General features: G+C 33.0%; 1 protein-coding gene across 1 annotated transcript; it reads right to left on the bottom strand.

Moving 5' to 3' along the window:
* Positions 1–5,636: 5,636 nt before the first annotated feature.
* Positions 5,637–100,325, bottom strand: TRPM7 (transient receptor potential cation channel subfamily M member 7). The gene is made up of 40 exons (XM_039889059.1): positions 100,048–100,325; positions 82,542–82,621; positions 80,966–81,004; positions 75,778–75,976; positions 73,907–74,120; positions 71,575–71,699; positions 70,554–70,725; positions 69,370–69,544; positions 68,345–68,468; positions 67,316–67,388; positions 65,471–65,571; positions 56,453–56,587; positions 54,222–54,275; positions 52,347–52,487; positions 51,931–52,065; positions 51,120–51,400; positions 49,861–50,089; positions 48,621–48,776; positions 48,397–48,540; positions 46,418–46,546; positions 44,616–44,894; positions 38,975–39,149; positions 37,090–37,216; positions 35,033–35,217; positions 34,219–34,351; positions 32,868–33,583; positions 30,137–30,198; positions 29,014–29,073; positions 23,741–23,837; positions 21,429–21,499; positions 19,886–19,920; positions 17,906–17,931; positions 15,875–15,925; positions 15,730–15,795; positions 14,817–15,100; positions 14,608–14,690; positions 14,254–14,459; positions 11,390–11,441; positions 11,184–11,290; positions 5,637–6,850 (listed from the first exon to the last, which is right to left on the bottom strand). The coding sequence occupies exons 1-40, from the start codon at positions 100,048–100,050 to the stop codon at positions 6,711–6,713; spliced, it is 5,664 nt and encodes a 1,887-aa protein (XP_039744993.1). The 5' UTR covers positions 100,051–100,325; the 3' UTR covers positions 5,637–6,710.
* Between the last annotated feature and the right edge of the window lie 1,161 nt (positions 100,326–101,486).

Genomic DNA, 101,486 nt, shown 5'->3' with positions numbered 1-101,486 from the left:
ATCATAAATTCCTTTGTAAAGAGAAACATCACTCAGAATGTTCTCTATTCTCCATCATGTCCTCTTCTCTTCATTGGTATGTCCATGGAAAGAAGGTAGTATAAAGAGGCCTGTGATTCCAGTACCTCTATGTGTGGAATACTTAACTCATTGAACCGTCACAACAATGTAAGTATTGTCAGAGAGGCTTGCTCAATTAGCTGGTCACTCATGGAATAAGTGGCAAAGCAAGAATGAGAATCCAAGTCTGTCCAGCTCCATTTTGCATTGCAGTGTATATGCAATAGCTACAGAATTGAAAGGCGCATAAGATGCTGTAGAATATATCAGTACTTCCTTTTTTATTGCTAGATAATATTCTATTGTATGGATATACCGTATATTTATCGGTTGGACATTTGGGTTGTCTCCATTTTGGGGGGTATTATCAATAATGCTGCTATGAACATTCATGTACAAAGTTTTGTGTAGACATATTTCTAATTCTCTAAGGAATACAACCAGGGGTAAAATTGCTATGTCATATGGTTACTCCATGTTTAACCTCTGAGGAACTGCCAGACTGTTTTTCAAAGTGGCTACACCACTTAAATTCCTACTGGCAAAGTATAACAGTTCCAATTTCTTCACATCCTTGTACAACACTTATCATCTTGATTCTCGCTATCCTAGTGGGTGTGATGTGGTATTTCGTTGCAGTAGTTTTTATTTGAATCTCCCTGATGGCTAATGACGTAGAACATCTTTTCATGTGTTGCTGGATTATTTATATGTCTCCTTTGGAGAAATTCTATTCAGATGTTTTGCCCAGTTTTAAATTGTCTTTTTGTTGATGAATTGTAGTTCTTTATACAGGTCTTTTATCAGATATACTTGTAAAATTTTTCTCCCATTCTGAGTTGTCTTTTTGCTGTTGATGGTATATTTTGAAGAACGAAATTTTTAAATTTTGAATTTCAATTTGTTCTTTTCCTTTGGTTGCTTTTGTTATTGGTGTCATACCTAAGAAACTATTGCCTGATCCAAGGTTACGAAGATTTACCCCTATGTTTTCTTCATCTGGCTCTTAAATTTAAGTTTCTGATCTATTTTAATTTTTGTATATGGTGTGAAGTAGGGGTTCAACTTCATAATATACATGTAGCTCTCTAGTTTGTTCCAGAACAATTTACTGAAAAGACTATTTTCCCCCATTGAGTTGTTTTGGCACCCTTGTCAAAAATCAATCAATCATAAACTTCTGGACTCAATTTTATTTTACTGACCTATATGCTGTTACACACAGTCTTGATTACTGTAGCTTTGTAGGGAGAGGAGTACCTTAATAACCTTTTGAGGTAATTGTGGATATTCTTATTTGAGACACCACCAAAATTGTACAAGTAGTTTTCTAAAGGCGAACCAGTTTAGAATCTGAAAGCCTATAAACTTCTCCTCTGCTAGATCTTCACTCATGTGTTATTTTAAATACCATGCATAGATCACTTGGAAAATATTGGTTGTTACACGGATCTTCCAAACACTGACAAATTTCTTTATATACTATCAAAAACGACCACTGTTAAATCAACACTGATTTCATTAGAAAAGTATTGAGAATCTGTTGTGCCACTGGTGTTAAAAGGCAAGTTTTCCAAAATTCCAAGTTTCTCTTGAAAGTTCTAACTTTAGCATTAACAAGTATTATTCTTCTGCCAAATACTCATCTGAATAACTGTGGTTTGTCTGCCAGTCATGAAATCTTTCAAGTAGAAATGATGTTCAATGAAAGGACTAATTCAGTTCCCAACTCACATAATTACATAAGTGTTTTTCTCTGAGACAATCATCGCATTTCATTATGCAGCAAAGTGTTTTATGCACCAGAGGGTAGGGAGTAGGGGAAGGGAGAGGTAGATGGAGCAAAAAGTTAAATGTTGGGGGGGGAGTAGGGAGGTGGGAAGTGGGTAAAGGATCAAATATATGGTAGCTGAAGGAAACTGGACTTTGGGTGAGTAAACACACAATAGAATATACAGATGTCAAATTATAATGTACACCTGAAAATTATATAATTGTACTAACCACTGTTACCCCAATAAATTTAATTTAAAAAAAGTGTTTTATGCTTATTTTTCATTTTGTTCCACAGAATATTAAAGAAAAGTATACAAGGGTCAAGGGTAATTAAAAATTAACTTATTACTTCATCAAAGGCATTTTAAATGAAATAAACTTTTTTTAAACTGTGGTGTGAGGGTGAAGAACATGACCACTAGTACAGTTTGGTGCTACTGCCTTGATTCACACTAAAGTACCAGCAGTTTTACCCAACAATGATTTTACGCCATCAGTAAACTTTCAACCTAGTGAAAAAGGCCATTACTACCTTAGAATTATGAGAAGTTTTGATCTTGTGGGCCTGTGAAAAGTGTCCTGAGGACCCTCAGAGTCTGTGGTCCACTTTGAAAACCAGTGACCTAATTAATAAATCTAGGCAATCACAATAAAAAAGACAACCCGTGTTTCTTAATGGAAGTATACAACACTGCCGACGAAGCTCTCTTATGAAAAATATAATCTCAAATCTGACCAAGCTTCTACACCTAACTAGTTTATAGCATATACAGGAAACAGAAACATGTAAAAATGACATCTAAGGGAAATAATTAGCAAAATCCTGACTGTGGGAAACTTTTTAGAACAAATAAGCTGGTTCTTCAAAAAATAAATTAGAAAAAAAAATGGAAGAAGAAACCTATATATTAAGAGAGACTTTAAAGACAAATCAAGCAATTGCAAGGTATAAATCTTAACTGGGTCCTGACTCAAGCAAATTGTAAAAAAAAAAAAAAAGGGTTTGAGAATGATTATATTATCTGATATTAAGAAACTTAATTTTTTAGGTATAAAGATATTACAGTTTTAGAAATATATACATTTATAATTAAAATGACATTTATAATTAAAATGAAAGAAGTTTCATAACACAGGACTGCACAGAAATTCCAAGACAAAAACAAGTATAGACACACACCCCTTAACAATGAGGATAATGCATCATTACGTGATTTTATCGTGTGTAAACATCACAGAGTACACTTTTAAACAAACCTAGATGGTACAGCCTACTTCACACCTAGGCTGTGTGGCATAGCCTGTTGCTCCTAGGCTACAAACCTAGTACATATTACTGTACAAAACATAAGAGTAAATTAAACACAAGAGAACATGATACAATCAAGAGATGCAGTAAACACGAGCAGTATGAGACTGCTGCCAGTGTTAACACGGCATACTGTTTGAGAGCAAACTTTTTTTTATAAGTAGAAAGAGTACACTCTAAAATAATGATAAAAAATATAGTAAGTACATAAAGCAGCAACATAGTTTTTATTATCAAGTATTATGTACTATACATAACTGTTATACTTTCATGTGACTGGCAGCAGAGGTTCCTTATGCCAGTATCACAACAAACATGAGTAATGCGTCTCGATAAAAATTCTTCAGCCCCATTATTATCTATGGGACCACCCTGGTATATGCAGTTGTCATCAACTGAACACTTTTATGAGGTACATGACTGCAAAGGAGAGAGCTAAATGTGGGGTGCGGCAGGGCTTAACAAAAAGTATCTGTTTGATTGGCACTGTTTACTGTAAGCTGGAGTATGTGGCTTTTCTGAAGAATAACCCTCCCTGCCTATGATCACCATGATTGAAATCATGGACCCCAGGGAGAAATTCTGCTTTGAGGAATTTCTGAAGAGCCTAGAAGGAGTAAAACATATTCCAGAGAGGATCAGATCCTTAGCTTGGGATTTTTCTAAGAAAAAGCCCACAGATCATCTAATACTGGAAATATTCTGTAGTACTTATATTTATTGAGCACCTATACTCTACAAACTCCAGCAAGACAGTAATGGAAATAACAAAAATAAACATGACAGCTCTTAGTTGGTAATAGATGACCTAGTTTTGAGAGACACGTGGTGGTTAAGAGGTTTCACTCCAATACATAATTACTAAGTATTTAAGTGCTGGTTGTGACAGGTCTGAGAATCTGGGTTCCTCAAATACAGATAAAAAACATAGCTAGGAAACAATCAGCACAGATGTGGTAAATAAGAAGATCACAAAATTCCTACCCATAGATGCATCCTTCTCTGCAAATAATTATTTGATCTCTCTTCTAAGTGACTAACAGCTATTTATTCGGTACTCTTGCCTTGGTTGTCTACTTAAGCACACAAGACTATATCACTATGATCTGTCTTCCTTGAGAGAGTCTGGTAATGTAGAAAAACATTTTTAAAACGATAATTTTTTAAAAAATGATGTGCTTATTATAAATCATGCTATGCAAAGTCTTTGGTGTTACAGTAGTGAAAAATCCTTAGGGTCCTTCCCTCCGCGAAGCATACAGTCTAAGGGGGTAAAAAGACAGATAGTACCAATAAAAGCAACGCAGTTCAACTTAAAGGTGAGAAAGGAGGGTAATTTTTATATTTTTCTTTACATTTTAAAATCTTTTAATGTTTTCGTGCAATCAACATGTGTTACTTTTGAAATAGTAATGGCTCACATATATCATCCACACTGAACACCTGCAAAAGATGCTTTAAGAAGTAATCTGGTAAAGGGATAAAGTTTATTCTCAGTAGGATGAGACTGAGAAGAAAATGTTAAAGGGATTAAGCAAATGACACCTTCAGTAATAATGATAAACTTCAGTATCTAAAGAAAGACAATACTTTTTTGGGATAAATAAATGTTTTCAGGTAAACTGTTACTTTCTAGAATTAACCAAAAAAGGTAAGAAAGTAGATTTGTTTTAGAAAAGTAACCAGAAAGTAGCACAGAAACCATCAGTGGTCCTGCTTAAAAGTCAATATAGCATGGGGCTCAAGAGCATAAATGAAAGCCAGTCCACCTGGGTTTGAATCCTAGTGCTGCTACTTACCAATTTTAAAAATCTTAGGAGAGTTACTTTACCTAATACCTTGATTTTCTAACTGGTAAAATATAATAACACCTATTTCATAGGATTGTTATAAGAAATAAATGGGTTAATATATATGTAATATTGAAAGTAATACCTGGCTCCTATTAAGCACTAAATAATGTTCACTACTATTATCTTGTAAAAATAACTGACATAAAATTAAACATCAATAGATAATCCATACCCCCATTTTCTGACATCCTAGAAGATTAAAAAAATCAAAACAGGAGGAAACCAAGATCACTTTAAACACTGTCTAGGACAGGGGATCAAAAAGCACAGGTGTACAAATGGTTCCTTTAAAAAAACTGATCCTCTGAAAACAAATTAACACTGAAAATATGTAATTTTTGAGATTAAAACTCACTAAACATTTGTAAACAAGAATAAATTTATTTAATTTCTTTTAAAGATTTAATGATATACAAAATGTATATAGTATAATATCTTTAATACATTTTTTCTTTCTCCCCCATCAATATTAAACACTAAACAGTTTATCTCTCCTTGCCTCATCTGTATCTATAAGATACACTACTGAATACAAATAAGATTTACACTGCTCCCTCCCAAATAAAATTAAAATTAGTACCTAGGAAACAAATGAAATGGAAAAAAAATGAAAAATAAATCAAAGCATAAAACTTTAGTCAGATGAAAAGCATTTCTTTTTGTTCAATATTCAACAATACCTGGGACAGTTAAATAACATTTTATTGGTATAAAGTTGCATTGCAATCTCCCGACATAATGATAATCCAACTCAAGTTCTTAAGTAAGTACCACAAACAAAATTCATGTTCAGATGTTCCTACACAATATTAAATATATTCAAGAGTTCATGTTTACATCCTGATTTGATATACTGGTCAAAAAAATCTTTGGAGAAGTATATAACTTCCAGGTTTTCATTACAGATATAAACAGGAAAAAAGCACTTTAACTTTTCTCACAAGGTAGCTTCTCTTGAAAAATGCGTTAAATTTCTCCTTTGATATATTTAGGTTATACCAGTCTACCATGGCTTTCTTCTACTTAACAATGACTTGATAAAAAATATATATATTTAAAAAAAAACAACAAAACAAAACGCTAATACTTTCGCACAATTAAGGGCTCTATTTAACAAAAAACTGGCTCTACCTTTAAAATATGGAGCCTAACCCTGATTCATAAAGTCCCTCTTAGGAAATGTCTTTCAGCTCAGGCTTCTTTTATCCCTGTGAAACTAGAATTACAAGTCGCCTTTCCCGTGGCCAGCAGCACCTAGTTGGGAACTATGTAACATCATCACTGAACACACTAAAACATACTGAGGAAGACGCCTGACTGCCATTTAACCAAAAGGCTAGGTGATTTCATTTCACTAGCTGAATGGCAGTAAACCAGCTGCCAATAACATCTGCATGAACACCTAACTTTGGTTAATGGTATTGCACCACATAAGAGAGGGTATCACCCTCATCAGAACAAAATCAAATGAAATCCTCTGCTAAAAAGAGCCCTTTAAAAAGTTATAAATACTAATTTTCCTTTACCTTAAACAGCTGCTAGCTGTATTCCACAGAGAGTCCCTGACTGACTAGTTTAATCAGGTCATTTTACCTGTGCCAGTCAGCATACTTAATTTGTACACACTTTTCTCTATTACCAAATAATTTCCTCGTGAAGGAAAAGTGACACAGTAACATTGTTATGAGGTGTAGGCAAAACCAATGATTCAGTTATAACATGAGACGAATAGAATTAGTTGATTCTGATTCTTTGGTGGAATTTCCGGGCTCAGATTTTCCAAGAGTCAAATCTGAAGGCTCATCCTGAGGAAATATAATTTTATCAGGTGTATAGTCATTCCTCTTCAGGTCTATATTCACCACCCCAACAAAAAAGAAAGAAAAAGTCATTACTTATTAGAAACAGAAAATTAAGAACATTTCTATATTTGTTTTCCTCTAAATATGCCAGATCTATTTTCTACCAGGTTATTATAAATTCAAAAGTCACAAAACTGATACATATAAAAATGAAATCACTCATTCATTTATCAAATAATTATTTCACTGTGACCATGAGTTAATAATGCACATAAGTATGAAAACATAATGATGAACGAGGCAGACAAGGTTCCTGCTCTCATGGAGCTTATATTCTAGTGGGTAAAGAAAAACAAATAGAAAAATGACAGAATTATTAGTAGTAACAAGTGCTTTTAAGACGACAGTGTGATGAAGGCCACTTGAGAAATGGTATAAGGTGATTCTTTTAGACAGAGCTGGGCGGAAAAGACCTGAATACTGAGAAGTGACATATCAAAGTTCTAGGAGGAGTGTTCTAGGCAGAGGGAAGGTTAACTGCAAACTATGAGAAGGAAATGGACTTGGTGTGTTCTAAGAATGGCATGAAGACAGTGTGGCTTGCATATAGTGAGTGAGGGGAAGACTATTAGAAAATGAAGTCAAGCAGCAGTTAATGGCCAAAGGTTGTCAAACAACAGTCTGTGGGCCAAATCTGGCCAACTGTTTTTGTAAATAGTTTTATTGGAATGAAGCAAGTCATTGGTTTATAGATTCTCCATGCCTATTTCTGCACTACAGAACAATGGTATAACTAGGCAGAACTAGCTACCTAGTTCTACCATTGTAGTGACTAGTGATACAGGCCATATGGCTCACAAAACGTAAATTATCTGCTACCTTGCCTTTTACAGAAAAGTTTACTAACCCCTGATTTAAGGGATGCAAGCTATAGTAAGAAGTACAGATTTCAATGAAAAACTACTAGAAGATATTAAGCAGTCTTAAGGCAGAAATAATCGGATTTGTTTTCAATGCCTATTCTGATTGTCATGTGAAGTCTTGTTGGGCAATTGACAAGAATCCAGGAAACAAAACGGTGGCAATGTAGATGAAGAGAAATCAATGAACTCTATGAAGATTTCAGAATTAAGAGTAGACAGAATTTGTCAGATTGGTTTTGAAAGGTGAGAGAAAAAGAGGAATTGGTTACCTTTTAGGTTTAGAGTCTGAGCAATTGGGTAACCATTAATGACATGGGGAAGCAGAGCTTTGTGAATAAGGGTGGGAAGTAAAAGTCAAAAGTTCCAGAATGAACAAGCTACTTATAAAGATGCTTTAGGGCATCCAAGTAGAAATGCAGAAAACTAAATATAGAAATAAGAGCTCAGGAAAGAAGTTAAGGCTTCAGTTAAATTTGGTACTATCAATATGTAGTCTGCATTTATGGCTATGGGATAGGATGAAATTAGTTGTGGAGAGTTTCAGGCATATAGGAGAATTAAACCAAGGACCCAACTATATGCTATTTATAAGAAACCCACTTTAAACATAATACATGTAGGTAAAAAGAATGGGAAAAGACATCTGATGAAACCACTAATCAAAAGATAGCTAGAGTATCTATGCTAATATCAGAGACAGTAGACTTAAGAACAAGGAAAATTACCACAGCATTACAAAATGATAAAAAAATCAATTCAATTCACCAAGACGACATAACTATGAATGTGTATACAGCTAATAACAAAGCTTCAAAACACATGAAGGAAAAACTGATAGAACTAAAAGACAAAATAGATAAATCCACAATTATACTTAGACACCTCCTTTCTAAATAATCAACAGAACAAGTGGACAGAAAATTAGCAAGAATAAAAAACCTAAACACTATCACAAACTTTCCTTAGTTAACATTTATAGATACACCACCCAACAAAATATTCTCAAGTGCATATGCAATGTTCACCAGAGACTATATATGGCTAAAAATTTTTTTAAATTAAAATCATATAAAGCATGTTCTCTTATTACAATGAAATTAAACAAGAAATCGATAATGGAAAGATAACTAAAATTTTTCTAAATATTTAAGAACTAAAAAGGATACTTTTAAGTAATCCAAAGGTCAAGAGGAAATCTCAAGAGAAATGAGAAATATTTTAAAGTAAATAAAAACAAAAATAAAACATATCAAAATTTATGGGATGCAGCTAACACAATGCTTAGAGGGAAATTTGTAGCACTGAATGTTTCTGTTAGAAAAGAAGGTCTCAAATCAATAATCCAAGCTTTTACCTTAACAAACTAGAGGAAACCTAAACCCAGAACAAACAGAAAGATGAAAATAATAAAGAGAATAAACCAATAAAATTGAAAACAGAAAACAGAGTAAAACAATGAAAACAAAAGCTGGTGCTTTAAAAGTATCATTAAAATTGATATACCTTAACCAGACTAACCAAGAAATAAAACGCAGAAATTACCATAGTGAGATAATTCACCACAGACCCTACAAACATTAAAAAGATATAAATAACTATGCCCTTAAAACTGAAAATTTAAATAAAATGAACTAATTCTTTGAAAGATACAAACTACTAAAACTCATTCAAAAAGAAACTGATAACCTAACAGCCCTCTATTTAAAAAATAAACTCTTAGCTAAAAACAATCTGACAAAAACAACTTCAGACTGAGATAGTTTTACTAGATAATCCTACCAAACATTTAAAGTAGGGATAATATCGATTCTATACAATCTATTCCCCAAAACAGAAGAGGCATGAACACTTCCAACTTATTTTTAAAGTTAGTATCATCCTGATACCAAAACAAAAAAAGGCACAAGAAAAAAAATCCATAGATCAATATTCTTCATGAACACAGATGTGAAAATCCTCAAGAAAATCAGCTAATTGAATCCAGCAATACATAAAGAGCATAACATATCATGACAAAATGGAGTTTGTCCTGCAAATTCAAGACTGGTTCAACATTTCAAAAATCAGTCGATGTAATACAGCATAATATTACCAATTAAAGAAGAAAAATCAAATAATCATATAAGTAGATGCAGAAAGAACATTTTATAAAATTCAATAACCATTTGATAAGCATTTTCAAGATGTGAGGAGTAGAAGAAAATTTCCTCAACCTAATAAAGTACATCTACAAAATCCTTTATAGCGAACACCATCTTCACAGTGAAAGGCTGAATGTTTTCCCCTTAATATCAGGAACAAAAACAAAGATGTCTACTATTCTCACTATTCCTGTTCAACGCTGTACTGGAATTCCTTGCCATTAAAAAAAGTCAAGAAAAAATAAAAGGCATACAGGTTGGAAAGAAGTAATAAAACTATCTCTACTGTCTATATAGAAAATTCCAAGGCATTTACAAAAAAAAAGCTCCTAGGAAGAATTAAGTGAGTTTAGCAAGGTGGCAGGATATAAGTCAGTATACCAAAAGAAAAAACAAACGAATGAAAAATCAATGGTATTTCTGTATACTAATAATGTACAATTAAAATTTAAAAAATGGTACCATTTATATGTGCCTGGCACTATTTTAAATATATCACAAATACCAATTCATTTAATCCTCAAAAATAAATAAATGAAAATTAAAAAAAAAAATGCAGTCTGGTTCCCAAGTCCAATCTCTTCACTACTACATTATTGATCATAATGAGAGGGCCTTTTTTTTCTTTTTTCAGAGGGACTTTTTAAAAACACAGTTCAGAGGTGAGTCCCAGGAATCTGTAATTTTTAAAAAGTTCCACAGGAAATTCTTATGCCCATCAAAGAGTGAGAACCACTGGTTTATGCTATAACTTCTAATTCAATAGTAACTTATAGTTCTTCAAATACGGAGATGAAGTTACTATCATGAGACAATGTCTCTACAGTTCCTATTCCTGCTTTCATGGAATACTGTTTTCCCAACTTTTGACAAGCTAACTCAAAAGTTTATTCATCTTTCAGTTTTAGGCAAAGGGGTCAGTTCTCTAGGTAGCATTCCCTAAATTCTAAATTTGTGTTAGGTGATCTGCTCCCCTGTTGTTTTTTCTGCTTGGCATTTATGACAATCCTATAACTCCCTGTTAATCTCGTCAATATTCATGATTTGACTAAACTCCATTGAGGACAGTGACCGTGTCTATCTGGTTCACTACTGTATAGTCAACATCTAGCACAATTCTTGGCATCCGGGAGACACATAATAAATATGTATTACAAATATGTATTAAATGAATGAACTGTGTGTTTTTTAAGTAATGAAAGAAAGCACAGACCCATTTATAATCCACAGTATGTATTTGTGCCTCTGGCCTTACAATGTATTATAGTACCCAACTTTGCTAACAATTTATACATTATACCGATTAAGAAAATGTTTACCTGGAAGTTTCAGCTTTCTACAGCAAGAATTACAGTGATGTTTTGCTCTAAAGTTTTTTATTGCATCTTCTCCTAGATTTGCTGGGCCAAAAACCATGTCACAGGACCTATGGAATTAATCAAAAGAAGAGAAAGTTTGTGCAAATAGAAATGGAGAATTCAAAACTGTGAAATTATGTCTTCGTGAAATTATTAAAACTTATTACCTCTTTTCTTCTGCTTTTATCACAGATGGGTCTGTCAAATTTTCACCCACGCCTTTATATGTATATATAAAAAAGACAATTTATATTATATAATTGATGTAAACATTGACATTTGCATAATAAAAAGTCATGAAAGATTTTATAGCATCATCAACCATTATAGAATGTTAAATTATTCAAGAGTGCAGTTTCTCTCTTAATATTTCATAATTTGACTTATGACTTCAACATTGCACCAGGAACAAATACAACTCCTACGATGTGAAAAAGAATTAAATGTCATAGTTGGTAAGTATGCATGTGAGCTCCTGGTGGCACCAGCTTCTGCTAAAACAGGGTCAAAGTTGCAAGCAAATATCTCCTCTTAAATTCTACATGATATGCCCTTGTTTTACCTCAGTTAACAAAGAACAATTAGATTCATAAAGGCATAATCAATAGGCCATTTTAAAAGTGTTTTGGATTTTTATTTTTATTATTTTTTAAAAAGTGTTTTTGATTTTAAAAAATCACGTACTAACATATGAATATATCTTCTTGCAAAAGAGTCAGATTATATAAAGAATAAGATTATGAATATCTTCCTTTACCTCCAGCCCTCCCCAGAGGTGTCAAAAGTATGAATAAATCTTTTCACTTTTCAGTCTCTCTCATCTATTCATTCACATAAAGAACATCAACTGACATATGAATAATCATAAATATTTAACCAATTAGAATGAAATCTAATAAGATGGTTACGATTTCACAAGAGAAAAAGCCCGAATGAAAACATGGCACTACTTTCTGCTCATCAGATTTGCAAAAATTAAGAATATTCAGTACTGGGGAGATTGTGGAGAAATGGGTGCTTGCACACAGTGTTGCGTATGAATTCCTACAATCTCTTAAAAAAAACCTGGCAGTTGGTATTAAAGTTGACTCATCTCTCCTTAATAAGCCAATTTAGGAATCTACTTTATGGAAATAAGAGTACGTGAACATTTGTAGCAGCACTGTTTGTAACAGCAAAAGAAAAACAAAAAACCCAAACCCAAACCAAAAACTACAAATAGGGTGAATGTAAATCATGCTATACTTCTCTACTATGGACTATCCAGAAACTATTAAAAAGGATAACTCAGATTTTTAGTAATGACCCGGAAGATGCCCATAATATATTGTTAGGTAGAAAAAAATAAGTGAAGAAAACAGACACACACACAAACACATATACACACACACAGCACGATCCCAGTTGGGGAAAAATCACAGCACAAAATGATTAAAAATAAGAAAAAAAGCTCCTGTTTATGTATTTGTCTTCAGAAGTAAAAAAAGCAGTAAAGACAACACTTTGTTCTTTATATTTTTCTACATTAACTTGTTTGTAGTAATCATCTATAATATTCTATGAAAAATGGCCCCATGAACATATTAATTATGTAGAAAACATCACAACTACTTTGCTTACTGAAAATAATTGACATCTTTTTAATTAACAATTCAGACAAAATCTGTTTAGTCTTACTTCCTACACATGTTTGGAGATAATTAAATGATAATTAAGAATATACTTTAAGATCCTTTTTATTTAATTGGATTTTCACTATATAAACCACTTAATCATATATGTAAAACGATGAACTACTAAAAAAAAGAATAGGTATTTTTACACAGCTTTTCTTTCTTGAGCTGACAATACCAATTGTTTGCTTTTCAACAAATATTTTACAATTTTATCTACATAATGAAAGAAGTCATCAAGTGATAAGCATTCTAAACAACTGTTCTTATGTGACTTTGAAATCTGGTCTGTCAACATTTGAAATTAAGGCTGCTCTTTAGGGAAAAAATAATGAAAGCTATAACGTGTAAGTATTATCTAGGCAGAGCTGGTAACTTGCTCAATTTTACTTTTCCTCTGATCCTACTGCGAAGTTGCACGAACATTTCTTAAGCAAATCTGCCCTCTTCCAGCCACAATTTTTTTAAACATGAATGGCACACTGTCAACAAAAATGGCTATATGATCAGTTTTTCCCTCCTTGTAACATGCTGGTCTGTTGACCAAGTGCTAGAATTTATTCCCTATTTTTTGAATCTGGGCTGTCCTTATTACTTGCCTTGACCAGTAAAGTACGGCAGAAGGAATCTGAGCCAGTTCCTGGCCTGTCCCTAAGAGTTTCTGCATTCTCTCTGGAGGAAGCCAGCTACCTGTAAGAAATCTAGCTACCCGAAACTACCATGCTATGAGAAAGCCCAAGCTAGTTAGCCATGTGGAGAGATCACTTGGTGGAGAACTGAGGTAGTCAGCTGTCAGTGAACAGAGACCTCAGACTTTTGACTCCAGTCAAGCTATGCAAGCTAGTATCCAGCCATGGAACTCTCCAAGGGGACATCAGAGATGAGCCATCCTCATATGCCCTGTCCAAATTCCCAAACCAAAGAACTATACACAAATAAATGACTATTTTAATCCACTAAATATTTAGGTAGTTTAGTTCATAGTAAACACCAAGAGCAAAGGAGATACTTGTTACTGTTTTTTTTGTTTGTGTTTTTTTTTACTTGTTACTCTTTTAAAGAAACAGTCTTCATATTTTTAAGACACTAAGGCTATACATGTAAGAGTAGAATAGGGGATTTTACATGTTTTTGCTTATCAAAACATCTTTATTCCTAAATAACAATTAAGATAGCCAGTTCCCACTATTCAGGGTCCTGACAGCTATATGCTATGGCTGTTACTGCCTTGGTGTTTTAATAGACTCTACCGACCTAAGATTTCACCTATTTATAAATTAGATTTCTGTATATCATTCATATACATAAATGAGAACCTACTGCACAATTTCATTTTAGCAATATTTTAATACATTTACCTTGTAAATCAAGTACCAGTAATTCCCCTCTTGTATATTCATAAGTCCAGTGACTAAAGGCTAACATGATCTCTTCCAGTGTATTAGTTGGAATAATCTCATCACCATTATTATTGTTGTATTTTCTAAATTCTCCAGTCATACATTCTTCCACAGCAAACCACTGTCCTGCTGAATGGCAATACAGCAGGAAAACTTCAAGGAACCTTATAAAAAAATAGTTACAGATATTACTAGCAGTTTTGTTAATAACTGATCTTTACGATGAGTAAATAATTTAATATTTAGCATCAATAATGAAAATCAAAAGACAATGCTATCCACATATTACTAAAAGAGCTCAGGAAAATTTACCTTGGAGAATATGGTATGGATTTGGGTTTCATCTGGTTGAAAGCAAATGTGAGCTTCTGTGCTGCTCTCTGTTGTTGAATTTCCTATAGAAGAGAAAAAATAAACCCCTTTCGACATGACACAAAGGATTCGTTTAGTTTATTATACATCAGAAGTGAAAAAATGAAGCTCGAATAATGTTCCACTGTTATGTATTCACTAGCACTTACTCTGAGACAGAGATGTAGAACCGTATCTTCTTTGTAAATACTTGACCATGTGTTAACCACCTCAGGAAGAAAAGATTTGATAATATACAGATGGCCCGATTTGAGGATATCATGTTCTGACCAGGTACACTGTACTTTCACAGCTCTCCGTAAACCTCCTCCCATCTCCTCTTTACTTAAAAACTCTATCTTGGCACAGAGGCCTAGCTGTGACCAAGACGACATGCTGTTATTCAATATGTTGGGTGAACTCTCTTCCAAGCGATACACTGTGACAGGCTCACCTGCAACATGAATGAATACATTTTAAAGTCAAATTATGACTCTTTAAAAATGACAAGGCAGAATAAAAGCTGAAAGCCATCTCTGGTTAAGATTAAGTAAAGAATAAAAGAGATGAGCCAAGTTGTAGTTTTATAAAAGAAATTAAAGGTCCACAAGTGCTCAGAAATCAAGAATCTACTAATATCTCTAAATTCATGTGTATTTAGTAATGACAAGTATTTTTGAAATTGTGAACATTTTCAAGAAAACCTTTTAGAAAGCAACCAGACTTCTAAACACTTCTAAGTTAAACTTTTAGAAAGGAGTTTAGAACTCTGTTTCACAAAACATGTGATGTTGATTTATCTATACATTAATTAATAGACAAAGGATTAAGAACTTTTCTGAATTAGAATATACTACTGCTTCTAGATATGCAAGAAACAGAGAAATTCAATACTTCTGATGATGCTTCCTTTGTCTATTTAAACATATCTGACTTGTGTAATAATCAGGCTAATTAAAGTTTATATAAAATGGACACTTAATGTGATTTTTCTTTCTGTTATCACCCATGTTCTACATTACAGCTAAAATCACATATTAATATTAATATTGTCTCTTTTATTTCTTTATTTTTTGGATTTACCTCTTGGAGGCACAGGCATAAATGGAATGCTCTGGGATAATCTCATCAAGTTATTTCTTTCCACAGCTGCATAAAAATGAGAGAGAAATAATGAAATCTCTAATAGCAAAAAATATTATTAAATTTTGTTTTTAATATTACTGACCTGAGTAATAGTAATTTGTATCCATAACTGGCTTAAATGGAGAAGCAAGACCTAAAATGGCGAATATAAATAAATGAAACCCTTTTGAAAGTACTAATGCCTTATAAACTTTTGCTCAGTCTCATATAATCACCCTGTTTACTTGATGTAAACAATTCACAAAAACAGAAAAAAAAAACAAGTAATAAAACATGTCCATCATGTGCCATATTACCCTATTTCATTATGCCAGGTTAGTGGTAGCTGTGCACTTAGGCGTCTGAAGGGGAAAGGCACATGTTTCACACTCTCCTATAACTACATTTTCCCTGTACCCCCTAATCAAAAAGAAAAATATCTTTTAGCTTCCAACCTCTGGGGGCTGAGGCCTATAGCCACGTAACCATTTTAGTGGGTTGGCCATGAGAAGATGAACTTCTGCCAAAGCCCCTCCTCCATTTTTAAATGTAATTGAGGACTTTACTTTTAGCCGTAGTGAGAAAGATGGAAAATAAATTGAACCTGCTATGTTTCTAGAATATAAATGAAAAAGAACCTTTTATCTTGCAGAAGAAAATTACTCAACAGTTTTAATACTGTATGATAAGTATAAAATACATGTATGTATGTGTATGTACACACACACACACACACACACACTAACTAGGACTATAGAGAAGGGGTATCAAATGCCTCCTGGTTGAAGAGAGGTTACAGGCTGAAATAAGAATCACCTATGGGACTTTTTCAACAGATACCTACCCAGATCTCAATCCAAATTACTCTAATTCTATAGGAATGTGTCACCATACAAGTGATTCTCTACAAGTATTTGGATATGCAACCAAGACTACAAATTAGTGAGCAAGAGTACAGGCATACAGGCAGGAGGTAAAGCTATAGAAGCAAGGCATACCAAATTGTTAAGAGCCAAATACATCATGCTAAGAAAGAATACCGGATGGCAGTGGGAAAAATGTAAAGCAGAGGAGTGACAAGATCAGATCTCTTAAAAGAATCATTTTGGTGGCAGAACACTAGACTAGAAAGAAGGCCAAACTGGCACAACCATTTTGGCAGCCTATTTGGCAGTAACTACTAAATGTGAACATATGCACACTCTACCATCTAGCAATTCTATTCCAAGGTATATACCCAACAAAAAATACATACATATATTTCCCAAACATCACGAATAAGAATGCTTATAGCAGCACTATTCATAATAGCCACACACTGGAAGCTACTGAAATGTCCATCAAATAGTAGAATGGATTAGTAAATTCAATATATTCACACAAAGAAATACTATATAGCAGCGAGAAGGCATAAATTACCACTATACACAACAATGTTGATGAATCTCATAAACATAATATTAGGAGGAAGAAGTCAGACACAGGAAAGTACATATTGCATGATTCCATTTATATCCCCCCCCATATGCACAGAGAAGCAAAACTACTGTGTTACTTTGGGGCAGGGATTGTAACAAGACGACGACAAAAGGAACTGGGATATTGGCAATATTCTGTTTTGGTATCTGGGTGCTGATTACATGGGTATTTCATTGAGGTGGAGGCTTATTTGCATTTTTCTGTATACATACACACGAATAAAAGGTTTAAAAAATGATGAAAGTTTGAACTGAAAGCAGCAGCATGATGTATAGTAGAAGATGGATTCTAGAGATATTTAAGAGGTAAATACAACAGGACATTATGAGTGCAAGGTCAAGGGGGTTAAGAATAACTCCCACTCAGGATTCAAAGAGCTGACTCAAAGAGCATCATTCATAATATAAAGGAAGGAGCAGACTGGGTAGTAGAAATGAAGTGGGGTGGGGCAATAGCAAAGACATCATCATTCACATGGTCAGTTTGTGTCCATGAAATATCTATATTGAACAGAAACTAGTTGAGGGAAGAACTTTGTACTACACTGACTTTTTAAAACATGAAGTCTAAACTTTCTTACCTAGGATAATGTAATATTTGCTTTAATAGATCACATCTTCATTTTTTCACATTAAAAACTACCACATGGACTCACCATTTAATGTTCCTTCTTCAGATGGCCTAAAGAGATACCAAAAAATGTAAGTTATATCACAATTTTAGTTTTGGCTTCCTATAATTTTTTATCTTATAAAGTTATTATGATTATTCAATACAACATTATTATGGGGTTCTGTGATTCAGATTCACTTCTGTTTGCATATTTGCCATTTCCCTTAAGCCAATGCCAAATTCATACATAAAGCATATATCTAAATGCAGATATTTTATCAAAAACCTGTACCTGTAACTTATGCCTCCATAAATATTATTAGTAGTCTGGTGCCAACCTGACAGTTCAATACTAATAAAGTGAAATATTCTATGAGTTCTCTCTTTGTGTAGATTTATTCCAGCACTATAACAATGCCTTCAAATGACTTTATAGGACTCTAAAAATACTTCAATAGAATTGATGGGCAAAGAACTAAGAGAACATCAAGTAGATACCATTTTGGAAAACTCCATTTCGAATGTTGAAAAACCTTTTCCAATATTGAATATATTTATTTATAATGCATATCGAGACCAAGCAGAGGTTCTACTAATTCTACCAATTCCAGTGCAAATAAGGAAGACAGGTGTAGTGGAAAGGAGAGTAGAATGGGAATCAAGAAAAAAGGGTTAGAGGCATAGTTCTCCCATTATATGGCTATGTGGCCTTGCTATGGACTAAAAGGACTAGACCCAGAAAGGACCTCTGGAGTAAAAGATCTTAGCAGTCTCTTTCCAGTTCTATCTGATCCTGACGCTTTCTGTTGATTTTCACCTTAATAACATAAATTTTCCTTTAAGAAAGTATTTTGACCCTAGCATCATTTGTATACTGTTGATAAATTACTCTTTTCTCAGCACCCGAAGAATGCTGACCAACTCCACCTATCTAGGTACTCCCATGGGTCAGCATTCCCTAAGACAATGTTCTCTTGTTAGGTGAGTTAATATCAACTTTAAGTACCTATTCTTTATTTACATTCCATTGCTTTGGTTATAAAAGACAGTCTCTGAAATTCTGTCTATTCGTTCTGTCTATTCGTCCAAATGCCATTCAGGGCCAGGGTACCCAAAGAATTTGAACAACAGCACATTCATGTGATACTTGGTTTATTTTCTCCTGTATATATTCACATCTATTTCTGATGTACAGAAGGAAATGGCGAAAACACTGGAATATATAATAATTTCCCTCAAACTGTTTTCCCTTTTCAAGTACTATACATCAGAGAGTAACTCTACCATGCTTCCAGTACCAAATGAATGTCAAAACAAGATGACTTTTAAATGTCCTTTGGAATCCTAAAATACTAATTCCCATGGAAATACAGAAATTGTCATTTATTCTTCTTTATCTTTACGTTTAACCTATACTAAAAATTTTTACTTTCTGGGGATGATTATCTGTCAGATTGCCTTTTGTTTCCACTTTTGGTTCTGGATTACCACATCAGCTTTCTAGTGGATCTCCCTGTATGCAGGCTTTTAATGCATGCTGTGTATTACTGCTGTAATTACCAAAGTGCTTTCCAAAGCAGGTACAAGGTTTACTGATTAGAATGATGGGCAGGGAAGTTACGCAAGTGCAAAACTAAAGTGTCAAACTAGGTCTCTGAATAAATTTATTCAAGAGTAAATTGAAAACAAAACTAAGTAAAATCATAAGTATTATTATAAGGAAGATTTTAGTGGTTGTAATTATAGTATAACTATAATTATAACTATATGAAATTTAGTATAAATATATAGTGAAACATAATATAACTATATATAAATTTAAATGTATACTTTAACTCCTAATAAATGAGCTCCCTCAATCTCTTCTACGTAAAGACAGGAGATGCTAAAATAAAGAGTCATTACCTACAGATAAAGAAGTGTTACAGCGATGATAGAAGAGCAAAAACATAAAAAATAAAAATAAATAACATTCAATAACTATGATATTTTATAGACTAATAATAAGGAAAAGCTTACTTACATTTCTCTGTTTGATGGTCTATCTTGCAACCAATCCTTTAGCCAAAAACAAACACAAACAAAAAGTTAAAGAAAAAAAATCTCTAGATGAAGCATAACTGTTTAACAGCTTTGTTGTTTTAGGAAAGGGATGAAAAGTAATACGAAGTTATTGATTCATAAAACTGAACTAATACAATAATAAATGGGTATAGCTATGATGAGGCCATTCCACAAGGTGGAATAAAGAATTTCATGACTGTTATTTCCTATGACATATAATCCAGCTGGTTCTGTTTCTAAAGACTATGTTATTTTCTTCAAATACACATTTGTTTCTGTGAGTCTAAAGATAATATGTGTGCCTTGCCAAAAGAAAAACATATCAAAATATAAAAAGAAAAATTAAAATCATGCAAACTGTGAACAAAGAAATCACTAATAATGTTTAGGCATATTTCATGAAAGGCTTTTTCTGTGTATGTACCTGCATATGGTTTTTATTCTGCAGTTTTATAATATCATTTCTAGCTGTGGACTTTTTACTTCCCTAGTTTAGAACTTATGCTTCCTGAATTTGAATCTTCATATACTTCATCAATTTGCAAAATTCTAAGCCATTTATAATCTCTTCAAATTCTGTCTATTTGTTCAAGGCCAATTTAGAGGTATTTTCCATGTCTCTTCACATTTAATACATTTTCCACCTAATTATAATTCTATGTTACATTCTAATCCAATTTAGTAATTCACTGTTCTGCTATGTGTAATCTGTTATTTTCACCCTCAATAACTTATTTTTTATTTCTAGATTTTTTTCAAATTTGCCAATCTTTTTGAGTAGTATATTTTTTTATCCATATTTGTAATATTTTCATCATTTGTGGCTTTAATCATAATTTATAATCTGTAATCAATTAATTCTACTATCTTCAGTTATTAGAGGTCTAATACTATTTGTATAAATTGACTCCCATGAGTTTTGTAATTTGGCATTGTGAGGTTATTTTCAATGGAACTATATGGCAAAACTGGGCAACTTAGGGTCAGGAGGGGTCCTTCCAGAAAGAAGGAACTTTTACTGTGAAACTCTCTGTTCACTAACCCACTTTCCCATTGAAATAATTTTTAATATAATCTGTCTCCTTACAGCAGAATATAAATTAATATGTTCTTGACAACCCAGGGTCATAATTAAGAGCACTGACTTCTATACTTAACTATAAAGGAACAATTATTCTGCTTTCTACCAAAGTCTGCTTTTAAAGAGTGTTGGTAAAATCAAATATTACTTCGAATGGCTGGGAATGACTTCATGTAATTAGTTTCAAATTCAAAGAGATTCCTGCCTTCCTTTTTTTTTTTGCATACATTTTTCTTTAAAAATTACTGACAATTCACTACAGAAACTCTTTTCTGTAACTTCTACCATAAACTGATGATGTCAGTTTTCTAAGGTAAAAATTCTTTTGCAAGCTAGATAGAACTTCAAAATATCACCATCTTTTAGTTGTTCTCTAATAAATATGTATTTAAAAACATGCATTTAATTAAAATGTACAAACCGGTAGTAAAGCTGCTTTGGAATCTACTTCATGAGTTTCTTCTGTAGATGGCCTTCTACTGCCACTTTCCACTTGAAGAAAATTGAAAAAAAATTTAAATAAAAGTTATACAACTAAAACTTTTTTACAATCAACTAACCAAACACAGTGTTTCTAGGTATAGTATTACTTTCATAAGTTATCGTCTCTGTAACATTGCTGAACATAATAGTTACATGAGGCCCATGGGTCTCTTGGTAGGATACCGATATTATTCAATTTATTTTTGTGAAAAGGCAATAAGAAATAAGAGTATAAAGAAATAAATCTTGCTCTTCCCCTGTTCCCAAATTTCTTGCGTATCCTTCCAGGGATATTTTGTGTTTATGTCTGTTTATGTATAATCCCCTTCTTAATTTCTTTTCCTTTTATATAAAAGGTAGCATAATATATACTACATACCTTGTGGGGTTTAACTATGAGATCTTGGAGATCCTTCTTTATCAGTACACAGAGGTCTTCTCTATTTTATTCTGATACTACACTGAACTTCATACTATAGATATACAATAATTATTTAACCAAACTCCTACAGATAGACATTTGGTCTGATTTCAATCACTTGCTATAACACACGTTACAATTAGTAATCTTATACATGTATCATTTTACAGTAATGGCAAAAATAGTTCATCTTTTCCCCAATTTAATTTTTTTAGTCAAGAGAGAATTTACGACTTTATGATACAATAAAAGAAAACCTCACAACGAATGGTGAAGGGAAATCTTAGAACAAAAGTTGTGTTCCAGGTGTAGAAGGCAAAAAGACCGTATTAAAAGATTCTGGGCAAAATTTTCAAGATGCTGAAACTGACAGAATATATTATATATTTGGACATCTTGAAGAAATTCAGTCACATAGCAGAGAATCTAGTATTTATCTAATCAAAATTATGATATAACTATATTAGTGGGAAACAGCAAAGGCATATGTGCATGCATTTGTATGTTGTGGGGAACAGAGAGCTGGGGGTGGGCCAAGAGTTCAATCTTCAGTGAGAGGTCAATAGATATTGCCTAAAACTGAAATATGAGGATGTAAAATTATAAGCATGCTAACTTCAGAAATAACATCTATATTATCTAAAAATAATGAGTTTTACTTTTTCCATTCTAATACTTTCATTTCTTTTTCTTCCTTGATTTCTCTGACTAGAATGTTAAATAGATATGGTAACAGCCAGAATCTTTGTCTTGTTCCTCACTTAGGAATTTTAATTTTTCATTAAGAAGTATGATATTTACTCTCCTAACAACTTTCCTATGTATCATTCAGCAGTGTTAGCTCTGAATCTTTGTCTTGTTCCTCACTTAGGAATTTTAATTTTTCATTAAGAAGTATGATAACTTTTGTAGATATCCTTTATTCAGATTAAGGAAACTCCATTCTATTCTTTGCTAAGTGTTTTAATCATGAATAGATGTTGAATTTCATCAAATGCCTTTTCTGCAGCTATTGAGATGATTATATGATTCTTTAATTTGTTATTATCATGCATTAATTATATTTTTGAATGTTAAACCAAATTGTTCTTCTGAAATTAACCCAACTTGATATTGTAGTATACCAAAAGAGATTGAAAGGAAAAATAGTAAGAACAAGGTAGTGATGTTTTTCTTAAAGAACCTGATAGGCACATAACTTAAAAGTTGAATATGTGCATATTTAACTTTGACTCATAAAAAACATGACATTCCCAGGCCATTTAATCTTTAAGTGAAAACTTAAAGGTACAGAACAACATGGTATGCTACCTTTTACATAAAAGATGAAAGATAAAAAGACTGTACTGTCATATATGATTGAACAAGCATGAAACTCCAGAGGATAAACAAAAACTACAGTACTTACATGTGGGGGTGAAAAAGAGACTGATTTTCAAACTGCCTATGTGTGTTTGTGTATTTTAATTTGAACCAAAAAATGTATTAGCTATTTTTAAAAGTTAAACTAGAAAAATATGCTGACTTAATGACTGTACAGATTAAAACAACAGATTCATTTGTAAAAGTTAAAATTAGCAGATTTATAAAAAGCAAGACTTTGTATTTCATCTTTAGGGACTCTTTTTTTTTTTTACAATTTGTAAAACAAAGAATCAGAATGTTAGGCTTCTGTGTTTTATTCAAGGTCAGAACTACAATGATGGACCAGAATCATCATTTTCTGACTCCTGAAACATTCATTGCTTGGGTATGTGACATACATAAAATACATTTAAAGCTTAAATGTGTATGTTTACTAACATAATTCACATAGTCAAAATACTCACCTTGTTCTGAATGAAGAGGAACAGAAGTTTTGTGACACTTAGTAAATCCAGCATGAGAACTCAGGTGTTTCAAAGTGTTTTCGGAAGGAATATCATTCTGCATATTGTACATATAAACAATTTAAAAACAAGTGAACTGAATTTCAAATCACTGTCCTAAAACCGACTTAGTTTTTACATGATTATTCTACCTAGACGCCAAAGGGTATACTACAGATTACAGTTAGTTTTTTCAATATCGATCTCAAAAAACTGCTTCAAAATATCCTACTCGATATTGTTCATAAATCCATCTGAATAAATCTTTTTCTATAGTTATATAAAGTTTATGAAATATCTGGGGAAAAACTTAGAAAACTGTGGGGGAAATGATAAAACATTTATCAATTCACTGAAAAAAGGAAAAGCTATTTACACAAACACTGAAATAGTGATAATAGAGGTCTGGAGGGTGACAGAGTGGAGGAGTGATTTCTTTTTGAGAGTTTTGGTCGCATTTTTATTGATTTGTATGAGCTGTTTATATAACAAAACATTTATCTGATCATTATTTGTCAAATCAAAATTTTTTTTCAAATTTGTTTTGACTTATCTATGCTTTACATTTTTAGGTACTTAAATCTCCTCTTTACGTCCTTCCATTAATATTTTCTATTCGTGTTTACAAAACCCCTTTGGCTTTACTGACTTAATATTTCTATTAAGTTTTTTTATGATTTGAATGTTTACATTTAAATCTGGAGTTCATCTGAGCTTATTAAGTGATGTGAGAACATAAACAGACTTTTAAAAGTTTCTACACAATTGTCCAATTTGTATTTACTGACAAAGCATTCCCTTTCTCATCAATTTCTAAGCCAATTCTTCTTATTAAATTCTTATTTGTAGAGAGTTATTTGGGAGTCACCAAAATGTTTTGTTAAATATTCATGTTTCGACTCTTCTATCTGTATAATATTTTAGTATCTAATAGCTAATTCTCTCTCACAGTCTTTTTACCAATTCATTTTTCCAGATAAACTAATAAATTGCATTAAACTAATATGGGGAAAATCTGACACCTTCATAGTTTCCTCTTCTCAACTATAAAAAGGTCACACTACTATACAACTTTAAAATATTTCCAAACGTCCACCACTTCTAAAAACAATGAGTTTAAAAATATTATTAACACAAAAAACAATTTTCATTAAGTAAATTTAACTTATATCTTAAGAAAATTAAGCTTTTCTAACTTTAGATGCTCCACACTCTTTACATTACAGATTTATATAGCCAAGAAAAAAAATGTTAATCTTTTCCCTGTATTTAAAAAGCAACTAATTTCCTAACTTTAGTTGTTTCCTTCCAAACCAGTTCTAGTTATTTCTTATTTGCTTTAAGTACTTTGTTTGATATACACCCTACAATGCAATGATGACACACACATTGGTTTCACAGACGATCTATGATAAAAATTCTAATGTGGGACTAATGGGTGGGTTTAAAGGTATTTGTAAAACTCTATACCTTAATAGAAAAAAATTGTATATGTGCATTTTTCTCTGAAGAGGATTTATAGTTTTCTTTAGTTTTTAAAGGGCTGTGTAACTCACAAATGTTCAAGAACACAAAGTTCCTACCATCAAGAGCTGGAGCTCACTATTCTAATATAGTTTGAGTTCTTTTCCTCTAAATAAGTTATTCAAAGTTGTTTAATTCATAACGCAGCCACCATTTTTCTGCCTACTCACCGAAACTTGTAATTTCTTGTTTTTACCAAGAAGTTATATGTGCATTTAAAAATTTTCAACATATTCCTGCTTTAAGTTCGTTTAATAAGATCACTGTTAAAAGCTGAAATCTGTAGGAGAAACCCTGAGACTCTTTCCCAGTAAGAAATGTCCATTTATCCTAAATTATTTCCTATGTACATTAAGCGTGTCACAAAGCAAAATCATGCCACCAGAGTGTAGTAATACAATTCTTTTCAACCTTGTTAAAGACATTTTAAGAGTTCAACAAAATAAAACTTAAAGCATAAAAGCCTATGTCAGGGTAATTGTTACTAAAGATTGAGAGAAGCAGGGATACTAAAAATATATTTAGGCAGCAAAACCAGTTAGACTTAGCTGTTGACAGGAAAGGAGAAGTAGGAGTGTCGTTTTGCCCTGGTGAATTAGAATGCTGATGCTATTAGCAGAGGTAGGAAATACAGGAGGAGAAATGTGTCTGTTGAGAGGAGAGATGGTGAATTTGAGGTTTTGGTATGCTGAGTTTGGCAACTATTAAGAGCTCAGCTAGTTGGAAGTTCTAAACCTTTTACTATGGTGTCATGTCAATTCTCTAGTCAGAATCACTCCAAAGATTTACTTTCCCCATATCCATTCCCAGCCCTCAGAGTTTTCCTGGCTAAAATCCAAGTGCTGACAGGGCTAGTAAAAATTCATGCTATTTTCAGATCTAGCTGAGAAATCATATTCTTCATTTTCTCTTGACTCCTTAACAACTTCCCACAATGGTTATATTAACCATTCTCTATCTCATGTACTCCACCCCAGTTCCCACCAGCCTCACTAGAAAAACAAGTGTCTTAAAAGTAATAATAAACTCTCCAGATTATTTTTTATCCCTTCTAATTTAAAAAAAATTTTGTATAACTTATATATAAGAAAACACACAGACCTTAAGTGATAACTTAGAGAAGAGGTTTAGCATTATTTCTGTCCAACTCAAAATATCTGTGAAACAATCCTCTCTGTTGGTCCTCCTGTCTCAAAAGAAGTTATACTTTTCTGCCTAAGATTATCATCTTTGAGTTCTTGATTTGATTCCATCTGTCTTCTTGCTTTTTAAATAATTATAATCAGTTCTTCCTCACTATAAAAAACTCAAAGATAAATCAATAGACACAACTTTTTAAAAACTGTAGTTTGTTCCTTTCTCTCATATTAAAACATAAGTCTTTATTTACTAAGCAAATTAAGAAAACCACCAAAGCCTTTAATAATCCTACTCATTCAAGTCTTGAACCATCTTATTATTGTTGAATATAGTGATATTAATTCCTCTATTCCCTTACAAGTTCCACAATTTTTATTTTGCATCCTCCAATATACTGAAATTGTATTCGTGTAAACCACCTAATTCAGTGGTTTAAGATCTTTTTTCTAGACTACTCTAAAGCATCAGCAACTAGTATACATTCTCCCTTCTTGAAACTCTCCTGCACTGTTCTATGATGGCTGCTTCAACATCATAACTGTCATCTCTATGAGTGTTACTTCATTGTATTTTTTTTCTCCTCCTAATTTCTAAGAAGTGGGACCATCTCAATCTCAAGTTTATTCCTCATCATGACCATTTCTGTTTTGAAGATATCCTATGTCAACACACAGATCTTCATTTCTCTCTCAAACTGTGGTCTTATATTTTTAACTATCATTGAGATTTTACTACCTATTGGTTTGCTATTCTCTCACATTTAATTATTTTAAACAGAACCTAATCCCTCTCATATTTGTATTTTTTCCAACTTGCCTATTTCTACACAAAGTTCTATAATAGTCACTATTATTTTGGTTTAGAAGCTTCTTTCTTTCCATTTTCATGTATCTATATTATCGTCTCTCTCCCCAGTTATGATTAAAACTTTCTAATAAATCTCTTGTATCTATGGTTGCTCCCATCCATCCTGTATACTACTGCTATATTAGTGGTCCTACAAGGATAATAAAAAAATCTTCAATGGCTTCTTCCTCTAAGAAAAAATTCAAAATATTTCATTTGATCTTTAAGCATTTATATATCTGGCTCTGTGACACAGATTGCAATTGGTCTAGCAAAATTCAATCTCCTTTACTTTATTCCAATAGCTTAATTACATTTCCAAACCTCCTTTGCAGCTAGGTGTAATCCTGTGACTAAGTTCTCTCCCTTTGAATTCAGAGCAAATGATGTGTGCTACTTTTAGGCCTGGCTCATAAAAACCTCTCCTGCGCTTCACTGTGCTCTATTACATGACCTTAGTGGGTGGGAGAGCCATAAGATGGAAGAGCCAGCATTAACCTGTATTCTTGAATGACTGGATGAAGAAAAGTCAATCCACTGAACAAGAAATATACTTCTACAGTACCCTCATTTTATAGCCCTGTCATCTATAATGCCCTCAGATGATGAACCTATTCACTAGTCAAACTAACATTTGCTTTACCATGTTCTATATATCCTCTGTCTCTGCCTCACTATTGTCCACACTGCTCCTACCTGAAATATCCTTTTGTCTAAGGAACTGCCTACATATCTATCCATGGCTTTTCAAAATCCTACCTCCTTTATTATGAAGTCCTCTCTGACATCTTCAACTGGAAATATTTTCCCTCCTCTAAATAAGTATATATAAGATTTATAGTATTGTGATAGTCATTTAAGTACACAGGTCTGTGGTCAAAGGACATCTTAGGCACTGATGCTATATTAGTGCCTATATAAGTAAGTTTTATTACTAATTGCTAGAAGGTATCAATAAATATCTCTTAAATTCTAGGATTCTCAGTACTCAACTACCAACTAAAAACATTTAAAAAATTACCTTCACTAATAAAAAGTGAACAAATATACTACCCAAATTATAATGTACATCTCACCTGAACAGCTACTTATACTATAAGGAAGAACTAAAATAAGAGTCACTGGGCTCTCTTATGCTGGCCTAAATAAACGGAATAATTTAGCAAAATAGTATACTGGGTACAGATTTTTAATAAAAGGATATTTACATACAGGAAAAAAGAATGTGATAAGAAATTTTATCAAGCTTATATGATTCCAATTATAAACAGCTTTACTAAAATTTGTGAAGGTCCAAAAAACACTTCGTTTACTTATAAAATCCACTTCAGTTAAAACCTGTTCAAGTAGATATGTAGATATGTGTCTAATTTTAAGAATTATAAAACCATCTTTGGTAGAAATTAGTCTGTTCTTCTTTCTACTTATTACTTTTACTCATTCTTTTCTTCTTTCTTTCTTTTTCTTGTCATCATTATGTGTCAGCTAATGCTATTTAAATGCACTCAACCCATTTATTTAGTTCTCTCCTTCTCTTTAAGGCATTACATATAATGAAAAATTCAGATGTTTAGAAGTATGCCAAAGAATTAAAATGATCAGAAAACACCAGGCAAATTATAGTTTTAAAGTCCACTGAAATTATACCTACACTTCTACTATCTAAAAGTATATACATATTTTAAGCTGACTTTGACTCCCACATTTAGTAAAATAGAATTTACCTGACATTTAGACATCTCTGAATACTCCACAATTCTATTTCTTACATCATTCTGCTGGTCCTACATAAGAAATACAAAATTGAAGGCAAATATGTTAAGAAAAAGAACCCTACGTCATCATTGCATTTTAATTTGTATATAATCACCAAACTCCAAATGAAAATCTAGTTAACAGACTTTAAACTACGTTATTCATTTTAGTACAATACTTTAATCAGAATATATAGTATTGAAAATACAAATGTTAGTATTTGTATCATCAAAATGCACTCAATTCTACCTTTTACATGTAGGGTAGTAAATAATATGTCCTAACAGCAATTACACAGTTAACTATGAGTACTGGAAGAACTATCACTCATAGATAAACTCTTGTGCTATTATCATTTCCTTGGCTTTAGAAAAAAATCTTGTTTTCATTGTTATTTGTCACTTGATTATTTCCACAACTTAAGTTCTTTAAGGGACAAAGAAGATGAACACATTTCTAGTCTTCTTAATTATCTTGGTATAGCTACCTTATTATCCTTAAGGCTCTAAATAATTAAGAAATAAAAACTAAGTTTTGGCCAGGTAATATACCTTTTCCACCAGTTATTCTATACATTTTATAAATTATTTAATGAACATTTACTGAATATCCACTTGCACATTATATTGTAGTTACTGGTATATTCAGCTTTTTACTGCTAGACTACAGGCTCTTTACGAGCTAGGGTTATGTTCTAATAAACTTCTGGGCCTGGGAAAGAGTTGAATTCAGTAAGTATTTACTCAGTGGAAAATGTATAGGGAGAATCATTTTTAAAAAGAGAAATGTTAAACGGGTGATGTTTTGAAATCATACTGTATACTTCAAACTAATACAACCAATATAATATTGTATACCAACTATACTTAAATTAAAAAATTTTTTTTAAATGCAAGCTATTTGTAAATTTTTGCATATTCCTTAATTGTTTCTTTTCTTCAAATTGTGTTTAGCGTCAATTATTTGGAATCATCATGTTGATGATTCTGCTAAAACTATATTTTTTTCTGAAAAAATGTTTAATTCTCTTTTGAACTAAACCCCAAAAGAGCAAAACAAAATTGAATTGTGCTGTTATAAGGATTTACTTACGGATATTTCTTCCTTGTTTGACAATTCTTTGAGCCTCTGTAAATCCATGCTATCTCTGTGTCCTTAAAGAGAGTAAAAAGATTATGACAAAAAATATTTTTTCTTATCTATCAAAATAATATCATTGTCAAAGTCTATATAAACAAGTGATTTCTGTTGTTTTTCAGGTAGTTTTTATCATTTTGCAGTTTCCTGTAGCTTTTTTGATAAATACTGAAAATATCTGTCAAAAAGCTAAAGAAGATAACTAGTTCAGTTTATAGTAACGCCACAGCAAATGCCTCCTATAAGAATCTAACACGTAATGGGACGTGAACTGCTTAAAATTTAAAAGGAAAATGGGAAAAATCATATTTACTATTAATATTAAAAAACATAAAAGCATTATATATATTCCATATATCTCCATTTTAGTGGCAATATATTAAGACTAAAATGTGTTTTTAAAAATAAGCTGGAATAGATACTATGTAGGAAAAGTTGTTTCTATAAATCCACAGTGACTCCATGTAGCCTAGCAGTAGAGATCAACATTCTTAGTATCCAGATAAATTAAAGGGTTGGCCTTAATTTGCATGAACTTAACATAGTCTCTGAACAACCTCTAGATATGTATGATGACTAGGTAAATTTCTAGTTCTGGAAGGCTCACGCAAGTGTTAAAGACAAGGTTAGAAAGCCATCTGATGAAAAAAATTCAAAACTAAAGAGACAGAGGGGGAAGATGGCGCCCATCAAGCCTAGCTTTCAGGAGGATCCTTCTAGGCAATAACAAATAACTGCCCAGCCTCCTTTGCCCAATCAATCAGAATGTAGGAAAATCTACAGATATGACAGAATCTACTGTGAATCTACCTACCATAATTTATAAGCACTGAGAAAAAGAAATCCCAAGATGCTGCTTGCTCTCACCAGGGAACAGAAAATTTTGAGTTTTATGAGTTGGCCAAGTTCCTGCCTCTTCCTGCAGCCGTTACTAGCCAGCTTGACAAGACATCCATCATTCGACTTACAATGAGCTATCTTAAAATGAGGGACTCTGTTAGCCAGGGGGACCCTCAGTGGAACTTGCAAATAGAACTCCCTACACCAAACACATCAGTGAAAGTTGTAGGTGCACAACGAAGGAGAAGCCCCAGTGCATTGGCCACTGAAGTAACTGAAGCACATTTAGGAAGTCACATTTTGCAGTCCCTAGGTGGCTTTGTAGTTGCACTAAATCAAGAAGGAAAATATTTGTACATTTCCGTAACAGTCTCCATCTACTTAGGCCTCTAACAAGTAGAGCTGATAAGTGGCAGCATCTTTGACTATGTCTACCCTGGGGACCACAAGGAGATGGCAGAGCGGCTGGGCTTGAAGCTCCTGATTGGGTGGGGTCTCCTCTCACCAGGCACTGAGGATGGAGCCAGCTCAGCATCTTCCTCCTCCCAGTCGGAGACCCCTGAGCCAGTGGAGTCAACCAGCCCCAGTCTGTTAACCACTGACAATACCCTTGAGCATTCTTGTTTCATCTGAATGAAAGCTACTCTGCCCAAATATGGCGTGCACATCGAATCACAAGGATATAAGCATTTCATGCTCAAATTCAACTCTCTGTGTATCAGAATGCTATAAAACAGGATTCGCCCATAATATGGGCACTTAGCAAGAGAAATGGGCCAGATACTGATGTAATCTTAGAACTTGCAGACTTAAAAAAAAAATCATTGATAACTCCAATCTGTGCATTATCTTTTGACTGCACTTCAAATTCTGCCTGCCTCTCAAAACCACCTATGGTATGGCTGGTTCTTCGTAAGGAACAGTTCATTAGTGTGCTTTGAAAGTGTTAAAACACTTTTATAAAAATAAAAATTCAAAGAGGAAAAAAAAAGAGAGACAGAGGGCCTCGTTCATACCTTGAAACATTCTGGTCACATCCACAAACAACTCAAGCTATTTCCTAAAGAATTCTTTAAGTACTTTAATCTTTAGTAATCTAATAGGAAGATTGCTAGAATGCTATACTCTCTCAAAAATTATGAACCTGACCTGGTCTATGAAACACTCACTCTTCTCCTTTTCCCTTCCCGTGGCATACTGTCAACATTTAAATATGCTTAAGTCTCCATCATCATTTAAAACAAAACAAATAAAACTTTAAACATACAAACCACAATATTAGTTCTTTCTTTCTTTCTTGCCTTCACTGCCAAGCTTTTCGGACTTGCCCCCCAGTTACCATCTTTATATTCCCTCTTCTTGTTCATACTTTATTTCACCATAATCTGGCTTCTCCCTCTGCCACTTCCTTCACTGAAACAGTTTTCACCAAGGTCGCGAATGTTATCATGAAGTTATATGGTCACTCTATTTATAAGACAATGCTCTTTTACAGTTATTTCTAGCCTCCTCTGTACATTTCTATTGTTCACCAAGTAACTTAACACTTAATTACTCAGGTTCTTCCAACAAAAGTTGATCAAATTCAACAGATCTTCAAATTCAAAAGAGAGTCCAAACAAGTTTTCCAAACAATCGTTAGTATAGTAAAATGCACGAAAGAGATATATGCCAATATAATTATTACAGCTCAATTCAACTTTCTTCCACTTGATTCCTTTTAAAAATTTTAAAACCATATGCTATTATTAGAACCATACTCCACGTATCACACAAATACAGTTTTATTATTTTTATTTCTAAGATAATTATAATATAATTACATATATTAGTTTGCCAAACTTACCCACAAATGCTCCAAATTCTATATTATCCCCTTCTGCAGCTTTAGAGCAAACAGTTTCTTGATCTTTGGTTACAGTTTCCAAGTGGCCTTTGCAGCTTGGCTGGGATGGTGTACTAACAAAAAATTTGGTTGGTGGGGATGATAGATGTGGTATGCTATTAGGTGAACTGCCTAATTTTTTATTTTTACTAAATATTTTTAAGGTTTCTACCCCATGTAGTCTCTGTCGCAGTTCTGGAGGAGAAACAGCACTTAGGAATAAGGCACCACAAGAGGAACCAGCCTCAGGAAAACTGAATTCTTTTCTCTGGGGTATTACAGGTAAATCCTGACCAAATACATTACAGTGGGGATCTTTTTCATCTTTCATAAAAATATTACAAAGAAAAGGATTATTACTTTCAATACCACCTTGAGGAAGAGAGGAGCTAAGTGTATTTACAACACTGTGCTTCTTCCATACAGAAGGTCTTGTAGAACCATCATCAATAAGATTTTGAGCCAAATGTTTGGAAATGCTCAATTCTCGTGTGATTTCATTGTGCACCTTACTAGCTTCTGAAGCTTTCTGGGCAGTGAGTGTTTTTAATGTATCCACAGTCAGGGCTGAAAGATCTTGCAAATGGCCAATTTGAGAATCTAATGATTGTAATGATCGTTTTATATAGTTGACACGATCTCCAACTTCTTTAATCTGAATGCACATCTGCTCCACTCTGTAGGAGAAAAAACAGGCTTTTTACAAATGTTGAAAATTATTTAGAAAATTATTTTTGGTAATCTCAATAAATGACAATGGTAAAAAGAAAAAATTTTACATGCATTCAAGGTAAGATATAAAATAAGGTATGGTTATTTATTTATAGAAGGCATACCTTGTATTTAACAAAGATCCAGTGCTTATTCTAATACAATAAAATGCAAGATTTCAAAAAATTTTTTTGTTCCAAGGCTATTTATTCCAGTTTCCGTACATCAAAGTAACACAAAAAATGTGTATACAGCTACATATACATAGAACTACCATTACTGTAACTACACAAACACCAGATGCTTCCAGAATATATCAAAGCTGATAGAAACAAATGCTTTAACATGAGGATAGTTTTACTTTTCTCTGACTAGTAAAAAACATTAATTTTCTCTGCCCTTTGTTAATCAGGGTAAAAAAAATAACACAGGATTGACTTATTTAAAATATTAAAAGCACTAAACTGTCTCCCAATATATAACGTAAAACTATTATTAAACTTACTTGTTGACAAACATAAATTGAATAATGATCATGTATAAGAGACATAACTAATAGGGCCCACTGTGACATATAATCAATTATAAAGAGCTTCTGAACCTTTCGAAAGTGACACGAATTCGCTCTTCACTCCCAGAATGGAATTTGTCATCTTTTTCATTAAAATACATCTCAACACACTGTTCTTCAAAATCATGAAGTTTCTTTTGATCTTCTTCTGTTAAAAAAAGTTCTAAGGAGGAAAAGAAAAAAATATCAATAAAGACTATTAAGATATCAAACTTTAGCTCTTAAGTCTTATGAATTACTCATGGTTCATAAGACTATATACATCATCTGCATTTTTTTTTTCTTTTTACTGCTGTATTTCTAAAGCACTAGACAAGTTTTTCTGTTTTTTCTTTATTCACAGTGCGATGTCAGCAGAATAGTTTTGGGTACTTCCTCCTGTTATAATTTTCTTTTCCTATAAAACACTCTCCCCCATCTATCTTATCTCAGACCTCTTTCTCACACATCCAAGTAGAGGAATTTAAGAACTGAATTGGTAGAACAGAAAGGCATTGTAAAATTGTAAGCACAGTTTGATATGATTAGTCTTATGCAGTGTATACAGTGTATTAAAAGTACTGTTTTCAAAGTAGCAAAAATGGTTTGTAGAACAGCAAATATTATGGTGTACATTACCATTTTAACAAAAACAAACTGAGATGCCATATTCAAAAAGTTTAATACTAAATTCACTTTTATAGACATCATTACTGCACTTAAAATTCTTTTCTGTTTAGGCAAATATAACAAAAGCTTTTATAATAACATTAACCAATCAAGTCTTCTAAATAAAATTAACAGCCTTTAGTTAATACTGATAAGTGATAAAATAAAAACACTGGCTCTACTATATTTTACTTACTTGGTCCATCTGAAGTTTTATCTTTTTTTCTTCTTTTACATATGTAGCAAAACAGAGAAGCTATGTGGCTGAGAATGATAAGTGGTGGAGGCAGAACTGGTTTCTCATGATAAGCCATAATAAAATGATAACGTTGGTACTTCCATACAATATTGGAAATTGCCTTCACTTGTAAGTACACATTGCTTGGATAATGAAGAATAAAAATAAAACAAAGTTAGTTAATCATACTTTAAAGTTTTGAATGCTAAAGATTTAATTGTAATTCTATTCTAAACAAAGATTCAAGAGTACCATACCGTATCAAATAGACATATGAAAAGATGCTTAATATCACTAATCATCAGAGAAGCACAAATTAAAACCACAATGAGATATCACCTCACACCTCTCAAAACGAGTGTTGGTGAGGATGTGGAGAAAAGGGAATCCTCAAACACTGTTGGCAAGATTGCGAATTGGTACAGTCGCTACGGAAAACAGTTTGGAGGTTCCTCAAAAAATTAAAAATAGAATTACCTTACTACCCAGCAATTCTGCCTCTGGGTATTTACCCAAAGAAATACAGAACACTAATTCAAAAAGATATATGCACCCCTATGTTCACTGTAGCACTATTTACAATAGCCAGGTTAAGATATGAAAGCAACCTAAGTGCCCATCAACAGATGACTGGATAAAGAAGATGCGGTGTATATATAAAAAGGAATATTACTTGGCCATAAAAAAATAAATAAATAAAATCTTACCATATGCGGCAACGTAGATGGACTTAGAGGGTATTATGTTAAGTGAAATAAACAAAACAGAAACAGACTCATAGATACAGAGAACAAACTGATGATTGCCAGATGGAAGGGTGGTTTGGAGACTGGGTAAAAATGGTGAAGAAATTAAGAAGTACAAATTGGCAGTTACAAAATAGTCACAGAGATGTGAAATACAGCATAGAAAACACAATTAATAATATTGTAATAACTATGTATAGTGCTAGGTGGGTACCAGACTTATTGGGGGATCACTTCGTAAATTATATAAATGTCTAAACACTATGCTATAGATCTGCAACTAATATAATATTGAATGTCAACTGTTAATTGGAAGAAATAAAAAAAGAGTACCCTACCATAAACCAGACTAAAAGGCAAATGAGAAACTGGCAAAAATACATGCAACAAGTATAAAGAACAATCAAGTTTGATATTGTTAAGGGTCTTAATTACAAACTCCCAGAAAAATGGGCAGAAAATAAAATTTTAAGATTTGAAATTATATATAAATGACAAAAACATAAGAAAAGATTCCATCTCAGTAGAAATGAAATAAGTACAAATAAAAACAAGATCCCTTTATGTATTATCAAATTAGCAACCATTAAAAAGATAATACCTAGTGTTGGCAGAGATTTGGGGACATAGGCCTGTTTTGACTTACATGCAAAATGTCCTACTTTTAGAAAGATAGTCTAAGGAAATACTTTAGGACTGATAAAAAAATTTAACCACAATGTGGTTTTGGGAACAAAAAATTATAAACAATCAAATTGAGCAATATAACATATTGGCTTAAAAAATTATGGTCTATATCATGAAATACTAGGTAGCTATTAAAAATAAACTGGAGGGGGATATTTATCAATGTGGGACAATGTTAAAAACAGCATACAAATATAAGAACATTATTTTTGAAAAGAAATATTCATTAAAAATGACAAAAAGATATACACCCAAATATTACAAATGAGATTACTGATGAATTTTTGCTTGTTTGTACATCGAATGTGTATTCCTGGGCAACCTAGTAAAAATCCCAAATAAAAGGTAAATTTATAAAAGAATTGCATGTTGAAAGATAAATCTCAAATTTAGAACTCATTTCATTTGAAAAAGCATGCCTTCTTATCTGTAATTTTCAAAGGTAATTTTAGTAGCTTAAGCCCAAATAAAATTTTTAGAATTAAAAATTTTAGAATTAAAAATTTGTATACTTCCTTCAAAATGAGTAGCAATATATACTAAATGATCTCATTACAATAAGCAAGTGAATAAAACTCTTACTTGAAAAATGCAATAAGAAGATTGACCATAATGATGTACTGTACAAAGAGGTAGACTGCTTGAAGAAATGGAGTCAACCACGTCCCAGGGCCACAGATTGCACGGACAGAAGAATCATTTGCACATACTTTAGAAAGAAAAAAAAAAATTAAAATACAGCAATTCATGAGTAACTGTTTCTAATAAGTATTTGTTTGTAAGAAGTAAGTTCTGATTATGTACAAATTTGTTTCAAAGATTCTAGCAAAAGCTTCTTGTCAGGCAGCCACAGGATCACCCACTTAAAAGTATTTCAACAGAGAAGAATTTGGTGAGGGATGTGGGCATCTGCTCTACCTCTCTATCCTAGACAAGGAAGTATTATTTTGTGTTATGTCTACCCTTCAAGGTAGAGTTTAGCCTGAGGAGCACTGAGGAGAATAAAATTCCCAGATTCACCCACTCTATGACATTTCTATAAGAAAAATAACTGAATCATAAAAAAGTATGGTAAACTCACAATAACTTTACAAACATAAAGACTACTGAGTTTATCTTATTATGTAACAAAAGAGGGTTCAAAGAGTAATTAAAGTACCTCTCAAATATACAATGATTAGATTTGAAATCCTTGCTCTCATTATCCCCACCTGGAAAGTGTCAGAAGCCAGAATATAGCTGAATACAAACAAGGAAAGGAAGAGCTTCAATTCCCAGCACAAAGTTATGAGGAATAAAGCAAAACTGATTTAAGTAGGGCAATGATTAGAATTAAATAATAATCAATGACAAGTTTTAGATCATTGTTAAAAAATTTTTGTGAATTTATTTCCATTCTATTCATATTAGTTTAATGAAGCAAATAATCCAAGGCAGAATGCCAGGAGACTAAAAAAACTATATCCAATGCTTTATAACAACTAAACTAGAGCCACATCAGAAAAAGACCAGTTATTGAAAACCTGGAAATGAAACAGAACAGGAAGCCATTAAACACAAAATCTAACCACACTGGTAAAATCTCACTGTTTTAACCAACATCTGATAAAGACAGATGACCACTATGTGGCCATACCCTGACCTCGCCACCTATAAATAGAGGGGTAGGGAGCAACCTAGGTATGGGTTGAGAGAAGAGTGAAGTAAGATGGAGAAAATGAGCAAGAGAGTTCAAGGGAGAACTAACAAAAGAAAGATTCTACAACTTGGATGTGGATGTCAATAGAAGAACATCCTTGATAGTTGGCTGCATCAACTATATTCACAGGTTATCTAGCTAATTAACTAAAACAATTTAAAAAAAAATCTATTGCCTTATGCAGAGGATGTATTCACCTTTGCATTTTACAATTCGAGTTTATCCAATACACTATGATTGGTCTAAACTAATCACAGTAATCCCATTATCCTTGCCAATTTAAGCTAATGCGATGAACAGGTTCAATAGGGGCTTCTGGGAAAGGCTCCTCAATAGAACCACTGAAAAGTGTCTATTTCTTCCTGTTGCTAGTTACGGAATCTTATAATCATAAGGGAAACCTGTACAAATGACACTGTGATTACAGAGCAATAGGATGAAAAATAGTAAGTGTCCTTAGCTATGAATTCACCAGTCCCAAAGACCACTCATATCTCTGAATTTTCTGTTATGTGAGCTAGTAAATATCCTTATTGTGTAAGCCAGTTTAGGCCTAATCTTCATAATTTGTTACTGAAAATATTCTAAATATACTTTTTTTCAATTAATATTTGTTATGTTTCTTCTGGGATTAACAAATGTATTGTGGGAGGGATTAGGCTGGTAATAGTTTGACTTGTAAAATTATGTAGCATTACTGCATTAATGCAGTTCTAACTTTAAAACATAAAATAACCAAAAGATGAATGTGTAAACATAAATCCTTACCATCGATTTCATATGCGTAAACTTCACCAAAAATCATCCAGTATGGATGAAAAACTATATCTTTAGCAAGAGTCCAAGATGGTGCTTCCCGAGGATAAAGTATTGCCTTTCTTGGAACTCCAAAACTAAGTAGTACAAGAGCCATAATCACTACAATGTAGAACATATTGGCCACCTGTTAAAAAATGAACACTGTTAAAATACACGGGTATTTAAACACAGTGACAATTTTCATCTTTAAAAAGTTTCTAATGTTCTAAAAGATAACTAGAACCTTTAAGTTTCTTTTTATTCCTAATAATTAGCATTCAGAAAAATCTCGTCACTACATAAACTTTAACATCAAGGACATTATGTAAAACCTGATCTGTGAAGCGAGGCAAGTCACAGGCATCTTCTATATAATGAACCATATTTCTGGTTCAAACTGGAGTTTGCCTATCTGGAATCCATTCAGATTTTAGAGAGGTACAGACACATGGGCAGGGAATCAGGGAATCAATTTCCATACGTGCTCTTTCCTAAAATGTCTCTGTTCCTATATTGAAGGTGCACACTTGCTTTTCTATCTCCCTTTGATAACTGTCCTTTGCCCACTTCAAGAAAAAAAAAGCATTCTTCTCACCCATACTGAATGAACCCTTCCACTGTGCCTTGTCCTGGGCTATGAAAACTTCCTAAGAGCTGAACAAAAACAACTGGGTGTTGAAATAATAAGTGGTACCAATATCTGGTTAACAAATCCTTTTGCAAGTCAGGTAGTTTGTAATTCTTCGATTTCAACAAAATTGAAAAAGACTAATTGATTTCAACAAAATTGAAAAAGACTAATTGCATCACCTAATAAATCACTGTAAAATAATTTTTATTGTTAAATCACAGTGTGAATTTTAGTGTTATTAATCAGGAATTCGAAGAATTATGTGAACTGTTATAATAAAACTTTAATTTCTATCTAATCATTTAAGTTTACAGTGTTCAGCATTTACATCTAAAAAAGTGAAAGCTGTCTCACTCTAGTAATATGTAATATTAATCCTTGAATAATAGTCTACTGGGGAAAACCCCATACAGATCAAGAGATCAATAAATCTTGATCAAGATCAAGATCAATATATCTGTGATATACTGTGATTACTGCAATAATAAACCTAAAAAATAATTATGACATTTCCACATATTTTTAAAAAGAGCAAGAGTAAAAATAGAAGGCAGGAATGTGAAAGGTAAAGAGAAATAATAAATGTAGGCTGGATGGAGTAATTATTATGTATTTATACATAATCATTTAAACTTGATCCTTCATCTTTAAAATTCTGTTAGATCTGCCAATAAATGTCCTTTTTAAATTAAGTTAGAGTTGAGTCTCTGTGACTTGCAATCAATCCTAATATTTCTCCCTTAAGACTCAGTTTATTTGTAAGATAATCAAATAATTCCTTCTTTGAGAGTTTAAGAGGATAATTGAGAGAATATATGTTCTCAATAAACAAAATCTTGGGATAAAAGATTTTAAAAGGCAAATAATTCATTGAAACATGATTTGTGGCATTTGATACACTTTGGAATACAAACATTTATCTGTAATTTTTGTTTAAATGCCCAAGTCAAAATTCAAAACAAAACCCAAATCTATACTGAAGTATCATAAAATTACTCAAGGTCTATGATTCAGAAGTAACTGGATTTCATAACTTTACACATAAAGCCTATCTGACTACCTTCTTTCTACTTGATCTAAATTTAATGAATTAAAAATATCTGAATATGCCATTTCCTGATATCTAAATTGAGGATTTCTAGCTTGAATGTATAGGTATATGGAGTGAGTGGGAAAAGTTTAGCATTTACCATGTAATTTTCATTAATCTGATCTCTATTAAAGATGTCAACTGTGAGGAACAATTCTCCTATTTTAATCTCTTTTATCTTCAAGCTTTTTAAAGCTGTTTTCTCTAAGAAATTCTCCACTCAGGAAAAATTCCCGTTTTCTAATTCTTTTCAAATACCACGTTCTTTGTAAATGCCTTCATGACAGAATTAGCTACTAACTCTTCAGTCTTCACACAACATTTACCATATCTTTCCTGAATCTATCTATCTGTTTATGTGCTTGTCTTGAAGATCTGGGCCACCTCTTATTCATCCCTGCAGTCTCAGCTTAGTATAATGCATAACATATAACAGATATACAATGATAGGAGAAAGAATGTTAAGTTACTCTGGGAACCTCCTTTATAAAATTCACTCCTTTATTCATTATTTAAAAGTATACTTTAATGAAGGACTTCTTATACTCTGCAGCACCTACTTTAAGCAGACAATTAGCAAGTTTTAAAGGGGGTGGAAAGAGAAGATGGCACTAGTAGAAAATAGGTATGATGTGATAAATGACTGCTTAAAGTGGGGAAAGACATAATTCTGGTGTAAGGTGGATCTAAAGATCATGGATAAAGAAGAAAATGAAACATATATTCAAGCTCACTATAAATGGGATGGAAGAACTGGCAGGAGTGTTGGAGTATGTTAGAGGCAAGATTCAGACAGAAATCCGGATAGCTCCACATTCTCTTGGCTACCTCTACTTTTCCCATCTCCATCTATTACTCTGGCTGTCTACTTCTTTACTTTCTACACTTCTCATTTACTGTATATTATCATTAAATTAACTTGATACTACCAAGTCACTAAATAATCTGGTAGGCAATAAGAAGCTGAAGCACCTTTTTTGCACACTAAAGTTAGGCTAAAACCAATCCTTTCCCCAAAGCCTTAACTCCTCTACATTTCCTGGCAATACCATCACTTCATGAAAGAAGGAATAAATAACAAGTATCTCTTTGATGTGATAAATAGTAACCAGTAATTCTTAACTAGGGGAAGTAGGACACATTCTCCAGGAGGGGAAATGTGCAGTGTGAAAAAGCAAATATAATAAAAATTTATGTTTAGAAAAATTTTAAATCTTGTTTCCACGATGCAAAGTAATGCTGATATTCCTGGGAGTTAGTGGGGTTACTTGGTAGATTTAATTTAGAAGACAGTGATTTTCCAACATTAAGGAAGAGGATTTTAGAAACTCTAGAAATAGATTTTTATATTTAATAAAAGGGGACAGATATTTTAAAAGAATTGAAAAATGGCATATGTATATATTATAGGCCTATTTTGATAAAACTATTATATACATTATTCATGTGAAGTTTGACAAACACGTATTCATATACATGTCTTGAGGGTGAAAATGTATACATCAAACTGTTAATAGTAGATGTCTCTGGATTGCAGTTTGCCTATATTTGCTAAAATTTTCTACAATGAACAGAAATTTTAGAATAAGGAAAGAAAAGCTACTTTTACAAAAGTAATCACATAATAGTTTGCCCTTTCACCAATGAAAACTGAAAATGTTTATGGCATGAGTAGGCCCGATACATTTTAGATTTTTCGGTTCAGTGCATAAAGAATTGCACATTAAATCTAACATCTACATTTAAAAAACCCCTGCAAGATGGTTAAACCTATGGGAAAGAGCAAAACACTGGGCATACTATAACAGGAAAAGATTAGATGATCTGGAAGTAACTTTTAAAAAACAGTCTGGATCCATGAAGATAGGAGGAAAGAGGTACCTAAAGACATAAACCATATATAATTATTTGTTTAGCTGTCATTATCTTACAAAATACATTAATAATGGGACAAGATTATGTGGAAGTCTGGGGCTGAGAATGAGAACACTTGTGAGAATTTTTGAACTGTCCTCACTGTTTGGAAATCATCATAATGAACAATCTGACCAGCTGCTTTCAACATCTGTAAACTGGAAAATCATTCCAAAATGTTAAGGAAAGACAAAGAAATGTCGACTTATTTCTCTTACGGAAAAGAAAAACCAAATGGGGGGAGGGTGAGTCTTAAATAGTTTCCTCTATATTTTTCTTCTCTAAAGTCTCAGTTCTCAGTGTTTTACATAATCCAGGCTATACCTTGCCTATTCAATTTGACTGCTAACTACTTATCATCAAAGACAGTCCAGTTGGGGTGCCTTTTTACTCATAGCTTCTCTTTAGCTTCAAAGAACAGCTCACATCCCATTGCTTTAATAAAAGCCTCCACAGACTTATCTCTTTCCATGAATCCCTGTATCTCCTACTCATAATTTAATCAACAAACCACATTGATGGTTTACCAATCTCATATGATTCCCTAAAATACTTTGTGTAGAATAGACTCCTCGAGCTAGACTATAAAATTATTAAAAATAACTACAGAACTGGTAAAATCAAAAAAGATGTGGTTTCACAAAGTTCAGAGTTGTTGCACGCTTGCAGAAGTGAGAATATAATAAACATTAAAAACTACTTGGTGAACAATTAGTTTAGATTTAAAATCTGATATCAAAATAAGAAAAAGAATCTTAAGAATTAACTTATTAAAATACCATGAACGTTCAATATTTTTGTTTTTTGTTTTTCTACTTGTAATGGCTTTACCCACCCAAACAATAAATATTTACTATGGATAACCTACTATGTGACAGGCACAGTGATAGGTACTGGAGATATAATGGTGACTAAAATTGGACAAAGTTCCTACTCTAAGAAGTTTATAATCTAGAAGAGAATAAAAATAACCCAATAAGAATATAGTTTAAAATACAGTTAAACACAGAGTAAATATTCTGAAGGAAAGAAACAAGGGTTCTACAAAATTACACAGCAAATAAAGTTGATCTAGCTGGAAGAAATCAAAAAAAAGCTTGTCAGAGCAGAGATCTTAAGTATAAATCAAAGTTAATTAGTAAAAAAGGCTAAGGATATGAGTGTAGACAAGGATGACCACTCCAGGCAGAAAAAAGAACATGAAGTATGGCCTCTGCTAGGGGCAGTGTAACTGACTAGAGCACAGATAAAAGATCTAAACTGGTAAGAGATGAGACTTAAAAAGAAAGCAAGATGTTACTATTGGAGGTAACTAGATAAAGGGCCCACCACAGGACATCTCTTAATTATTTCTTACAACTGCATGTGAATCCATAATTATTTCAAAATTAAAAGTATTAAGGAAAAGAAAAGAAAAGAAAAAAGAAAAGCAACAGCCAAACTGGGCAGGTCTTAAGGGTTTCATTTAGTACACTGATCTCTAGGAGTAATGCAAAACCATTAAAAGACTTTTGAAGGGGAACTGACATATGCAGATCTGCATTTTGAAATAATTACTCTAGCTATAATACAGATTGAAGACAAACCAGAGTAGTTGTGAGTAAACAGATTACTGGACTACTGCAGTTGCCAGATAATGGACTGCTTTAGGGTGCTGGCAGGAAAGATGAGGAAATTTAGATTGCAGATAATAACAAGTTCATAACTTTCATTCTGATCTCAAATATTCATAGCAAGTAGCATTTAAAATTAAAGCATTTCAAGATAAAACAAATAAAATATGGTTTTCCTAACCACACCTATCAAATATTTCCTTTCAAAGTTAAAATCCTTAGGAATGGTCGATTTGGAATATAAAGCAAATACACATGATATAACATTCTCCAGTTCAAGTAAAACTATGTTAATGTTTTTATGATTTTAAGAAACAATATCAATAAACCCATGATATGGTTATCAGATGTTTCTCAACTTACCATTTTTCCAATCATCATTACATAAGGTCCTGCCTGTTGATTTACAGCTAGAAAATCTAGCAAACGCACATACCAAAATATTATGTTAAGACAGTAAATTAATCTTCCAGCCACAAAAACATGATTATTATATGCATCTTCAAAGTTCCACTTTGCTCCAAATCTCAGTCCAAATCCAATGAAGAAAGAAATTATGGCAATTGTATCACTGATATTGAAGTAATCACTAAACCACACTTTAATCTTCTGGCTTATTTTCCCAGCTTCAGACATAAAGATCTAAAAAGTTTAAATAAAAAAGTTAAATCAATTTCTTCCTATGAAAGCATTTACCAGCAATTATATCACAGTAGAATTTTAAATATTTTTTAGTTCAAAGTATTTGTGATTATTTTGGCATTTGATGATGCATTTGATCACTGAAACAATTCACTAAGATAGCAGAGACAGATACTTCTTATCCTCAATCTATATGAGAGGAGGGGAAAAAAAACCCACAAATGATCTATCAACCAAGCTGAAAATCTTGTATTAGAACACAGTTCTCTAGAATTGAAATGTGAGATACTTTTGAAAAGTTGTTTTGCCTTTCATTGAAACAATACTAGGATATCCTGGTAGGGTCTTCCAAAGTGACTTATTTGCAGAAAGTAAACAACTCAGTGGTTTTAGTACCTGTGTTTATCTCTTCTCTTGAATATAAAACAAAAAAAAATTTTTGTGGGGAATGGTAATACATTTACATCTTCAAATCATAATGTATCATAAAGTAAATACTAAAAAGTCTCCTTTCCACTTGTCTCCCTTAGCCTCACTAGAAGAAACCACTTTTACTATAGGCATCTCATTTTATTGCACTTTACTTTATTGGGCTTTACAGGTGTTGTGTTATTTACAAATTGAAGGCAAGATTCCCCACCAGCGAAAAGACTGACTCATAGTGGTCTGGAACGGAACCCACAATATCTCCAAGGTATGCCTGTACTAGCTAATGAATACTTGCAGAACTTTTTATGAATGTACATTTAAAAAAACTGATTGCGACAGAAACAACGGATTTGAAAAATATATAAACCACAGCATTCAGAGAAATTTAAAATGCATAAAAAACTATTTAATAAAATAAATTCCTATGATACTTAAGTGGAAGGGCAGTACAATGCCTTCTATTTGTTTCTGTAATTTCATGTATACTCTAAATGTAAAGTGGAGACATGAAATACTTCAGAATTAAGTAAATGTGTTATAAAACAACACTTACGTAGCTACTAGTTTGAATGGAAAGTATAAAAATTTATTTAAGAAAAAAACTTTTTTTCAAAATCAGGATATTAGAAAATTCACAATTTAAATGGAAAACTCTAGTAGACATGGGCTCTAAGTCTGTATGACACCTGAACGGGCAGTAGAGTACACTTAAGTGGGCAGTACAATACAAGAACGAAATAAAAACCTATTTATAATTAACCTGACTGGTTATATGTATGCTTAATACTTTTTGATTAGTGACAGAGAACACACATATAAATGTTGAGGAAATAAAGCAAAAACAGATCTAGGCCTTGTTTCTGAGACTAATCATTGTTTTTGTAATCGTGGCAAAGTTAACAGCACAGTGCTCTCTATTCTTTTGACATGATTTTTAGAAGAGCAAAAAAAACCATGTTCAACACTCCTAAAAAATCATACTGAAATCAAAATACACATAAACTAAACATCCCCATATATTTACCCCAAACAAAGCAAAACAAAACACCCTCCTTATATACAGTAAATTACTGGTAGGAAAACTAAAGACATACCTCACGAACTTTCTCAATAGCATAGGTAAATATGTAAGCAATAACAATCCATTCTTGAACTGAAGGTAACTGTTCCATTTGTACAAGAACCACAAATGTATAAAGCATCAGAAATCCTAAGTAAGCCAACTAATAAAAAAGAAAATATAAGATATGAATTAAATTGATTACAAAATAAAACTTTTAACTATGAAAAATTTTAAGCATACACACAAAAAAGAGACTGAGCTCCTGTGAACAATCTGCCAGCTTCAATAATTAAAACAGTTTTAGAAGTAACTCTTCTTCAGTGCACTGTATTTATTAATCAAAATATGAATAGTCCTCATGGTATAAATGTGTTGTTCTACAACCTTGTTGACATTTTAATACTTCCCGAAGAAAGAATTTTATAATACCAAGATTCATGTTGTCAGCTTAGTCCACGTAATTTCATTTAACTAATAATATACCTAACGTACCACCACAATCATCAAGAGACACATACTACCCGCCTCTTCTCTCCCCCAACTAAATAGTAATCCTAGGAAAGACAACTGGTATTTTCCTAGCTCTCAGTCTCTGAGGCTGAATCCCAAGAAATGAAAACCCTTATGAAAAGTATTTTCTCTAAGTAAGAGAAAATCTCACTTCTGATATGCTTAACAAAAAAGGTTATAGAGAGGTGATAGGTTTATGTATAATAACATCTGAATCGGCACTTCATTTCAGAGGAAAACCCAGATTTTGACCTTTGGACAGCTGTGGCTAAGAATCCTCTCATCATTCTCCTTGCCTCTACCAGTCTTAAAACAAGCAATCTCCATGATGAAAGCAGGGAAGTAAACTGCAATCAATAGAGAAACTCCTATAGCCACTGTGTTGTCTATACTTAAAAAGTTATTCAGATGAATGCAAATGTAAAGAACTCACATTATTTCTATTAGTGGGGACAGAATTTGGGCATTATGTTAGGTAATTCAGATGTACAATTTCAACATCTGAACAAGATGGAGCAAGAAATTTTTCATATTGAGAAGGTAATGTAATAAAATAGTCTCAGGTTAATGGGGATGTGAGTAGGTGAGAGGGCCACGGTTGAAGGAACAAATTCTCAAATGTTCATCTTAGTACAAAACCACTGTATACTTTGGCAATTCTTAAAAGGTCTGATGATGAAAATGAAAAACAAAAATAACAACAAAATCGAAAACAACTTAAAAGTTTTGCTGGGAAGGGGAGAAAGTACTCATTCATGGAGACTTTATTTAAAAATAAGAGCTAATCTCATGAGTGTTTCTTCAGGAGAGTCCATCCCTCTGTGGACATATGTATTCATTAATCTGGTAGAAAATCTGTTCTTCCATAGAGCAAGAGAAAAGCCAATTATGCAGCAGATAATCAAACATCTACTATAATATGATTAAGAAATGAGTTATTATATCATTGATAAATAAAACTATACGAATGACCTAGATTACTTTTCATCATCCGTTAAGACTGCAAGAAAGGTATTTCCAAAAATTTAATATGATCTGCAAAATCCTAAAGCACAAAGAAATTATAATTGTGCATGAGTTTTTTTTGAATAATCTTTACCAACATTTTTAGTCGATGATTAGTATTTGTTACCCATTTACAAAGGCATAGGGTTACCACATATTTCTTTAGTAAATTTCTGTTCCAACTAGAACTAAGATTTATTAGTGTTTATTATTCCAAATGATGGCAATTTGGATGAAACTAAGCCAAACTTATTGCTCTTTTAAATGGAAAATGGTTTTTCAGTGATGTAAGTTACATCCAGATCAGTATGAACTTTAGACCAAAAATACTCTAAAACCTATCTTTTAAAATCATTATGTTCTAGAATTCCAATGTGCTATATATTATGCCATGATCGTTTTATAAACTATATAAATGTCTAAGCAATGTACTGTATACTTGAAACTAATACAATAGAATAAAAATCATTATGCTCATACAATTTAAAAACATACCGTGTTAAACCAAAATTTTACAATTGGTGCATGATAAAAGGCATAAAACTTTCGTGTGATTGGAAGCTTTTTGGATTTTATTTGTATCTCCATTTCATTCTTTCCTCCATTACTGTCCAATATTCTGACTTCTTTAAATACTTCCTAAAATAAAAATAAAAAATTTACTGTACATTTATTCACAATGAATTTATATATACTTAAAATTTTATTTCCCTCCTTACCATAGGAATCTCTTCTGTTATATTTTGAAAGTTGTTTTCACTATCTTCCATTGTCATTTGATGGGCATCTTGAGATTGTGGAATATGGGACATTTCAGCCTTTGTTTTATATTCTAGCATTAATATGGCAGGTGGAACTAAAATGCTTAATATTACCTAAAAATTTTAGAAACATAGGTTTACATTTTAAAATTAATGACCTTCAAGAATATAACAAAAGCAATAAAAGAGTATTAAATGTCCTAATTATTAGTTAGCCATTTTGCCCCTGGTAGTATAGGGAAAATAACAAAAACTTCCTTTTTACTTACATATTTTATTGAAAGAGGCCCAGGCTGAATTGTTTTAAGAAGTAACAATTTAGCATTATATGAGGGTACAGAAAAGATTTAATAATTAAAGACCTGTCCTTTAAAAGAATAATCAGATTACAGTTTGTTCAGAGAATACATTTTTGTTTAAAGAAAAATTCAAGCCTTATAAAGTTGCTATGTGCTTAATTTTACCCTAAATCTCTTTGCAAGTGTTCCATGTCATAATTAACATGATTACTCATAAACAGGTTTATTTCTAAAAATTTATGTATTACCTGCAAAATCCTAAAGTACAAAGAAATTATGATTGTGTGGGTTTCTGTTGGTTAAGCTTTCACCATTATTTTTAGGAGATGATTAGTATTTGTTATCTACTTACAATGGTCAATAGTTAAACTACTTGCCTGATTTCTGCCTCCTACATTTCTGTACCTTATTTAAGACATAAGATAACAAAAGGAGAGTTTAAAGTAATATCTCTCACTATGATAAAATCTAAAGTACCAGCTAACCTTTTACCCAAATTCTTGACCATAAAAACTGGGCATATCCAATATACTTCAAGTAAATTAAAAATAACAGATTATCAAGTTAGTAGATAGGTCCTAAATTATAGAATTTGGGAATCTTCTTTTCATAAAGCAGCAACATTGTTCATAGCTGTTGAAGGCTAGAACCACCAAATACTCCATTTGTTGGCCTCATGCTTCTGGCTCAGATAGGGGTAACAACTATGTACCACATCTGAAAAAGATTCAGAGTAAAGAATAGGAGGAAAAAAGGACACTTCATGCCACCTGGGATAAAATGTCAACATTGCCACCCCCACCACCCTCATAAATCAAGGCATTTTACTATCCATCTGGGCTAATTTCTACATTTGTATCTAGTCACACACTTTATAACAAATTATTTCTGAGGTATACCTTGTACCAGGAATTTTTCCTCATATTCAGCCTTCCCATCCACATATCAGATAACAACATTTGTGTACAGGTGTGTGCTACAAAAGGTCTAAGTCTTGAAGAAACTGCTAACTTAAGGCAGGTGGAATTACTCCAGTTTTTCAGTTCATAAGTGAGCAATTTCATAGCCATGGTTTCATCTTGTCTGAAGGACTGTTCTAGTAATTCAACTGCCAGTTGACCAAAATCACTATCAAAAGATAAAAGCCAAAACATTTTCAGATTACCAAACTGTTGTTTTAAACCACTATTCTTAAATTCATTCATTACATGTTCCAGTTTTTAATATTTACACACACACACACACACACACATGCATGCACGCGCACACACTTAGGGAGCTGTGAGGTATTAGAATCACAGGAGCTTTATGTTTTCAGGTATTTACTACTCTGTAGGAATCACAAAGTATTAAAATATGTCACATTAAGAACAGACTGAAAAGGTCACTCTGGAGCACTCGCCATGGAAACATATAAACCTATCGTGTCACAGAAAACCAAAACTGACAATGTTCAGTTAAAAAATTCTAGAGTTATTTCAAACATAGAAAAGTGTTGCTAGCCAGTATAGAGGAATACTGAGAGTAGGGACTAACCTCATCATTAAAAAAACCTGAATTTTAAATCTTCAGTAATCATAGGACCCCTGCTTGAGCTATATTTCTAGTAACAGCTCTTACCCTCTTCCAAAGTCAGCCCACTTTTGGGGAGGGAAGTCCAAATCTCTATCATAAAGCTTCCTAGAAACTACCTTCCGGGTTAATAATCCATTAGCGTCCTAAGTAAACTATAACTTCTGTGAACTGTTTCATTCTTCTATATAGGTAGTTCCGCCATCTGGAATGCCTTTCCAATTAAATTTATTTCCTTAGAACACAGCTCAAACTTCATTTTCTTCCTTCCTTTATCACTTCAAGTGGAATTTTTCCTAATTTAATTGCTACTATGTGCAATTATTAAACTGACTTCTGGCATTTCTTCTTGATGAATTGTTTAATTATTGAATTGCAAACAATGTAATAATCTCTTTTGTACATGTGCAGGCAGCAAAGTTTCTGAATTTTAAAGAATACCTAATATATTTAAAAAATGGGTTTCTCTTAATAGCAATAAAATTATGCCTGTATATTCCCACTTAGTGCATGACACTACAACCTTCACTTAAACTCAATCTACTTTGTATTTTTAAAATGTTTCAAATGATAAAATATAACTTACTTGGAATACTGTTTCAATTCTTCTGAAGTATCATCTACAAGGTCACTCTGCTTTGCTTCATATGCCATTGAACGATAGATCTTACAGGCAACTAAAGCTTTAGCCATTGATTCTTCTCCATGCTGCCATAAAAAACGGGCCATGACCTGCCTCTTCATAAGGCATGCCCAAATTAACAGTTCATTAAGTGGATAAGAAAAGCGCTTGGCTTCTGGATCATCAATATCTACAATTTCATCTTTGGTTCTTTTCTTCTTTCCTTCTTCCATAGCTGTATCAATCTTTAAGGGAAAATATAAAGCTCATTATAATAGGGCTGTGACATTCATGTGAGAATTTTTATAAAATCTCCTTTACACTATTCTTCAATTTCAGATAACTGTATAAATTAAATAGTACAAATTTTATATACCTGATTTTTATTATAGCTCAAAATTCACTTTATGGAAATGGCAATTTAAAAATATGCCTTTGTAACAGTGTTCCAAGTTTGAAGAAAGGGTCTAAATATTTCAACTAATATCTGATAAAACACAATTTTAATAAAAGAAAAGTTTAGATAATATCTGTCTTGCATGTCGTTAATCAACAAAAAACTGAAAAAAAGGAGGCAGATAAGCATTTATGGAAAAATTTTAAAAATTTGATTATCACAGCTAAATATAAAAAACTTAATAGAACCATTAACTCATAATAAATATCTTTTCGTATATGGCAAAATGAAGAATCAAGGATATACTATATCTGAAAACAAAAGACAAATCTTACTAAAACAGGGAGTCCAGAAAGTTTAATATTTAAATAAAAATACCTTTGGTCGGTAGGGCTGTGCTGTTTTAATGAAATGATTATGTCTCATTTTTTCCTTTTTATCTGCCCTATTGCCAAAAGATTCATGACTCTTTCGCAGCTGAGGAGTACTGCTGGAGGTATTTCTGCCAGACCTCTGAAAATGAAAGCTTATTAGTTTTTACAGATTTCAATATGCTGATATCTATAAAAATTCAAAAATCATTTTATATATATGTATAAATGTGTGTGTGTACACATATAAATAATATGATTTTAGGATTTCAATTACATAATATTTCTGAGTATTCTTATTGAAAATCTCGTATTTTTAAGACAATGCTATTTTCCCCATTCTAATAAGTAATTTTTAACTTTTAAAGTGTAAGAGTTAATTTTAAAGCACATTAATAGAGACTTCCCCCAAATACCACATACCCGATTATTTCCACCAAGACTATTATATATTAATCGAAAACGCTTCCGAGTGTAGGTGCATCTATAGGTTCCTCCCATAAGATATTCAATAACAAGTCCTATGTCAATTAGAGTGATCTTATATCCTGGAGGAAGATTTCCCTGAAAAACAAAACATCAGTTTTAAAAAGATAGGATAATAATATTTCTCAATAATTCCATGCCATACTTAGAAATTCACCTACTCTCCAAAAATGACAAATGTTTACTTATTAAAGAAAGTTGGGATTTCCAGCAGCTATCTTTACAGAAGGGAGTGATTTGTTTTTGTTTCCTTTTGTAGGAAAAGGGGATTCTGAAGTTTAAGTCTCAAAAGTGTGGCTTACGACAGGAGTATGGCTTACAGCAGAAAGACAATATGATCTCTACACTGCCCTAATACTTCACATATAGAGGCAAAGGAACTTCTAAGAGCCAAGTATTCGATAATATTATGTGGAACATAACATAAACTGCATTTTCCCGTAAAAATAATTCTGAATTTTAATTATATTTCTTGATGGGCCTATAAACGCTTACTTAGTATTTTTTAAACCAAAATTATATTGGCTATTATATTATAAGTGACACAATTTTTTATAGCCTCATCTAGGATTAACTACTACTTATAACACTGTTTAGAGCTGACTTCATTTTCCCAGGGCATCAATTTACAAATGAATTTTTGGAACATAAATCACTTGTGAGTTGGTAAGATTGCTTGTTTTAGAATCAAATATTTGGTTGATTTCATCAAAAAATCTTAAAAAGGTTTAATATCAGATGATTGATAATATAATAACTAATTCTGCCCTCCTACCATCACCATTCTTTCCATTTCCCTAATTATAATTTCATGAACTTTTAGTATTTTTTTAAATGCTTATAGTTTTCATATTTTGGTTTCATCTGTGACATTTCTAATCCCTAGATATCTATATTCTTTAAATCTCCTATCTAAAAACAAAAAGTTCATCTTAAAAGTAAGATTTTTGTTTTTATTTTATCTTAAGCAACTTCAAAATATGCTTTATGATTGAGGATGTCATGTATTTTTAGTTTTAATAAATCTGACAGATATCATTATGATATAAGCCCACTTGAATGGGAAATATTTAAATTAAATAATGTGAGTTATCTAAAAAAAAAAAAAACACCATAATTTCTCAAACCATACAAATAACTTATAAAACTCGACTTATTAATTTAAATCAGAAAATATTCAATTACTGCCTTTAGGATTTTTTTACTTACAAAAATAAAAAAATGGGACTTCTTATTACAGCTACCAATGTAAAAACAGTCAATACATACCAAATCTCATATTTGTTTCCAGAATTAACAACTACAGTTCTTTCTGCTAATCCACATAAGTAAACCATAATGCAAATGTGTTTTAGAAACCCCCTGGATTGAAGGTCTCCCCCATTATTCAAGCTTTATAGGAAAAAAAAAATCTGCCATTAAGATCACCAACCAATGTTTGTTTCCCTCAGTGTCCTTATTCAATGTCTTTACATGCCCAGAGAACAAATTTCTTCTGAACAGAGAAAGAAGATATATTCATTCTATTAATGATCTTCTTTTATGGACCAATGAGCGTTATGAAATTCATCATCCTCTATCTCAGATGACTAGAAGCTCAAGCACTCAGCCACAATTTCATAAACTTCCTTTTTTTAAATTTCTGATATAGTATACTCTTTACCTCTGTTACCAAAAATTTAGCCTTTATTTTATTTTTGTTTTTTAAAAATGTCATTTTATTGCTATTTTTAAGATGTATTTAAATGTTTTGAGACAGAAGAAGTATAAATAATATTTTATATAACATTTTTGGAAAAGAAAATCTCTTACCTGTTTGACATCTCGAACAAGATGAAATAGCATTGGATTGGTTGGACCTTGTTTCTTTAAGGAGAAAAAAATGAGAGCAAACTATCATTTTTCTTGTAAAATAATGTAAACAACTTCCTTTCTTACTACCTATAGAACTTTTATAAACCTACTTGTAAAATTATACTGTTTTTGAGTTAAATAAGTTCTGTTCATAACATGAACAAAGAAAAGGATATAACCATTTCATACTATCATGATTACCTTAAACAAAATGTGCAATTTATTATGTTCTTATATTTTTACTTATGTAACATGTTTTGTTTTCTAAAAGTTATACAAACGCTGCAAACTTCAAACTTAAATTATATCTTTAATTTACATTTCTTTCATTGATAATGCAGGTGTATGTTCTCTTTCTTCTTAAAATGTCTATACCCTTGTTTTTGCCACTTGGATGGGAGACCACTTAGGAAGACCAGATGCTGTAGGCATAAAAAATAAAAAAATAAGGGATTGTAAGCTGACAAGGTCCGTGCAACGTGAGGTCAATCAAGACTTGCCTTGCCAAAAAAAAAAAGATTTCTTAATTTTATATTCTAATATGGTAAATATCAACACACATAAACAGAAGCTCCACAGAACAGCTCTTTGAAGACCTCAATATTTTTTATGTTATAGGACTCTGATATCAAAAGTTTGAGAACCACTGTTTTGTCATGTTCTAATCCCTTAAATTTTAAAATATTTAATCAATAATTGATACTGAAAGTAACTATTATCTTAATGAGTAATATAATTTAAAAATTACTTGCTTTGCTAATGGGATCAATTTTTATTTTTAGTGTTTTATATTTGCTTTACATTTCAGGGATAAACATTACTTCAGCACAATGAATAATCCTTTGAATTTTTATGTCTGTTTGTTAGAGACAAAAGAACACCAGCAAAGTTCAATGTAACTGTGCTAGATACTATTAAATAGAAAAAAAATGGAGGAAAATAAAGATAACTCCTAATCAAAAGTAATATAAAATCCACAGGGGAAGATATAATTGTAGTAAATTGACTAAGCCATTGGGCTTCATGAAAGCAATGGCATGGCATTTAAACTAAGTTCTAAGCAATGAATAAGATTCCAGCAACTAGGGAATAGTTGGAAGAAAAACACAGACCAGCACTGTGTAAATGGCACATGCTTTAAAAAAAAAGTATATACATACACGTGTGTGTGTGTGTGTGTGTGTGTGTGTGTATGATAATATAGTTGAAATACCCAGTATAAGGGGATGAAGATGGAAATAAAAAGGCCAAGTGAGAGATAGCTGGGGCAAAATTTTCAAAATTTCAAAAGCTGGAGAGCTCTGAAAATCAAGCTAAAGATTTGGATAACATTTAATACATATTGGGGAGCCATCAAAAGTTTTTAAACTGGGAAAATTTATGGTAAAATATGTGATTATAAGAATATTAGTTTAAAGAACTGACATGAAGAGTAGGAGGCTGGATTACAGAAGTAGTACAGACTAGAAATGACTGAGTAGTACAAAAATTAGGAATGAAAAGGAGGAGATAAATAGGTAGAAAATGATGAATGCAGAGAAGTCAGAGTCAGGAAGCCAGGATTTGGTCGTAGTGCTTCTTCAAAGTATAGCTCAATTAAATTCATATCGCAAACATGGAAATCAATAAGAAGGGCAGTATTTACCCTCTCCGATGTAGTGACATGAAAATTTGAAATGAAATCAGAAAGGCTTTGTGAAGGGAATAGTTTTCTCCTCCTTAGAAAAATAAAAAACAGTATGTAAGCTAAAAGAGGGACACAAAATCAAATCATGACTGTAAAAAAGCAAAAAGAAAATAAAGAGCAAATAAGTTCTGCATTAGACAAAGAAGTCAAAAGAAATTTAGTGTAACAAATGATCACGAAGAAAAAAAGAAATATAATGACCCTATAATTAAGAAGTTGATCCTATAGTTTTAAAAAAGAGTGAAGGGAGGGAAAAAGAGACAGGCTTGACAACACTACGTATTTTTCCTATGTGGCTATGGTGATAGGAGAGGTTCCCAGAAACAGGGAAAGAGCTTTCAACTATCATATAACCAATCTGTACAAAGACTGGCTGTAATTTTTCCATGTAATCTACCACGACATTAAAGGTTTTATCAATAGGACTGACTATGTTCAGGTAAAATGACACTTCCCAAAGATGATAAAATTTAGTTAACAAAGAATATTAACATATACTTACAGTATTGTAAAGTTCTTCCAGTCTAGGAATAGTAAGGAATTTATGCATGCTTACTCCATTTTCAATGAGAAGTTTGACGAATGCAACTCTATCCATTACAAGAGCATCAAGCATAGCTTGTTCTAAGGATCCAACCTAAAAGAATATCAAAATTAATAAATATGAAGGAAATTTAACTTTGGGTGGTGAACACACAATGCAATATACATATGACATATTATTGAATTGTACATTTGAAACATATAATTTTATTAACCAATGTCACTCCAATAAATTTAATAAAAAAATTAGTAAATATGTTTCACACATTCTAATTATACAAACAGTTCTAAATGCAAGTCCTTGGCATTTATACCTCCTTGATCCTCTAACAGTTTTAGAACAAAATTAAAAAGATGTAAAACTGTAAAAGGCTAGGACTTAAGGTCTATATAGAGAATAGATGAAGAGGCAACTCTAGAGTAGCATTCCCCAAATAACATTCTATAAACACTCCTTTGTAGTATTTGCAAGTGTGACATGGGGGAAAAAAACAATAAAGAATCCATCAACAACTAAATTTAGGAAAAAATACCTTAGAGCAATAATTCTCAATATTTGGGAGGGATCATTTCAATAACGGGGGACCATTACTCGCATTTAATAGGTAGGGTCAAAAGATACCAGAAATCATGCAATTTGTTAGACAATCTCACTCACAAATGAATTGTCCCACATCTCACACAATTTCCTATTATTCTATTAGATGCTCATGAATGAAAATCTAGTAATACTGCATATAAACACATAGTATTCTATCACGGATTGCTCTACAATGAAATTCCCCCAAAATACAACTACCATATAAGTTAGACAAGATTGTACTTAGTTTTCTTTTAGAACTTTAACAGAAATTATGCACCATTAGAGAAAAATCACATCTCTTAACAGGATTACAACCTGTGCCATTTGAGTTTAATATAACATGGATATATCCATCAGTCAGCATTTGTAGCTGTCCCTTCTAAGTTTTTAGAGGCTCTTTTATAGACTCTAACACACTCTCAATCAAATGTTAAATTAACGGAGACAAAAATACAGAGATTTCCTTGAGTATCATTAATAAAAGTTATTTTATCAGTAGACATTTAATAATATATTTAATATCAATATGGGTTATAACTTTCGTATATTTTTAATAGTTTGGTACTGTGTGATTAAAAAAAAAAAACTGTGATAAAAAGTCAACGCCAGAATCACTGCCATTTTTTATCTGTTGTTTTTCAAGCTATTCTGATTCTGTCTTCAGAAGCTTACCTTACAACTATACAACTTCTCTGTAGCAGCTTTTATTACCATTTTTTTCCTCCAATCCATCCTCTATTTGTACCACTTGGCAAAGAACATAATCTTCAAGATTTTTTTACTATACGGACTTATACATGATAGAATTTCAAGAGGAAAGATGTGTTTTCTGTGATATTGTTCACAATTCAGTTTTAGGTCATAATAAGAAAAATACTTTGACAATGCACTTAAAACCCAACTAATTTATGAGAATGTAATATGTATTCATTTTTTCACAGCAACAGCCTATAATTTATCATGGCATGTTATTCCTATTTTAGTTAATATTATTTCCTTCTTTCACTTATCACATACAAATAATTCTATTTCTTGTTATCCTAACATTAACAACTTTTACTCTATTGCCCACTTGGTCCTCTCTCTGCTCTTTCCTTGTTCTGTACTTGTAAGGGTGTTTTCCTCCTCCCCATGGAATTTAAGTTAGTAGCATCATTCCTGTATTAGTCTGCACTCACAAATGCAGCATTTACACTGATTCTATGAATAAAGGTAAAAGTATCTGATTATTTACTGTCTTTTATACGTTGCCATTCTTGAGCATCCGCATACTGAAATATCTTTTTATTATAAACCATTTTTGTGTCTCTGTCTTTATTACAATTAGGGCATTGTATTTTTTTTTTAAACTTGTGTAGTATTTATAAAATTTCATTTTCATATAACAAAAAAGAGCATAATAAACTTTTTGTTTTAAAGTTTTGGGTTGCCAGGTGAGAGGGGATTAAGATGTGCAAACTGCCAGTTATAAAAACAGTCAGGAGGACATAAAGTACAGCAGAGAGGATATAATTAATAACATTGTAATAACTATGTATGGTGCCAGATGGGTACTAGACTTATCAGAGTGATCACTTCATAAGTTATATAAATGTCTAATCACTGTTGTACATTTGAAACTAATATTGCATGTCAACTGTAATTTTTAAAAGATTATTAAATAAATAAATAAGAAAGAAGTGTTCAATCTGATTGGGTTTATGACCACTTTCCTAGAACAAAGCTTAATTAAATTTTCATATCTGAGAAAAAAAGATTGTTAAAAAAAAAATTTGCTTTGTAAGCAATATTTCTTGGTTCATTCAATGAATACTTAACTCCTAACAATCAAGAGGGGAAAAAAAAGTTGTCCTGCAAACTCTACATTTATCATGAAGAAAGTACAAAATCAGACAACACTGTGCAGAACAAATCTATGAGATAAATCACATATACATAGATGTTAAAGGCTTTGTTAAAGCCTTTACATCCAAGGAAATCAAAAATCCAGTGAAATTATTCAATGGAATAAAAGGTTGGCTTACTATAGTTGTTTTACCACAGCTGATTAACATCAATTTCTTTCTCTGCAGTACTGTAAGAGGGAAAGTGACCAAATAGTTTTTTTAAATTATCATATAGAAAACAAATCCTCATGGTTTTAAAAAAGTCAAATATCAAAATGACATAAAATAAAACTTTCCTTCCTCTGGCCCTCATCTCTGCAGACAGATCCCATATTTACAGTTTCCAGAAAAGTTCTAGAACCAGTGTATGTGGATATGAATGTGTTTACTCATAAGCAAAATTTGTCGCAATTATCATGCTATGCATACTTTTTTGCAATTTGCTATTTATACTGTGTAGAAAGGACCTAGCTCATCCTCTGTAATAGGAGGATAATATTCCAAAATACAAATGAACATTTAATTTACGTAGCCTCCAACTGATTCAGATATATAACAAAAATTTGGCAAGCACTTACTACGTGCCAAGCTATGAAAAAAGCAGTGAATAAAACGGAAAAATATTCTTGCTTCCTTAAAATTTACTTAGAGATAAATAAATAGCTGAAATATATGGTTTATCAGAGGGTGATATATGCTAAAGAAAAAAATGAGAGAAGAACATACAAGATGCTATCATAGAGGGCTGCAATTAAAATAGGGTGGACAGTAAAAGCCGAACTGAGGAGGATACATTTGATTAGAAGCCAGAGAGAGAAAGCAAGACCAGGAAGGTATCTAGGGGAATAATGTTCCAGAGAGAGGAAACAGCAAGTACAAAACCTATAAAGAGGACCATTCTTGATATGCTAAGAACAGTAAGAATGCCAAAATAGCTATATAAAAGAGAGCAAACAAGATAGTGGTTAACATGTAAGGTCAGAGAAGTAATAATGAGGCAGATGATATAAAACCTTGTAGGCCATTATAAGGATTCCAGATTGTGCTCTGGGTAAATGTGAGGTGATCAACCTTCCATGCATAACAGAAAAGGAAGCATGAGAATAAGAAGACTACGTTAAGATGTTACTACTAAAACAATACAGAAGAAGGGTAATAAATTGGACCAAGATGATAAAACTGGGTATTTTGAAAGCAGATCTGAGAAGATTTACAAATAGAAAAGGACTGTAATATATGAGGAAAAGTAAAAAATGACATTGAGGTTTCTTGTCTAAGAAACTGGGAAGAGACTCGTGCCATTCAGTAAGATGGGGAAGACTGCATTAGAAACTGGTCTAAACATCCATGAGAACACTGATGAGTTCTCTTCTACATAGAGTACTATTTCTTTTTTTTTAACCTCTTAACTCCACCACCTTCACCATTTCTTCTACTCCCACCTCCCTTTAGCAACCACCAATCTATTCCATTTATGAGCTTGGTATATTTTTTTAATTCCACATATAGGAGAGATCATACAACATTTATCTTTCTGATTTATTTCACTTAATACCCTCTCAAGGTGTGTGTGTGTGTGTGTGTGTGTGTGTGAGAGTGTGTGTGTGTGAGTGAGTGAGAGAGACAGACAGACAGACAGACAGACAAACAGACACAATTCCTTTATCCATTCATCCACTGATGGACACTGATTATTTTTATATCTTGGCTACTATAAATAATGCTGCAGTACACATGCACGTGCACATATCTTTTGGAGTTACTGTTTTCATTTTATTAGGATAAATACCCAGAAGTAGACTGCTGGATCACATGGTAGTTCTATTTTTAATTTTTTGAGAAACCTCCATATTGTTTTCCATAGTGGCTATATCAATTTACATTCCCACCAAGAGTAAACAAGGGTTCCCTTTTCTCCACATCCTTACCAGTATTTCTTATTCTTGTCTTTTTGATAACAGCCATTTTAATAGGTATGAGGTGCTATCTCATTATAGTTTTAATTTCCATTTCCCTAATGATAGATACTAAGCACCTTTTCATGTGCCTTTTGGCCATCAGTATGTCTTTGGAAAAAATGTCTATTCAAATCTTTTTTGATATTGAGTTGTATGAGTTCTTTTTTAGGATGTTATCCCTTCAAAAATACATGATTTGAAATGTTTTCTCCCAGTCAGTAGGTTTCCTTTTCAATTTCTTGACTGTTTCCTTTGCTGTGAAGAAGGTTTTTAGTTTGATGGAGTCCCACTTGTTTATTTTGCTTTTTTTTGTTGTCAGATTAAAAATATGACCACCATGAATTGTAGCAAGGAGCTTAATGCCTATGTTTTCTTCTAGTTTTATGGTTCCTATGTTCTATGTTCAAGTCACCATTTTTTTGTGTGGTGTTAAGAGGTGGTCAAGTTTCATTCTTTTGCATGTTGCTGTCCAGTTGTCCCAAAACCATTTATTGACAAGACTGTTCTATCCCCATTGTATATTCTTGGCTCACTGTTGTAAATTAATAAAACACAAATGCATGGGTTTACTTCTGAGCTCTCTATTCTGCTCCATTTATTTTGTGTCAGTTTTTTGCCAATACCATAATGTTTTACTTATCAAAGATTTATAATATAGTCAGAAATCAGGGAGCATGATGCCTCTAGCTATATTCTTCTTTCTCAAGGCCGCTTTGGCTATTCCATATAAATTTTAGAATTAAAATTTGTTTTATTTCTGTGAGAAATGCCCGTGGAATTTTGATAGGGATTGCACTGAATCTTTTGAATGCTTTGGGTATTATGAACATTTCAACAATATTGATCTTTCCAGTCCACGAGCACAGAATATCTTCCCATTTATTTGTGTCTTCTTTAATTTGTCATCTTCACGACATCTTTTACTTTTTAATTTATAGGTCTTACACCTCTTTGGTTAAAATTATTCTTAGGTATTTTATTCTTTTTAATGCAATTGTAAATACGATTTTCTTAATTTCTCTTTCTGATAGTTCATTATTAGTGTATAGAAACATGACAGACTTTGGGGTATTGATCTGTATCCTACAACTCTGCTAAATTTATTAGTTCTAATTTTCTTGATGGAGTCTTTAACATTTTCCACACATATCATGTCATCTGCAAACAATGACAATTTTACTACTTCCTTTCCAATTTAAATATCTTTTATTTCTTTCTTTCTCTCTCTTTCTCTTTTTTTTTTCCCCCTAAATGCTCTGGTTAGGACTTCCAATATTATGCTGAATAAAAGTGGTGAGAGTGGGCATTCTTGTCTTGTTCCTGATCTTAGAGGAAAATCTTTCAGCTTTTAACCACTGAGTATGACGTTACCTGTGGGTTTGTTACATACTGCCTTTATTACATTGAAATACGTTCTCTCTATATTTACTTGTTGATTGAATTTTTTCATAAATAGATACTGAATTTATTAAATGCTTTTCCTCTATGTACTGTGATGATCATAGGATTTTTATCTTTCATTTTGTTAATGCAGTGTATCACACTGACTTGTAATGTTGAATCATCCTTGCATCATACCTGGAACAAATCTTTCAATGTATTATTGAATTTGGTTTCTTAATATGTTGTTGAGGATTTTTAAAAAGCTATTTCTGAAGAGTCTGGCTTCCAATCAGCCTGAATGTAGGTGCTGACATCCTTTCCGAAGAGACAATGATAAGTCTTGGCACATCCTCAACTACTGGGAGTTACTAAAACAAAAGAATATATTCTTAATAAAAGAACAAGATAAAATTTCATGAAAAAAATCCCTTCATGACATGGAGATAAGTAATTTGCTTGATAAAGAGTTCAAAGTAATGGTCATAAAGTCGCTCACTAAACTTGGGAAATGAACAGATGAACACAGTGACAATTTCGACAAAGAGACAGAAAAATAAGAATGTGCCAAAGAGAAGTCACAGACATGAAGACTACAATAACAACTGAAAAATACGTTAAAAGGCTTCAACAACAGACTAAAGGAAGCAGAAGAAAGGATCAGTGAACTCAAAAGACAGGGCAGTGGAGCTCACCCAATTAAAGAAGCAAAAAGAAAAAAAAAAAAGAAAAACAGTGTAGACAGCTTAATGCACTAATGGGACAACATCAAAAACTAACATTCTATTATAGGGCTCCAACAAGGAGAAGAGAGAGAGAAAGGGGCAAAAATATTATTTGTGGAAATAATAGCTGAAAACTTCCCTAACCAGGGGAAGGAAACAGACATCCAGAACCAGAAAGTTCCAAATAAGATGAATCCAAAAGAAGTCATACCAAGACACATAATTAAATTGTCAAAAGTTAAAGATAAGGAGAGAATATTAAAAGTAGCAAGAGAAAAATTACTTGTTACATACAAGGAAACTCCCCACCTTCCACGAAACTTTAAAGGGATTACTTTAAACTGAAAAGGATGTTAATTAGTAACGAGAAAATATATGAAAGAATAAATCTCTCTGGAAATGTAAATATATAGTAAAGATAGTGGATTAATCACAGAAAGCTAGTATGAAGGTTAAAAGACAAAAGTAGTCCAATTAACTGTGATTTTAATAATTAGTTAAGGGATACACAAGATAAAAAGCTCTAAAATGTGACATCGAAAACAAATTATGGTGACGAGAGTAAAAATGTTGAGCTTTATTATCAACTTAAAATAGACTTATAAATATAAGCTATCATATATGTAAGCCTCATGGTAAACACAAAACAAAAACCCATAGTAAATAGACAAAAGATAAAGAGGAAGAAATATAAGTATATCACTAAAGAAAATTGTCAAATCACAAAGGAAGAGAGCAAGAAAGAACAATTACAAAAACAGCCAGAAAACAATTAACAAAATGGTTATCATACCTATCAATAATTACTTTAAATGTAAATGGCCTAAATGCTCCAATCAAAAGACATAGGTTGCTAAACAGGTTAAAAAAACAAGATCTATCTATATGCTGCTTATCAGAGATTCACTTTAGGCATAAAGATACACACACAGACTAAAAGTGAAGGGATGGAAAAAGATATTCCATGCAAGTGGAGATCAAAAGAAACCTGGAGTAGCTATACTTATATCAGGCAAAATAGACTTTTAAATGAAGACTGTAACAGGAGACAAAGTTGGGCAGTACACAATGATAAAGCACTTGATCCAACAAGAGGATATAAATTTGTAAATATTTATGTACCCTACATAGGAGCTTCTAAATATGTAAAGCAAATATTAATAGATCTAAAGGGAGAAAAAGCAATACAATAATAATAAGGGACTTTACTACCTCACATTAATGGAGAGATTATCCAGATAAAAAACAAATAAGGAAACATCTGTTTTAAATGACACTTAAGGTCAGACAGAATTAACAGGTATATACAAAATATTCCATCCAAAAGCCATGGAATACACATTTTTCTCACGTGTACATGGTACATTTTCCCGGCCACAAAACAAGTCTTAATAAAGTTAAAAGGAATGAAATAATATCAAGCATCTTTTCTGACCACAATTGTGTGAAACTAGAAATTAATAACATGCAGAAAAATGGAAAACTCACAAATATGTAGATTAAATAACATGCTACTGAACAACACATGGGTAGAAGAAGAAATTAAAAAGGAAGTCAGAAAATACCTCAGACAAAAATGGAAATATACCAAAATTTGTGGAATGCAGCAAAAGCAGTTCTAAGAGGGAAGTTCACATCAATAAATGCCTACCTCAAGAAACAAGAAAAATCTTAACCAATGTAACTTTACCTCTCAAGGAACTAGAAAAAGAACAAACAGAACCCAAAGTGAGTAGAAGGGATAAAGTAACAAAGATTAGAGCAGAAATAAATGAAACTGAGACTAAAAAGACTTTAATAAAGAAAAATCAATGAAACTAAGAGTTGGTTCTTTAAAAAAAAGAAACAAAATTGGCAAACCAAGAAAAAAAATAGACTTACCAAGAAAAACAGACAGGACTCAAAATCAGAAATGATAGAGAAGTAACAACACCACAGAAATACGAAGGGTCATTAAGAGACTAGTATGAAAAATTATCCTCCCAATAAACAAAAGTCCAGGAGCAGATGGATTCATTGATGTATTCTACCGAACATTCAAAGAATTAATTCTCAAATGTTTTCAAAGAAGAGAAGAGGAGGGAACTCTTCCAAACTCATTTTATGAGGGCAGCATTATCCTGATACCAAAACCAGACAAGTACGCCACAGGAAAAGAAAATTGCTGGCCGATTTCCCTGATGAACATAATAAGATGCATAAGCATTATTTCAGTTCTAGGAACTTTGGAGATTTTTACCCTATAAAAAACAAACTTTTATCAAGAGGCAAAGAGGACTTATTAAATTCTAAATAGATTTGCTTGTTGTAGAAATGTTTAGGTAAACTAATTTTGCACTTTGGTAAATTCTGCACGTGACAGGTAAAATGTCAATTTGAATACAGTTCCGACAAACACTTCACTATTACTTAAATTACATTGTGTATACAGATTATTTTACATACCAGCCACTGTTGTCCATAAACAAATACATGATTTTTGGCAATGTCAACTCTATCCCATGCCAGCGTAAGGATGAGCTGGTCAAATGCAGATGCATTAGTACCTAATTGAAGAGAGAAAAGTTGACAAGTTCAATTAATTTATCTCCATTAAAATGTGAACACTTATGGATTCTCCCCACTCCTTTTAACTAACTTACACAGCTGACATCAGCCACTGTTCAGAGGTAGTCTGCCTCAGAGAGATAAAGTTACTCCCAGGATTGAGGACTTTTATTTTCCAACTATAGAAAAGCCTCACATTGCAAACAATTCAGAATGTAGAACAAAGAGAAGAAAACAAAGATGACCTATTTCTATCACAGAGACAGTATTCACTGTTAAGATTATGAAAAATATCCTTACAGATGCTTTTTGGTGCATATTTAAATACGTATGTATGCTTTTAATTATTTATGCAAAAGTGGATCATACTATACAAAGTATTCAGCAGCCTACTTTATGTATCTTAATATCATACATTAGTTTTCCACAGCAGTACATAGATTTACCTTATATACACTACCTTTTAAAGGTAACTAAAATTTATTCAACAAATATTCTAACTAGTGAACATTCAGGTTATTTGAATTTTTTGGTGAGTATATTTTTGTGTAATTTGGTGATTTACATAGGATGAAGCCAAATTGTAGGAAGAAGGATATATATTTTAAAGCTTTGATATACTGCCAAAATATATTCCAAAAAGGTTATAACATCCATCAGAGGTATAAGAATATCCACTAGAAAAATAAAGCTTCTTTTTAAAATAATGTGCTATTTAAAAATTATAACACTATCTTTCCAGATTTTCCCCTACCTATGTAAAAGATATTCTGCTAATATCTTTTACATAAATTCTGACTCATTTTTCCCTGAGGTATTCATCTTTTTCATTATTAATAACAGCTCTCTGTGATCTCTCCACATTCTTGTTCCTTAGTTTCTTCATCTATAAAGAAAAATAAGTCTTCCTCTTAAGACTACTGTAAGGATAAAATGAGATAAATATACCACTAAAACACAAAAAGTATATGCCAAATATTTGGTACTCTCTTTTTATTTTTATGCAATCCCATTTATAAATCTTTCCCTTAATGGTTTCTGGGTATCCTATTACTTATGATCTGTTGTTCCCAAGATGATGTATATATTATCTTATACTTTATTATAGTATTTTTTAAATATCTGATCTATTAGCAATTTATTGTGGCCTAATATTTAGAAAATTCTTGTGAATGACAACAAATGCCCTCTTGCTTTGCTCCTGCCACCTCACTGCGTACTTGGGTCTTTTAGATACTCAGATGGGACACCATTTTAGGTTATAAATTTTTAAATGATTTTTCACTGCAATCCTGTTTGTTACATCAGGTGGATGTTTTTGGCAAGATAACGAGAGGAAAATAATTCAACATGATTTACATTCACACCTCTGTCCTAGAAGATACTTCTGGTTTTCTTTCCAATTGCCCTTCAGAATGAAAACAGCATATTTCAGAACACTATCCTGAATTTCTATCAACTACTATCTTATTATCTTTAAGCACTTATTTTTCCGCCAATTGAAAATGTGACATAATCTTAACAGGATAATTAAATGAGTCTAGTAGCATAAATCCTGCTATAAATTTTAAAAAACATTCTACAAGATAAAAATAAAAGCTAATGTATTGTCAAAGGTTAAATGTGTCTTTCGCAAATAAAAATTACTGAAAAATTTGTTCTTACTTTGCTAAATTAAAAAGTCCTGTCTTAGATATATAGGATATAAAAGATCTTACAAATAAAAAAATGTTTAAGTCTTACCTTTAAGCAGTGCAGTAAGTATTGCTACATCTATATCTTGATGTTCATCTGATCCAATGTGGAAAACAGTAATCTATTTAAAGATTAATTCATAATATTATGCCATTACATTTTAAAAGCTAAGGCATAAGACATATAAAATAGAAAGTAACATCGAACAACGTGAGAGATATAGTTTTGGAGGGTTTTATTTCTTGTTCAGAAAAAAGAAACCAAAAAATATAATATTAAAAGACTCTGTATCATTTACCAAATAAAATTATAAGTACACTCAAAATGTTTGGTTTCATATTATATTCATTTTTTGACCTCTGTTATATCCTTTACTACTGAGTAACTTACTTATGGGCTGAGGCTATGGATTTACTTGTCTGAGAAAATCCTGCCGTCCTTTCTACAGAGTGAACAATTTCTCAACTCAAATAATTATATGTGTCCTTGATGAGAAATTTTATTGAAAATTTCTTTAAATTGTTTGAAATGTAACACCATTTGAGAATTTTTTATTTAATAACCTTTTTCATAAAGTAAAAGACTACTGTACTAACCTCAGCACAAATTTTTCAACTAACTTTATTTCGCAGTATATAAAAAAAGAGATTATCCACTTAGTTGGAGAGTTGCTAAAAAATTTTATCTCTAAAAACTTAACACCATGTTTAGAGGACTGAAATTAAGCAGCACTTATCTGTAATTTAATCTGATCACTTGCTCAGAGTAAAACATTTTTTTTCCTAAGTATATTTTGGAAAACATACAACTATTTAGCACTCTTCCTTGACCCTGGACATAATCTGTTGAGGCCAAATTATAAAACTTTTTCTAAAATAGAAGTGCAAATATATGTCTCAATGTATAAAAACTATGATCTTTCTCCTTGGTATCTCTCAGTTTGAACAAAACAGTGACATCTTCACATGGTTAAAAAAGATTTAAAATTTTAAATTCAAGTTAAAAAACAAGTTTTTCACCAATTTAGAGTGTACTTTGAATAAAATAAAAAGGCTTTCTCTGCTAAAACCTACTTACAAGCTCTTTTCTTTTCATGCACTCCATCAGTGTTTGAAATAAATGAAATGCTTCACTCTGGCCAAAGTTAAATGTTTTTTTGATGGTTGAAATAATATCAGGTTCTGCTGCATCAGGAAGATTCCTAGAGTAAGATGTGACAGAATTTAATTCACTGATTTCAATTTCCATTATTTGTAGAATCTGATATGAAGTACAGGTGGATCCTATATTAATATTAAATACTTGACCCTCAGTAAAATCTTCTCCTTCATGAGACTCCCATGATAAGTCATAAGGGGTAAAAATTGAAAGGACTGATTTTTCTTTGGATTACTCTGAACATTATTACATGGCATGAGTTGCAATATCAGCACTCACATTTTATAAGATATTGTATAAAGATAATTTTAAGACATTATTGTGTATAAAGCAATATCTCACCAAGATGTCATGGGCACATTGGCATTTTTTTTTCAACAGGTATTATATTTACATGGCACAAAAGATATAATGATATAAAATAATCTAAAACATGAAAGTCTCCTTCCTACTGTCTTCCATCTGCCCAGTTCCATTTCAAATGCTTTCGAGAAACACTATTAGCCTAACAACTTTCCAGGATCTCTTTCTATATATAAAAGTTATTCCCTCTTTTTTCCTACATAAAAGGTGGTACAATATACATGCTATACTCTACATCTTCCTTTTTATATGTACATATTTTGGTAATCTTCCCAAATCTAGGACACAGATACCAACCCTACTCAGCTAAAACTATTCCATTGCAGATAGACCATAATTTATTTATCTAGTCCCTTTGATATATGTTCTATTTTGTTCCAATCTTTTGCTATTACAAACAACACTATAAGAAGTAACTTTATATGTACGTTATTTCATATATGTACAAGAACATCTGCAGGAACAATTTTCAGAAATGGAACTACTGGGTCAAAAGATACACTGAAATGAATCTAATATTCCAAAAACGTCAAGCCTTTTTACATAAAGTTAGGAAAAATTTGTTGTAATTATACACTTACCCTCCTTCTTCTGTTTGTTTATGAATATACGCTAGTAGATCTGCAGCTCTGCCTGTTCCTTCACATATGACAACTGGAACAGGAGGACTTTCCTGAAGGTATTCTAGAACTGTGAGGATAACATTTGGCCCACCCTCAAATATGAGAGCCACCACAGGAACACCTTGACCAATTCCTAAAAAAAATAAAAGATTAAAATATTAGGCAAAATTTAGTAACTTAATATTATTTTTTACCCAATCAAATACAACAATAGAAAATCGAAATATAATTTCTTATAAAATTGCTGTTGAGTTCATTTGAAGCACTCAACATACCAGTCTGACATAAATATTGAATAAATTACTTTTTCATTGACTTAAAGTCTGCTCTAAATGACAAAATTAGAAAATCTAATATATAATTAGATATACACTAGAATTTATATATTTATTGAAAAGCAAAGTTACTTTATTTCACTAAGTCAACTCTTGATAAGAAATTCATAACACCAATTTTTTTTAGCTTTTAGTTTGCTTTTTAATATTGTGCAAGTTGAACTTCTACAGTCCTAATTTTTAAGAGATGCTATGATTCCATCATAATCTGAATGCACTGTTCTATAATTTTGAATTTCTATTTCGAAACTGTCATAGAGTTCACCTTCTTGGTGTTCTAAGATTATAAAATGTATTCTTTTTGAAATAAAAATCTAGGTGTTGAACCAGAAAGTTTGACCATGGGTGGAAAGACCAGTATCAAGAATACCAGCTTTTAATACACAACAACCAAAGAGTGATTCACAGGTTATAAACTTTAAGCAAGGTGATTATTACTTTGCAATAAAGCATTTTTTCCCTCTTTTATTCTTCAATCTTGAATATCAAAGTCATATATTAGAATATATCATAGATTAAGAATATTTCTGAATTCTTTGGGCTGCAATGGGGTTACAAGAGCAACAGAGCTCCCAATAAACCTCTATGGCTTTGGTCTTGATATCTGAATACCCTATTTGGCCTCAGACTTCTTTTCCTAGGTCTTCTTATTTTGCCTAAAGTCAGTGACTCTTGGTTGTTTTGTATGTTATCTTGCTACATCAGGAAATGAGCACTTCAAAGAATATTCTACCATTTAAGTATGTTGCTGACAATTAATATAGGCCAGAGTAATTTCAACAGTAAAAAATTTATAAATTCCCTTACTAGCATGAATTCTTTGCTGATTAATAGTTTTTTCAAGTTCTCTTCTCAGTCTGACTTCTGCCCCATACTTTCCAACAGTGCCATCGTCCACCAGTATGAAATGGGAATGCAGATTATTCAGAACATTCAATTTGCTCAGAGGGTTCAATAAGGTTTGATAAGGAGCAACCACCTAAACAATGTCAAATATTAAGAGTTAGTGGGAAGGATTAAATACAGTGTAAAGTAAAAATAAACTTTGAAATAATCTGTAAAGACAAGTACAGATAAAATTCCATTTACTTATAGCAACAAATAAAAAATGTCAAAGAATGTACCCAAAAGCACAAGCTTTTAAGCAGTTGAAGATTAATCAATATGGGTTGAACGATACAAATATATTTTTACTCTTACTGCAGAATATAATAATATTTCATTACCACATGCAAAAAAAGCAGCAGCAAATAAGTAAATAAATAATATGAAGAAACTATTGAGTTATTAGTGAATAAAGAGCAATATGTAAAGGACACTGAATAAAAGCAATTGAATGTCATATTGCTATTTATCTAGCAATAAACAGAATCTTTAAAATTGATATTAGAAATTTAACTGCACTTGAAAGGGATTATAATTAATTCCTTTTTAATAGTCACTTGATAAGTATCTATAACCCATTCACATATCTTTAATCTATTCAAATAAAAAATGAATAGCATTCGATTACTACTCTTAGGGACAATAAAATTAATTCTTAATGTCATTTAGTCTTTAAAAATTTCATTACAAAGACTGGCATGATATGGAAAAGGTGTGAAATAGTTACACAAAAAAGGCAGAAACCAAAATGCACTAACATAATAATGACATTTATATCTATGAGTGCATTTTCAAAAGATCAGAAGAAAACCTTAGGGAAATGCTTTTTAAAGGTAATTTGAAAAGTATGGTTTGTTCATGAATATTTTAAATTGACTTCTATTCTTGCTCTTATTTTGTTACACATAAGTTCAAATATAAGAATTTTTAAAACCATTCTTACATCTCTCCCGACAAGATCATTTCTGTTTTCAATCACACCCCATGGAGCTATTCCAATAGTGCAAATCTTCCGAGATGATCTGGAAGCATGTTCTTTGAGGGCATCGCCAACATGTTTGGCCACACCTGTTCATACAAAATTTAATTCACTTTATTTGAAAATATTTACTGTGTTAATTAAGAAAAATCCTGTGCTCAATCTGTAACATTACAATGTGATATTTTTCTTTATACATACAAGATAATAGCCAAAAAAAGGTCCAAATGACAAACTTACAAAAGAAAACACAAGGACCAAAAAGAAAAAAAAAAAAAAATTCCACAATGTCAAATTATTACAACTGCCTGAAACACACATAAAACTAACTTTTATCATGTTGTTATGCCTAGTCTTCTCTTAGATTCCTCATGTAAGTACTGTAGTTTTTGTTATTGCTCTACACATCATTTATAAAAAAAATAAGAGTATGACTCAGGACTATAAGCAACGCACACGCGCACATACACACACACACTCACCCCAAACAACTACAAAAGTTGTCTAGCTGAATCAAAAACTGGAAGAATAGTAGAAAAGACAATTCAAAAGAGCATATAACTCTTAATTATCACTTGTTATGAACTGACCTGTACACTACCCTCCAAATTCCTATGTTGAAATCCTAATGCCAGTATCTCAGAATGTTATCGAATTTGGAAACAGGTCCTTTAGAGATGTTATCACGTTAAAATGAGGCTGTTAGAGTGGGCCCTAATCCCATCTGACGAGTGTGCTTATAACAAGAAATTTGGACACAAAGAGAGACTCTAGAGATGCACATGTACAGAAGAAAGGCCACAAGAGGATACAATAAGAAGGTGGCCATCTGCAAGCCAAGAAGAGAAGAATCAAACCTGCTAATACCTTGATCTTGGACCTACACAAATGGGAAAATAAATTTCTTTTGTTCGAGTTACCCCAATCTGTGGTGTTTTGCTATGGCAGCCCTAGGAAATCCATGTGTCACTCTCTTTGATTTTATAATGCATTAGATCTCATTTTACACTTGGATATGGAAGTCGCATCTTCACTGGTCTTCCAACCGCTGTCTTGTCTATTAAGTCTATTTTCAAATCATCCAAATGATATTTGCTTTTGTCAACTCTTTGCTTAAAACCATCCCTTCTTGCTCAGAGTAAAAGCCAAAGTACTTAAAGTGGAGTACAATGCCTTATATAATGATCTACTGTCCTTGCTATTCACACCACCCCATCCTAGCCATCATCAAATACCCATAACTTTCTGACCTCATCACTTAATATTCCTTGCTCATTGCACTCAAGCTACACTGAACCCTTCTTACTATTCTCTCAACACACAAGTTGTTCCTTCTTCTTTAAATGCTCTGCCCCACATTATTCTTATCTTGCTCCCTTATTTTCTGCCATCTCTACTCAAATGTCACCTTATCAGTGAAGCTCTCTCCACCATCCCAACTCTATTATTTCGTGTGTCTCCACAGCACTTACTATCTAACATATTATACATTATGTAGTTATCTGTTTGTTGTCTCCATCTCCTCCATTGGAATATAAATTCCATAAAGGTAAATATTTGTTTTGTGGAATGATGTATTTTTAGCAGCCAGAAGAATGCCTGATATACAATGAGGTTCAAAAAAGTTGTTGGTAATGAATTAGATATTTGCAAGCTAATTTAAGTAATAATTGTTTTACTTTGGATATTAAAGTAATTTGGCTATCTTATATCTAACCTGTATATGTGATAGAGAAGACTTGGAATGAAAGATTATAGTATATTAAAAATTCATTTTGAAAGCTATTTCTCGCCAATGCCTAGGTAATAGATTGCCATTCTTCTATCAATTTACCAGTAGCCAGAAAGTGACAGGAATAATACTTTGCTCTATAGTAGGGATCAGCAACCTTTTTTGTAAAGAGCCAAATAATAAATATTTTAGGCTTTGTAGGACACCCAGCTTCTGTCACAATTATTCACTTTTGCTCTTGTAGCACAAAAATAGCCATAAATAATACAAAAACAAATGAGTGAGGCGGCGTTCCAATAAACTTTTATTTACAAAAACAAGGAGTGGGCTGGATTTAGTACCACAGTTTGCCATCCTCTGCTCTAAAGTGCGTCATTTTTTTAAAAAGACTAAATGAAAACTAAATACATTTATAGTTACCATCTATACCTAGGAACTACAGATTATTTAACAGAACAACTAAATATATTTATTTTCAATGTTGACTATTATTTCAAATATCTAATTGATATTATAAAAAATCAACAAACGCATTAAATAAAATAGGCGTAATCGTCACATTACCTGTGTTTACTCCTCCAGTTAAAATCCAGGCTCCAGTTGTAACTGCAGCTTTAACAAGACCTTTTCCAAGCAACTGCTTGATTCGTGGGTGAAGCTCAAATTTTTGCATGCCCCCATGTACAGAGATAACAAGTTTGGGCAATTCCATCTGCCATTCTTTAAGCAGAAGTTGTAGAATGACCTCAGTTTTGGTGTCATATGATAGTCTGACATACTAAAAAGGATGTTTAAAAAGAAAAAATAATCGAATACGGTCATAGGTTTCGTAATGCAATGTTATACAGCTTTAGAAAACTTCTATTTGAATTAGATTATTACAAAATAGATTTCATAGGCTACTTTTAATATATTTATACTCCTAGGAATAAGCAACAATAGATGATTTTGAAGTTGGATAATCATTCTGGAAGTAGTGACACTCTAATTTTTAAACCTTAAAATTAAGACATAAATATATTACTCTTTCTGCTTATATAAACTCAATTACCATTCATACAATTTATAAATTTATCCACAGTATTTATTAGCTTGTTCAACTATGAGTATGCAGTGAATATGAAGTATTAAGGCTACCTACAATGATGAGAAAAAGGAAAAAGAGAGAAGAATGGTAAAAAATATATATATAGATATATATATATATGGAGGCTTCTACAACTCTTGCTATTAAAGAGAAGCAAATACTAAATTATCTGTTTGAAAGTTCTGTCAATGATACAGTCTATTTATAATAGAACTTGGACTGTGTAGTAAAATAATGAAGATATTTTTAATATGGATGGTTGTTTTTCTCACTGGAAGTAACTGGATTTGACCCACAAATTACTGAAATTAATAAATAAATTTTACTCCAGAATCCCTTAAGAATGCTCTGAATGAGACCTGTTCTACACTAAGTCTTTCTGCATTAGTTTTAACTCATTGCTATACTTGGGTACAAAAGTAGTATTTGGAAAACAGGGCAAAATTAAATTAAAACAAAAAAAGACTATTAGAAATAAATGAGGAATTCCACTTCTCACAATGATGAACTAGGTTGTTTAGGACTAACTCTGCCCCTGGAAGCTAGAGAAACTTAGAAAACAGATAAATAACATCTGTTTTAAGGCATGAGAGAGGTACCAAAGCAGTGAGAACCTGAGGGATCAGGATCCAGGAGAATAGGAGAACTTGAAGAGATGGGCCCACCACCTCTTTTCCTATCAAGGCAGAGAGGTAGGCTGAACAACATAAGGGGTAAAATGTTGGTAAATCTAAATGATTAATAATGTTTTGGGGGTTTAAATACAGAAAGAAATATAATTCATGCCAACAAAAGCACATAAGTGATGAGAGAAATAAATGCAGTTACAAGTATTCTAAAGGTTATTGCATTGTCCAGGAAGTAGTAAAAGTACTTAATTCATAATATAACAAGTTTAAAATGTAATTTACAGTGTTTATTATAAGATTAAAGAACAGAAAAAGAATGTATAAATAATATGCTAATAAGGAAGGAGGTAAATAATGAAAAATTTTAATCAAAAGAAACAAATAGGAACAAAGAAAAAGTGAGACAGTATTAAAATGAATTACATGCCACTTGAAAAGAAACCTCTTAAACATAAGCTTGGAAGTAAAAGAAAATTTAGCCAGAGAAAAGCAGACTTGTCAGAAAGAGACGAGATAAAAGACATTTTATAATGATAAAAGGTCCATTTCACTAAGATATAAACAAGTCTCTATTTGCATGCAGTTATACAAAGAACTTCAAAATACATAAAAAAAAGATTGAGAGTAATTTTCTGACATCATCATGTTACATAAATTGTCAGTAATAAATTACTTAGATAACAAGATAAATGAAGTAAAAACTCAAATATGTGACATACCTTAGCTCTGTAGGAATGTGAACCCCCTTGAAAATTTATGACTCCATAAGCATCTGTTGGGCTCTGTTCTGTATGCTTTTCCACAGACCATTCTTCTAATGACTGATTTAAATGGTCACCCAATTTCACATCTGAGTATTTCATGGCAAGACTTGCAGTAAAACAAGCATGTTGCTTGACCAAGCGACCACAAAAACACCTAAAGAAAAAAACAAATGTTTAAAAAGACCCATCAAAAACTAGTCAATGAAAAACAGAATTAAAATGAATGAACCAATAAAAAGTATAAAAATATTGATTTTACAATATCAATAAATGAAAACTTTCACTACAGAACTGAAATAGTATAAATATGTTAGTATTCGATGATATAGTCATCTAAATTTAGTATGGGCATCTACAAAATATAGTATAGCTATATAATAGGATAGTATTGAACAATATAAGGGAATGAACCACTAATAAACATAACAATATGAATGAATCTCAGAATCATCATTCTGAATGAAAGAAGACAGATGCCACCAAAAAAGTACATATCTAATTCCATACAGACAGATTCAAGAAAATGCAAACTAATCTATGCAGTGACTATAACAGTGGACTGAGGTGGAACAAAAATTTGCATTCTATTTAGAAGCACTTACTGGACTACGTAGGAAGTGAGAGTCCAAAAAAGCTGGGCAGTCTCAGTGATTTGATAAAAAATCATACAAGAGTTTACAGAAACCAAGAGAGCTAGAATTTGTGGGGCAGAAAACAAAAAGAGGAGAGAGCTACAGAGAGAGAAAGAGTTCCAGATATATGCAGGACGGTCTCCTTAAGCATGAATAAGAATAAACTACCCAAATATTTGGTAAGGACTATTAGAGAGTAGTAGGCCATATAATCCTGAAGTTCATAAAGAGCAGGGAACAGTTGGTGTTTCCACCATCCAGAATGGAGAGATCTCATAATATGCAAGGCCTACAAAAGGGTCCTCAGAAGAGTAATACCTATACAGAAAAGCTAAATTAGACCTGGACTGCAAGTGCCTCACAAAGTATAAGAACTTAACAACAATAACAACAACAAAAGCCTAACTAGAACATCTAAAGATAATACAATATCTGAAATGAAACTGTCATAGGGTGAGATTGAGAACATATTAGATACTACAAAACAAAAAACAAAAAAAACAAAAAACAGTAACTTGAAGACATAGCAATCAAATCTATCCAAAATGAAACAGTGAGTAAAAATACTGGGAGGAACAAAAGGAATAAGAAGATTAGTGACCTGTAGAACAATATCAATAGCTCAACACAAATGTAATTCAAGACCCAGAAAGGAGGGAGTGGAGATAAAAATTTGAAAACTATTTGATTGACAGATCTGAGCAGTTCAATAAGAACTAAGCAAAACCAGCTTGAAGGGACTAGTGAAAGCCAGTGATAAAATCTTAAAAGAAGCCAGAATACAAATGTCATTGTGTACAGAAGAACAAAGATAAGAATGATAGGAGACACCTTGTCCAAAACTATGCAAGCCAAAAATTCACTGGAACAGCACCTTTAAAGTACTAAAACAAAAAACCACCTGTCAACTTGGAATCCTATAATACCTGGAATCCTATAATCACCAACCAAAGTGATTTAATAGATGTTTACAGAACAATCTACCTAACAGAATAAAAACTCCACTGGAGTGCACAAAAGTATTCACCAAGATTACCATACTCTGAGCCATAAAATAAGTCTCAATAAACTAAAAAGGATGGAAATCATACAAAGAATGTTCTCAGACACAATGAAATTAAACTTGAAACTAATGAACATATGGAAAATGCTCAAGTTTATGGAAATTAAATGACACACTTTTAATTAACTCAAGGATCAATAAGTTACAAAAAAAAACCCAGAAAATATTTCGAACAAAATGAAAATAAAAATAATATCAAAACATGGAATGTAATTATAGTGTTTAGAATAAAAGTGTATATTTATTTACACACTTTATAGTATAAAAATGTACTATAAAGCAGCAGTCCCCAACCTTTTTGGCAGGGACCGGTGCTCCTATGAGAATCTAATGCCTGATGATCTGAGGTGGAGCTGAGGCAGTGATGCTAGTAGTGCTGGAGAGCAGCTGCAAATACAGATGAAGCTTTGCTCGCTTGCCTGCTGATTACCTCCTGCTGTGCGGCCTGGTTCCTAACAGGCTACAGACCAAACCTGGTCCGCAGCCTGGGGGGGTGGGGATCCCTAATATAAAGGATAAAGATTTGTAGTATATAGTTTAAATTAGAAAAGAACTGCAAGCGATACTCATCTAAACTTCCACGCAAAAACTAAAAAGAGCAAATTAAACCCGTAGTAAGCACAAGGAAAGAAATAATAAAGAGAACACAATGAAACAGAAAAGAGAAGAACAATGAAGAAAAATTAATTAAAAAACTTGCTCACTGAAAAGACCAACAAAATTCAACATCCATTCACCCTACATTTTCAGGGAACTGGAAAAGTAGGGAACTTTCTCAACACGGATATCATCATGCTTGTTAAATCTTAGCCCTGAGAGACTACATTCTGAATCTTTTGAGTTCTTCTAGCTAATCTTGATGAAAGTAAACAAAGATATTTTTTCTTCAGCATTGAACAAGAGGAAGCGTCAGACTTTGATCCTTGAAATGAGGGAAATATATGAGGTGATTCTCTCCATGACTGCACCAGCCTAGGGCAATTTCTCGACCATTTGGAATAGAGGTGATGCCCTGGCAGAAAACAGCAGTGTCACTGAGCAGAGCAAGGAGGCAGAAAACAAAATTCCAAGCTGGTGAAACAGCTGGAATTTGTAGCAGTGTACCAAAGATAGCGTTATACAGAGACTGAGACAACCTTGTATGAGAATTCACCATGGGTTCTTGGCCATAAACTGAGCTCTGTACCTGTGTCAAGCAAGACTCTGTGACATCTAGCAGAAATCACCTGCTGTGAGTCTGAGAATGGAGTTATAAAGGGCTAGGAGACACTGCAGTTTTAGTTCAATGTGAAAAGACATCACTGAGCACCTTGGTCATTCAGCTAAGATCCCAAAAAGGCTATACCTTAGGAGTAAAGTCCACATCATATGCCTAAGTTCAAAATAAAAATAGAGCTGCCCTATCAAAGAATAAAATCAAGCCTAATGGGGCAAAAGAATCTGCTAATAGCTTAATCACAAGTCAGAACAAACTGAACACCCTTCAAAGGAGATGACATAGTACCAAACTCCTAAAGTGGATCATGTACAACGTTCAAAGAACACAATAAAATGTTACCAGACATGAAAAATACAAGAAAATGGGGACTGTAATCAAGGAAAAGAGAAGTCAATAGAAACAGACCCTAAATGACACAGATGTTGTAATCAGTAAACAAAGATTTTAACGCAGGTATTATAAATACGTTCAAGGACTAATAAAAGTAGATGGTGATAATAAGGATACAGATAGGGCATCTTGGCAGTGATATGGAAACTGCAGTAAAGAATCAAATGGAATTTCTAGAACTGAAAAATATAATGCATTAAATGAAAAGTTCGCTGACTGGGCAAAATAGCATATTAAAGACTGTAGAAATAAAGGTTAATGAACCTGAAGGCAGATCAATACAAATTTGATAAATGGGAAAAAAAATTAAGGGGAAAACAAAAAAACATTGAGGGGAGCAAGTTAGACGAGTGAAAAAAATAAAAATGAAGTGATTACTGATTAGAAAAACAAACAAACAAACAAAAAACCTGGTCCTCAGTGACCTGTGGAAAATATCAAGCAATCTAACATGTATAACTGAAGTCCAAGAGAGAAGAGAGAGAATGGTGTAGAAAATATTTTAAAAAACAATGTCTGAAAACTTCTCAATTTGATGAAAAACATGAACTTGCAGATTACACAAGCAGAGTTAAGTACAAAGAAAACCACTCTCAGACATATTATAGACCTGCTGCTGAAAACCAAAGGTAGAAAAAAACAATCTTTAAAGTAGCCAAAGGAAATCAACTTTTAAAAATAAAAAATAAAGTAGCCAGAGGGAAAAAAGACCACATTACAAACAGAAGAACAACTACATTAGCTGACTTCTCACTGGAAACAAGAGCCAGAAGACAATATAATGATATCTTTAAAGTGCTGGAATGAGAAAATTGTTAACTGAGAATTCTCTATCCAGTGAAAATATCCTTTAAAAATGAGAGTAAAATTAACATATTTTCAGATAAACTAAACTGAGAAAATTCATCTCCAGTATATCTGCTTTATACCAAATGATAAAAGATCTTTATCTTGAATGGAAAGACACCAGATGGAACTTCCCATCTAGAAGAAGGAATAATGAACAAGACCAGAGATGGTAAACAATTCAATATATCTAAAATGAACTCATTCTATGTACTTTTGTTCATAGCCTACCAACCAGGAAACTTCTCTTCTTCTTATGCTTTTTAAACAGATCTTAATGAACATTACTATTTACTTAGTTGTCTAAGTAAGAAATTTAGTTACTATCCTCAAATCTTCCCTTTCTCTACAGATTCACCAATCATATTGAGTTTATCTCATTAATCCCTTCAAATATGTCTACTTCTCTTCATCATCACAGCCATTATATTAATTCAGGCTCTCATTTTTTTTTTTTTTTGGCCAGAATTACTCCAAAACTTTCCAAACTATTTTTTTCTACCGATTCAATCTCTTCAAAACATGAAGGATAGAAGGAAGAAAGGACGGGTGGGTGGGCAGGCAGGCAGGCCTGAGCATGTTACTTCCCTACATATATCTTTTTCACATGAAAACTATGAAATCAAAACTATGGGGCATAATCACAAAGAGCTTAAATGATCTAGCCTCTACTTATTTTTCCCAGACTTGCATCTCTCCAATATCCATCATACATACTACATTCTGCAGTTTCCTGACAGAACCATAAATCTCTTTCACTGTCAGGCATTCTCATATCCTGTTCTCTTTTCCCTCAATCTTTACCCAACTAAGTCACATTCAGCTTTAAAACTCTGCTCAGGTAGTTTCGCTTGAGTTTCAAGCAGCCTTACCTGATCCTTAATGTCCCAAGTCTGAGTAAAGCAACCCTCAAATATAACAGCCTGTGAATTTTATCGCACTGTATTCTGACATTTCTAACATTAATTGTTTGGATTATGTTATTTAACATACCTGACAAGTTGCTGACAAATTTGACATCCTGGAAGGCATCTATAAACAAGGTAAATTTGTTACTTAAAGGGAGAAAAATTAGTTTAAACGAAACTGTATAAAACCTACATAAAAGTACAAAACAAAGAAAAATCATAAATTTAGTTTTTTAATAGATATCATAGATCATTTTATACTTTGCTTTATAAAGTCAAATAACAATTTTTTTAAGCTCGCACAGTTTCCATATTTTAAATACAATAGGTATGACATAAAATACAGAAACTATAGGAAAAAAGACTGACAGATTTAACTACATAAAAATACATTTCTACGTGGCAAAAATATGCCACTAATGCAGTCTAAAAACAAACTGAAACAATAGCTGCAGACAAAAGGTTAGTTTTCCTAATCTATAGCTTTATCAAATATATATAAAAAAGGAAAACATAAACAAATAATTCAAAAGGAGTTTGACTAGAAAAGATATCTTAAAAATCCTTTAAGACAATACTTTGGCAAGAATATAGAGAATATACTCCCTCACATCTGCTGGAGGGAGTATAAACTGATATAATCTCTATGTAGGGCAACTTGGCAATACTCATCAAAATAAAAAATGTAAACTCCTTCTCAAACTCCAATTCCAGTACTAAAAGTATAGCCTAAAAAATATTTGTACCATATGTGTAAAATGATTAATGTACCAGGTTATTCACTACAGCATTTTTTTCCAACCAGCAAAAAGAAAAACAGAACAGGTAAAATGTCCATCAATAAGAAACTACTAAAACAAATTACAATACAGACATATAATTTAAAAAGATGCAACAATAAGAACAATACGGCTATTGCCAAGACAATAAATACAATGGACTAACCAGTATATATTTCAAAGTAGAAAAGGAGAAGTAGATATACATCTACTTGGACATGCAAAGACAATTTCTGGAAGGTATTCAAGGAATAGGTAATACCAGTTTCCTTAAGGGGAATTTACAGTTAATGCAGAAAGGATACTTTCACTTATAACTTTTGGTACCTTGTAAATCCATGTATTAACCTATTCATATAAAATTAATTTTAAAATTCAACTATTGTAAAGAGAAATGACCAGCTAACTGTATTTATAGATTATGTCTCATACGGATGACAACAGCCAAGAACACTTAATAACAACTCGAGATTTTTTCAACACCTAATACTTTTATTTCTATTGCAAAATTAAATTAACAAAATTATAGGAAATAAACTCCTTAATGATAACACAATCTATTTTTTTAAACAAAGCAAATCCTTAATTTTCTCTCAATGGAAGAACAATAGTGTCATATTTTAGAACTGGCACATTGAACTAAAAAGATCTAAATTCCATACCCATCTTTATGAATTATTAGCAATGTGACCCAGGAAATGATATTTATGCTCTCTGGTTAAGAAACATGATGTTACATTGTAAGAACAACATTAACAGTAAGCACAAAAATAAACAGTGACTACAAATAATTTAATAACTTTAGTTCTTAATAAATAAATAACAGTATAATTTACATCCAAACTTCTAGAAAAACCCAGAAATAAACAAAGGTATACTTACCTGTGAGGGTCTTTGGAACTTGGTATAATATATACACATTCCCTCTTGGTCAAAGTGCTTTCTATCCAGGATTTCTGGGACTGAAACAAAAAATTTTAAAAGATGGCTTGTAAATTAATCCCCTAATATTACAAGAAAATAATATAATGATATATACTATATACTATTTGTTTTTCAATTTGCTAAATATTTACTATATACTATATGCTTACTGATGACAGTACACCCAAAATATTAGAACCATTCCACTTAAGTCCAGGGTGATTTAAATTATTACATCAATAATGCTGTGCAGATACTGCCCATTCAAATAACCAGAAAGGAGGGAAATTAAGTTTGGGAGATTCACACTGTAAGCCAAAAACCTCAAACAGGGCTGGTATAATCCCAGGAAGCGGATCGTTCAAAAACCAATTAAAAGTGATTGTAGGATTTAACTAAAAAAATAAATCCTAGCCATATTCTATTTGGTAGAGAAATACCTAAAGCATAAGAACATGTAATGGTCAATGGTACTGGGACAGAAATAGATATCAAGCAAATTCTAATCAAAAGAAAGATAACAAAAAATAGACGCTAAAACATCAGTAGGGTTAGTGCAGGTTATGGCATGATTACAAATGTTTGATTCACCAGGTTGCAGTAACAATCTTAAATATGAATAACCAAATAAAACAGTTTCAAAATACATACAGCAAAAAATTAATATGGAGAATAAAACAAATCTAGGATCACTGTGGAAGATTAATACATTTTCCTCAATTACTGTAAATCTCAACTTATTTCAAATTTAAAAGACCTTTAAAACTTCTGACTGGATCCCTAGATTCCGTACTCTGCTATGCTTAACTGATTAAAAAGGGATGAGACATTATGTACTGAGATAGGCAAAACTCTACAAGGATAGAGTAGATTAAAGATTTCAGGCTCTAACATACATATAAATATAAATATATAGATCTATAGATCTCACCAGGACAGTACAAAAAGAGCCTATATTCCAAAAGGAAATCTCTAAGAGAAGATATTCTAGATAAAATTATGATGGGTAAAGTTTTATTGGTTTCTGTCAAATCCTTCAGGTACTATAATGATAAACCTTAGTCTATCCTCCAAATTCTCTAATTCTGGTTCTAAAATTCCACCTCTCATTCAAAATGTCTACTTCCTAGGTCAATTACTTTCCTTTAAATAGACTCACTTAGGTAGGAGCAAATTACACTGTGATCCTGCAGTTACAAAAATCAGAGAATGTCCTCTGGAACTTTAGGTCCTTCATCAGCAAAATGCTCTACCCTCTGAAGCTCATTTAGCATAGTGCCTCCACCACCTTCTTATTCTAACTAAAACCTGGTATTCCCTTGAAGAATCAGATTCCCCTACATCCCTCCCAGGAAAAAAAGAAAAGTAGCAATCTCTGTAGCTTCACTGTATTAGAACTCATGTTTGCTTCTAGAATACATCTGGCACACTCAACCCAGATTTAATCCAAATTCCTTACCCACTTCATAACTACCTATATACTGTTCATATGACTAGGAAAAGAAAAAAAACCATGCCCTCTGGTTTCACTTTAAAACCATGACCACAAACCTCAAATGCCCCTTAATGATGCCCAATATATTATAATACTCATAATATATTTCCTTGGTACATTTTCTCACTCTCCTGCGTGATTTCACACCATCTCCTTCTCTCCTCAAACCTCCAGCCTCACTCTAAATTGATAACCTCACTTCTCATTTCATTGAGAAAACTGAAGCAACAAGAGAAGAATTTCTACAAACTTCTATCACATCTATCTACCTCTGAGTACTTACAACCACATATTCTCTTCCTTCCTGTGACTACCTGTGCTCCTAGTTAAGTCCAACCACACTCCTCTTCTGCTCTAGATCTCATACGCCTCAGTAACTAAAGGACTTTCTCCACCAATTCTCCCTTCTTTTCCTTCTTTATTCATTCCCATCAGCACGTAACATGCTATTATTCTCTTCATTTTTAAAAAAAACACACAAACCTTTGCTTGATTGTATTCCCTCCTCAAGCTAACACTCCATGTTTCTGCCTCCCTCTCCAGCAAGATCATTAGAAAAAGGTTTTCCCTCTTCTTCTCTCATGCTTTCTAAAACCCACTCCAGTTAGGCTTCCAAGACAACCACTCTCTTGAAATGAGTTTCAACAAGATCACTGATTTTCTCTAAATCTGAAGGTCAATTTTCAGGACTCATCTTCACTGATAATGTCAGCAGCATTTAACAAAGTTGATCATTCTCATCTTGCTCAAACATTTTCATCAGTTTGGTTTTCTTTTCTTCTCTAACCATTCCTTTTGTATCCTTGCTGATTCCTCCTCTTCTCCCCAATCTTTGGATTTCTTTTGTCCAATTATATTCACTCGAACTTTGAAATTCTTTTTTGCAATTATATTCACTCTTTTAGTGCTCACAGCCAAGTTACCATCAATTCACTGGATGACTCCCAATTTATATTTCCGTGCCAGATCCTTTCCTGAACTCCATGCTTATATATCCAACTGCCTACTCAACAGTTTCATTTTGATGTCCAACAGGCATCTCAAACCTGATACGGCCAAAATTAAACTCATCTTTCACCTGAACACTCATTTCTCATGCAGTCTTCCCCATCTCAGTAAAAGACAACTCTATTCCTCCAGTTCTGTTTTTTTAAGGCAAAAACTTAGTGACATCCTTGATTTCCTCTTCTTATATACTTCATATGTAATCCCATAAGCAAAATGTGTCAACCTGTTTTCAAAACATTTCCAGAATTAAACCCTTCTCAACTTCCACTGCTACTGTTCTAATCCAAGCCATCATCATCTCTTGCCTGGCTTACTGCAGAAACCACTCATGCCACCTTACAGTCTATTCCTCAAGAGAGATAAAGTTATCCTTTTAAAATATGCCATGTCACTTCTCTGCTCAAAATTCTCCAATATCTTCACATTTTATTTGAGAGTTTTATAAAAACCGAAGTCCCTACAATAATCTTTAAGGTCCTAGTGCTCTGCATCTCTGCATCCTACCATATTACTTTCATTCTATTACCTCCTTCAAGTCTTTGAGCAAATGTCACCTTTCAATGAGGCTTATGCTATTTAAAAATGCCACCTCCATTCCCCCTACTCCCTTACATAACTATAGAGCAATAGAACCATCCCCAGGAACATATTTAGAGCATTATCTAAAGAACCAAAAGATCCAGCCATGTGGGTTAAACTGCTGGTATATTATTCCTATGATGGCCCCTTTAATCACTCCACAACCATAATCTGAAGTGAGGCATAGCATCTTTAACATGTTTGCTAGGTGGAGGACCAGGGGAGGGAGGGAGCAGTTGGGGGGATCATTTTATGAACTATATAGATGTCTAACCAATGTACTGTATACTTGAAACTAATTAAAATAAATAAATTAAAAACCCATTACACTTGAAAAAAAAATAAACTGTTTTATACAATAAATGAAGGTCAAAAGGGTACGAAGCCCACCAGGAGGTTCTTCTTAGGCTCAATTAGAGATAAAGAGACCACACTTGGCACCAGCCTCTTAGAAAAACAGATCAGAAGTCACAGATTACCAACAAGGTAGTATCAATTGTTCCTCTCTGGTGGGAATCTCTGGATCGACCATGCAGCAGACAGCTCAAGTGCAAGGTGACAACAAGATACACATTGAGTAGGTACAGGATCTGCCATTGCCTCATGCCCCTCAAAAGCAAATATCCCCCCTAACAACCTCATACACATAGTTTCCAAAGTCCCCATGGGCATATGCCCAATTATAAGAGTTATCATACACAGGGAAACCCAAAGTTATGACTTCTGTATCACTGGACCGTTATAGTTTCCCAATCCACATAATTTACCCAAACGTCACATAAAAAATGTTGCCGAAAAAGAGTTGACATTGTATCTTTTGTAAACTCTTTGCTCAAAATGCATATAAAAAATGATAAATTTAATTAGTAGATATAGTGTTTGCCAGTTTGTTCTAAATATTTTATATGCATTAACTTATTCTATGGTTACAGAAATTCTATTGGGTACTATTAGTATTGCCACATTACAGATGCAGAGACTTTAGGGAATTGCCCAAAGTCATACAGCTAATAATTTGCCCTAGCTCTAAAGCCTCTACTGACATTTTAAAAGAAATTTAGAGAAGCATTTAAAAATCACTTGATGTGCCACTTTTCTTACATCTTTTTTGAAGCAAGTAAATAGAAATACATTACTTTCGAAAAGGAAATTCCTATGTGATCACTCAGTATAAAATTTTCTGGGGAAAAAAAAAACAGAAGGGTTAACATACCTCTCCTAAAAGGTACTGTTAATTACTAACTGATGCTAACCAGTATTGTTTTTCCCCTTTTCTTTCTCCTATTCTGCTCCTCAGCAATAGCCTGACTAAAGCAACTCTAGTTAATCAAACCGGGGTGGGGATAGGGATGGAAGAATTCCATCAATACATTTCAAAATGACTGCTCAACTGCAGTTAAGTCTAAATGCTGGCTTGCAAAAGTTTGGATATTTATTAATTGAAATACTCATAAAAATGAACCACAGGTATATACTTTTCATAGCTTATGCTCGCCTACTAAATGCAAATAAAAGTTTCATTGACATTTTTATTTAAGAGATAGTTATATATGGAAGAAAAATGAGTCCCAAGTAGCATTTGACATAAGAAATGATCAGAGCTCTCTTTAGGAAGATTAATCTGGCAGAGAGACAAATAAAATAAACTAGAGCTACCACAGTCTTTTAGGGAGGAACAATGGAGGCATGGACTAGTAAAGGAATGAACAGAACAGGTAATTTCCATATCCCTTAGTTTAGCACAATACCTTATGAAAAATAAACACTACAGACTATTAATATAGTTCTGGTTTCTCATCTTTTCTTCAATTCACCTCTAGAATTTCCAACAACATGTGCAGCTTATTGGGGCCCATATGAACATCTTTCCCCTTAAACTGATATTTCCTTCAATATTCCCACTTCTTGAAGGATGGCCATACTCTAAATAGGGATCAGCAAATTTTTTTCCATAAAAGTCCAAATGGCAAATACTTTAGGCTTTCTGGACCACGAACTATCTGTCACATATTTTTTGTTCTGTTTTTTTAACCCTTAAAAAATGTGAGAACCATTCTCAGCTCAAGGCCATACAAGCGTTGGCCAGATTTGGCCCACATGGCATAGTTTGCCAACCCATCCTCTAAATCCCACAAAGGCATAGGTCTTTCCCATTCCCATTAAATCAATTCGATCCAACAAGCCTGTGCCAAACCCCTCAGATTCTTCTCCTACACTGTTTTTTGGACACCAATGTCCTTTCTATCCAGTTCTACAACCCCAGTAAGTCCTTGTATTAAGAGTTGCTTTTCTTTTTTATTTACGGTGAAAATTTTTTATATTTAGAATTAGCCAGCTGGACTCAGTTTAGATGACTCTAATTTTGTTGGCAACATCCAAAGCATCATAGTTGGGAGTCAATTGGACATATGCCTTCTTCTCTCCATCAGGCCTGATCAGAGTGTTGGCCTTGGCCACGTCAACGGCATAGAACTTCTTCATGGGCCATCAGATCCAGTGTTTATTGGCCTGGACATCCACAATGAACACAAGTGTATTGTCATCTATCTTTTTTAAGGCTGACTTGGTAGTCAAAGGGAACCTGATGATGGCAGAGTGATCAAGCTTGTTTCTCCCAGAGAGCACTTCCGAGGAAATCTGGGCTGCCTTCAGAGCCACAGTGCCTTGGGCCATGAGAAGGTAAGTGACGAGTGGATCTTCTATTTTTTTTGTGGCTGTGGAAGCCTTTCAGCACTGCTTTCTTTGCCTTCAAAGCCTTTGCTTTGGCTTCAGCTTAGGGAGGGTGAGGGGCTTCCTTCTTCACTTTCAGCACCATCTTCATGAAAAGTCAAGAGTAGCTTTTCAATGGTGGGGGGAAGGGTGGGGCTAAAGAGCTTTAATGTAAATTAATGAAATTACTTTTTCCTGCAGGAATTTAAATTTAAAAAGCATGTAAATAGGCCACATGAATATAACCATAAAACCTAAACAACATAGACCAAAAAATTTAGTGTATGAGTACATACGTCTAGCTTTTTTCCAGAAATAACGGTTTTTTTTCCAATCAGCACCAACCTAACATACTTTAGTCACTTACAAAATATAAAACTACTCAAAACAGGGATGTTGTTGGATTTCAGAATTTAGAACAAATCTTGCTCACAAGTTAGTCTCATTTTATCATTTTTGTTACAAATAAACAGCCAGTACTAACTCTTTACAACCTCGAACCTTCCATAGTAGTTTCTAATTGGCGAATCCATCCAAAACTTTAGCATAACTGTTTGCTAAGTCACTTAAATCACATCACTCTGATGTTCCCAAATTTTTACCAAATTTGTGCCTACAAGGACATATGATGACATACCATGTTTTAAAATTATCTCTTACAGCTTCCTCTACCTTACCTATTCACCAATTTTGTTTATTTCAAGGGCTTACTGCCTCTTACTCTGTGTAGCCGCCAAATGTAAATATATTTTCCCCACATACAACGTTCTTGTTGTTTGTGGCCTTCATTTATTACATTAGGAATTGGCTTCACATACCTGATAGTCACATACCCCAGTTGAGAGTTGTAAATCCTTTGTAAGGATAGGTTTCTACAATTTTTTACTTTCTGAGTTTCTGCTCTGCCATCAGTTACCCAATCAAATGTGCCCTGAATTATAAATACACGTATAAAATTCCTAATTTTATACTTCTTTTGCTAAGCTGCATTACTAAATTTTACCAAGAGATGGCACACTGCGAACACAAATCAGAAAATTCCTAAACTTAAGTGTTCTAGGTAAGGTAAAAACTGTAACTAGATAATGTTAGCACAAGACGGAAACTTAAAAATCATTTAGGCAACTTCAATAATTAAAGAACAGATTCTGGAGTCAGATTAACCTGAGTTAGAATTCTAGCTTTGTTGTTTATCATCTATGCAACCTTAAGCAAATTTTTTAACTTGTTTCCTTATCTGTAAAATAGAATAATCTCACAACATTTCCTTACCTGTAAAATAGAATAATCTCAAAACATTGCTCTGAACATTAAACACAATGACCCATTCAAGGTGTTTTAGCGCAATGCCTGGCATATAGTCAAATCTTAACTATGCTTCAAAATTCCATAAATTATTAATTCTTCCTGTCTACCAGCAATAGGGGAATATACATTATAAATAACCTCTCTAACCACATTCTACTCTCCAAACAAATTAGTACCAGCACAACCTACCTGCATACAAGCTGACGGCAAAAACTGGGGATAAAATTTAAAGACTGCTTTAAAATCCTACTTCGAAGTAGCATGCAGAAATTAATCTATTTTTTATGACTAAATACACTCTAAGATTCTATATATTCATACTAGAAAGGAGTTCCCATATGTGGAGATTCTACTGGACTAACCCTCCCACAGATAACAACCATAAACTCTAGACAAAAGAAAAACAAAAAATGACTACTTAACAGCACTGAAGAGCAACCAAAAGCAGGCAGAAATTGGATGGAGTCTATTCTTGGCAAAAAGGAACAGCACAGAATAAGTTTCTCATTTTTAAGGCTTTTTGCCTGAAGACAGGACTCACTCTACACCTACTGAGCTGTTAAAACTGAGCTGTTAATACAAATCCCAGTCTTACGGTTTAAAGAACCAGAATACCAAATTCAAAGTGAAAACAGCAGCTGAGAAGTGATGGAGAAAATGCTGCAAGAAAGGGAGCCCTAAATATTGCATATTAACTTTGCTCAAATCTCTGGCTGACCCATGAAGTTATGTATACATGAGAGAGACTCCAAGCAGTCCAGGTAAGAATAAAATAACTGCACATATATTTTTGCTGCCCACTGAAGGGTGACGGAGCTTGGAATTTGAATAGGCAAGTTAATCAACTACTATCTTAGTCTGCTTGGACTGCCATAACAAATACCATAAGACTGGGTGGCTTAAACAACCAAACTTCATTATCTCACAATTCTAGAGACTGAAATCCAAGATCAAAGTGCCAGCAGGGTCAGTGTTTAGTAGAGAGAGTGCTCTCCTTGTGTTGTAGACACCTTTCTTATTACTGTGTCCTCACATGGTGGAGAAAGAGAGCAGGCTCTCTGGTGTCTCTTACATAGACCTTATCCTCATGACCTCATCTAACCCTAATTACCTCCCAAAGTCCCAATCTCCATTTCCATAACACTGGGGTTAATTTTAGGGGGACAACATTTAATTGGGGGGGAACACAAACATTCAATCCATAACAACTACTTAAAAAAAAACCAATGGTCTTCAGAAGACTATAACAGAACCCAGAGCCTCCATAAAGTAACATTCAAAATATCTATGGTACAATCCAAAATTACCAGATATAAGAAGAAACAAGGAAATATGACTCATACTCAAAAGAAGGGGTAATCAAATTAAAAAAGGGTTTGTCTACAAATAAAAGGCATACCCTTAATAAATTATCACTACAGACACACCTAGAAATTTCAAGTTATGTGATAAATCTGTACATGAGGCAACACGCCTGCCAAGAATGGCACAGACAATAACAAAGAAAAAGTAAGGCTAACCTAAAGCAAAATGCTGAAATAGATTGGCACTTTCTAACTTCCTTTATCAGAGTTCAATATATCTGACCTTCTGGCACTCTTATAGGCAGGCCCTTATTTTACAGTTCTGTTCTTACTCTTGGCTTAACTATTTTATTTTTACTTTTTTAAGTTTATTGGGGTAACATTGGTTAATACAATTATATAATTTTCCAACTAATTATTAATTAAATATTGTTGATAATTCAGATGTGAACCCTCTGAGAGGGTTTTAAAGACACTGTTAAAAAGCCTCCGTGGAATGACAAATATTTGGTGAAGTTTTACGTATTAAAAAATTAAACAGATTCAGATAATGCCTATGTTTGTAAAGGGAATCCTACTACATCTAATCTTATATTCCGTTGGTTTAGCTTTCCTGCTGACCTCATAGAGATTGCTACCCTGATTACTGAACAGCCCAATATTGCCTCAGATTTGTAGAACAGAAATGTTTGATTGAAAAAAAAAAAAAAGTATGAGCAATTGCCATGTGCCATATCATGGAGTTCAAGATATCCAATTGAAGAGTAGGCATACTCTGCTTAAAAAGCTGACAACCTAAATTTAGCTCAAACAGTACTAATTTTTTCCTCAGGTATTATATAGAAAGTCTTACCTGAAAAAATTCATTTTAATGTAAACAATTATTAGTAAAATGAAAAGGGATCAAAACTCATCTTTTTAGGATAAAAAGATAAGTATGTTAGCCAAAAAAAAAAAATCAAACATTTTAAATTTCTTATGCTAAGTCGTGAAATTTTACCTAGACACCTGAGATTGCTAAAAAAAAATCAAAATAAATATATTGACACAGGAAAACAAGCAGAACAAAAGAATAAATCACTTAGAAACAGAAACTTGCATTTAAGGAAACTTGGTGCGTGATGGGGAGAGTAATACAAATCGAGAGAAAATATACTATTATACTATATATATATGAACTATCACACTAAATCCAAAAATAAATACTAGATGGATTCAAGTCAAAAATGTGAGAGCAAAATTTTAAATCTTTTACGAAAAAAAAAGGATAACTTTATGAGCTCAGGATAAAAAAAAGTACATGATATAAAGAAAATACTGATAAAGTATTACACTAAAATAACCAATGTAACATCAACAACCTAAAAATAAGTACATAGCCTACCATTAACAAAGTAAAAAATTAAAAAGCTATAGACTGGAGAAGATATTTGCAGCTCATAAAAGCAAAAGAAAGATTAGTATCTAGGATATATAAAGAAGTTCTACAAGTAAATAAGATAATCTAATAAAAAACAGAGCAGAAGTTATACACAGTATATTTACTAGAAAAGAGGTAACCACAGCCAAAAACCCGTGAACTGAAATAAAACTTAACATTATTAGTGGCTGGGGTCTTGCAAATTAAAACAATGAGGAACTATTTCACATTCATGAGTCTGGCAAAATAAAATAACCTAATGAACTAAGTAATGGCAAAGAAGTTGGGAGAAAAAAAAAAGTAACTCTTGTATACTTCTACGGGGAGTGTAAACCACACTACTACTTTGGTCAAAATTTTGGCGATATCTATAAAGTTGAAGACCCCTATCCTATGACACAGCAATTCTACTTTTAGATATATACATGCCAGAAAAATTCCCACATTTGTACATAAGACGATACATACAAGAAAGTTGCATTATTATTTGTAAAGAACTGGGAACTACACAAGAACAATGTATAACATATTCATAGAATGAATACACAACTGTTAAAATGGACAAACTAGACCTTACACTATCAACATGAATAAATCTCCAAAACCAAATGCTGGGTAAAAAGAAAAGAACAACATGGTCCATAAAAAGATTAACATCATTCCATATAAGTAAAATGCAGAAATATAAAAAAACACTATATATTATATATACTCTATGTGACAACACTATAACAATATGTAAAGGAGCAGTAAAGATTAAAATGTTATGTGTACAGAAGTAGAAAGCGGAATGGGATTTTGATGGGGTACATGGTAGGCTTCAATTTTATCTGTAATATTTTATTTCTTAAGCTGAGTGGCAGGTACATGGATGTCTGCTATATTATGATCTATCCACTTTAATATATCTGATTTACCTAACAAAAAACCAATTACCAAAGAACTCCAATTATATACATTTATTTAAAAATATTATATACAGGTCAAATTATACAATTTAAATTCACTTTTATTCCTGTTTCCTTGTTAAGATATTTTTCCCAATGTGACAAAATCTATTGATTTAAATGGATCCATCACATATATCTAATTCAATACAACTGTTGTACTGAATCAAGTACTATTTAGTAAAACTGTTTAAGTTTTCAGATGATGCCACAAAAATTAATCTGAAAAGGAGAAATCTAATGTAAATATCAAGACATACTCTATTACAAAACTTGAGCTTTCATATTGTGAGTAAACCATATACTCTGTTGATATTTTCATTATAGGTTTCCATGTTTTTTATTAAAGAGTGCTATACCCATCACAGAAATTTGCTTAATGACTTCTTCAATCTACCAAGGATCCTCTGAGACTAGTAAATCTCTGCACTTTGTCAAAATACAATGTATACAACTGAGTTTGTAAATAACTTATCATAAGGTTATCACATAGATATTTGGTAATAAAGTCTTCTAGGTTTTATAGCATTTGAAGAAGTTACGGTATAATAAATTGTTTTAAAAGATAAAACATTTTTCAATGATCTAAAGTCTTTACTTAACACCTGTCATCTGAGATCTCACAAATATACATGCCCCTGAATATCAAGATCCTCCTTCCAGTTTCTATAATTTGGTAAGTCAACACCTATTCTACCACTTATTAGCCTTATGATCTTTGGTGAGTGATTTTGCTTTTTTTGTTGCTTATATAAATAATCGAGGAAAAAACTACTTCATAGAGTTTTCTTGAAAGTAATATATGCAATTGATATATGTAAAGAATTTAGAATGACCACAACCAAACGCTAAAACATGTTGGTTAATATTATGAAAATTTGTCTAAAGCCTATTAGACTCTCCTTTTAGTCAAGAATACTTTCTGTGTATTGAGTATGGTAAATTATACTGAAGACAAGGAAGACCACTGGTTCATATACTAAAGGATAATTTACAGCCCCATATTTCTAGTCTAGTTAATTCTTCTCCAGTCTCCTCCTTATAGTAATAATTGTCTACTACTCAGATAACTTCACTTTTATCATTCACAATATACTACCAAATTGTCAGAGAAAAGTAGGTAACTAAGCCTACTAAATTTAACTTGACACGTATTTTTCAATCAGTGAACTTTGAGCTCAATGTTGATACATTCCTGATAATGGGTTAGTTCAAAAGGTTTTTTTCTTTCCATAAGGAGCTGGGTTTCCATAGGTTGAAGTTCCCAGAAGTCTAGCAGTTGGATAGTTGAGGTATTATGTTATTAACATGTTTTCATGATGCAAGGAAGGGCAATAGTGTTTCACAGACTTTAACCCTAGTATTGTTCCTGAGGTTGAGTAAAGGAAAGATTATCATCTACCATTTATAGAGAGGGTAACAGTGATGATCAAAGAGTGTGACTTGGAAAAGATGCCTAGGTGAAGAGTCAAGACTACCAACTTCAATAAACTGCTTACCTCCATACACCAAAATTTCTTCAACAATGTTCTAAAAGTCCTAAATGGTCAAGAAACTAAACACACATTACCCCAAAAGATCCAGAGTAATTTTTTATAACAAGATGAATCGAACCAAAAGGATAACAAAATATCTAAAAGCACTAATTTAATTCAAATTAGAACCAATCATTTTTATAAAGATAAACTAGAAGCGATCCAATTCAAGTGAAACATTTCACTCATATTCAAACTAATCTAATAATTGCAAACGTTACACACATGAACTTCTTTCATATCAATTAATATAAATGACTCAATTTAAATCCCCATAGACAGTCACAAGAAGCTCATATCCTAATCTCAACCACTCTAAATTTTGCCTCTAGGTACCAAACTTAAAACAAGCATTTAAGGCGCAGCAGCCACTTAAAAACATTATAACAGATATAGTAACAGCAGTAATCATCAATGGCTACTACTAAAACTATTATGTGAATGTCTGACAGAGAATTTCTAATGTGACACAATACAAAGTACACAGCCCTTGCCTGTGAGGTACTCTTGCTAAAATATCAAACTAGAATCTGATTGATTCTTTAGATTAACCACTAGGTCACAGGAAATACAGACGAGAAAAGAATATTCTACACGACACTAAATAGATGCATTCAACAAAATCCAAACTAAGAAATTCAACAGGTCCAATGATCTGGATTTTTTCCATTAAATAAATGGTGAATAATAAATAAATAAATGGTAAATAATAAGACAGAAATGAAACAGAAGGGGGTACTAGAGGCTAAAAGATTTATCATCAAATGCTGTGTGGAATTCTTTTGGATCCTGACACAAACCAACCAAAAAAATAAAACTCATGAGAATCAGAGAAATATGCTGAATGTTTAATGATATTAAAGAATTATTAATTTTTAGGTGTGTTAATAGTACTGCAGATGTGTTAAGAGTCCTTATCTTTTTAGAGATATATGCAATGAAGTATTTACAGACGAAATATCTCTGGGATTTGCTTTTAAATTACAGTTGTCCCCCTTATCTGCATTTTTGCTTTCAACAGTTTCAGATACCCACAGTCGACCGTAGTTTGAAAATATTAAATAGAAAATTCTAGAAATAAAAAATTGATAAATTTTAAATTGCATGTCATTCTAAATAGCATGAGGAACTCTCTCACTGTCCTGCTGTCCCTCCTGGCATGTGAATCATCCCTTTGTCCAGGGTATCCACACCGTATATGCTACCTGTTCATGAGTCACTTAATAGCCCTCTCTGTTTTCAGACTGGGGTGTGTGTGTGAGAGAAGACAGATCATATTCACATAACTTTTATTATAGTATGCTGTTATAACTGTTCTATTTTATTTAGTTATTATTGTTACTTTTTTACTCTGACTAATTTATAAGTTAAACTTTATCACAGGATGTATGTTATTGGAAAAAACATAGTATGTATTGGGTTCGGTACTATTCCCAGTTTCAGGCACCAGTGGGGGTGGGGAGGTCTTGGAATATATCCCCTGAGGATAAGCGGGGACTTCTGTTACCCAGTTAAGGGAGAATAAGACGGATAACAGAAGAAACAAAGTTTACGTGTTTCAAACAGTTGAAACTGGTCATGGGTATGTGGTGATTCATTTTACTATTATATCGTTATATGTTTGTAATCTCTCATATTAGAATATTAAAAAAGAGTATTAGAGCACTAGATCAAAAATATCTACAATCAGAACTGTCAAATTTTGCAACTGCTTACTTCAACAGACTTTCATTTAAAAATCAAAAACAAAAATGTAAGTATGCCTTTAAGCATTACATTTGCACATTTTAAGTAATGACTTCAACTATTACATGTTTTCAGTTTATGACTGGTTCTTATTATTGACACTTGCCAGCACACACATGTGCACACACATGTGCACACATTACTCCATAAAAGTAACCAAGTTCTGAATATTATAACTCCTAAACATCTCAATCTGTTTCTTTTTTCTACTACTTTTCTATTTCAAGCCCTGAATATTTTGGTCAGTCTTGCTATAGCCTCCGATTTAAGGATCTCTCTTTTGAGTTTTAGCACACCAATTCACCCTCTATTATTGTTTCCTTAAATGGACCCCCAACAATAAAATTCAAACTTCTTTGCATGACATATATTGCCCTCAGATATCTGGTCCTTGACTATATAACACTCTCACCAGTACCCCATATTATCCTATATGCCACTCATTCCAGACTATGTAAAGGCATACCTCGTTTTACTGCACTTTGCTTTTCTGCACTTTGCAAATACTGTTTTTTTGTTTTTGTTTTTTACAAACTGATTTTAGTATAAGTACTACCAAAGCGAGCACATATTTTACAAATTGAAGGTAAGACCCTCCATTAGCAAAAGACTAAGGTGCTGGTTAGCATTTTTTAGCAATAAAGTATTTTTTAATTAAGGTATGTACATTTTTTTTTAAGACATAATGCTATTGCACACTTAACAGACTACACTACAGTGTAAACGTAACTTATATGCACTGGGAAAACAAAAAATCTGTGACTCCCTTTATTGGGATACTCACTTTATTACAGTGGTCTGGAACCAAACCCAAAATATCTCCAAAGTTTGCCTATACAGTACTTGTAGAGTAGTTCCCAGAATAAACTACTCTTCTAAAGTTCAGTTCCCTTAGACTAAAACCACCAATTTAATGTCCCTTCTAATTCTAGGTTATTTCCAATTCTACTGACTCTACAAGACTTCACCTCTACTACTATCAGCTCCTTTGCAAACCTATTCTACTTTTACAGTAATCCATGCAATAGTATCACACTATTGTTTTTTACATATCAATATTGCCCTTCAAAACTATTAAGTATCACAGTGCCTGCAACATAGTAGACACTAGAAGTTTGTTTTATGAAGTAATGTATGCATGTTCCATTGTCTTTTATAAATAACTAGAATATAAGCTGTCTGAGAATGGGAAACTTGTCTAACACATCTTTGCCATTCCAGGGCTCATCACAGTGTTTGGAATACATTAAACACTAAAATATTGCCAAACGAATAACGCATATATTTCTAGTAGCCACAGTAGATAATTTTTACACAATAGGATTCTACTCTAGTTTTAAACTTGTGTTTCTTGGTATTTTATTTGTTTTGTATTGTTTTTTGGTCAGTTGACTGATCACTTTAAAAGCTTTTTAAAATGGTGAAAAATTTTGTATGATTTCTTTCAATGTCAAAGAAGAAACTGATTACCAGAAGCAAATGCCTTAAATAAGAGTTTACAATATGAATTATACTGTGTAGGTATAACATACGTTGGTGAACTTTTAGATCACAGTGTTGACCTAAAAGTTGAGGAGGCTCAACAAATTATTGGAGAACCTCAGTTTTAGGTTATCCTAAGGTTTTGCTATAATTTTACTGGAATAAAGAAAATCATACAAATCAATAGCAGTTAGGATGCAAGCAATGAAAAGAATAAAATCAGACTCTTAATTTCAAATTTTAAAGTGAGAATTTCTCCCTGCAGAATCAACAAGATTTGCTAACAGGATGTACAACTCAATACTGAGTTCTTGCTATGTGACCAGTAGAATGCACAATTTATATACACAAACGTATTGTTTAGGGGAGCACATCTGCTATAAAAGACTAGACATAAATGGAAAGGCAGCAGAAACAGAAGAAACTCAGACACACCTTAATATTTGAAGGCTAGGTGTCAAAGTAAGTAGATAGCAAGACACTAAGAGGTTGGATTTAAAATAGCACCTGAAGGCTAAGAAATTATATTTTCAGTAGAAAGACACTAGAAACAAAGTCGTTGGCTGCTTTAATAAAACATTAGGAAGCAATGACTTTGAAGATGAATCATTTTCATTTCCACTTTCTAAAATATCTAAAATATTTTTTCAAAATACTTAATTGGTATGTTCGAATTTATGCTATTTATTAACTAAAATAGGGAAAACTAGATACATCACTTAGTGTTAGTATTAATGGTTTGCTTTTTTTTAAAGGCACTTTGATCCAACTTCCCCTTTTCCCCCAAATTCCCTTAAACGCCATTTAAGTAATAATTTAAAAAACTTAGCGACGGTAAAGGAACTTAACATACTCTTCTTTGAAAAATTAGGAAAAAGATAAAATGGTGTTTTTACTGACTTTACATTACCAAAGAAGGTGGAAAATAATGGAAGGTGCCTATTTTTTCAAAGTATAACTATTTGTGGTTTCAGTTTGGTATGGCACTTGAATTAGCTTCTAGAGAAAAGTAAACCTGCCAGACTCCAGCAGAGGGAGAGTTGTTTGCATGAAGCCTATCAAGTTCAAGTACAGACCAGAAATATCTACCTCGCTCTTCGAGTCCCTGATTTAAATGTCTTTGCAGGAAATCTTCAAATTTGATTTCTAGCATTAACAAAAAAAAACTGTATCAAAACCTGCAATGCACCGCATTCCTCTCTCCACTCGTTTGCACCTTCGGTTTAAAACACGACCAACCCTTCTCTAGGGCAATGGATGAGTTAGTTCGACATAAATCCAGACAACACATCGCCTCCGTACCTACTGGAGCGCCCCAATAAAACCCTTAAACATTACTAAAGAAAATTCCAAGCCAGATCTACCATCAGTAAAGTGAAATCCCTCCCTTTTGGCTCCAAAAGGGAAATGTACCTGTGGAGTATCCGCTGCGCCGCAAACACGGCACAGCTCCAACCCCGTGTCCTCTATTCCTTTTTTGTTCCCTCGCAGCCCTCCCTCCCCATGTTGAACTTGAGCAGAGCATTTGGCTCCCTTATCTGCCAGCAACTGGCGCCAGGAGGATCGCGCTCCCGGGAGATGCGGAGCTTGGAGGCTGAGCGCTGCGTCTGGCGCGCTGTGGCTGCTGGGCTCAGCCAGGTACTCCCCGGCTCGCGCCTCTGCCTCCACGCGGGGCCCTCGCTGGAGCCGGATCTCCGCTCGGGATTCCCGCGACGAGGTGTCGCGTCATACTTTCTACCTGCTTCCTGCCCCTCACCACTGCATGAACTGCACTCCGGTGTCGCCAGGGCAAGTCCGGAAGTCTCAAGGCAATTTGGGGGTCCACCCCAGTAAGCGCGGCTCCGCGCACACACTTGCCCGCCAAGTCCTCCCCCTTCCCTGCCCGCAACCCGAGTGCCATTTCCCCGCCGGGGCCTGCGTGGGTCCAGTACCATTCTCTTCACCGGGCGGACTCCGGAAGGGCAGCAACTCCACCTCCTCCTCCTCCGCGGCCTGTAGCCATCTATCGGGAAGCGTCTCCGGAGGCGGCAGCAGAGGCCGCCGGGCAAGGACAGCCCAGGGAAACCTTCTCAGAACTAACTCAGCTCCGGCGCTAGCAGCAGAAGCGGAGTCTTTCATAATTGTGCGACCAACTCCTCCGGGTGACCCGCCACAGGGACGCGCCCGCGCCCGCCTCCGACGGCGACGGGGCTGGAGACAGACCACGTGAGAGGTGCGTCGTACGCGTCGCCACCCGCGGGCCGGGTCACGTGAAGGGCGCGCGCTCCCTCTTTTCCAGGCCGCCTTCCTGCGCGCCGCGCGCACGCGCGCCCCTGCCCTCACTACCCGTGTTTCTCGATGGGTACTACGTCGGGACTTTCCTAAACCTTGTCTCAGCTCTGGGAGTGGAACTTGAGAAAGCAGTAGTTGAGGGTTAAGGTTCCAGGCCTTTGGGATCCAGCCTGGAGTTGTAGCGTGCTCTCATCTCTACTAACTCGGCCTGGTCTCTGGCTGGGTGCTTAAGCAGCGTTTCGTAGCTCTTTCTCTGTTCTTCAGAGAGGATAGAGGCCTTAAATAGTACTCTTCTCGTCCAAAATAAAAATCATCTTACTCCAAAGTGTGTTCTTTAGCTTCTGTTTTTTCTAGCAACAATTCTCTCGTCTCAAACTATGGACACTATTCTTTTCCTCCAAAGAAATCGCCCACAGACACCCGTACACCTTAACCGAAAACTGTGGGTTTGTTTCTGGGTCTAATACATGCCTCTCTGTCTTTCCGTTTCATTTGCTATAACACCAGCTCAGGTTTGACGATTAGGGATAGTTCACAAAATGTTGCTTTCACACATCACACTCCTACTGCCCAACAACAGTTCCTCCCTTTCAAGAGTTCCTGCCTTGAACCCTCTGATATCTGACATTTATCTTTATTGGGGATGTTGGGAAAGCCCGGAGGCAATAGAATGTGAACTGAATCTAGAGGGAAGAATTGGGAGGGTATGTATAGGAGAAGGGTGTGCCAGATAAAGAGAACACTCAAAGGCGGGGAGGCATAACCTTGTCATATCAACCTTTTTAAGTGAGACCAGACTAGGTCTCAAGCAATAAACCCAAACAGCCTCTTAACTGGGATTAATTTAATAAGAATGATCCTTAAGTCTCTTCTGTACTTAAAACCCTTCAGTGGCTCTTCTTCTTATGACAAGTTCAAATAGCTTAGTATCTGACCCCGGTTCATTTTTCCAGGCTTATCTCTATTCACTTCTCCTAGCCTCCTTTCTATCCCCTTCAAATGTCTGTGACTAAACTTGTAAGGCTCCTTATTCAAGAATTTTTTTATTGCAGCATTATTTATAATAGCCAAGTTATAGAAGCAACTGAGGTATCGAATA

The sequence above is a fragment of the Pteropus medius genome, unplaced genomic scaffold (assembly GCF_902729225.1).
Source record: "Pteropus medius unplaced genomic scaffold, Ma_sr-lr_union100, whole genome shotgun sequence".
Taxonomy (NCBI): Eukaryota; Metazoa; Chordata; class Mammalia; order Chiroptera; family Pteropodidae; genus Pteropus; species Pteropus medius.
The sequence above is the reverse complement of the archived record's forward strand: the minus strand, read 5'-3'. Positions and strand labels throughout refer to the sequence as shown.

Coding starts and splice junctions, on each gene's coding strand:
- TRPM7 (XM_039889059.1), bottom strand. Junction 39,150..44,615: donor TAATGATGATTGGAAAAATG/GTAAGTTGAGAA, acceptor ATTTTTTAACAG/GTGGCCAATATGTTCTACAT. Junction 21,500..23,740: donor TCCTCTTCATTCAGAACAAG/GTGAGTATTTTG, acceptor ATTTTCTTCAAG/TGGAAAGTGGCAGTAGAAGG.